A 129,106-nucleotide genomic window follows, 5' to 3' on the forward strand; every position below is an offset into this window, starting at 1 on the left:
TGTCTTTGAGGCATCTTCCATGTACATTTCATGCCCTAAGCATAAAGTGAACTATGATGCTCACTTTAACATAAAAAAGACTGGTCTCATAGCCTACTGATTTTGTCCAGCTGTTTAAAACCAAGAGGCAACAAAGCTCTCTAGGCTACTTAGTAATATAGGCGTTATCTAAAAAGAGCAGTCCGATTAGTTCTAATTTAATGTCGTTCTGTAGTCTAGACTCGATGAACAGGAGAACTTTAAGTTAACTGTTATTTACAGGTCTATGCTCACACTGGTTTGGGATCATTATGCTTTCTATTACAGTAAGACCCCTCCCAGGCATAATTTATTGAGTTCCTCTGAAACCACACAACTAGACATTGGAGTTCGGGTTCAGATACCTCGCATTTCCGATATGGCTATTTTTAACGACCTAAGCTCTAACTATTAAAAAAACGTCGCTAACCGTAAACCAAGAATTTCTTGAGAAAAGCAGCGTGATTGATTCCCTTATAGCCAACCTTGTTACAAGAGACCTAGACATCTGGGCGGGGTGTAAGTAAGCGCCGCTTTCTTCACATATAGTTCTTCTGAATATCTCAGGCTGAGGAGCGAGAACTATCAACAGTATACCAGTCAGTGTAAGTATGTTAAACTGTAGCCAATTTACGCACGCTGCTTTTTTTTGGGTCGATGTTGCAAAATAGCAAAAGTACTTCTGGAGGTAGGCTAAACGTGACTATATATTATTAATATATTAATGTTATAAACCCATGGAAAAGGTTAAAATCCAAGACTAAACGTGACTGTATTAGTACTGTAATTGGAAAGGATTATTTTCAGCGTGTCTTGAATTGTAAAAGGATCTAGAATGTTTTGAATAATGATTGTTTAGGCTGCCAAGGATATTTACACAAATTACACAAATTAACCACAGTCTATTAAACATCAGGGAATCAAACAATGTACGGAATTGGCATTTAAAAAAGACAAAATGACGACTCTGTCTAATTGTCTGTAACATATTAAATCATAAAGCTAAAATAAATTGCACATCGTTAATCTTTCTTTTTCTTTATAGAAACATGTCTGAATGAATAATTACAGGATCGAAGGATATTACGTCTACAGGTAGTATACTTTTTTGTCTCTTCAAATGCCGTGTCATCTGTTGGGGAGATAGCAACCAAAGCAAATGCTTCAGTTAGGCTTAAATATAGGCTACATAATGCAATTCCATTCAAACAAAGTTAATGTAATGCCCAATGTGTCTCATATTTGTGCTGTGCAGTTAAACATACAGATTGAAATGTTCAAACAAAAACACTGCTGTAAGATAGCTTACTTAATTGTGCTGTTGCAGTAGGCTAACTAGTAGTTACTAACAAGTAATGAGGTATACCGACTAACAACCAGTGGAAGAGCAGATAATGTTATGCACACTACTGGCAGCAGCTTAGAACAGCAGTCTGTCAGACCAAACAAGGTGTAGCATTGCAGCTCTCCTCTATCCCAGCAACATGTATTTCCGCTGTGAGTGGATCATAAGTGAATGATCAGGCTTCCTGTACATACAATAAAAACCTCTTAGCTGATGATAATGATGATGTGCAACATGTCACATCACATGTATCAGAAAGTCCATAGCAGTTTGCCTTAAAAGGACACCAGGCAAGCCTGATGCTTTTTCTCTAACTCCCCCTCGCTCGGTCTGAAGCTCTTTTCCTTTTCTTTGCATCTTCCGTCAAGGGTTTTCGCTGCTTCTTCGCTGGCTCTGCCATTATACACACTTTTGCAACAATCTCTAGCGTTTCGTTAGCCTGCCTCTGTGCTGTAAACTGATTCTGCTTCGGTCGGCGGGTAGGATACACCGAACTTGCAAGTGGGATATTCTTCCTACAGGCAGTAGGGGCGGGCGAGAGAGCCTTCATTCGCCCCGTAATGAGTCATTTAACCATATACCGACTCACGAAGATGATTAATTAACACGAAAACGTTGCCTGGTGTCCCTTTAGCATTTGTGTTCCCAGCATGTTAATTGCTCTCTCTTTTACATCACTGCATGATGTGCATGGGCAGATATTCAATGTAATGTATGTCAATGTTGCTTTTTGTCATCACACTTTAAGATAACGTTCTCAATGCAAAGCTTATTTGGATTTTTTTCTCCACTGGTGATGTTGCATAATGGGCAGTTTCCGTCTGTATCAGGTAAAAATCAAAAGCACAGTGACAGGCTTTGAACAGATGAGGGCAGCATCCATTCAGGAGCAGTTTCCCCCTGTTTTTGATCATATTTCACATAATCTTCTGCAGAAAGAAGCAAGGAGAGCATGACAATGAGGGAAAGCCTAATCAGCATAATGAACATCTGGAAATTGAACTCTTTGACTTGTGCATATCCAGGTTAGCGTGATCAGAAAGACCCTATGAAAGTTCAGTGCTTCATGTACTGAATCGATTAGTTGAACAACAAAGAACCTTGAAGCATATACTGTTTAAGTTCGCCTATGGGTGGCCCCTTGTTTCTGGACTTTTTGCATATATCCAGACGACCAAGTAACGTCTGTTTACATTCACAATTTCAAACATCTGTGCTCCTATTTACATCTGGCTTTCAACTGAGCTTATGATTAATAGTCTGTCTATTTATTTTGTCAAATATGGTCATAAGGAAATGTTTGGTATGCTTTGATGAGATTCGGTTTGTCAGACTTATGCTACCAATACATTAGAAGACTTTAAGTAGATAGTTAAGTAGATAAGATTTGGAAAAGATTCTTGAAAGATTGGAGTCTTTTAACTACAGTAATAACCCCCATTTAAGCCTTACTCAAAGGACTACTACAGCTGAAATGCCCTTGAGCAAGGCACCTAACCACTCACTGCTCCCCGAGCGCCGCTGTGGTTGCAGGCAGCTCACTGCGCCGGGATTAGTGTGTGCTTCACCTCACTGTGTGCTGTGTTTCACTAATTCACGGATTGGGTTAAATGCAGAGACCAAATTTCCCTCACGGGATCAAAAGAGTATATACTTATATATACAATCTTTCAAAAATCTTTCCCAAATCTTGTCAAAGTCTTCTGGTGTAAGGATGGCTTTAGTGCACACAGATATCTTAAACTGACTCTGTACCAACACAGTCTGTATTTGCTTGTTCCAGCACTGTTCCACAAAGTTGCATAGTGCAACACCAGGCATTCTGTGTCTGTTGGCAATGTCACAGACACCATTCTCTATGTTATGTTAAGTCGGTTTTTGATGCGGTTATCTTGAGGCAAAAAACCTATTGTTGCTCTAACTCTGCCTGTTATGTTAAACATTACAAAGTGTTTCAAGTGTTCCTAACCTTTCATCTGTGACTTATTCACAGAGGTTGTACACACTGTACTAATACTTTCTAATTTAAACAAGCTCTGTGTACATTAAAAAATAGAAACTCTGCAAGCCCAATCTGATTCACTGATATGAAAAACTTTAATTGCTAGTAATTGCTGGGGACATTTTGACTGAACAATGGACCAGATTTGATTACAAAGTCATGTTCTCAGAGAGCTGGAGGATGCCTAGCCCACTTCCTTTGGAGAATAAATAAGCATGCTACAATTGCACAGACTCAGGGGACTGAATCCAAACCTACAGTAAATGCCTTGGAGTAGACCCCTCTTTAGTCAATAACAGACGGATGTTGCTGCCACTGATCCCCACAGTACTCCCACTGATGGTTTGCTTTTTTCAGGCACATTCTTAAATTTAAATGTAGGGTGTCATCTACACCACGGACCTTTCAGGGCTGCAGTTTGTGTAGCTTCACCTCAAACTCTTTCTGGGTTATTGAAAAATCCACTGGGTTTTCCAATCTCGAGGCTTTCCAAATTCTCAGATATTGCCTAGTGGTTAACCCTTAAAGGTGTAGGTTTTTGAACATTCTAAGTTCCGCAACAATTGAAGGTTCTAAAATTCTATGTTGAATTCAATGAACCCAGATATTCTTTAGAATGTTCATTTCTCAACATTCCCGTCACACCGGTGTGACGGTACTCCTTTAAGGGTTAATTAGGTCCAGGTGGCTCATATCTGGAGGATTGCCAGTTCCCAACACACAGCTTTAGGCTGAGAGGGTGTGTGATGTTATTTTCAGTCAAAACAATCTTTACTGCTGTTTTGAATATGTATAGGCTATATTTCTTTCATAACGGTTAACTACAGTATGAAGAAGGGAAATGTGTGTTGTGGTGGGGAAGTGGTAACATCACAGCCTAACAGTTGCTTGCTTGCGTTGCGTTGCATGCTATGTTCCTTGTGGTTGCATTGGTTGATTGGATGGATTTGGATTAAAGTGTCTGCTAAATAAGGAAGCTTAAACTTTCGCATGTTTAAACTTTCATTTTAAACATGCTTGGTCATTTTGACCTTATTCTGTACCATGCCTAATAATACTGACTCAGATACAAAGCATTTGTTTCTTTGCTTTATTATTCATATTTGGCTTATGGCAAAAGCACAGTAAGTATTTCCTTGCAGATGTCAGTTTCATTATTCCACGGCGAGAAATAACCCCTTACAATGAGTGTTTTATATTAGCCGAGCCCCTCCACTGATTCGGCAAGCTCAGGAGGAGAATGCAAAAGGAGGACTTTCCCTCTGTTCCTCTGTTTGGTGATGGATGGCATGTCTGCAAGACTCACTCCAGAGGAAATGAATTTTTTTCCTAATGGTGAACATCAAAAGAAATACCATCGTTACGTAACAAATGGTCACAGATGTCTTTAAGGCAACTGCCTCTAGAACAGTGTTTCTCAAACGTTTTCAGACCAAGGACCACTTAATCAACAAAAATTAGACCTACTTCAATAGTAAATTACACAATAGGCCTACTCACTGAACCACTTTGATTGTATTATTGTGTCAGAGAATTCATATGATTTAAATTGGCATGGCTTACATAGGCAGTGTTGCTGAAATGTTTGAATTTACATACAAGTTGGTTCAATATTGCAAACAACTCATCTATATTATGGTTATGGTTATGATTATGGATTTAGCAGATGCCTTTGTCCAAAGCGAGAGATATTATATTTTACCACGTCTGCTCGCGGACCACTTGGGCTAGCTTGCGGACCACCAGTGGTCCCCGGACCACACTTTGAGAAACACTGCTCTAGAAGACCTCTCCAATGCCAAGCCTAGCTGCTTGATACAGGGGAACCCCCCATGGAGTGAGAGAAGTGCCCAACTGAATAGACCTGAAATTTTAGTACCAACACTGCTGAGGACTCTGGAGATACTCTAGACTAGAGAACACCTCTGTGCCTTCTTCTCTGATTTAACGCAGATTTAATGGCTTCCATGTGGCCTCTGACCGACACGTCATTTGTTACCATGATAGCTTCCTGAGTTGGTGACCATGTAGGAGTCCTGGCAGCTGTTTAGTATTGACAATGGAACCACAGATGCACTCATCACAGAGAGATGGTGTGTGACATACGGCCTGTAATACTGACTTGTGCAATGTGCTCTTCTGACATAATTAATTAACCAGCTTCTATGCAACGAACTTGTACAATGTACTGTATTAAAAATCACCACCATCATCAACAAACATTGTGAATGTGCCATAGCTTTGGGTAGTATCATGAGATGTGAAGATATAGTCAGAGGCGGACAGTACACAGCTTCATTACTTGAGTAAAAGTACAGATCAGTACAAAAAAGTACAACAGTCAGATGTCTACTTAAGTAAAAGTACTGAAGTACTTGTTTTTAAAAGTACTTGAATATCAAGAGTACATTTTCTAAATATTGCATTACTACTGCCACAGTGCTTACATTTATGTACAGAAATGTCCTACATGGAGTTATGATGTTAATGTTAATGTGGAGAATGTAAAAGAAATTGAAAGTAAAATTTCATCTTTTTACCATGTTGCCAGAGATGGGCAGTATTTATATATACATGTATTTAAAATATGTATTTCAAATACAAAATACTATTTTGTAATTGAAACGAAAACTATCATTAACTTGTTCAGCAAATTGAAATAGTCTGGCGAGGTGGGGCCACGGGTTGGCACATTCCCGGCATCCAGTAACCTTCTGCGTCTTCATCCATTGTTTCGTCCATGGTTTCGTCTCCTATCTAAATCTGACCATGGAGTTGACTTTGGCGGAAAGCTGAAGGTAATTGCTGATAGGCTGTCCCAATCAGTGGCGCCTGCACAATCCAATCACGTTTGAGAGGGAAACAACAAATTGAGGGTTTCCGAGATTTTTCTTTTTTCCTTTTTTTTTAGAAGAAGTAACGGGTACTCACGGTTATAGATAGACATGTAGTGGAGTAAAGAGTACAATATTTGCCTCTCAAATGTACTTGAGTAAAGTCATCGTACTCCCCAAAAATGATACTCGAGTAAAGTACAACTCTTAAAGTCCCTCAAAATAGTACTCAAGTACTGTACTCAAGTAAATGTACTCCGTTACTGTCCGGCTCTGGATATAGTATGTCAAATGTAATCAGACACTGGAATTTCTATTCGGTATTTATGCTGTTTAATTTTGACTGTGATAGCACCACAGCTAGGGTGACCAGATGACCCGGGTGAAATTCGGGACAGGGACGGAGGGTGTTACACGTAGATGAATTACAAAACTGCACCAAAAATCTTTTTATGCCATTTTTTTTTATCTATAAACTAAACTGTCGGTCATTAAGAAAACATAATGATTGTGTTGTTGTAGCTTTGTGTAAGCCAGACATCAGCAACAATCATTATAAGACCAATCACTCCTTCTCGTGGCTTCCTGCACTTTTCCTGTCCTCACTGCTGCAATCTGCACACTTGTTTGTGTTTTTTTTAGCGGCGTGTTCATCAGGACACCAGACTGAGCCTCCATGTCAATAATGAATGAAAATTAAGTATATAAGTATATATACTTTTTTGATCCCGCGAGGGAAATTTGGTCTCTGCATTTAACCCAATCGGTGAATTAGTGAAACACAAACAGCACACAGTGAGCACACAGTGAGGTGAAGCACACACTAATCCCGGCGCAGTGAGCTGCCTGCTTCAACGGCGGCGCTCGGGGAGCAGTGAGGGGTTAGGTGCCTTGCTCAAGGGCACTTCAGCCACGGCCCACTGGTCGGGGCTCGAACCGGCAACCCTCCGGTTACAAGTCTTATTGTCTTATTATTATTATTAGCTTATTATCAATGCGTGTTATCAATTTTCTACAAATACAGGACTGCTGCAGGCAATGAGCTGCCAACCACCATGAATGAAAAGTTCTATCAGACAATAGCATACTCAAGACTCTTATCTTATTAGGCTACAGTTTTCGCTACAATTAGGACAGGATTCGGGATTCAGGACAACCAATTGCATTTCGGGACTGTCCCGAATTTTTCCGGACGTCTGGTCACCCTAACCACAGCAAAGAAAAGAGTCAAAGTACATAGACTGCACAGAACACAGAACATTTGAGGCAATATTTGTTACTCATCATCAAACAAAACAATACAGACAACAATACAGTGAAGACATCACTGAAATTATTTGCATAAAGCTACACTAAATTGTGCATTGCACACAATGTGGGTGCTGTTCTATTCTATGCATTGTTCACATTGTGAGTGCTGGTTTTTACACAAATATTACTTTCTCTACATCACATAGCTGTCGTTCCATCTGCTGTCCTCTCAGTTCTCCTCTCTGTTCTCTCCAGGCCCACAGCGCATGCCATGTGCTTTCCATCTTACAGCTTAGAGAAAGAATGGAAATGAATTGTGCTTTAAGGGATGGCTATCTTTTGCAAAGCCATGTTGATGGCTACCATGGTCTGTCGTCAGTTGAAATACAAGTAACTTCTTTACACAAAGTCATTGTCTTTTACATGTTATTTATTTCAGGCTTTCAGAAACGCTGTGAACATGGCAAAGACTTGTGTTCTTTTTGGTGCCATGATCGCAGCATCTTGTTTTCTCCTGAGTGCATCACAAAAAACAGGTAAATGTATCTCTGAAACAAAACAGATGCCTTATGGTTATCAGGAACTTTCTGACACTTTCTGGTAACAATTTGAGTATGACAACTGTCTGTCAATCGGATTGATTTTCTTTCACTGATGAGAATGAATCTTTCTCCCAGAATGCACACAGGAGGCTGTGGCTGATATTGTCTTCCTGGTTGATGGCTCCTGGAGTATTGGATCAGAGAACTTCCAGCGTATCCGGGAGTTCCTCCACAGTCTGGTAGCCAGCTTTGATGTGGCTCCAGATCATGTCCGCATTGGCCTGGCGCAATACAGCAACACTCCCCGCACAGAGTTTAACCTTAACACCTATCAGAATAAACAAGAGATTCTCGAGTACATTGACAAGCTGCCGTACCAGGGTGGCGGTACAATGACTGGCAAGGGACTGGACTTCATTCTGAAGGAGCACTTTGTGCAAAGAGCAGGAAGCCGTGCCGGAGAGAATGTGCCCCAGATTGCTGTGGTCATCACAGATGGCCAGTCACAGGACAACGTTGAACCACATGCCAAGGACCTGAAGAATCAGGGCATCACCATTTACGCCATCGGCATCAAAGATGCGGACGAGGAACAGCTAAAGGAGATTGCCACCGAGCCCCATGACCAGCATGTGTACAGCGTCTCTGACTTCAGCGCTCTTCAGGGCATCTCTCAGAACATCGTCCAGGTGCTGTGTACCACCGTGGAGGAGGCCAAACGGCAGACCATACAGGTTCCTACAGGTAGTGCAATTCACTTAATTATTAGACAGAAACCAGCATTTGAAGGTCGTGCGCATTTGAAGGTTGTGTGTTATCTTGCAAGTACAAATACCAGGCGTAGTAGAGAGGAATTAAATTAAATTTCCCCTTGAGGATCAATAAAGTATCTATCTATCTATCTATCTAAATTAACATGTAAAGAAGAAAGTAAAGAAGTTAAGAGAAACATTTTGTGTACTTAATTTTAAATGGCATTCTGATGTCAATACTTGGGTTGCTAAATCCTCTGCTATCTCTAGTGCTCAACTTGCAAATAAATATTAATTTATTTATCTTTTTATCGTTTCAGATTGTCAACAGGCAACTGTTGCTGACATTGTGTTCCTTGTGGATGGCTCAAGTAGCATTGGTGTGGATAGCTTTAATCAGATGAAGCAATTCCTTCAATCATTTGTGAGTGGACTTACTGTAGCATCAGACAAAGTGCGCATAGGCCTAGCTCAGTTCACTGATGACACGTACCAGGAGTTCCTGCTGAAGGATCATGACAACGTCAGAGATGTACTTAATAAAATTGCCCAGCTCCAGTTCCGTCAAGGAGGAACTTATTTGGGAAAGGGCCTCACCTTCCTTCAAGATAAGTACTTTACTCCAGACGGAGGCAGCCGAGCTAACGTCCCAAAGATTGCCATTGTGATCACAGACGGTGAATCCTCTGATGACGTGGCAGGACCAGCCCTAATGTTGCGGAGAATGGGGATTGTCATCTACGCCATTGGTGTTGGCAACTATGATGCCAAACAGCTGCAATCTGTTGCCAACAAACCTAGTAAGCGCTTCTTGGTAGGCATCAACAACTACCAGGAGCTGCGGAATGTAATAGACCGTATGCAGAAAACCGTTTGCACCGCTGTGAATATCCAAACAGAGGGTAAAGTGTATTATTTTCTTAATGCTTTGACACCTACAGATCAACTTGGCCTCGATATTAGCAACATTAAAAATATACATTATTTAATATTAATACAATTCCATTGTTCCTTCCAACTGCGTCTAATGTATGATTTTATCAAATTGGTTTATTAAGTCCTCTCTTTTATACCTTGTTTCAGATCTAACACCAAAATATGCTGATATTTTCTTCCTTGTGGACAGTTCGGCTCAGTCACAGATTCAGGTCATAAAACAAATGCTTATTCGACTTTCTAATCAACTCAACATAAACATAGACGGCAATCGAATGGGCCTGGCTCAGTTTGGTGATACTGTCAAAGTGGATTTCAAGATGAACCAGTTCACCGCAAGATCTGATATCGTGGAATATTTGAAAAGATGGAGATTGACGGGAAGTCGGACGCGTAACACTGGAGAGGCAATAACCCATGCCCGCCATAATTTTTTCACTTCGGAGAATGGAGCCCGTGGATTTAAACCCTATTTGGTGCTCATAACATCAGGGAAATCAGATGACAATGTGATCAAAGCGTCACGAGTTATTAAAGCACAAGGCGTGACTTTACTTACTGTTGGGCTTGGCCAAGCTGACAGAGTGGAGCTTCAGACCATTGCAACAGACCCTTATATCTATTTTGGACAATCAACTCAACAGACGATAACAGACATCAAGGCTGCTGTTGACGAGACTGCTGATGCCACTGTTAAAACTGGCAAGTAGTGTTAAAATGTATTTATAATGATTTATTTGTCTGAAATATACATTCCAGTTTTACCATACATAGTGAAGAAATCACAAAACAAAAGCTGTACCTCACAGACACACACTTTGTTCTTTCTGTGTGGATCGCTTTGATAGTATGCTAGCAGTTAGCAGTCTCTGCTGGCTAATATTAGTATTGCATTCACCAACAAACCCAAACCTTTTTTTAGTAAATTAATTTAGACGTTGGTTTCTATAACTGAATTGTTTGTTTATTATATCTGGCTTTATATGCACTGTTTACTTTTTCATTTAATGCCATCTTGCCATCTGTGTTTCAGAGTGTACAACAGCCAAAGTAGCAGACATTGTGTTCATTGTGGATGAATCCAGCAGCATTAATCATGCTTCAGTAAACAACTTCCAGCTGATGCGGGCATTCATGGCAAGAATCCTCAAAGACCTTGATATCAGCTCAAAGGGTGTGAGGGTGGGCTTAGCCACTTACAGCGATGACCCGAGACCCGAGTTCTACTTGAACACATATGATAATAAATTCGATACTTTGCAGAGCATAAAGCTGCTACCATACCATGGGGGCAATACATACACAGGGAAAGCTCTGACATTTGCAACGAACAACATGTTTACCAAGGAGAGGGGCAGCCGGCGTGACAGTGGTGTGCAACAGATTGCTGTAATAATCACAGACGGTGTGTCTCACGATAACGTCAGTGGTCCAGCTCTGAAATTGCGTGATTTAGGAGTTAAAGTCTATGCAGTGGGTATTAAAAATGCATCTATGAATGAACTGCGAAAGATAGCCACTGACCCAGTTAGGAACTATGTGGTATCCATTGATGATTTTGTGAAACTTAAGTCAATGGAAGCAAATCTGACTAAAAGAATTTGCCGTGAGATTACGAAACCACCCACACCACCACCCAAGAAAAAAGGTCAGTGTCTCCAGCAGTGCTTGAAAGTGATAAATTTACATGAAATAAAATGTAAATCGTCCCAGGATTGTGTATTTTTATTGTAATTATGTTCTGTGTGCTTTTTGTCTTGTAGACTGTGTCCAAACAGAGGAAGCAGATTTCTTTTTTTTGATTGACCACTCATCCAGCATTGCCTATGAGGATTTTGACCGAATGAAAACATTTGTTTTGGAATTCATACGGATGTTTCCTATTGGACCAAAACAGGTACGTGTTGGTCTGGCAAAGTTCTCAACCAGTCCTAGCCTGGAGTTCAACCTGGCCGATTACACAGACAAAAAGTCTTTGGAGAAGGCTATGGATGCTGTCGAACAAACTGGAGGTGACACTTATACAGGTGCCGCTTTAAATTTTATGAGCCCGTATTTTGACGAGGCTGAAAAGAGTCGTGGGGGTAAGGTACCCAGGTACCTCATTGTAATAACAGATGGGGAGTCACATGACAATGAAGTTGTGAAAAGGGCAGCAAAGAGATTACGCCAACAGGACATCACCATTTATGCCATTGGGGTGAAGGATGCCAATAACGCCGAGCTGCTGGACATTTGCGGTGATCCGAAGAGGAGGTTCTTGGTCAATGACTTTGATGCACTTAGACCACTGAAGAATGATATCGTGACACAAATATGCACTGAAGCAGGTGAACCAAATGTGTTTTTATGATTGAAGTATATGACTTGATATAAATATTTTCAAATTGTGTTCTTTGGACTGTAAATTGGTTTGACTAAGCTCTGATTTGTCCCATGCAGCATGCAAGGAAATGCTGGCTGATGTCATATTTCTGGTGGACAGTTCTGGAAGCATTCACCCTGCAGACTTCCTCATGATGAAGGCTTTCATCAACAACACAATTACGCGGTCGGTCATTGGGCCAGACTCTGTGCGCATGGGGTTGCTGCAGTTCAGCACCGTCCAGAAGGAGGAGTTTTCTCTTGACAGCCCCCAAACCCAAACTGACCTTGTGCAGAAAGTGAACTCCATGAAGCAACTGGGTGGGAGAACTCTGACTGGTCAAGCTCTCAGCTTTACCTCCCAGTACTTTGACACCTCAAGGGGCGGGCGCCTCAATGTCCCAAAGATCCTGATCGTCATCACAGATGGTGAAGCCCAAGATGCCGTTAAGTTGCCTGCGCAGGCTCTGAGGGACAAAAATATTATCATCTACTCCATTGGTGTGGACAGCGCCAATATAACCCAGCTGAATGAAATCAGTGGCATCACAGACAGGGTGTATACAGAGAGAGACTTTGATGGCCTCAAGTTTTTGGAGGATAAGATCTTCTATAAGATCTGTCATCCTGACACTAGTAAGTGATTGCAGTCCACAGAGAGATGAACAATGCTTTAAATGAGACAGAAAATATATTGCTTTTGTCCAAAAAAGAAAGAGCACCTGAACAATTTCTTATCTCTCTAATCTTTCTTCTGTCCTTTCTTCTTCCCTTCATAGTCATTGAATCAACTATAAAAGTAAAAATCTACACACATGTTTTCCCATACATGAATTAAGGGTAGACTGAACAAAAACAATGAATAACTTCACTAAAGGATATTTCATCCTTTTGGTCAAGGATTAGGATTAATCCAAGAAACTGTCTACATATGATTTTTGTCCAGTGACATTGCTGTTATACAAAATGTCTGTGTGCAATATAGGGCTGCACAATTATTACAATCGTAGTCGTAATCGCAATATGACATTTGGAATATTGAACTGAATCAGATCATTCACATTCAAAAATCATATAGCAAATCGTAATCGCAATATCTGTCAGACAAATCACAGGTACAAATTTTCCCCAAATCATGCAGCCCTAGTACATTAACATGCAATTGTATTCCCAAGCAATACTTTGTCACACACACACAGACACAATATCTCTCATGCACACACACACAACTGTTTTGTGTCTACTCCCTTTTAGATTGCACAAGGACAGAGGTGGCAGACATGATCTTCCTTGTCGATGGCTCCAGCAGTATTAGTGCGGATCAATACAAGAGCATGCAACGCTTTATGACCTCACTTGTGAATAGCACGAATGTTGGAAAGAACCTGGTCCGGTTTGGTGCCATCGTCTACTCGGACGACGCAGAGTCCATGTTCACTCTGAATCAGTACACTACCGCAAAGGAGGTACGAACGGCCATAACAACCATTAGAAAACCAGGTGGAAACACTTACACAGGTGCTGCGCTTCGCTACACACTGGACTACTTTGGAAAACAACATGGTGGCCGTCGCGAGCAGGACGTAACTCAGATCCTTTTCATCATTACTGATGGAGCAGCCACAGATCCTGTTGTGCTGCCTGTGTGGTCTAAAGAGATCCTGAGTTATGGGATCATGATATATGCCATTGGTGTGGCAGGTGCCACAGAGAGTGAGCTGCAGATCATGACTGGAGGAGACAGAAGAAGGGTGTTTTATGTGAGTGACTATGATGCTTTGGAGGTCGTGCACAAGAACATCTCCAGTGAGCTTTGTAAAGACATCAAACCACGTAAGTCCTTTTTTTAAATTAAATAGTCTCAGGTGCCCCCATGTCAGCTGGGTTCTGCTAAAGGTTTCTTCTTACTTAGTTTTATCTGTACTACTGTCAACTTTGTGCATGTTCTAGAGGCCTTGGTGTCTAAAAAGAGTATTGAGACCATGCTTATTGTTATCAATGCTCACTGAAGCTATATGAATGAATGTCATTGGTACTAAAAAATCATTGCAAGCAGGCCTGGATCTAGACTGCTCAGATTGTGTGTGTGTGTGTGTGTGTGTGTGTGTGTTAACTTTTCTTAGTTTTAATATAAGAGTATATTCTTGCAGTAACATCATGTAGGTTGCCAGATTGCAAGCACATGAACTAAATTCAAAAGTCATTTCTAATGTGAAAGTGAGCAAATTATGATTTTTCTTTAGCATGTGAGAAAAAGGAGGTAGACCTGGTCATGTTGACGGACAGCTCCGGCAGCATCAGTGCCACTGACTTTGCCATCATGAAGACGTTTATGAAAAAGGTGGTGAGCAGCTTCTACATCAAACCAGAGGCTGTGCAGGTGGCCCTAGCCCAGTTCAGCGTTTTCCCCAAGAAAGAGTTCCACCTCAACGAGGTTGACAGTGAAGCCACAGCACACGCTAAAATTGATGCCATTGATCAAATTGGACAAGGCACATATATCGGAAGGGCCCTTGAGTTCACCAGGAAGCGGTTCTTCCAGACAGCAAATGGCAGCCGGAAAAACAAGGGTGTCTCACAGAACCTTATTGTGATTACCGATGGCGACTCACAGGATGAAGTGAAAGAAGAGGCAATGTTGCTCAGAGCCATGCACGTTGATGTGTATGTCATTGGAGTGGGCAATATCCACAGGGATGAGCTGATTCAGATTGCTGGCACTGCAGAGAGGGTCTTCATCGTGAACGACTTTCGTGTCCTTGAACAAATCAAGTCAAAAGTGGTGGAAACTGTTTGCAGGCCTCTAGCAACCTCGCGTAAGATGTTTGATCAAATGTTATGATACTTCACAATTTTAATCTTTACTATCTCCTTGTAAAATTGTTTTTTTTCCCCATAGATAATATTAACATGTACTGTACTTTGATTTTTCTTCAGCCTTCATTTGCTCTGTGGACATCGGCATTGGGTTTGATATTTCCAACAGGCCCAAACCATCACTATTCAGTACACAAGTGAAACTGCAGAATTACCTACTTGAGATTGCTGAACGCATCCCCTCACTACCCAACCTGTGTTGTGCACAGGGCCAAACTATCGAGGCACACATCGGCTTCCGTCTAGTCTCTAAAGAGGGCAAGGTGCTAGATAAATTCAACTTTGAAACAGTCAGCAAAGATGTGATGACAAAGGTGCTGGCGTTGCAGACAGTAGAGGACCTGGCCTTCAATGCACAGCTGCTGAGGTCCTTTAAAGATATGTTCAGCACTTCAACTGCTGGTGTGAAGGTAAGCATGCCAAACAGTAAGCAAGAGAATATATATCACATTAATGATATACAATGTTTATACATAATGCCTAATAATAGTACTGACCTCTGTTACTCATAGTACATGGCTATGATTACAAATGCACTAAAACCACTCAGTTTCTTCTCTATCTCTATCTATCTATCTATCTCTTCTATATCTTTTAAAAACAGCAACTACATACAAAATCTGGCTTTGGAGTCATGTGATGGTTTAGATAGCACAGTTGCACACTGCACCAAATAAATGGCCTTTGTTTTTGCTTGTTGTAGTCACCCTTCGATTCACCTTATTCAGGCAGTGGCCATTGTGTAAACCAAAACGAGGCTACAGGGTACACTGCCTACAGTATGTCATTAATGCATTAATGCATATAATACAACAATTCTATGGTTTGTGTACCCTGCAGTCTCGTTTTGGTTTACAATGGCTGCCGCCTGTGTAAGGTGAATAGAGCTGTTCCTCTGAGCCTGCTTTTGCTCGACTGGCTCACAGAAGATGTCATATGGCATTTGAGCTGCATGCACATTAATAATTGCACTGTGTTTTCTTTAAAAAAATGTAGGTGCTGATCATCTTCACTGATGGGCTTGATGATCCCGTTGAGATGCTTCAGATAGAGTCTGAATCTCTGAGAAATAGCGGTATGTCTTCAAATATGGATTTTTAACATACTGCACATTTGTGGAGCAGACATACATAACATTATAATCAAGCTACATTTTAGAAGGAAAGCCAAACTTGACCCTGAAGACTCTTCACAAGACCTAATTCTGTGTTGGATACAGTATGATCATCATTCAGAATTAACATGTATTGCAATATGAATTGTATTGTGGCCTCTGTATTGTGATAAGTAAAGTATCTTATCGTGAGGTTGCAGGCAATACCCAGCCGGAAGAATGTTGCAAGAATTCCTTGATGGAATTGTCAGAACTCTAGCCTGACGAGCCAGACCCACATTCAAATGTAGGGTCTGGGCACTCACCGTTCGCAGTGCTCAGTCCGAGGGGCGGGATAATCAGTTGTCTTTCAAATTCCCTCTGCACGCAATAGGACAGCGGCAGCGCTATGAGTCCCATGCGTTTCCCACCAGCGGAGCTAGTTGGCTAGTTCAAACGTTTGCCAACTTAATAAAAGCTTAACTCGTGTCACACTGTTTGCCAACAGCAACATCCATCTTATTATGACCGCCGCGCAGACTAGGTTTAGTCAGATTTTTTTTTTTTTTTTTTCCCTTTTTCGCATGTCCAAATTTCCGTCAAGGATTCCCGGGACACTGAAAGACCGGGGTAGACGAAACTTGGTGGGCATGTAACCCCATATGGATAGCATGGAACCATCGTTTTTCGTTTTGATCTGTAGCCCCCCCGCTGGACTGCACCCCCGAAAGGAGGGTAGGGCAGACACAGTTTTCTGTGAATATCTCGAGAACCGTAAGGTTTAGGAGGACCATTTTTTTTTGTATGTTGATCTCAAGGGGCCATGTCAACCCATTCCATAACCACTCATTTCATGTATAACGCCACCTAGTTAAACACAAAAAAGTAAAAAATTAGGTGTTTTCATCACAATATCTCTGGCTGACATGGTCAAAACTGCACGAAATTAAAAATGAGGTAATCGCAGGTATCTGTGACCTAACATAGTCAAAACTGCACAAAATTGGAAGTGTAAGATCATTATGACACCCTCTGAATGCACGCCAAGTTTCGTGGAATTCCGTTCATGGGGGGCCACACAATAAATTAATTTATGTTACTACAGTATACACCAACTGGCCTGTAGGTGGCCGGAGACAGTTTTCTGTGAATATCTCGAGAACCGTAGGGCCTAGGAGGTCCACCTTTTTTTTGTATGTTGGTCTTAAGGGGGCATGTCAACCCATCCCATTACCACTTATTTCATGTATAGCGCCACCTAGTTAAAAATTAAAAAGCAAAAAATTAGGTGTTTTCATCACAATATCTCTGGCTGACATGGTCAAAACTGCATGAAATTAAAAGTGTAGGATCATTATGACACCCTCCGAATGCATGCCAAGTTTTGTGAACTTTCGTTCATGGGGGGCCTTACAATAAAATAATGTATGTGTACATTTAGTGACCGTACACCAACAAGGATTCCCGGGACACTGAAAGACCGGGGTACACGAAACTTGGTGGGCATGTAACCCCACATGGATAGCATGGAACCATCGTTTTTTGTTTTGATCTGTAGCCCCCCCGCTGTACTGGACCCCCCGAAAGGAGGGTAGGGCAGACACAGTTTTCTGTGAATATCTTGAGAACCGTAGGGCCTAGGATGACCAATTTTTTCCGTATGTTTGCCTCCAGGGGTCATGTTAACCCATTCCACGTGCACACATGTGCATAAACAGATACACACGTACACACATACATTCACAGTAATCATACGTATGACACATACTCACACAGTAGACATATGTACGCATGCATGCACATGCACAAACACACATACGCAGGCAAACACACAAGCACGCACACACGCACACACACACACACACACACACACACACACACATAAACATAAACATGTACACGCACACATGCACACAATTCAAGAATTTCTCAGAATTATGAACAGGCAAGATGGGGGTGGGGTTGTATAAAATGAATTTTACATGTGAAATCTATGAACTAATCATGTTTTGGTACTTGTTGTCTAGCAGATACCAGTGAGAATTGAGTGTGGATAATGCAATTTAGTGAGACAGTTAGAATCATATAGGCCTTTCAGCGTGATTTATTTTTGTGGAAAAAATGTGCTGGATTGGGCGGCGGTCATATTTTGTACCGCTCTGCTAGTTTGTTTTCGAGTAACAGGGAATTCAAGCCAAACCGTTGCAACTCTGCCATCATTCATTATGTTAAGCCCACCTAACGACTCTATACAACATTGGCCTGATTGAGTTTCGATTTCTGGAGCTCACAAGACTAGACTTGCTAGACTAGCCCTGGCAGCAAATGTAATTTGCTGATGCTAGGGGCGCGTCTAGATTTCTAGGCTATCAGAACTCCTCAATCCTGTCAATATTCAGAAGTATCATAGGGTTAAGAAATTGCATGGGTCTGGAGTTGCCTTTAGAGTTGTTCCAGGTAGGGATGCACCGATAAATCAGCCAACAGCGGTATCAGCCAATATCGGCCTTGTTGACTGATATCGGCTATTAGCACATTTATAACATTTACCGATGGCAGTGGCTGATGTTTATCTGTTATGCTGCATCAATTCTGCACTTGGTAAATGTTGTGCTATGAAGGCTTAAAAGACTTGAAGATGGTTCGGTTCTTTTTTGTTAATGAATATTTTTCTTTCAACTTTACTGAAGGGTATAATTGGCAACAAAAACAAAGTAAACGAACTAACAAAGTATCAGCATCAGTTCTTGGTCAAATGATTATTTTATACATGGTATCGGCACATAATTTGTTAATCGGTGCATTCCTAGTTCCAGGGGGATTGGAAACTTGAAGGATGTTGTATGAAACCCACTAGATGGGATGTCTAGACAGCATACAGTAGCTTTGAGGAAACAATGATGGGTGAGCGTACAGTAGCTTTACTAAACTCTCACAAATCCACTCAGTTTTTTCTACCGTGTTGTTCTTCTCTACTTTCTGACCAGATGTCCACGCACTTCTGGCGGTGGCTTTGGATGGAGCCACAAATGCCCACGAGCTGGAGCTGGTTGAGTTTGGGCGAGGATTTGGCTATAAGCAACCTCTTGCCATCGGAATGCATAATGTGGAAAGTGCCATACTGAAACAAATTGTAAGAAGCGTTTTATGAAAATCTGTTGCTACCACTCCTCTTAACTGTGTGCTTTTTATGCACTGTCTGTATAATTTCCATTATTTAGGATTTGTAAGTTTTTGTATTATGTAGTGACCAGGGCTACGATACCTGTGCATTTTTTTTTTTCATTTCCCATGTTAATTAACAGGTTAGAACTTTCACATTGCCTCTGTGATACGCATGTCTCAACAGCGAGTCATCTAGAGCAGTATTTTTTTGTGTCACGGCATCCCTTGCTTATAAAGACACAATATTGTTCAGGGAAATGCAGAAAACTAAGAACAGTTTTGCAAGGAGTGCCACTAGGGTGTAAGGCTGGGTGTCCCTCTGGTGATCTTCAGTTTAGGGATCCAAAGAATTCAAAAAGATCTGAGATAACCCATTTGAGTACTTCAGATCTTTGCAACATACAGTACAGAAAGCTAGTTTTGTATATATACATTGTATTGACTAATGTAATAATGTCTCAAAATAACACATAATACAACTCCAGGATCCAGGATAAAAAAAAAACATTAGGCCTACAGTAGGCTACCTTTTTTTTAAACATTTATTTATTATGGATTTTGTTCATTTTACAAACAGAACAATACAAAACAACACTATAGCACACAATAAGGCACATTATAAAGAAGCAACAGCAACAGAAAAGATGCTGGTTATAAAGCATAGATATAGACCCTTTCAAGAGAGTTCCATTATCAGCATCATAGTTGGCCCCACAAGACTTCCTTTTTAACATTCCATATGTTATCTTAATGCAGAGGAAGTAGATTGGGGCCCAAATAGAACGTTCAAGCATTGTTTTTGTTTTTATTGTTGAAAGGGTCTATAGCATATGGTTTGTACTTACAGTAGGCCACCTAGTGTAATTCAATATAGATCCATAAGGAGTATAAGCATACCTGTTCTTCATTATGAGCCCATTGTCAGAGAGGTCTGTGCCCTCTGTGCCTTGCCACTTATTGTTTTATGCTTGTCCATTATGTAAGGGATGACGGCCGCCGAGGTTTCCTGTTATACGGAGTTAATGGACGAGGAGGAGGCAAAAAACTCCCCAACGTATCAGCTGAGGGCAGTTTCCTCAGCCAAGTCCATAACGGGACACCTCGGCGGCCGTTATCCCTTACATAATGGTTATTCAGAATTTATAGCCACCCACCAGCCAATTAGAAAAGAGTATCTTCTCTCCGGGTGATAACATTTAGTTGGATAGGCCTATATTGAATGAAGCATTGAAATTAATAGATCAACATACACTTTTAAAAATAATGTGTTAGAAACAACATAAACTGTATTGTCCCTTTATGGACATAGAGATGTGTGAACCTGAGCACACCGTAAATCAGGAGGATAACGCGGAGGATGGTAGGCCTACTCGAGATTTATATTAATGAAGACGATTAGAGAGGAGAGGAAGTGAGAGTGGGGCAAAATGTTTGTCCAGCAACAGCTTGCCAATGATAACTGAGAATGAGAGGGTTTGTTGTAAAGAGTTCCACTTAGGATTACTGTCAAGACCTAGCCGGTTCAACCGATTCACGTCACTCACTACCCAGGAAATCATTAAGACATGCATAACCATGGCGGCCTACGAGTTAACAGGTTTTCTAAATTTTTTATACCACCTTTTTTATAGCTGATGCCAACGTTAATCTTATAAGGCCAACATGTCGTACTAGCCTGGGTTCCTTTAAAAAAACAAAAAAAACACAATTTGTGTTATTTTCAACACATTCGTTTTAAGAGAGAACATGGTAGACAATTCAGCCATTTCCTTTTATAGTGTTTCCCTATGAGCCCATATAACACTTTTACTAACAATAGTGTGTGCCCTGGAAGAGAAAGATTTGCTGGTGGCAGATCCAGCTGAAAGTGTACTATTTGTACTATTGTACTATTTCTGTGTGGTGTTGTCTGTCGTGCTTCAGCTTGTCTGTGTATATATATATAGATATATATATATATATATATATATATACACACAGACAATATATATATATATATATATATATATATATATATGGTCTGTATATATAAGTCATTTCTCTTTGACTTTTTGACTTTACTTAACCCTTCAGCCGGTATGATCACACCAGTGTGACAAGAATGCTGGAAATTGAACGTTCTAACGAATAACTAGGTTTATTGAATTCAACATGTAATTTTAGAACCTTGCATTGTTGCAGAACATAATTTTCTTTTAGAATGTTAAAAGCTCCCCTGCTGAAGGGTTTACAGTAAGTCCATGTCTTGTCTGCACCTCTTTAGGATACATCTACAGAGAGAGTGTGCTGTGGTGTGATGTGTAAGTGCAGTGGTCCAGACGGAATGCGAGGACCACGAGGACCGCCAGGCCAAAAGGCAAGGACACACTGAGAGGCAGATTTTTGATCAATTCATTATTAATGTATAATTAATTTTTCCGTGATCAATTTATTTATTATTCTTTTATATGTGTGCTTTCTTTGTGTTGCTTTGTGATTCCAATTAATGTGCTGGCCATCATCTGTGCAGGGCCCTCCAGGCACAAAGGGTCATGCAGGATATCCCGGAGAAGAGGGTGGTCCTGTAAGTGTCATTTTCATGTATATTTATATATCTGTATAAATCAAATAGTGTGTGTGTGTTTGTTTGTTTGCCTTTGGGGGCTAAGGATATATATATATATATATATATATACTTTTTTGATCCCATGAGGGAAATTTGGTCTCTGCCAACCCAAATCGGTGAATTAGTGAAACACAAACAGCACACAGTGAACACACAGTGAGGTGAAGCACACACTAATCATGGCACAGTGAGCTGCCTGCTTCAACGGCAGCGCTCGGGGAGCAGTGAGGGGTTAGGTGCCTTGCTCAAGGGCACTTCAGTCGCAGCCCACTGGTCGGGGCTCGAACCGGCAACCAACCAACTAACCTCCGGTTACAAGTCCAGAGTCCACAGTGGGCCACGGCTGCCCCCTAGGGATGGAATGGGGTGTGGTAAAGCGATGTAGCGAATAGGGGGAATACGTAATACACTGTCACTAAAAGAGGGCCTTCCACTTTTTCATGGCACTTGATGGCCACTGTGCTTCTCCTACACACTTGAAAAGGTATATAATTGGTTGCAAACTGCAAGGTCACCACTAGATGGCGTTAAATGCATCATACTGCACCTTTAAAGTGACTGAAGTAAGATGCCTCAGTCAGAGTGCTATACAGTATTTGAAATGTACTTAAGTCTTAAAACTCAAATGTACCTTGGGAGTCACATTTTGTAACTAATCTGGCAGCCAAGTGCCACTACTTAATGTAAAATATTTCAGCTTTCTTGTCTATGTATTTCAATAGAAAATAACAAATAACAAAAAAAAACAAAAACAAATTGGTTTCAGAGTTGTGTTCAATTAGAATAAAGATTTCAAACACCAGTTTGTTTTCTTTAGGGAGAAAGAGGCCCTCCAGGTCCAAATGGGACTCAAGGAGTGCAAGGGTGCCCTGGGAGAAGAGGCATAAAGGTACGTATGCATAATGAGTTTTGAAAACATTTTGAAAAGAAATGTCTTCTGTAAAAACTGAAAAAATATCTCATTCATTGTCGCTGGGATTTGCAGGGAGGAAGGGGCTACAGAGGTGATACAGTGAGTACAGAAATAATCGATCTTCTTTCACTTAATCTTCAATTAATGAAATGAAAAAGAAAAATGCACAATGTACATCTGCAGTGTGCTGTGTAGCACATACATCCAAATATATAAATGTAACACAGAACTGTATTAATGACAATACCACTTAGCTCATTTAGCATCATGGATCCAATTACTGTTTGACAGGGAGAAGATGGAGAACATGGACTGGATGGAGTTAATGGTGAACAGGTAATATAACTCCAGATTCTCTTCAACTAGACTTTTTTTTTTTGAAAGAAAAGAAGAAGGAACGCTTCTCTGGGTCGAATTTTCTTTTGTTATAGTCAAAAAATTCAGGGTGCTCTTCAAAAGGGGTTGAGTTGAAACACATTAGCATGTAGCCATTTCCGATTAAAGGCTTTTTACATGTATCAGGAGTGCCTCAACTTTCCTGTTTTTTCAATGTTTTCAAAGACTTTTTGCTGAAACAAACAGACATTCAATATCTTTTACTCATCCAAAATGAAACTGCAGTTATGGTAGTTTTATGATAGTCGGAATGTATATTTTAACTTGTTTTTACATTAACATTTTGATATCTATCCTTCACAGGGTGTCACTGGTGTGGCTGGTGCTTCTGGAGAGAGAGGAGAGCCTGGCAGCCCAGTAAAGTATTTTTCTAATGGGTCTATTGCATCTGCATGCACTGAACCTATTTTCATTCAACACAGCCTCAAAATCAGCATGATCATTAGATTTAGGAATGTATTTGCCAGCAAATGAAATTATAGATAGAATAAAAATGCACAAGTGAATGCACTTGTGCATTCATGTTAGGTATTGTTAGTATAGAAGTATGCAAATTGGAACACAGGCATTATTCCATCTGAAATATCCTCTCATCCTCCTGTGCGTTCCAGGGTCGCCGTGGTATTAGAGGGGACCCTGGTGTCAAGGGACAGCGTGGTCTGAGAGGAGATCCTGTAAGTTTTACTGACTTTTGGTCAGCTTTAATCACTCACTCATGTGAATTTCATGTGTATTTTGACTCACAGGTCATTCAAAAATGTTAATATTTTCTCTTACAGCAGCACAAAACATTAGTTACCATGTGATCTATGGTTGGAGAATACTACTGTTCTTTGTGATGCTATTGACACATTGTTACTAAAATCTACTGTATGTGCAACTGTGTCACATTAACTAATTGAGGGAATTGCCAGAGCAGCAACAACTTGTATTTGTTACATCAATGTTGTGTAATATAAGAGGCTCTGTGAATCTTGAGTCTAATATCAAGGTGCACTGGAAGACCTACATGTAGTGTCTTTTCCTGTTCAAAACATTTCCTTTTCCCTCTGTTCAGGGAGAGCCTGGGACAGACAACACTATAGCAGGCCAAAAAGGAGAGAATGGACACAGAGGAATGCAGGTTTGTGAAGTAACATGGGTGCATGATACAAATTGACACAATAAAAGTAGATAGATTTACAGCACTACTGACTCAGCTTTTTGCCTCTTGCTCCTTTTACAGGGAGAAGCAGGACCGGACGGTTCGCCAGGGAGACCAGGGGATGCTGGAAACACAGTATGCCCATCATCCCCTCATTGCATTAATGTCTTTGGGTCTTATTGCGTCACCAATTTCACTGGTATGATTTTGATTCTTTTTCTGTTTTCAAGGGCCCTCAAGGGAGAAGAGGTAACCCAGGTGTCAAGGTAAAGTTTGAACTGCTGTTGAAGAGGCAACATTGCATAAGATTTTTAGTGAGGTAGTTGTGTGCACATCCCACCTTTCTTTAGGCCAGGTGCAGGACAAAGGTATATGAGCGTAATAGAAGAGAGAACAACAGAGTTTAGCTCTAAACTTTTAATTAAAAACCAACAACGTTTCGACCCGTCTGGGTCTTCTTCAGGCCTGAGCGGACATTCTCTCTTCTATAATTTTGCATAAGATGTCTCAAATTCAGATATGCACACTGGTCTCGGACAGATATATTTTAATCCAGTCCTATAGGAAGGCTGCTCTGAGTGATAATACAGGAAAGCACAAGAGGGCCATAGTATTTAACCTACCCTAGTCTTTATTTATGGCTAATCTAAATTTGACATTCTAGACAAGCCTACATAGCTGAGGGACTTTAAGGATTTTAGGTGTGTAATATCAGCATGTTAGATATTCTATGGACTATGGATTCTATGGACATGTGAGATATTCCATGGTTAGATAATCCATGGTCTAGTCTCCTGTCTGAGACTACTGTATCTGGAGTTAGTATTGAGCAAGATATAACATCTATTTGTATTCCCACAACAATGCGATGTATCAATTTGCTGCAACTATTATTATTAAATGTTGTATTGGAGTTTTTAACATAGCTAGTAACAGGTTAGATGCAGATGTACTTATGAATGCTGTCAGATTGCAAGACAATTTTGTATAAAATAAAGAGCAACTTGTCTGTTCTGTTTATGCAAATGTCAATATCACAAAGAAATAATGGTAAATTTGACCAATAGTTATCAACAATATTGCTAGAATTGATTAATGTATCATGCATCTGCAGGGTTTAAAGTGTGTGTGTGTGTGTGGGGGGGGGGCGCAGTTCCGCCACCTCAGATAAATTAATAATAAATATATTATTTCATACCAACGATATACTGTAGTGCGATGATATTGTTAAAATAAATGGTGAGTTAATTTTTCGCGTGTACAGAGGTGACAAAAAAGCTAACAATTCTTGTCCAAAAAGTATTGCTACACCACGATACTCAATATGTTCATCATTTTTCCCCATTGCATTGACACTGGATTTTAGGGTTCCCCCACCTGCCAAATCCCACTTTAACCGCTGTGCATCTGCTTTATTACAGGGATCAATTGGAGATCCGGGAGATATTGGAATCCAGGGCAGCCCTGGGCCATCAGGCGCTCAGGTAACACTGCTAGTTGGACTACACGTATAATCAAACGTTGCAAATGTACATACTGTAGCCCTATTTGCAATGGGTCTGCTTAAGTACTGTAGATTCCAATAAGACGGCGTTGATGTTGATGCTGTGTATACGTTTTTAACAAATGGAAGCAGACAATAAACTCATTCCATTCTTAATTAATCTAGAACGACCAATTAACTGTTGTTAAGAAGTTTTACTATTAGACTTTCTGTTGAAAAATGAGGAAAGTTATACTTAAATACCTCTCATTAAATAGCCTGCTGATGTGTTTTGATACAAACACCGATACTGAATATGCTGTGTGTACAGAAAGCTTTTGTTGTCAAAACGAGTATGAAGGAGACCTTCTGGCAGGAGTTCATGAACTGTAAAGGAAGAAAGGAATGATCACTCATTTAGTCAGATATACTATGTATATACAAAGTCCCATTTTCAGACAGATGAAAGCTCCAGGACATGAAAACGTGCTGTTAAAACTTACTGTAGTAAATTTGTTTTGTGTTTCTGTTCTACACGTCATTTCTCAAAGATACATCAGTAAAACGTTTAAGCAAAAGCTTTCAGTTTCAACATGAAATGTAATTTCATGTAGTGTTGTTATTGCTCATGATTATGGTCTTTACCTTGTATGGTTATTAATGCCTGATTTATTTGTCTTTCAGGGGCCAAGAGGTCCTATCGGTCTAATAGGGCCAAGTGGCAGTTCTGGTTTACCTGGACCTCAGGTAACTGTCAAAGATAACCACACTGTAAATCACAGAGTGTTGTGTTGCACTATTCTGTGAATATTTGCTTAAAACAAAAACGCAGATTAATTGCAAAAATGACACTATGCTGCATTAAAAGTATAGTTGGTGATTCTAATCCAATACATTTTTTTTTGTCTAATCCCACAAATTGCTCCTAATGGCCTGAAGCCATATGGAAAACAGCACCAATCACTGTAATAAAATGTGTTCTCTCTGAAGGGACGACCAGGAACTACAGGTCCCAAAGGATCTCCAGGAGGTGCAGGATCAAAGGGACAGAAAGTTAGTCAAATCAAATGCACATACATGCTCACATCCACACTCTTCACACACATGGGGCCCTAAAGAGCCGTAGCATAAACATCATTGGGTTAGGTCAATGGTCCCACACACCACATGATTGCTAGTTCATGCATGAGACAGTTTTTGCCTGCTGACTGATGTTGCACTTGCCAATCATTTACAGTTTTTCTCAAATGCTTTGTCAATGTCAACTCTGATATCACTTTTTCAAAACAATTATCACACAGGCCTAAACCAAAGCACCCTGGCCATTGTGGGCAAAACTACATTTTGTTTGCAAAAGATTAACATCTACAAAACATTTAAAAAGTACAACAAAAGCAAATCTTTCCTTCAAATAATACAACTTGTGTATGCCAAATATAGGCTTTAAATCAATAATTACAAAATTTACCACAAAATGCAACACAGTTTACAACACCAATAGGTACAACCTTGAATGTTTCTATGTCTGTGCCATTTGTTGACACTTTACATAGTTATAGTATGTGTTAAAAGGTAAACATGCATATCACAGTATGAATTTTCCTCCTCCCAAGATCCTGTCATTGACATGTAAGACCTACAGTATATTAAGCATTTCAACTACAGTTGTCCCCAGAATTATTGGCACCTCTGCTAAAGTTGACTAAAAAGAGGAATATAAAATCATCTTTTGGAAATTGATCTTAATGCCTTAAGTAAAAAAATGAGGAAATATCCAACCTTTAAGGACACCAATTTTTTTTGTGAATGAATAATGTATCATAATAAATAAATGTTCTTCCTTAAAATACAAGTATTGGCACCCCTATGTTAAATTCCCATAGAGGCAGGCAGATTTGTATTTTTAAAGGCCAGTTATTTCATGGATCCAGGATACCATGCATCCTGATAAAGTTCCCTTGGCCTTTGGAATTAAAATAGCCCAACATCATCACATACCCTTCACCATACCTAGAGATTGGAATGGTTTTATTTCAGTTAGCCTATTAGCCTGTTTGATTTGCATTGAGCTCATTGAGCATCAAACCAGCTAATAGGCTAACTGAAATAACAGTTCCTCCCCACGTAATCTCTCTCAGCCACATCTTTGGTACAAATCGGGCAGGCAAATTGTTGGGCATCCTAATACGTAATTCTGCGCATAAGTGCACCGTAGCACGTAAAAGTTTAAATTAGAACATGGATAGTAGAATATTAAAATATTAAAATATTCTACTGTCCATAGACAGTATATCCCTTCACCAGTGTTGGGCAAGTTACTTCAAAAGCGTAATGCATTATTTATTACTTGTTACTGTCATCTCAAAGTAATTTGTTACATTACAATATTACTGTCTTTGAATTGTAAGGCATTACAATACATTTACATTACTTTCACCAAAATAACATTAAATATGGATTTGGTGTTCTCAATAGATCTTCATGTGTTCAATGCAGCTCATTACACAGCAGGAGGTTATGTGGTATGGCATAATGACTGAGCTAGGCTTAAGGCTAACAAAAGAACAATTTAATGGTTGCAGTTATGGCTCACGTGACAATGTAGGCCCCAAAGGCCAAAGGTCACTCACAACTTAATATAGTAAAATATAGCCATAGTGAAATTGTATGTTGACTTTAAATGGTTCTCATCATTGCTGGTTGCCTTTCCTTCCACTTACAGTGGTGTAGACTTAATGCATATAGTTTGAGAATAATGGCTATGATCTTTGTCTGTAAAAGCAACATTTTAGTTATTCTCACTGCTTGAAATGAGAAGTATAGCCTAACCATGTTAGATCTGTTGCATGAATGGCAGAGATAACTCAAATTCCCTTTCTGCAGTCATCTAAATAAGGCAATCAAATTCCAGGACCAGCATAGATTACTTTTTTAATTCTTAGATAATCTTCTCTGGTGCCAATTGAGCATTTCTCAATTTTGGATTAAAAAGCAAAGTAACTTCAGTTATTGAGAATTGTACCGAGTAAAAAATAATTGCATTGGTAATGCCTTACAGTACATTACTGCATTACAGCAAAAAGCAATGCATTACTGTAATTACATGACTTTTTTAATGCATTACTCCCAACACTGCCCTTCACTAACCACTACTACACCAACTATGTTTAGTCCTACCCTCATCATGTTCACTGTGTGCCTGTTTAGGGTCAACAAGGAGATTCTGGAATCAAAGGAGGGATTGGATCTGCAGGCCCCAGAGGACCCCCGGTACGTCTATTTAAAAAGCTTCTCAAACTTAAATTTGCAAACAGCTCTTCTATCCTGTTTCTTTAACAATTATCAACACTGGTGGTATAAAGCCATGGATTCACCTTCCCAGACAAACAGTATGATAATCAGTGTTGCAATAATGATGCAGTTGTGCTGCATGTTTAATAAACTTTTAAATCACTTAAACAAAAATAAAAACAAAAACTTAATGCACAACTTAACTGCTTGTCAGTCATTTATTAGTTATTTAATGTCCTTAAAACTATTTTCATTGTTTGTGCTTGAATCAGGGGCTTGATGGGAGAGATGGCTACGGACCTCCAGGACCCAAAGGACTGAAGGTACAGCCAAAAGTGCTGTTGTCTAAAGAAGCTAAACAGGAAAATGTGAAAATAGTATCCTATTTAGAGGAATTTCACAAGTGTTTATGGGACATGTTTTGAGTTGTGAATGCCTCATGCTGTGCCACCAGAGGTCAGTGTTGCATTTACATTTGTCAGTACCTGTGAAAAATGTGTTATGCAAAGACCTGAATTTTAATGTACTGATCAATACAATATTTTAAAGGGCGAGTCAGGCTTTCCAGGTTATCCAGGACTACAAGTAAGTCATCTCTGAAATATTCTATACTTTACCAGTATTTGTGTAGATTTTACAAGACAAAGAATTGAATTCCATATTTCAAGTGAGGACATGATACAATGATAATTTTTGTTTGTGCCATAGGGAGAGGATGGTACTAAAGGTAAAAGTGGAGGTCCTGGAGTCAAAGGAAACAGGGGGCGAGGGGTGAGAACTGCCGTGCACCCACAACAAGGATATTTTTTCAGTATTGAAATATTATCATTTACTATTTATAACTGAATTGCAAAATATTAAAACAGGGCAATGCTGGCAATAGTGGTCTGCCAGGTGACCCTGGAACTACTGGACCAACTGGACACAGGGTAAGATAGTGAATTAGTGAAATAATGATAATTAAAAATAAAACGATCATTGAAATGATGTTCCAGCTATGTTTTTGTACGTTGTGAATCAGTAAGCACTGTATTTTTGGTTGAACTTATATGTCATGAGGATTAAAAGATAAAACTTTTCATGTTTACAGCTCTTGGTTTTAAGGATGCTTAATCAGTTATTAATATTTGTTGGATGTGATATTTATTATCTGATATACTGTACACACCTTTTATACCTTTCTGCTCCTGAGCAATTAACCCCAAGTTGTTCCAGAGGGACTGTCTTTGTCTCTGTAAACCACTTTGGATTATACTATCAGCTCAATGTACGGCAATTCCTTCATTAGACAGTAAATGGCCCAGCTGGAGCAATGTCCAGCTGTCTTTGATCCTCTCAGTGCTGTTTCCTGAATGCCTACAGCAATGGAAAAGCAAGGTGAGATTAGGTCAGATTCAAAGTGTCCTGTTTACTTTTCAGGGCTCCAGAGGAGCGTCAGGACCCAGACAGATGAGTGTACGTTCTTTTCCCCCTTGTTCTTGGTTTCTCTTTGGTTACATTAGTGACATTCTACAACTCTGAAATGTAAACACTGTATTTTACAGGACTGCGAACTAATCAACTATGTGCGGGACAACTGTGGTATGTTTACATTTTATACTATTATTGCATGCTGTATCACTGAAGTAAGTAATAGGTTTCTGTTTGCCATAAATTCATATATTTACAGTTTGACAAGAGTTCCATGGCCAGGGGCCAGTACTATTATTTTATTCCATATCATTCTGTATTTGATTTATAAATGATTTTGACTAATTATCTGTCACCTTCTTCTTAAACAGCTTGTGCCTCAGGTAAGGTTTTCATTTTTTTTTATTTTTTTTTTAAAACATGTCTTTTTTTGGTACGTACATGTTATTGTTCACATGGAGTTATTGTAATGTTTAAAGTAATCAGCATGAAAGAAATCATAATTTTTAATTGATCCTAGTGTTATTATCTACCCTTGAAAGGATTATAAACCCTTGAAAGCTTGTCAAGCCAAAATAGATCACACATTTCTATATCATCCACACATACTTGACAGTTGTAGATGCCAGTGATTGTTATAGTATAAAATTATAGTACCAGTTTATTTTCTGTGATAACACTCTTGTATTGTGTTCTAAGGTCTGATAGAGTGCCCAGCCTACCCCACTGAGCTGGTGATAGCCCTCGACATGTCTGAGGATGTGACCCCTGAGGTGTTTGAAAGGATGCGCGCCATTGTCCATCACTTACTGGAGGACATGTCCATTGCTGAGAGCAACTGCCCTAGGGGCGCCCGGGTGGCAATTGTGTCCTTCAGCTCCAGTGTGAAGTACCTGGTCCGGTTCTCAGACTACCATCGTAAGAAGCACCTCATCGAAGAGGTGAATAACATTGCCCTGGAACGCACCTCCAACCGCCGCAACATTGGGACAGCCATGCGCTTCGTGGCCAGACATGTCTTTAAGCGCACACGAAAGGGTCTGCTCATGCGGAAGGTGGCTGTCTTCGTCACCAATGGAGCCTCCCAGGATATCAAGGCAATTAACACTGCTGTCCTGGAATTCAAAGCCCACGACATTCACCCTGCTGTCATCTCCTTCAGGAATGCCCCTAATGTCCGAAGCGCTTTCGAGGTAAGTACAATAATGAAGAAAAAAGTGTATGAATCTTATTCATAGGAAGACTGACGGATTGTTATGAAAATAAACGGTTTATGTTAGTACAATTTGGTACCACTCCACACTGCCCCGCTTAACTTATTTGTGATGTCTTTTTGGATATCTCATTTGTCATGTATGTCTGTCCTTGAACACTCCATCAACATTACATTTAGTGCAGTAACAAACAATCCGATTTCAGTCTGATTATACTCTACTCTGATTAAGAAAATGTCCAATCCAATTTCATTAAATCAGAATGAATACCCTTTGGAGTAATCGTTAGTATTAGTTACAGTTCATCATGATTCCTGAATGAAGGAATCTAGGGTTACACTTTACTCTACAGTATCAACATAAGAGTGACATGACACTGTCATGAACGTGTCATAAACAAGTCATAAACGTTGATGACATAACGCTTCTGTCATTAAGTGTCATTTGGTTTTTGTCATAACAAGTTAGGGTTAGGGTTTGGATTAGGGTTAGAGGGTAGTATTAGGGTTAGGGTTCATTTGTCATGACAGTGTCATGTGTTCATTCACTCTTATGTCGATACTGTCAAGTAAAGTGTTACCGAATCTAGTTACTTTTCCACTTACTATGTAAGATGGAATATTCAAAATTCTGATAATAATGTGATTGGTGCTTTTACCAGATTGTTCTGCACATGTAGTCACCCTAATTCTTTCCTTGTTGTCTTCACTTGTCATCAAATGTAGGGGTTGGACATGTGGGGGTTTCACTGTATGAAAATTGCCATATAGTTTTTGGTCAACATCATTGACCTTGCGCATTAGTAATTAGTATTTGATGTTACACAGGCTGATGAAACCCAAAGTTTTATACTGAACCTGGTGGAGAGTGGTCAAGAACGCCAGCAGATAAGTGATGTTAAAAAGTGTATAATATGCTACGGTATGTGAGATTACTTATCTCATTCATTTTAAAAGTTCATTAATTTATAATTTATCTCATTCATTTTATATATTCATTCATCCATGAGTTCATTTCATTGATGCATTGTCTCATTAATTGAATAAGTATGTATTTGTCTGTATATTTATGTACTTTTCATATATTTATGGCCAAATTAATAGTAGTTCAAATTAGGCCTGCACAATTTAAAATATATTCTAGCCTACATTTAATTTATTATGAAAATTAAGTATGTTGTAACTAGCATTTCATATAGTTAATTTGAGCAACAATTTGGACACTGGACAATTCAAGAGAACCTATTGTTAGCAAACACAGAACATTCAGATAGATAGATAGATAGATACTTTATTGATCCCCAAGGGGAAATTCAAGTCATTCACAGTACCTAGTCGTCACACCTTTGATTCAATATTGTAAACAAGAATAGGTGAAACTGTCCAAGGCGGACAGGTGAATGTTTTTTAGAGGCACTACATATCTGCGTATATAGATTTGTGACTGTGATACAATTATTAGGTATATTTTAGAACAAATTATTATCAATGTGAAAGATGGTGCACAACGTTGTAGACTAACCTTCATCAGCTGACAGTTTTTTTTTTTTATGTGATTCTCTTTTGACTCATTTCAGATCCTTGTAAAAGAGACGCAAGTTGTTCCAATATGAACAAGACTCCAGCTCCTGTTCAAGTAAACCTAGATCTGGCTGTGTTGGTGGACGGGTCACGCAATGTGCAAGCAGACCAGTATGAGGGTGTGAAAGAGCTGCTAGGTTCAGTGGTAGAGCAGATCGCTGTGAGCAGCCAGCCATCCAGGTCTGATGGTCAGGCCAGAGTTGCCTTGTATCAACCAGTTCCCAGCTCATACAGACCCACAGCAGGACAAGTTCCTGTCCAAGAGGAGTTTGACTTTACGAGTTTTCAGGACAGCAGTGCAATGAAAAAACACATTTTCCAGAGCATGCAGCAGCTTGGTGGGTCCTATGGGCTGGGATATGCAGTGGAGTGGGTCATCACAAGAGGCCTCCTGACGGCCGTAAAGTCACGTAAGAACAGAATGGTTCTTGCCATTATTGGTGGGGAAACGAGCTATTGGGATAGAGCCCAGCTTGAATATGCCTCCAAATTAGCAAGATGTCAGGGTGTGGTGCTGTTCACACTGACTGTTGGGGACACCTTCAACACCACACAAGTGGAGGAGCTGGCCAGCCTACCCTTGGAGCAACATATGGTCCATCTGGGAGAGGTGAAGCAAGGAGACCAGGAATATGCCAAGCGCTTCTTGCGAACCTTCCTGAGCTTCGTTAAGAGTAAGGAATCCCTTATGCGAGAAACAGCATTCTTTCTTGCTTTTCTACTTATATGTATACAAACTCACCATTGCCCTTTTCTCTTTATATCTGTACTTTGAGTTTCAAGGTATAAGATTAGTTTAGCCTATAGTTTTGATTTGATTGATGTTCTCACCAGAATAAGGTACTATTTTGGGAGCGAAAACGGCTTGCGGTAACTAAAGACGCACATGCACTATTGCACAAAGAATTGCTTTAAGAAAGGTGTGGTCAAATGGATTTACATGTAAGTAAGCAAAGCCAAGCCAAAGTTAATTAGTGAAAAGTTTCCACCACCAAATGTGGGCCTAATGGGTAGTCCCACTCAAACATACAATAAATTATGACTTCCAAAATAACTTTTATTTTACTTATTAGAAGTATGTGGTGAGAGAAACAATGTGTACACTTTATTACATTTATGCTATTGCTTTTAAGTACAAGAGCTTTTGTCTGTAGTGCCTCCACATCTAGCCTGATTCTGCCAGGCCCACACCACATCAACAGGCCTATAGTGTTGTCTCCATCGAAAGTTCTGTGCTCATACTAGCCGAGTGTTCTTTATGCTATTTACATGGAATGTAGATGATTCCATGAAGCAGCATCTGAGGTTACATTGCAGTGATTCTGGTGTGGCTGCTTATATTCACACAGGGGAGGTGAACACATACCCTTCTGCAACCATCAAGCAGATGTGTCGGGATTTCCAGCAACAAAACCAAGGGAGTGTTCTTGAAGCTGCAGAACGCCCTCTTGAAAAGTAAGAATGTGACTTCTAAAGGATATATTTCTCCAGATTTTTTGATGTGGTCTGTGTGACAAAAACATCAAATGTTTTTTGGCCAGTGGTCTACAGACCTCCAGTACTTTGCAACTTTGAATTTCCCTTAGGGGTCACTGGGATTGCTCGGAATCAAGGTGTAAGTTGATGTTATGGAAACCGTGATGCTATGCTCATTGTTCAGTTTAGATTGTGTTTTTTATGCTCTTATTCTACTTCATTTACATAATCTAACCTTTGTCATTCTAGACAATATGAGTTTGTATTGTCTAATGGCAAAGGGTATATTATGTAAAATAAGTAGAATAAGAGTATATTTAGTAATATATTTGTATCACGATCCAGTAAAATTATGTTAAAATTAACACTATGTTCTAGGTAAGAGTAGAAATACCTTTATACTAAAATTATCATTGTTTTCAAAAGCAAGTTGTCAGTGCAATTATAGGCCACCATCTGGTTGACATCAATATCTTGTTAATTCCTTGCTAATATTGTACTTAGGCTATTCTTATAGGCAAGGGACAGACATTAATCCCCCTCCCCGGTAATATAGTATTATTGGGTGAGCTCTCCGGGAGCCCCATGCCAGCCAGTGCTGGGCCCTTAGAATCGTCCTAAACCCCCCAGCGGCACCCCTGCTTATAGGTATCCACACCCAAAGATCAAAATGAAACCCATGCTCTTTTTCAGGGTCCCTTGGCCAACATCCACTGGCACTACGGAAGTTGTGGAAGAATTCACAGAGGAGGTAGAAGAGTATACTGAGCAGACAGGCCTGGACCAGACACGGAACACCCAAACAAAGGATGGGGGTCAGCAGGCCATTGGGCGCGGAGACACTGATGGTACCCTTTCTGCTCATCGCACTTAGTCTCATTTCCTCACTTAAACTTTCTGTATGACTCAACATCAGGCTTTGTAGGGCAGCCATCATGTGCTCCCTGTGTGTGACAGTCTAAACATCTGCTTTCTTGGATGCAAAGCAGATGACATTAAACAATTGAAAATCCTGTAAAATCATTATAATGAACACTAAAATGCTCAAGACGTGTGACAAATTAATACACCAGTAATTCCTCTTAAAATTATGTAAATAAAATAAAAATGAAATGAGGAAAAATAAATTAGCTAAATAAAAAGCTAAATAAAAAGCTAAATTACACATAACATCACCTTTTTCACAAAGAAAGCCTTTGACAGGTCTGTTCTGAAAAGGCTAATTGTCTGTTGCAAGTTTTACCTGATTTGCACGTCTGTTTGCCCTAACACTCAAACTGGTCTGTTCCCCTGCATGTCAAAAAGTAAACATGATTGTCTTGCTTGCAGCTCAGTGTGAACTCAGTGTGGATGCCGGCAGATTTTGTGGAAAGTATGAGCAGAGGTGGTATTATAATACAGAGATCGGTGCATGCTCGCCCTTCTGGTACGGTGGTTGTGATGGTAACAGCAACCGGTTTAACACGGAAAGTGAATGCTTCGACACATGCAGTCAATACAGTAAGTTGATTACCTCTCACTCCACAAACGTCACTGTGGACCTTGTATTTGTCAACATTGACTAAAAAGGTGTTACCTCTCCTCAATAACACTTAACACTATTTTTAACAGAAAGATTGTCTTGCAAAATGACAGTAGTCATTGCATGCTGCATGATGATTGTCCCATTACGCTAACATTATTATGACCGCCGCTAGTGAAGCTTCCTGAATTTTTGGTCAACGATACCCGGGACACCGAAACACCGGTGCACATGACATTTGGTGGGTATGTAGCCCTACTAGACTTTTACGGAAAAATTTCATTTCGTTCCCGGGGGCCACTCCCCCCCCCCCCGTGCTGGGCCCCCCAAACCGCAAAAAAAGCAGTTTTTCCTAAATAACTACCTGAACCGTGGCACCGAGGATGAAGAATATTTTATGGTATGTTGGTCTCAAGGGCCCACATCAACCTGGCCCATAATCACTCATTTGTGATTTGCACCCCCCCGGTAAAAAATGAAAATGCAATATTATTCTGCTTTAATCGCCCCTATCTTCAGTTAAGATGTTCAGAACTGCACCAAATTTTATGTGTATGATTGACCTGGCATTCTCTGGGGGTATGCCAAGTTTCGTATAATTTCATCCATGGGGGGGGGGAGGGGGGGTCTAAAAAAAATTAGGTTATGTGTACATTTAGTGACTGTACACTCATTGGCCTGTAGATGGCGGTGCACACATATACACATGCACACACACACAGGCACCCACATACTATCGGTATTAGAACGGCCGATACATAATTACAAATTCAGTAGGATTAAAAGAAAGCCAAATATTCATCATCATCATGGCTGCATTTCCAGTATTGGCGATAAGTAGTCGTTTGTCCACTAGATGGCGCATCGTTGCAGTGAGACGTAATTTTGTTGGAAGTTAAAAGTGGGTTGGAAAAACAATGGACACTTCCTACAGGACTGTAGTTTACCGCAGAGAACGTCTAATAAGGATAGGACGATGTTCACATGAAATGTAATTCCCATTTCTTCTTGAAGCCGAAATAAATCTGAGGATGTTTATCGGACATGCTTGGTTTTTACTGCAGGTACGTTAATCTTATAATATCAATAAGGACCTAGGTAATGTTACCATTAGCGTTGGTTGAGTGATGGAGGCCAATTTGATTGATTGCATTTGTAGAAAACTATAAATGCGGTTATACCAAGCAAATTGATAGCAGCACTGTAATTGTATCTTTCGACTGTCATTTGTTGCACGTGCTACAAAAATCATTCTGTGCAATGGAAGATTTACCAACGTTACACCGGTCTGATACAGTTTTGCCAATAGATGCGTGAGACTGAGACGCCTGTTTATTTGTTTTAAGTGCGTGCAGGGTGTGAGAGGGGAATCGATGTGCTTTGATTCCAGCTTGGTAGTTGTAGTCTGTGAGATTAAAAAGCACATGTGTGTGAAGTATCCAAACAATGACACCTTCATTTCATTATGGCTGCTTTAGCAACACACCTTAAGCTACTCTGTAGTGGGTCCCATTTAGAAGTGGCTACTTCATTCGCGCTTTCCTTGACTCATGGAGCTGCGTGAATTTTATTACAACTTTTCGCCACGATATGGCAGTTTAAGTCCGCTTGATACTGTAAGGTCGTAAGCCATTGGTTTCCAAAGGAGATTTTATTTATGTCGCCAGCATAGCCTATTGACAATTTATGTTGTAAATAGGCCTACCTTATAAGCCTACCTGTAGCTTAGGGAAGCTAACAGCTTTCTATTAGGATCTAGTTTGTTAGTTACAATTTTGTCATAACTCCCTGATGCATTTTTGCATTTAGAATAGCCAGAGCGTGGATATCTCATTCGGAAAATTAAACAATACGGGTGCCTATGGACTAGGCTGGGTGAACCCAGCCTGATCTGCCCGCTATTTATTTTTTGCTTTCTTAAAAGATTGAGCTTGGTCTGGTGAAAGCCAGACTAGCCATGGACCTCAGTTACACAATGCAAGGGAACATGAATCAGCCTATATTTGCACGAACAATAACGGACAACAGCTCTTCAACTTTGGCCCGTTAAAATGTGTATGAACAGTCTAGCGACGCATTTCATCAAGGCCAATTTGGACATGTCAGTTATTTGCACCACTGGTTAGATGTAAAACAGCATTTCGTTTCAGACTACTGTTACTTAATTTGTGCATTAACAATAACGTTTCAGACTACTGTTACTTAATTTGTGCATTGACAATAAATAATAAAGTACAACAGATACAATAAAGTATCACATGAACTAAAGATGACTAAAATCTTATGTAGAAGAAGAAACATTCACAAAAAATCCATCCATCCAAAAATGACCTTTGTTTTTGATAGCTAGTGAAAACGGCATGGAACTGACAGAGATGTTTTTGTTTATAAATAAATAAATAAATAAATAACATTATGCTGATACCTTTTGCTTTTCCCAAATACAATGTAGCCTACAGGTGTAAGTGACCTTTTTTCAATCCAGTTGCAATGGATGAACTGTGATGAACTACATCCTTTCCGCGAAAATAAATCACACTAATCAATTTGTCTCCATCTTTTACTCCATCCCCCACTCTTGAAACTTTTGTGTATGCTTGTTTGGCATGCCTGTGTGTGTGTGTGTGTGTATGTGTGCGGCTGCACAGAAAGTAGCCTACTGGCGCTGAAAAGGTGAATAGATTGTAGAATAGCCAATTCTACCAGAAAAACTCAGTAGACAGTTAACAATTTAATGAGTAAAGGAACAGCTTGGATACAAGCATGATAGAGTCCTGAATAGGTAACAGTCTTTGGCGTAGGCCCCGTCTCGGATCCGTCCAGCGATCTCGTCTCCTGCCGATGGATGAAGGCAGGGGCGGGGAGCCTACCCCCCACGACGAGACGGGGGCCAACTGGTGGCGGTGGCTGAAGGAAGATGATGTGGCAGGCAGACCATGCCCGATTGACGTGGACTGCTGGCAGAGGTGGCTGGAGGGGAGGTGGAGGGGACGTCAAGGTCAGCGTACTGAGAAGCAGAAGCAGTGTTAGGTGGTACATATTTAAAGAGCCCACTGAATTCCTATAGGCTAGCGCTGATTGAATGAGTGAATGATCAGATTGCGGGGCTTTCCCGAAAGTAGGCAGTTAAGATTGGCTCCGTGTAAGCATGGGAGGAGTAAAGGCTACACTACGAGTCTTCCTAGTAGAACTTTCGCTGAAGCTATCATAGAAGTTGTAGCATTGTTATAAAACTTTTAAAATCTCTAAACAATCACAAGTAGGGCAGTTCATCCATTGCAACTGGATTGATGAAAGGTCACTTACACCTGTAGGCTACATTGTATTGTATACATTGGAAAAGCAAAAGGTATCAGCATAATGTTATATTTTTATTTATTTATTTATTTATGTATGTATGTATGTATGTATGTATGTATGTATTTATTTATTTATTAATAAACAAAAACATCTCTGTCAGTTCCATGCCGTTTTCAACAGCTATCAAAAACAAAGTTCATTTTTGGATAGATTTTAGTCATCTTTAGTTCATTTGATACTTTATTGTCAATGCACAAATTAAGTAACAGTAGTCTGAAACGAAATGCTGTTTTACATCTAACCAGTGGTGCAAATAACTGACATGTCCAAATGGGCCTTGATGAAATGCGTCGCTAGACTGTTCATACACATTTTAACGGGCCAAAGTTGAAGAGATGTTGTCCGTTATTGTTCGTGCAAATATAGGCTGATTCATGTTCCCTTGCATTGTGTAACTGAGGTCCATGGCTATTGTTTCATTTTCCGATTGATATATCCACGCTCTGGTTATTCTAAATGCAAAAATGCATCAGGGAGTTATGACAAAACTAGATCCTAATAGAAAGCTGTTAGCTTCCCTAAGCTACAGGTAGGCCTATAAGGTAGGCCTATTTACAACATAAATTGTCAATAGGCTATGCTGGCGACACAAATAAAATCTCCTTTGGAAACCAATGGCTTACGCCTTACAGTATCAAGCGGACTTAAACTGCCATATCGTGCGAAAAGTTGTAATAAAATTCACGCAGCTCCATGAGTCAAGGAAAGCGTGAATGAAGTAGCCACTTCTAAATGGGACCCACTACACAGTAGCTTAAGGTGTGTTGCTAAAGCAGCCATAATGAAATGAAGGTGTCATTGTTTGGATACTTCACACACACGTGCTTTTTAATCTCACAGACTACAACTACCAAGCTGGAATCAAAGCACATCGATTCCCCTCTCACACCCTGCACGCACTTAAAACAAATAAACAGGCGTCTCAGTCTCACGCATCTATTGGCAAAACTGTATCAGACCAGTGTAACGTTGGTAAATCTTCCATTGCACAGAATGATTTTTGTAGCACATGCAACAAATGACAGTCGAAAGATACAATTACAGTGCTGCTATCAATTTGCTTGGTATAACCGCATTTATAGTTTTCTACAAATGCAATCAATCAAATTGGCCTCCATCACTCAACCAACGCTAATGGTAACATTACCTAGGTCCTTATTGATATTATAAGATTAACGTACCTGCAGTAAAAACCAAGCATGTCCGATAAACATCCTCAGATTTATTTCGGCTTCAAGAAGAAATGGGAATTACATTTCATGTGAACATCGTCCTATCCTTATTAGACGTTCTCTGCGGTAAACTACAGTCCTGTAGGAAGTGTCCATTGTTTTTCCAACCCACTTTTAACTTCCAACAAAATTACGTCTCACTGCAACGATGCGCCATCTAGTGGACAAACGACTACTTATCGCCAATACTGGAAATGCAGCCAAGATGATGATGAATATTTGGCTTTCTTTTAATCCTACTGAATTTGTAATTATGTATCGGCCGTTCTAATACCGATAGTATGTGGGTGCCTGTGTGTGTGTGCATGTGTATATGTGTGCACCGCCATCTACAGGCCAATGAGTGTACAGTCACTAAATGTACACATAACCTAATTTTTTTTAGACCCCCCCCCCCCATGGATGAAATTCTACGAAACTTGGCATATCCCCAGAGAATGCCAGGTCAATCATACACCTAAAATTTGGTGCAGTTCTGAACATCTTAACTGAAGATAGGGGCGATTAAAGCAGAATAATATTGCATTTTCATTTTTTACCGGGCGGGTGCAAATCACAAATGAGTGATTATGGGCCAGGTTGATGTGGGCCCTTGAGACCAACATACCATAAAAGATTCTTCATCCTCAGTGCCACGGTTCAGGTAGTTATTTAGGAAAAACTGCTTTTTTTGCGGTTCAGGGGGGCCCAGCACGGGGGGGGGGGAGTGGCCCCCGGGGACGAAACGAAATTTTTCCGTAAAAGTCTAGTGGGGCTACATGCCCACCAAATTTCATGTGCACCGGTGTTTCGGTGTCTCGGGTATCGTTGACCAAAAATTCAGGAAGTAGATTACGGGAAAAAAAAAAAAAAAAAAAAACTTTGACAATCATTATATGACCGCTTCGCTAGCGGCGGTCATAATACATCAACAGGAAATAACACTGTAATTATACCATTGTTGGTTGAAATTCCTGCAAGTTCAGAAATGAGTTGATATGTGGCGGAAAGAAGTAGTTCTACAAGAAAGTTTTAGTAATTAAAAATGGGAAATTATAACAGCAAATAACATAACACTGGCAACAGTGGTATAAGCAGGATAATGCTCTAAGGCGTTCAGTTATCAGAAAAATAATGCACTTACAAGGTATAATGGCCCCTCCACTGTGCGTCAGGTTGCATTACAATCTCAAACGTACATTATTTTTCTGATAACCGAACACTGTGTCGTCCATTATCCCTTACATATGCAGTAATGTGACTAAAAAGTATATGGATAATTCTGTTTCAAATCAGATTAAGTTGTTTCTTCCCTGCCTCAGATTTTGTTGAAATCTTGTCTATATCATGAATGGTCCCCAAAACCAAGAACTGTAAAATATTTGATCAAATCCTGTCTTTCAGACCTTAACATTTATTTCGTTTTACAGCCTGAAAACACTTTATATTGGAAGCAATGTGGTTGGGCATTAATATTTTTAAGGCCCTAGAGTTGGGGAGAGTGCAAAAAGTGTGACATTTGGTATAATTCATTATTTTTTTTAATTAATGTTCATACCATTTTAGTCTTATGAAAATGGCCCAAAAATGCAATCACACCTTGTTTGATCTTTAATGGCATGTGCATTTGGATACCTCAAATATTGGCACAACATTGATAAAGTATTGTATTTGCAGACAGAATGGGGTACAAAAAATATCTCGGTTTCACTAGATTTGAACTTTGTTCCAAATAAAGAGCCATATATAAAATAAATGGGCATGTAGTACAAACTTTAAATGGTCTGGTCAGTCTGAGAACATGTTTGTCTTCCATCCAACTAAGTTTGGGTAGACTAATGTCCAAATATGGCTTCCAAGATCAGGAATTTTTGAGTGTAAAAATTATGAAAAATCAAGGACGAAGTTACAGGTCTTTGTTTTGGGACCTAAACATTATGTAGACAAACTCTGAGCAAATTCCGAGACGATGCAGTGACCATTTTCCTGAACTCTGTGTGATTTGACACTGAATGGCCCATGCAGCAATATTACCCTTCTCTTTAAATAACTGGATGTATAACAATTAAATACATGATTTAACTCTTTTGCTCTATTGATGTGTAAAATGACCGATGTCTGGTTTGTACTCACAGACGTAGATGTACTTCAACAGAAAGAGGATGCAACCGTAGTGCAAGGTAGTAAAATAATAAACTTCTCAGCTGGTGAACTTAAAATCCCTAAAAAACATCTTTATAACACTGAAATAATAACTTCATAAAATGAACAAATACTTAAAAATACTCAAATTACACCAAAATGACAAACAGTGATGCAAAGGTGCAATTTGATATTGAAAATTATGTAAAATGCCACCTCGACATATCCAAGTTTGCTACTTGAGGTGTAAACATTTGGTGTGATCTTTTATTTCTCTTTTGCAGACGTGTGCAACCTCAGGCAAGATGAGGGTAGCTGTCGAGAGTATGCTCTGAAGTGGTATTACGACACAGTGCAAAATGAATGCCTCCAGTTCTGGTATGGCGGGTGTGATGGCAACGGAAACCGTTTCGAAACCAAAACAGACTGCGAGGCTCATTGTGTGAAGGCGCGTTAATGGGAAAAGAATGAAAATAATTTGAGGACTCACACACATTTTGTTATAGAGCTTATCTAAATACTGTTACAAGTGGTGCAGTACCAAGTATGTATAGTTTTGATTGGTCATTTTTAGTGAACCATTTATTGGGACCATGGGATTTTTTACTGCACATGTCTAAGGGCTAAGCTACACCAGGCACGTAACTGAAGTATTCTGTTCGTGTTGGGTCTGCTGCAACAATTAGCTTCCACTATAATCAATGGAAGTAGCTACACCATACGTGATAGTGGCGCGTACTGTACGTAAAAGAAAAATAGACCATTCTTCTAAAATGGATTTTACGTGTCACGAACGGAACGCTTCAGTTACGCGCCTGGTGTAGCTTCCCTGTAAGTGACAAGTAAATATTTTTCCACATCTACACCTACTTCTGCACCAACAAGATGTTGGATCTCTAAGCTGTTAAACAAATAATAATAAAAAAAACATCATGAAAGGCTATTCATCACCATTCAACTCTAACAGTGGCAAGCATGATGGTAAACTCATGTTTAAAACAATTTACGAATGTAATTTTATAGAGCTTTTCCTAGTGTCTCCAAAGTGTTAGCTGTCTTCACTTTGCACTGACAGCGTTCCATAACTGTGCTATTGTAATTTTTGTGGTTATCTGGAACATAAAAAGTACTTTTGTAAAGATTTGAGCAAAACAGTTAAAATGTACATGAATACACATTACTCTAAACTGGAGTATGGCCATTGCTGATTGGAAATGACATAGTATTGTTGTATCAAGTATTTTTGATATCAAAGATCAACATAATATTGACAAAGTGACACTATCTTAAAGTTGAATTTCAGCTGGTGCTGCTTTTTTTTTACGAGAAATGTCTGACGTGTGACTGTTGCCATAATTTCCTGACTGTTACCACATTCAACCTAGATGTAATAACATAACGTATCAACAAAATTTGTATGAATTTATCAAATAAAATGTCAACTTGAACAAAACCATTACAAGCAGTTGTCATTAGGACTTAAATGTTAAAGGGCTGTTCGCACCAAAAAACAATAACTATAACGATAAGGGGAAAGAAGTATTGCTATCTAATGACAATGTCCCACACATATAATATAACTGTAAAGACATGAAGAACAACATCATTGTTTCAGAGTGATTAAGATCAATAAAAAGCTGATAGTCAATCAGAATCCATCAAATTTTAGGTATCACATTCATCAACATAAGGATAGACTTTTCTTATTGTTGGTTAGTGTGGACGCTTGTATCATAGTTACAGTTATCTTTATAGTTATTGCTCCTGGTGTGAACGCCCCTTATAGGTTTGGAATTTGTGGAAGTCTGAAAATGAGTAAGGACAATTTCATCTTGTGAGTCGTTTATACATTTGATGCTGATTGATCTGATGCTTGATATAAAAAAAAAAAAAAGAATTAAAGAAAAATACAGAATCAAGAATGCTGTCACGTCCTCATTTTATCTTATATTTTTCAACTGAGTGGTATTTTTTGCACAGAATGATCTATTTGCACATTAACTGAGCGCTGTTGTTGGCACAGAACTATCTATTTGCACAGATTGATTTTTATTGTTTGCACACAATATGCAGGCACACACATAACTGTGTGTGTCTGCATGTCAGTTAGTTTTTTTGGTACTTTTGTAAAGATTGGAGCAAAACAGTTAAAATGTACATGAATACACATTACTCTAAACTGGAGTATGGCCATTGCTGATTGGAAATGACATAGTATTGTTGTATCAAGTATTTTTGATATCAAAGATCAACATAATATTAACAATGTGACACTATCTTAAAGTTGAATTTCAGCTGGTGCTGTTTTTTTTACGAGAAATGTCTGACGTGTGACTGTTGCCATAATTTCCTGACTGTTACCACATTCAACCTAGATGTAATAACATAACGTTGTATCAACAAAATTTGTATGAATTTATAAAATAATTCCTCAACGAAAACAGTATCCTTGAAAAATTCCAATCAGGTTTTAGATCAAATCACAGCACAGAAACGGCTCTAGTAAAAATAGTCAATGATCTCAGACTGGCTACTGACTCAAACAAAGTCTCAATCCTTATTCTTCTGGATTTGAGTGCGGCATTTGACACCATTGATCATAGCATCCTAATTCACCGCCTTGCGAAGTGGGTGGGTCTCTCTGATAATGCTCTAAACTGGTTTCAAACCTACATTACTGGCAGAGATTTTTATATCAGTCTAGGAGATCATGTATCTGAAAAACATGACTTGCCTTTTGGTGTGGCCCAGGGGAGCTGCCTTGGTCCCCTGCTATTTTCTCTATATATGCTTCCATTGCCATGGGCATTGGGTCATAAGTCAGCATAATGTAAACTTCCACAGCTACGCAGATGATACCCAATTGTATATTTCTGTGGAGCCAACTAACCCAGATGGCCTTTGCTCCCTCACTGCATGCCTAACCTCCATTAATCAGTGGATGAGCAAAAAAATTTTGAAACTAAATGATGACAAAACAGAGGTACTTCTGGTTGGACCAAAACTAAAGCGAGATATTATTCTTAGTAATCTGGGGAACTTGGCGCACCAGGTCAAACCAAAAGTAACAAGCCTCGGTGTCATCTTAGATGCAGAGTTAAGTTTTAAGCCCCATATCAGTAAAGTTACTCAGACAGCCTATTTCTACTTGAGAAACATTGCCAAAGTGCGGCCCTTTTTAACTCAACAAGATGCAGAAAAAATAATTCATGCCTTTATCACTAGCAGGTTAGACTACTGCAATGCACTTTTCACTGGTCTTCCCAAAAAACATCTAAAGAAATTGGCACACATACAGAACTCTGCGGCTAGAGTTTTAACTAAGACTAAGAAGAGAGAACACATCACCCCTGTGTTGGTTGAACTGCACTGGCTCCCTATTTCCTATAGAATTGATTTTAAGGTTATGTTAATTACTTACAAAGCTCTGAATGGCATAGCACCTTCATATATCTCTGAGCTTTTAATATCTTATCAACCACAAAGGAAACTTAGATCATCCAATTCTAATCTTTTAATCGTACCCAAAGTGCTCCACAAACAAAGTGGAGAAGCTGCTTTTATCCATTATGCCCCCAAACTATGGAACACCCTGCCTCTGTACATCAAGCAGGCGAGTTCAGTAAATATTTTTAAAAAAGATCTGAAAACATACCTGTACAGGAAAGCTTTTAGTTAACTCATCTTATCCTGTAGACTACTTTTTCAGATTATTCTACATCTGCTACTATTTGAGGGCGCAGCCAGCCAGAAGCAGCTCCCCCTATTAAGTCAGGTTCTGCTGAAGGTTTCTTCCTGGAATATGGGAGTTTTTCCTTGCCACAGTTGCCATATGGCGTGCTTGTGGGGGGTAAGAGGGTTAAGGCTGCCAGTCTTATGACGTCATTTTCTATATTTTTGATATGTTGCTGAGTGGATCATAAACAGCCCCAGCAATGAAGAAAAGTGATTGATAATGACTGACTGACTATTATTGTGTTACATGCTTCAAATGTAAAGCACTTTGAGCTGCATTCTGTGTATGAAAGGTGCTATACAAATAAAGCTTATTATTATTATATTATTAATGTTTGTGCTATCTCTCTGATGGATTTTTTTCTGTTTTTCGCAGCCTAACGGCTTCTACACACAGTTGCGTTCCGTCAATGCATGCCAGTGGGTGTTTGATGACTTGAAGTATTAGGGGTTTGCACGGACGTCACGTTCTGGCCGGTAACCATGGCAACCCAGCACGCGCGGCCATATTGGCAATACTCAGTGAATGAAGTACAATGGAGTGTTATGCACTTTGGATATCTTACGTGATTGTAGCCATGTCTAAACAACAGAAAAGCTCATCAAAATGCGTGTAAGATGCAAAGGCATATAGGGCAGGACTTGGACCACAAGAAAAGGCGCGATATTTCGAGAAATTACTGTTTATTGGCAGCGCAGATCCATATGAGTTGGGTGAGGGAGACGAAGTACCAAGTTCAACTACAAGCGCCCCCTTTCCTCTGATAACTTTCATTATTCTCCTTTCTCCCTGGTTTTTTAATAACTTTTGGAAGTCGATACCTACACCAGATGTTTTTCTCAGTCTGACCTATTGGTACAACCTAAAACACAGCAATAATTAACTGTCTCCACACTTCATTGGTAGACTTCCGAGGGCCCTGACATTTAAAACGAGACATTGAGAACTTTGAAAAAGCACTGGTAGTTTACTTACAAGACGATTTATACAGACAGTATCTTCTCCTTTTAAATGTCAGGGCCCTTGGAAGTCTACCAATGAAGTGTGGAGATACATTGAGCCTCGTAAATGGGTGTAAAACAGTGATTTATTTGCATGGCTAGCCCGATGCCGAAGCACCACTACTGAAAAAGCTGTTGGTAGCATCGGCTAACTAGCGCCAGATTTTGGAGTGCAGGGGACAAGTCGAGATGGGCTATGAGACATACGTTCACACTCGGTATCATGTTTCAATACACTTTAGGTCAATATCACACCGGAATTCTCCTTTAAGAGCTGTGTGAGAGAAACTCTTGTGGAGTCTCTCTCCACAAACTCTGGAGCGGGCTGTGACTTCTTAAGTTCACCAGGAGGTGTGGGCTGTGTGCATGCAGATGTGTGTGTGTGTAATTTGAGGAAAAACAGTGCAACTGGGAATGATTGTGAAACTGACTGCTTCAGGGCTTTATCACCAGATTTATGGCATGAAGGGAGACATCTCTCTCTCTCTCTCTCTCTCTCTCTCTCCCTTAATGGAACACAAACATGATGATGTCTCGCTTATGACATTGATTAAACAGAATTTCTGAAGTAACCTGTGGGTACAGAGGGTTATTTTCGAATAATCAGTCCACCTACACTGAAGAATGACAAGCCTTAGGCATGAACGATGCCCCTTGTATTAATGGACAAGGGTTGTCAAATATATTTAGCAACCAAGTTCTACCTCACCTGCTCAAATAAAATGGATTTTAAAAAGGTCTTTGAGGCATCTTCCATATGGACATTTCATGCTCTAAGCATAACGTGAACTACAGTATGATGCTCACTTTAACATAAAAAAGACTAATGACAGTATGTCTCATAGCCTACTGATTTTATCCAGCTGTTTAAGACCAAGAGGCAACAAAGCTCTGTATGCTACTCAGTAATGTGGAATATACAGTAGGCAGTGCTAAAAAGAGCAGTCAGATTAGTTCTAATTTAATGTCGTTCTGTAGTCTAGACTCGATGAACAGGAGAACTTTAAATTAACTGTATATTTACAGGTGTATGCTCACACTGGTTCGGGATCAATATGCTTAATTTATTAGGTTTCAATATGCATAATTTATTGAGTTCCTCTGAAACCACACAGCTAAGATATTGGAGTTTGGGTTTAGAACTGAGTAACGATGCCTTGCAAAAAGCAGCGTGATTCCCTTATAGCCTACCTTGTTACCAGATATCTAGATATGGGAAGGGTGTAAGTAAGCGCTGCTTTCTTCACATCCAGCTCTTCTGAATTTCTCAGGCTCTTGGGAGCGAGAACTATCAGTATACCAGTCAATGTAAGTATGTTAAACTGTAGCCAATTTACGCACGCTGCTTTTGGTGTCGATGTTGCAAAATAGCAAAAGTAGTTCTGGAGGTAGGCTAAACGTGACTTAACGTGCAATTACATTAATGTTAGTGTATAGGTCCAGATGGCTCATATCTGGAGGATTGCCAGTTCCCAACACACAAGGCTGAAAGGGTGTGTGTTTTTTTTCACTATTTTCCAGTCAAAACAGTCTTTACTGCTGTTTTGGGGATGTGTATTTCTTTCACAAAGGTTAGCTACAGTATAAAGGAAATGTGTGGTTTGGTGGAGAAGTGGTAATGTCACTGCCTGACAGTTGGTTGCTTGCATTTATTCCATGTTGCTTGCGGTTGATTTGGATTAAAGTGTCTGCTTTGATCATTTTGACCTTACACTGTACCTACCACGCCTGATTGGGATACAAAGCAGTTGTTTCTTTGCTTTGTTATTCATATTTGGCTTATGGCAAAAGCACAGTAAGTATTTCCTTGCAGATGTCAGTGTCATTATTCGACGGCGAGAAATAACACCTTGTGAGCTTAGAATTATATGGTTCTATCTCCACTTTTGGTCGAAATTGAGTTTGACATAATCTGATCCATTAGATGGTTAATGCATGTGTGATGTTATTTTTGTATCAAAAATATTTTTTAGTCAGTTATTAATAAAATAAAAAGGTTCCATCTCACAAAACATAAACCGAGTTGGGATTATAGGTTCTATCTCCAGTAGATTCAATATCCAATGAAAACTCTGAATGAACACAGACGGACCAATCAAATCCCACCTCTTAGCTCTGTAGCCTGGACACAGAGCTAAGGGCTGGACACTAGCCTGCTCTGGACATCTGAAGCCGGCGATGGCGACCAAAATTAAATGTACAGACACCAATAGAAGAGATCGGTAAGTTGAAGCACATAGAGCTGGTATACTTAGCTAGCTAATGTAAACCAGCTTGTTTGCCAAGGTAGCTAGCTAGCTAGCTTAGCATTAGCGAACATTAGCATTAGCGAACATTAGCTTGCTTGTATGTGTGTGCTGCACCAAAGAGGAAATAAACAGAGAAGGGAGACATCAGTACAGATCCCAACTCACAAACAAACAATTAACATTTAAGCAATAACCTAAATCATATGGCTATATAAGGTACAACTAAACAATACTTGACATCCCAAATCAACCAGCATCATCCCATCTCTCACATGGGACTCAAACACAAGCACATTGAACCAACAAACAAAGACCTTAACTTTACACAATATGGGCTGGCAGAGCTAACTCATAAACATCACAAAAGTCAAAGTGAAGGTCATTAAATGATAACTTACGTTAACTCAAAAGACGCACACCACACAGGACACACTGGAGTGCTGGGTTGATGAACAAAAGAGTGAATGCAGGGCGAGCAAACAATTTATCTAGTCTGAGCCCCTGCTCTGGAGCTACGGGGTTTCCCAGCAGGTAAACTGGGCGTGGTTTGGTGACAGCCATAGAATCCTGCAATTTCTTTGCAGCACTTTCTTCTCCAAGGACTTTGTGCCGGTTAAAAATGAAATGTACATTAAAGAATAAGAAACGATATATTAATAATAAACATATATATAAACTTAGGGAGTCTTTTCATAGCCGCCCCGGAATTGGAGTCAATTCCTCCCGGAAAAAGACTCAGTCATCAGTCAGCTCAGGAAGTATCATCAGACGTGACACTGGTCTGGTGTAAGTCTGACTGCCGACTTGGACATCAGCGGATCGGACACGCCCATCTCTACCGGCCGTGACAGCTGTGACACGCCCTGTCGGCCAAGAGGCCCGAGGCAGTTGTGGGTCAAGAATCAGAACAGTCCTCCCTACTTCCAGATTCTGGACTTCCTTCAGCCACTTTCCTCTGGGTTGTAGGTTAGGCAAGTAGTCACGAATGAACCGCGTCCAGAAGTGGTCAGCCAACATCTGGCTATGACGCCACTTTCTTTGCCCAAGGAGCTTACCGTTGGCAAACATGGCTTGTGGTAGAGAGGCATCCCGCCGCCAAATCAGGAGCAAATTGGGAGTGACCGGATCAGGATCAGCGGCGTTTGAGGAAAGATAGCCTAGAGGCTTTGAATTCATGATGCCTTCTACCTCGATCAAAACAGTTTGGAGGACAGCTTCGGAAGTGGTTTGCTTTCCCAGAATCACTCGCAAGGCAGTCTTTATTGATCGGATTTCACGCTCCCAGTGTGGAGCCCCTGGTGGATTGAAGTTGAATGAAATCTGTTGATTGGCCAAGTGTTCCTGAAGCTTGGGTTCCATCGCTTGGAAGCATTCCCTCAGCTCTCTGTCCCCGGCGCGGAAGTTCGTTCCTCTATCTGCCCAGATCTCAACGGGCTGGCCACGACGTGATATGAAACGACGGAGAGCTAGGAGAAAGGCATCAACATCCAGACTTCCCAGCAGGTCAAGATGCAAGCAACGAGTAGTTAAGCACTTAAAGATGATTCCCCATCGCTTCTCTGTTCTACGGCCATGGTGGATGATAAAAGGTCTGAAGCAGTCTACACCAGTGGACCAGAATGGTGGTTTGAAAAGACGCAGCCTCGCTGGTGGTAGATCGGCCATTTTTGGCACTTCAGGAGAGGATTTCCATCTTTGACACTCCCTACAGCTGTGCTGATGTTTACGGATGGCTGGTCTTCCTCCTACGATCCAATACCTGCGTCTCAATTCTCCAAAGACCCTTTCTGGGCCCGGATGCAGCAGGGACTCATCATAGTCCTTAATGATGAGCTGTGTAGTTGGATGCTTCGGGTCCAGGATAATTGGGTGAATAACGTCGGGATCCAGGTCCTGGGCTTGACGTAACCTTCCTCCTACTCTCATCAGCCCAACATCTGCAGCTTTCTTCAATTCAGTGCTGTCTGCGGGTGGTGATGAGTGGGCAACATCAGGTGCAACAGGCCAGCAATTTTCAGGCTTCTGCAGGAAGAGTGGCCCCGTCGTCCAGCAGTTGGGTTGAGCCAAGTCACACAGTTTCTTGCCTCGGGTCAGGGCATCTGCTGGGTTGTTTGGACTGTCAACGTACCTCCAGTCATCAGAGTCTGTGAGTTCCTGGATCTCTGCGATCCGGGTGCCGACAAAAACCTTGTAGTGGCATGACTCGGATTTCAACCAAGTCAGCACTGTGGTGGAATCGCTCCAAAGGATGGTTCGGGCCAAGGGTAAGGAGAGTTCACACCTCAAGGTAGTGGCTAACTGTGCCCCTAATAAGGCAGCACTCAATTCGAGTCGGGGCATCGACAACTGTCTCTTTGGTGACACTCGGGAGCGGGCCATGATGAAGGCCACGTGAATGTGATTCTGGTCGTCATGGACACGTAAGTAAGCCACAGTGCCATAGGCCCATTCTGCAGCATCACAGAAGACATGAAGCTCTCGGCACACATCCGACTGGTCAGCACAAGGGGGCACATAACAGCGAGGCAGTCTGATGCTTGGGAGGACAGACAGTTCACTTTCCCACTTCAGCCACTGATCAGCCAGTTCGGATGGAGTGATGGGGTCATCCCAGCCTTGTTTGGTTTTCCACAAATCCTGTACCAGCACTTTGGCCCGGGTGGAATAAGGTAAGATGTATCCTAATGGATCATACTGACTGGCCAGAGTGCGGTACAGGATTTGTGGACAACACACACGAGGAGATCGGTTTGGCTGATCGATGTACAGTGTGTCTTCGGCACAGGGTGCACGGACGAGCACATTGAGAATGTCTGCCGTAGCAGAGTTGCCAGGGCTTTGTGAGCTGGTGGAGAGTTGATGTGCGATGCCATGCAGGATGGCAAGATGCCACGATTCAAACAGTGCTCAACGAAACTGTCCCGGTAGTGAAGGGGGAGCTTGGTAAGTAGTCTGTCGACATGAGAGCCACACCGCAACTCACTTCCACCTGCACCGTCCACTGATCGCAGCATGCCGATCAATGAATGTAATGAAAGAGCAAAGTCCTGGAATGCATTGCTATCTCCTAATCTAAAAGGTGGTGAATGGAGGATACTGGCTATTTCACTTTGTACCAACTGCCGTGGCTGGCCATACTTTGCCTTAAGGGCAGCAAGAGCAGATGTGTAGGGAGTTGAGGCGTGCATATAAGACTTGGCTAGCTTGTACGCACTGGGCAGCCTCAAGTGGTCCATGAGGACCTGGAACTTGTATTGTTCAGAGAGGTGAGCGTGGATGTCTAACAGGTTCTCCAACGCCATATTAAGCAGAACAAAGTCACTCTCCTTTCCACTCTCAAAATAAGGCAGTCTTGACTTTGGGATGCCAAAAGCTGTGGCCACTAACAGCTCCATGATGCTGGCAGAGCCCCGGTTAGAAGGCTCACTGGTATGGAGTGATTGACACAGAGATGGCAGGGTTTCGGTGCAACACAAGCAGTTTATTTTGATTTCCCATTTAGTTCTTTGTTCTTCACTGGGTTTTGTATGTGTGTGCTGCACCAAAGAGGAAATAAACAGAGAAGGGAGAAATCAGTACAGATCCCAACTCACAAACAAACAATTAACATTTAAACAATAAACTAAATCATATGGCTATATAAGGTACAACTAAACAATACTTGACATCCCAAATCAACCAGCATCATCCCATCGCTAGCCTTTTTAAACTAGCTAGATTATTGGTGTCTTAATGACTGCAGCCTAACACAATGCCTATTTCTAACTTACTCCCCTTCCATAAATGCAAGTTAACTAGCTTTTTAAGATTGCTAGATTATTGGATATTGATAAAAGTTGCCCCATTTATATCAGGATGATAATTAAATAGTTTTTTGTTACAGAAATGATGATAGTGGTGGAAGTCCTCCAAAGGGAGTGGGAGCGGCAAAGAGGACAGTATCTAGTGGTGGGTACTTCTATAGATGGGTGGAATTTCTGTTGTATTTACCGTGCCTTTGTAAAATACCCAAACTATGTTATCAGTGTCATAAAACAAAATAATAAACTGACACATTATTATAATATTGGATCATGTAATAATAAATAATCTTTAGCTTCTCTTGGCTACTGCGGGGGTTATGTTTTTGCAGGTTTGATGGGCAGTGATGCTCGAGTTGCACAGATGTTTTCAGACACTACTATGTAGGCAAACATGCCACTGGCAGTGTGTACACTAAGATGGCTATCTTTTGCAAACCATGTTGATGGCTACCATGGTCTGTCATCAGTTTAAGTAACTTCTTTACACAAAGTCATTGTCTTTTACATGTTATTTATTTCAGGCTTTCAGAAACACTGTGAACATGGCAAAGACTTATATTCTTTTTGGTGCCATGATCACAGCATCTTGTTTTCTCCTGAGTGCATCACAAAGCACAGGTAAATGTATCTCCGAAACAATACAGATGTCCTATGATTATCAGGAACTTTCTGACACTTTCTGGTAACAATTTGAGTATGACAACTGTCAATCGGATTGCTTTTCTTTCACTGATGAGAATGAATCTTTCTCCCAGAATGCACACAGGAGGCTGTGGCTGATATTGTCTTCCTGGTTGATGGCTCCTGGAGTAGTGGGTCACAGAACTTCCAGCGTATCCGGGAGTTCCTCCACAGTCTGGTAGCCAGCTTTGATGTGGCTCCAGATCATGTCCGCATTGGCCTGGCGCAATACAGCAACACTCCCCGCACAGAGTTTAACCTTAACACCTATCAGAATAAACAAGAGATTCTCGAGTACATTGACAAGCTGCCATACCAGGGTGGCGGTACAAAGACTGGCAAGGGACTGGACTTCATTCTGAAGGAGCACTTTGTGCAAAGAGCAGGAAGCCGTGCCGGAGAGAATGTGCCCCAGATTGCTGTGGTCATCACAGATGGCCAGTCACAGGACAACGTTGAACCACATGCCAAGGACCTGAAGAATCAGGGCATCACCATTTACACAATCGGCATCAAAGATGCGAACGATGAGCAGCTAAAGGAGATTGCCACCGAGCCCCATGACCAGCATGTGTACAGCGTCTCTGACTTCAGCGCTCTTCAGGGCATCTCTCAGAACATCGTCCAGGTGCTGTGCACCACCGTGGAGGAGGCCAAACGGCAGACCACACAGGTTTCTACAGGTAGTGCAATTAACTTAATTATTAGACAGACACCAGCATTTGAAGCATTTTGAAGGTAAATATTCATTTATTCATCTTTTTATAATTTCAGATAGATAGATACTTTATTGATCCTCAAGGGGAAATTCAGAAAAGATTGTCATCAGGCAACCGTTGCTGACATTGTGTTCCTTGTGGATGGCTCGAGTAGCATTGGAGTGGATAGCTTTAATCAGACGAAGCAATTCCTTCAATCATTTGTGAGTGGACTTACTGTAGCATCAGACAAAGTGCGCATAGGCCTAGCACAGTTCACTGATGACACGTACCAGGAGTTCCTGCTGAAGGATCATGACAACGTCAGAGATGTACTTAATCAAATTGCCCAGCTCCAGTTCCATCAAGGAGGAACTTGTTTGGGAAAGGGCCTCACCTTCCTTCAGAATAAGTACTTTATCCCGGAAGGAGGCAGCCGAGCTAACGTCCCAAAGATTGCCATTGTGATCACAAACGGCGAATCCTCTGATTACGTGGCAGGACCAGCCCTAATATTGCGGAGATTGGGGATTGTCATCTACGCCATTGGTGTTGGCAACTATGATGCCAAACAGCTGCAATCTGTTGCCAACAAACCTAGTGAGCGTTTCTTGGTAGGCATCAACAACTACCAGGAGCTGCAGAACGTAATAGACAGTATGCAGAAATCAGTTTGCACCGCTGTGAATGTCCAAGCAGAGGGTAAAGTTTATTATTTTCTTAAAGGGACACCAGGCAACGTTTTCGTGTTAATTAATCATCTTCGTAAGTCGGTATATGGTTAAATGACTCATTACGGGGCGAATGAAGACTCTCTCGCCCGCCCCTACTGCCTGTAGGAAGAATATCCCACTTGCAAGTTCGGTGTATCCTACCCGCCGACCGAAGCAGGATCAGTTTACAGCACAGAGGCAGGCTAACGAAACGCTATATTGTTGCAAACGTGTGTATAATGGCAGAGCCGGCGAAGAAGCAGCAAAAACCCTTCAACCCTTGAAGACGCAAAGAAAAGGAAAAGAGCTTCAGACCGAGCGAGGGGGAGTTTCGTAGAGAAAAAGCATCAGGCTTGCCTGGTGTCCCTTTAATGCTTTGACACCTACAGATCAATTTGGTCTCGATATTAGCAACATTAAAAATATACATTATTTAATATTAATACATCTTTAATACATGTTCTAATATTAAAACATCATTCTCTCCTTCTCTGTCTAATGTATGATTTTATCGAATTGGATTATTAAGTCCTCTCTTTTATAACTTGTTTCAGATCTAACACCAAGATATGCTGATATTTTCTTTCTTGTGGACAGTTCGGCTCAGTCACAGATTCAGGTCATAAAACAAATGCTTATTCGACTTTCCAACCAACTCAGCATAAACATTGACGGCAATCGTATGGGCCTGACTCAGTTTGGTGATACTGTCAAAGTGGATTTCAAGATGAACCAGTTCACCGCAAGATCTGATATCGTGGACTATTTGAAAAAATGGAGATTAAGGGGAAGTCGGACGCGTAACACTGGAGAGGCAATAACCTATGCCCACCATAATTTTTTCAATTCGGAGTATGGAGCCCGTGGATTTAAACCCTATTTGGTGCTCATAACATCAGGGAAATCAGATGACAATGTGATCAAAGCATCACGAGTTATTAAAGAACAAGGCGTGACTGTACTTACTGTTGGGCTTGGCCAAGCTGACCGAGTGGAGCTTCAGACCATTGCAACAGACCCTTATATCTATTTTGGACAATCAACTCATCAGACGATAACAGACATCAGGGCTGCTGTTGACAAGACTGCTGATGCCACTGTTAAAACTGGCAAGTAGTGTTAAAATGTATTTATGATGATTTATTTGTCTGAAATATACACTCCAGTTTTACCATATATTGTAAAGAAATCACAAAACAAAGTTGTACTTCACAGACACAAACTTTGCTCTCTCTGTGGATCACTACTTAAATATTATGTTAGCAGTTAGCAGTCTCTGCTGGCTAATATTAGTATTGCATTCACCAACAAACCCAAACCCTTTTTAGTACATTAATTAAGACGTTGGTTTCTATAACTGAATTGTTTGTTTATTATATCTGGCTTTACATGCATTGTTTACTTTTTCATTTAATGCCATCTTGCCATCTGTGTTTCAGAGTGTACAACAGCCAAAGTAGCAGACATTGTGTTCATAGTAGATGAATCCAGCAGCATTAATAATGCTTCAGTACACAACTTCCAGCTGATGTGGGCATTCATGTCAAGAATTCTCAAAGACCTTGATATCAGCTCAAAGGGTGTGAGGGTGGGCTTAGCCACTTACAGCGATGACCCTCATCCCGAGTTCTACTTGAACACATATGATAATAAAATTGATATTTTGCAGAGCATAAAGCTGCTACCATACCATGGGGGCAATACATACACAGGGAAAGCTCTGACATTTGCAACGAACAACATGTTTACCAAGGAGAGGGGCAGCCGGCGTGACAGTGGTGTGCAACAGATTGCTGTAATAATCACAGACGGTGTGTCTCACGATAACGTCAGTGGTCCAGCTCTGAAATTGCGTGATTTAGGAGTTAAAGTCTATGCAGTGGGTATTAAAAATGCATCTATGAATGAACTGCGAGAGATAGCCACCGACCCAGTTAGGAACTATGTGGTATTCATTGATGATTTTGTGAAACTTAAGTCAATGGAAGCAAATCTGGCAAAAAGAATTTGCCGTGAAATTACGAAACCACCCCCACCACCACCAATGAAACAAGGTCAGTGTCTACAGCAGTGCTTGAAAGTGATACATTTATGACATGAAATAAAATGTAAATAGTCCCAGGGTTGTGTATTTTTATAGTAATTATGTTCTGTGTGTTTTTTGTCTTGTAAACTGTGTCAGAGGAAGCAGAGGAAGCAGATTTATTTTTTTTGATTGACTACTCATCCAGCATTCCCTATGAGGATTTTGGCCGAATGAAAAAGTTTGTTTTGGAATTCATACGGATGTTTCCTATTGGACCAGACCAGGTACGTGTTGGTCTGGCAAAGTTCTCAACCAGACCTAACCTGGAGTTCAACCTGGCCGATTACACAGACAAAAAGTCTTTGGAGAAGGCTGTGGATGCTATCAAACAAACTGGAGGTGACACTTATACAGGTGCCGCTTTAAATTTTATGAGCCCGTATTTTGAGGAGGCTGAAAAGAGTCGTGGTGATAAGGTACCCAGGTACCTCATTGTAATAACAGATGGGGAGTCACAGGACAATGAAGTTGTGAAAAGGGCAGCAGAGAGATTACGCCAACAGGGCATCACCATTTATGCCATTGGGGTGAAGGATGCCAATAACGACGAGCTGCTGGACATTTGCGGTGATCCGAAGAGGAGGTTCTTCGTCAATAACTTTCATGCACTTAGACCAGTCAAGGATGATATTGTGACAGACATATTCTCTCAAACAGGTGAACAAAATGTGTTTTTATGATTGAAGTGTATGACTTGACATAAATATTTTCAAACTGTGTTCTGTGCACTGTGAATTGGTTTGCCCAAGCTTTGATTTCTCCCATGCAGCATGCAAGGAAATGCTGGCTGATGTCATATTTCTGGTGGACAGTTCTGGAAGCATTCACCCTGCAGACTTCCTCAAGATGAAGGCTTTCATCAACAACACAATTACGCGGTCGGTCATTGGGCCAGACTCTGTGCGCATGGGGTTGCTGCAGTTCAGCACCGTCCAGAAGGAGGAGTTTTCTCTTGACAGCCCCCAAACCCAAACTGACCTTGTGCAGAAAGTGAACTCCATGCAGCAACTGGGTGGGAGAACTCTGACTGGTCAAGCTCTCAGCTTTACCTCCCAGTACTTTGACACCTCAAGGGGCGGGTGCCTCAATGTCCCAAAGATCCTGATCGTCATCACAGATGGTGAAGCCCAAGATGCCGTTAAGTTGCCTGCGCAGGCTCTGAGGGACAAAAATATTGTCATCTACTCCATTAGTGTGGACGGCGCCAATATAACCCAGCTGAATGAAATCAGTGGCATCACAGACAGGGTGTATACAGAGAGAGACTTTGATGGCCTCCAGGTTTTGGAGGATAAGATCTTCTATAAGATCTGTCATCCTGACACTAGTAAGTGGTTGCAGTCCCCAGTGAGATGACCAATGCTTGAATTTTTTTTTTTCAAAAAAGAAAGAGCACCTGAACATTTCTCTATTCTCTATTATTTTTCCTGTCCTTTCTTCTTTTCTTCATTGTTATCGAATTAATGACAAAAGTAAAACGTTTTCCCATACATGAATTAAGGCAAGACTGAAAGAAAACAATGACTTTAATCCTTTTGGACAAGTATTAGGATTAATCCAAGAAACTGTCCACAGAAGAGTTTTGTCCATTGACATTGTTGTTATACAAAATATTCTTTTGTGCAATAGGGCTGCAGAATTATTTCAATCGCAATTGTAATTGCAATATGAACCAACTCAATTACCTAAACGCAATACAAATAGTCATGCACAGTTAATCTTGTCACATATGTATTACTTTTATATTCATGTCATCCACCTTGACTGTGCCACTTCTGGTTGGTGGGTGTGTATAGTGAAGGGTACAGAAATTCTGATTGGTGAGCTTTACAGTCGGTCAGGGGGTTCTGTGCTTCTTGTGCACTGGTCGTGCTCACGAATCAGGGGTGTCAAAAATTAGAGACATTTGGAATATTGAACTGAATCAGATCATTCACATTCAAAAATCATATCGCAAATCGTAATTGCAATATGTCAGAAAAATCGCAAGTAGAAATTTTCCCCAAATCGTGCTGCCCTAGTACATTACCATGCAATCGTATTCTCAAGTAATACTTTTTCACACACACAGACACAATATCTCGCATGCACACACACACAATTCGCCTTATTCACCCGGCAGCCAGAACGAGGCTAAAGGGTACACTTGCCATTACACCTAAGTCCGTCCATTTGAAATTCGGGTGCCACGGCCCTAATTGACACATTGGAATTTCACATTTCATCCTTAGCCATTTTTGGAAGCCCATAACGTCTGTTCTAATAAACGTTCTGGAAACTGGTGTGGTAGTTCATTGTAGCCTGTACTACACAATTCTGGAGGCAGAATTAACATTCCTTCCTGTTTGGGTGAGAGGTGGGTCACCAAAGTCCTAAAAAATGTTGCATGTGTGAAAAAAGTTTTTTTTTTTTTTTTCCGTCATCTACTTCCTGAATTTTTGGTCAACAATACCCGAGACACCGAACCACCGGGGCACATGAAATTTGGTGGGTATGTAGCCCCACTAGACTTTTATGGAAAAATGTAGTTTCGTCCCCAGGGGCCACTCCCCCCCCCCCCCCCCTGGGCTGGGCCCCCCGAATCGCAAAAAAAACAGTTACAAGGATACAAGGAAGATTATTGTCACATGCATATAGTTACTGGAAGTAAGAAATGCAGTGAAATTATGTCTGGTGTCAGCCTATTTGTGCATTAATGGGGGGGGGGTAAAAAGTGCAGTAGAAGAGGGGTTTAGTAGATTAAGTGGCAAGGGCTGCATAAAAAAGGTGGGGGAGGATTGGGATTGGGTGGGGGGCACCAACAAGGAGCACCCAAGAGCAACAGGGGCAAGGAAAAACTCCCTTACCAAGGAAGAAACCTTGGGCAGATCCACGGCTCATGGGGCTAACCCAACTGCCAGGGGTCTTGGTGTGTGTGTTGGGGGGATGACAGGGGAGATGGGATAGTGTGCTGTGTATGTGGGGAGAGGGCAGTGTGCAATATGTGTGTTGGAGAAGCTTCCTCATGAGACAATGTGCTGTGTATTTGGGGGGGGGGGGGGGGGCAGTGTGCTGTAAGTATGTTGGGGATGTGTGTTGGAGAAGCTTCCTGATGAAATAATGTGCTGTGTATGTGGGGGGGGGGGGGGGGGGGCAGGGACTTACTATTGCAAGCAGAGTACTGTATGTAATGTATGTGAGTGATGACAGTGAAGATGTGTGTGTGTGTGTGTAGTGTGTGTGTGGGTAGGTGGGGGCAGTGTGCTGTAAGTATGTAGAGGATGTGTGTTGGAGAAGATCCTGAAGACAATGTGCTGTGTATGTGGGGGGGGGGCAGTGTGCAGCAAGTATGTAGAGGAGGCTTACTGTAGCAAGCAGTGTGCTGTATGTATGTGAAGTGATGACAGTGATGATGTACGGTAAGTGTGTATGTTGGGGATGGGGGGGCAGAAAGGCTAGGCAATCAAGGACATGGGTAGATGGAGGAGAAATCAAAAATAATAAATAAAAAGTTCTATGGAGATGTGCAAAAGTTGGAGAAAGTCAGATATGTGTGTGTGTGTGTGTGTGTGTGTGTTTTGACTTGTGATGAAATAAGAAAATAAATAAAGGTCTGTAGCATAGGGAGAGGGATGTAAAAGTCTTGTAGGTGTGTGTGTGTGTGTGTGGGGGGGGGGGGGGGGGTCATGAGTGCTGAGGAGTGAATGAGTGCAAAGTCAGTATAGTGTGAGTTCAGAGTTCGGATGGCCTGGGGAGTCTCTCAGTTCTGGCTTTGTGACTACATAGGCGTCTTCTTGATTTCAGTGGTAGGAATAATCCATTGTTAGGATGAGAAGAGTCCTTCAGAATCTTTTGGGCTCTTAGGAGTACTCTTCTGGAATAGATATCTTGTAGAGCAGGGAGTTGAGTTCTTATAGTACGTTCAGCTGAGCGCACTACTCTCTGCAGAGTACTACAATCTCTAACTGTGGAGTTCCCATACCAGGTGATGATGCTACCAGTTAGAACACTCTCAACCGCTGAAGTGTAGAAGGCCTTCATGATGGATGTAGAAACTTTGAATTTCCTTAGCTGACGAAGGGAGTCGTTGTCTGGACTTCTTCAGAACATATTGAGTGTTAACAGTCCATGTTAAGTCTTCAGTAATGTGGACACCAAGGTATTTAAAACTTGTGACTCTCTCTAAAGGTTGCCCGCTGATCATTAGTGGGGTGTAACTGTAGTTCTGCTGCTGCCTTCTGTAATTCACTACCATTTCCTTGGTTTTATTGATATTCAGTGTCAAGCTGTTAACACCACTGTGCCTCCTCATCAACCTGATCCAAGTACAGCTGTTCATTGTTGTTACTAATCAGGCCCAAGATGGACTTTTGTTTTTCGGTACTGGAACAATAACAGACTGCTTGAGGCAAGTAGGAACTGTCTCTTGAGCCAATGATGTGTTAAAGATATAAGTGAACACAGGAGCTAACTGAGCAGCGCAGGATTTCAAAACCCTGTTAGAAATTCCATCCGGTCCAGCAGCTTTTCTACAATTAACCCTCCTAAAGGCATTGCTCACATCGACCTCAGAGACACAGAAAGGTGCATCCTCATTTGCTTCACATGCTGCAGCTAGTGCAAGATAGTCTGTGTTTTTCATGTCAAAGCGAGCATAAAAAGCATTAAGTTCATCAGGGAGGGCTTTACTCACATTCATCATAGGAGGGGACTTTCTTTCAAAGCCAGTGATGGTTCGGAGTCCTTTCCACACTCGTGCTAGATCACCCTCCAAGAAATCAGCTTCAACTTTGTCTCTATAGCGCCGCTTAGCATCTTTAATAGCTCTACGTAAACTATAAGATGCTGCTTTGTAATCCGTCATATCCCCTGAAATAAGCCCAGCATTATAGGTCATGGTGCGTGTCTTTAATGCCGTTCTCACTTCTCTATCCATCCATGGCTTCTGGTTAGGGAAGCTTCGGATCTTTACAGTTGGGATGATGGAATCAGTTAGCATATTGATGTAACTCAATGATACTTCCGTAAACTCATTTATGTCAGCAGAGTTAGTCTTGAACATCTCCCAGTTAACGTTGCTAAGGGCGTCCTGTAGCCTGGCTTCCGATTGGTCAGTCCAGCGCTTGACCTCCTTCGTCACTGGGGGGTCCGTCTGACTTCTCTGTTTGTACATAGGCAGTAGGCATGATCTGATTTTCCGAAAGCTGGTAGAGACTTAGCTTTGTAACTGTTCTTGAACTGTGTGTAGCAGTGATCCAGTGTGTTGTCATCACGTGTAAGGAAGTGAATGTGTTGAATAAATTCAGGCATGGACCGGTTCAGATGTACTTGATTGAAATCAATAAACCACAATAAGCGCAGCTTCAGGGTGCGTGTGTTGTTGTCTATTTAACACTTCTTGCAATTCTGAAACCGCAGCATCTGTGTTGGCTTGTGGAGGAATGTGGAGGCCTATCAGCTCTATTCCTCAATCTGTTACGGGCCCCGGCTCGTTTTCCTCTGTGTTTTTTCCTTCTGCGCCGAGATGCGTCTCCATGGTTCCCTGATTCATCTCGGAGAATCAGTCGGCCAGGTAGAATCGTCGATTAAAACATCCCGAAACAAAAAGGCAATTCATTTCCGATGTTTCTGAGTGTAACGGCATCATACGTAATCAGTGCAGTGGAAAAGTGCAAAAAATTAGGGGTTAATGAAAGGTAAAAGAGTAAATATAAGCACAAATTAGGCGGAGCAACCAAAAAGGCGTCCGAACGCGGCATGGCAACCTTATACTGTATGTGGGGCCAAGATAACCACGGGTCTTTATCCAAGCATGCCTACAGTATATTTACAGTTAAAACAATTATTAAAAGGTTCTAATCATCTGTAAATGTGACAAAGTACCTAGTTGTCATAGACATTCTCTGACTTACAAATGTCAACACACTTTCTTTTTATTGAAATTTAGTGTATTCTCTTGTCTTTCAGATGTTGAAAAATGACTAGAGGATTTAGCCTTTTTGTGACTTTATTTTCATACCATAGTGAAAAAGAAAGTCATGAACTATTTCTGAAAGTTCACAGACACTCTGATTAACCCTTTAGGCGCTAGAGGTTTTTTTTCGAAACGTTCGATTTTGACATCTTCATTTCAAAAGGCTATATCTTAAAAGTGATAAGAGATAGAGACTTTCTGTAAATTAGAGAAATATTAAGGATGACCCAAAGTTTATGTAGAGATTAAATGTTTATATCTAATTTGCATATTATGACGTCATATGGTGGCGGCCATCTTGGATTATAGAATTTTCATGAAAAGTTGCATGTTTGAATGATAAAATGCACCACTTCTTTTTCCCCAAAATGTCCCTCACCTTCTGTATTGCTATATTGGACAATACTGAATGCTCAGGTAAATAGTAAGTAGTAAACAAACTGTATAAATCATTACTAATAAATGGCAGAAACAAACCAAATGCATGTAGCGGTAGGCTGGCCTTTTGCTGTAGAGATTTTCCATTTACTACATACAGTAGGCACTCTGATTCAATGTATGGGGCACATATATATTATTCAGATGACACACAAACACAAGTAGACAAGACCTGTTTAGTTCAAAAGCTCACTTGCCACGGCAAGGCACAGATCAGGAGTGAGATGACGAGACAAGACAAGAGACAATGTTAGTATTTGTTTTCTTTTTGTTGTTTTTGTTGATGTTTTTTTTTTTTTTTTTTCTTAGCTGACAAAGACACACACATCACAAGGACATGAACACACAAAAAAGAACACATGTCCTAAATGGTCAGGGAAATAGATAATCAACAGTGTAAATCATTACTAATAAATGGCTGACAATTTTTTTTTTATGTAGCAGGCCTTTTGCTGTAGAGATAATGACTATCCATATCCATATCCTATCCATACAGTGCCGGCATTCCCATCATCTTGTGATAGACTATGCATGGCCTAATGGCTCTCCTGCCCTGTGTCACCACCTCTGCTCCTGTTGCGAGCAGCATGGCCAGATCTGCCTCGCGCTCGCGTCGAGTGGAGAGAATTTGCGCAGCTCGGACTAGGCCTACTGTCACTCTCATTGCGACTCCCCACACTGCCTCTACGTTCCCCCCTAACTGTCCTATGAGCACTTCGACCTCATCTAACATACCCAGTGGCATTAGACAAAGGCTCCACCACGTTACTGTCGCCGCGATAGCGGAGAGGCACACGTTCAGAAGACAGAAGCTAGCGCTATGGATATTAGGCTACCTCCAGCCTCGTTCGCCACACCACTAACACCCTGCTAACTTCCCGATGAACACTCCGAACCCGTGAAACATTATTCCCACCAGTGATATTGGGCAAACGATTCAACGTTTGTGCTTGGTGTAAGCTAAACTATGGAGTAAACTCTCACTTTGTCCAGCTGCATCATTGCAAGGCAGGGACGCATCTGAAGCCTCACTAAACGAATCACCGTCATTTTCTGAAGGCAGATATTCAAAGTTAGCTTTATTGTCAATTTCTTCACATGTTCCAGACATACAAAGAGATCGAAATTACGTTTCTCACTATCCCACGGTGAAGACAAGACATATTTTACCAATTAAGTCCACAGACAAACATAACATTCAAGTAAACAAAAAAGTAAGTAAATAAGAGGGCACATATAATAATGAAAAAAAATAAGAGCAGCAAAATTTGGTTGAAATTGTGCATAGACAGTCAATAAAATACTAGTGCAAAGTCAGGCCAATAAAAGGCTTGGGTAGTTCTGTTTGACCTAAGTAAGAAAGAAAGTGACATAGTGGTGCAAGTTATGTAAGAGCAGCAGAAGTGTTGTGTTTTCAGGACAACAACAACAAGTTGTAAAGTGTACAAGTGTGCAAGTGTGCAAGTGGAGTAGTGCACGCGGCCATTGTGGGTCCAATGTCCAGGATGTTATGTAGCTGAGGGTGGAGGGGGGAGAGGAGGGAGAGAGTTCAGCATCCTTACAGCTTGGTGTATGAAGCTGTTGGTGAGTCTGGTAGTGCGGGAGCGCAGGCTTCTGTACCTCTTCCCAGAGGGCAGTAGATCGAACAGATTGTGAGCGGGGTGACTTGCATCACTCACAATTTTGGTCGCCTTGCGGGTGAGGTGGGTGGTGTAAATGTCCTTCAGGGAGGGGAGTGAAGCACCAATAATCCTTCCAGCTGTGTTCACTATGCGCTGCAGGGCTTTCCTGTTGTATTCAGTGCAGCTTCCGCCCCACACAGCGATACAGCTGGAGAGGATGCTCTCAATGGTGCCTCGGTAGAATGTGGTCATGATGGCTGGTGGAGCACTTGCTCGCCTGAGTTTCCGCAGGAAGTACAGGCGGCGCTGAGCTCTCTTCGCCAGTGATGCAGTGTTGGTGGTCCAGGAGAGGTCTTCGCTGATGTGCACCCCCAGGAATTTGGTGCTGCTCGCTCTCCCCACCACAGCACCGTCGATGGTCAGTGGCAGGTGTTGGGTGTGACCTCTCCGGAAGTCAACAACAATCTCTTTGGTCTTGCTGACGTTCAGCAGGAGGTTGTTGTCCCTGCACCACGTGGTCAGATGGTCGACCTCCAACCTGTATTGAGTCTCGTCGCCCTTGGTGATGAGACCCACCAGAGTTGTGTCGTCAGCAAATTTCACTATGTGATTGTTGCTGTAGGTTGCAGTGCAGTCATGCGTCAGCAGGGTGAAGAGCAGCGGACTGAGCACGCAGCCTTGGGGGGCCCCTGTGCTCAGTGTGATGCTGCTTGAGGTATTGTTGCCAACACGTACTACTTGAGGCCTCTGACAGAGGAAGTCCAGTAGCCAGTTGCAGAGGTAGGTACTGAGTCCCAGTTTGTCAAGTTTGCAGATGAGTTGTTGTGGTATTATGGTGTTGAATGCAGAACTGAAGTCTATAAACAGCAATCTCACATATGAGTCTCTTTTTTCCAGGTGGGTGAGGGCTGGGTGGAGGGCAGAGCAGATTGCATCCTCTGTAGACCGCTTGGCTCGGTATGCAAACTGGAAGGGGTCCAGGGTGGGGGGGAGAATGGATTTGATATGTGACATGACAAGCCGCTCAAAGCACTTCATGATGATGGGTGTCAGTGCCACAGGGCGGTAGTCATTGAAGCAGGATGGAGCAGTTTTCTTCGGCACAGGTATGATGGTGGCAGCTTTGAAACATGATGGGACGATGGCTTGCTTCAGGGAAGTGTTAAGATGTCTGTGAAGACATCCTTAAGCTCCCCTGCGCAGTCCTTCAGCGCACGACCTGGGATATTGTCTGGACCTGTTGCCTTACGGGTGTTGATAGCAGCAAGTGTCCTCTTCACGCTGTCGGCAGAGAGGCACAGGGGCTGCTCATGTAGAGGGGGATGGGTCTTCTGTGGGCAGGTGCTGTTTTGTGCTTCAAAGCGAGCAAAGAAGCGGTTCAGGTTGTTGAGCAGAGGGATGTTGCTCTCACAGCTCTGTGGCGCGGGCTTGTAGTCCGTGAGGGCCTGAATGCCCTGCCATAGGCTTTGTGCGTTCCTGCTGTCTTTGAAGTGGGTGGTTATCTTGTGAGTGTATTCCTTTTTTGCTTCCTTGATGCCACGGGACAGGTTGGCTCTCGCTGTTCTCATGCCAGCTTCATCCCCAGCTCTGTAGGCTTTGTCTCTGGCCCTCAGCAGCCTGAGGACATCCCCTGTCAGCCATGGCTTCCAGTTAGCCCGAGTGATGATGTCTTTTGTGTGGGTCACATCATCGATGCACTTGGTGATGTAAGAGGTTACAGTGTCTGTATACTCCTCTATGTCTGTCCGGTTGTTGTAAGTGGCTGCCTGCTTAAACATTTCCCAGTCTGTTGTGTCAAAGCAGTCTTGAAGAGCATCGGAGGCTCCCTCAGGCCACACTTTTACCTGCTTACGAACCGGTTTGTTCGCTTTTACCCTTTGTCTGTATGCGGGCATTAGCATAACAGTTATATGGTCTGAAAGTCCAATGTGGGGGAGGGGGGTGGCTTTGTATGCTCCTTTGTGTGTAGTGTAGACCAGGTCCAGGATGTTATCTCCTCTTGTTGGAAAATCAACATGCTGGTGTAGCTTTGGAAGTACAGTTTTAAGATCAGCATGGTTAAAATCTCCAGTGAAGATGGTGAAACCGTCTGGGTGTGCCGTCTGTTGTTCACTGACAGCCTGGTACAGTTCACTGAGAGCCGCGTTCTTATCGCTGTTGTTGTTGGTAGGCGGGATGTATACTGCGACTAGCAGAATCGCAGTAATTTCCCTTGGCAGGTAAAAAGGACGGCACTTTATGATCATAAACTCTGCCAGTGGTGAGCAGTGTTTGCATACTACTACAGTGTCCCGGCACCATTCGTCACGGATGTAAACACAGATTCCTCCTCCTCGTGATTTACCTCCCTTTACAATGGCCCTGTCTGCTCGATAGCATGCTAGCTGCTCCAGTTGTACAGCAGAGTCCGGAATGTTGTCATTTAACCAAGTCTCAGTGAAGACGAGCACACAGCAGTTACTTACTGTCCAGTTCGTTGATCTCAGCAGTCATATGTGATCCATTTTGTTGTCCAGTGATCGTACATTTGCCAGGAGAATGGATGGTATGGCTGGGCGAGTTGGGCTGGCCGCTAGCCTGGCCCGGACGCCTCCGCGCTTGCCCCTCTTCTGCTTCCTCGCACACCGCTTCCGACGCTTTCTTTCCGGGGGAGGAGTAGCAGGCGAGTCCGGTGTTGTTGCAGGCCGGAGTAGTCCGAGTTCCTTTAGCGTCTCTGTTGCAAAGTCCAGAACGCTGCAAAACTTGCTTTTGCAGATGTCGATTAAAAACTGCCTGCTGTACTTGTAGTACGACGTAGTAAGACGAGACGAACACGTAAAACTTTCGGACAAACACTTTTTAAACGAACAAAACACCGTACGGTTAGGACAGAGAGAGGTCGCTGCGTGTGTACGCGCCGCCATCTTGGATCCAACTTTATTCCCCTTCAGAATCAGGGTCCGCGAATAGAAGACCCAACACTTCATTTCAGGTAAACTTTTTTGATGCCATTAGACGATAATCTAATGCAAATACTCGCTGACGTTGACAATATCGCTCTGACAAAGTGGCTCACACGCACACTAGCTCCGGTATTTCACGCACTGATTCAATGCACCTGTAGCTAGAAAGTTTTTTTTAAAGCATGTCGTTTTTTCGACTCGGGGATGACGTATGACATGTCTGCCATCTAGTGGAGTGGAGGTCGAACGAAATATGACACTCTATTTGACTAAATCGGCCGTTTTATTCAGTACCGTATCTTGTCGAGTAAACTCGACCGTGGCGCCTAGAGGGTTAACTTAAATAAATTGAAATTAGATAGGAAAATGCTTCTTTTAGGTCTTGTTTATAATATTTTTCAGGGGTGCCAATAATTGTGAGCGAAGTGTTTTTGTTAAAAATATTTATTAAGTGTGCTTGCAAAGCAGCACACTTATTGTTCTTCTTAAGTTTTATTAAGTGTGCTTGCAAAGCAGCACACTTATTGTTCTTCTTAAGTTTTATTTTTCCCGTCTCCCTAATTTTTTGTCAGCTCTAGCGCCTAGGCCCTTTGAGACAGAGACACCGTTCCAACTTTAAAACGTCCGGTCAGTACCGGTGTAAGTTGCTCACGAAGATGACGTCAGGTGGGCATGTCGTTCGTCCGCCATATTGGATTGAACAGAAAGCGAAACTAAATTTTCACAGGTCACAAATTTGGTCCGAACGCCACGAAACTTGACGTACATTATCCTTGGACCAAGCCTCACAAAAGTTACCAGAAGGATTTTTGATTTTCAAAAGCGTTTGCCCGTCACAGCCAAACGAAATCGGCGGCGACGCTCCGAAACAGAAAGTCGTCCATATCTCAGGAACACTGTCACATATCGATTGTATTGTATTTGAACTCGGGACTCCAATGTGAGGGTGCATAAGCTAAAAAAAAAGAGAAAACATTTCAAAAGTTTCCAGCATTTGGAAAACCACCCACCCATATTTGGTAACTATCACCTTCCACATTTGCAGTTGTACATCTATCACAATGCCTTCCAAGTATGCACAATGTCTCTGGGCAGCCACAATTTCTCCGGGCAACCTTGCCCAATCATGAAATCCTTGTTCAGCCATGGGATTGTATGGTCGTACGAACTAAAACAGTAAGGAGAACATTAGCTATTTATTGCTGACGTAGTACAGTTATTTTCACATTGACGGTATTCAAATTAAATTTTTCATTATTGTTAAATATCATAATGGGAGAGTATTATTAAAAATGTTACAAGTATGCAAATTCATATGTTTACGGGCATTTAGGTTTTACTGTGTTGTTTTGTTGTAAAGACATGCGAGGCATTCTGGGCCATTTAATGAACAGTGGTCGGCAGCACTCCATACGTATTAATATGAATAGGTGTTTCTGTAAACCTAGGGACAATAAACAGCTATCTCTGTTACAAAAACGAGCTGGTAATCGCTCATTGAAGAGGGAACTATGATAAAAAGATTGTTTTCCTAAAAGCATGGAGTTGACGAAAGAATAAGCCGGAAATGTCACGTTAATGTTAAATAGCCTACATCTGAACGCTAGGTGGCAACGTTGTATTACATTTCACTAAATATGTGTGAGCCTCACAAGTAAGAAAGGTGCAAATATTATGTAATTTATCATGGGAAATTATTGGAAATGTTATTTCTTGTTTATTCTAATTGCAAACCACACACATCCATTCTTAATCACACGTACACTTTTAATACCTTGAAAAGACTCTCATTTCGTTTATTTGATGTTGCCTAGCAACGCAGCATTCAGAGCAAAGATTCTAAAACAGAGCTTCAGAGAGACACCTTTTGAGTTTGTGGCCAAGTACCTAAAATATCGGTTTCCATGTGTATGTGCTGGATGGTGTGCGTCCTTTATGAAAGTAAGTGTTTTATAGAGTTACAGACATAATGAGTCATGTTGTAGTGGTCAACATAAATGTGCTCCTTCTGTTATTAGAATGCTAAGCGGAGAAGCATGCTAAGCAGAGATTTAGTAGGTAGTAGTAGATTTAGTAGTAGTAGTAGTAGTATCATTCATTTCTTGTGTGGCTAGCTACAGTATAGGGAGGAGATGTATGTTGCTAATTAGGATTTATGTTGTTTAGCGTAATGCCATGGTCATTTGATATGAGATGCTTGCACTCGTAACTTCACTTGTAACTTTAGGACTGCTATTTAGCACTTTAGCCCTAAAAGTAGTCTAAGTCTGTGACAGCTTAAAGGGGAACTTGGCAACTATTTCAACGTAATAAACCCGTTTAGAAATCATATGGATGGTTAAATGACCTGTTCCGGTGAAAATGGTGACTTTTCCCGCTGCCCCTAGCGTCCCCAGGCGGAAAACCAACCTTGCAACATTGAGACTACCGTCCCGGAAAGAGAAGTGAGAAACAAGAAACTTGTTTTAAATCGTGTTTCTTACCTTGTAACATCCACATTGTCTACCGAACTTATGCTAACCGTTTTGCTAGCTTGTAAACAAATCCATGTGCTTTATCATTACCTTTTTCCACAGTTTGAAATAGCATAATGCACAATTTCTCCAGCAGAGGGGGAAATCCTGCCAAGTTTCCCTTTAAAAGAAGTGGCGAGGACTCCTAACGCGATGTTTTGAAATGCGTCTACTATTGTCTACAGGAGCTTCCAGTCGCGAGGGAACTTGCATTGTAGGCATAACTAAGGGATGCAATAACACCACCAACAACCAAAACTAGCCTACTCATTGACAGGTCAAGAAATACAGTGCAATGTAGACAGTAGTATACAGTTGATTTACAGACGGTGGTTTAGAGTAATATGAAGTATTCCTTTATTTTGAGATACATCTGAGATAGGCTACATCAATAGGCTCTCAAAACAACCCCAGGCTCACAAAACAATCCCAAACAGACATAAGGTCTTTATAGAGCAAATTCATATAGATTATTTGTCAAATAAACCAGTAAAACATAATTTGGGGTATGGAATATATAACATTCACACTCATAGCTCATATTTTTTTTAAAATAAATCAGTGAAAAAGTATCCTGGCAAACAAGCAGCTTTTTAATGCCTTGGTCATATTTCATAATTTCAATTCCTCTGTAGGTTACCTTAGCCCAGTTTGAGAGGCGCAAAACGCGGGACATTATTTTTTTGCAGCCAATCACTGCTGTCATTTTATTTTATTGATTTGATCTCAGTCATAGAAGCTTTATTCGAAGGCAGGCCCAAAGGTAAAATCCAACGAACCGCATTCAACCCGCAAGCCAATAGTTGAATAGCCCTCTCCTAGAGCTTTTGAGATATTGCCACTGCTCCAACACTGAAAGGCACTGTTACAATGCCTGGATCAAGCCAGGTTCAGCATAGCGTATGCCACTATCTGCTCACGTTGGTGACCGGACCAGGGCAAGCACACTTTCGCAGTTCCCGCCGGAAATGCAGTCTAGTTTCTTTGAGATTTTCCTTTTTCTTAAAATAAATTTGCTTCCCTTCAAGGTTGAATTTTTCTGTTGTGAGATTACAATAGGTCCATGTAACGCTTTGCAGTGCTGTGTTCTATTTGCAGAATTCACATGAAAAAATATAAAAATAGGCCTAAAATCCGTTATCCATTCTTTAGGACGGCACAGTAAATGGATTGGTATGTGTATTTATTGGACCATGAGTCTGGAAATAAAAATAAAAAGTTGGTTGGTTATTGATGCTTATTTTGATTTTCAATTGAGCACAATTACGGTTTTCTGTTCAGAAGTTAAAAATGTAAATGATGCGTCAATTTTCCTTTTTTGCGCTTGTGGTTGGACTGAACCACGAGCACTGGGGGGAGAACACCATCTAACTGGGCCAGACTATATAATGGACGAGAGCGCCACCTGAAGTTGTTCGTGATTTTGACTCATTACTTTAGAGATTAATAAAGTAATTGTGCTCAATTGAAAATCAAAATAAGCATCAATAACCCATTTACTGTGCCGTCCTAAAGAACGGATTTTTAAGCCTATTTATATATTTTCTCATGTGAATTCTGCAAATAGAACACAGCACTGCAAAGCGTTACACACCACCACAAAGCGTTACACCACCACAGGACCACAATAAATCACCAACAGATTATTTTTTATACCAGTTTTTAGTCAACTTTAGCAAAGGTGCCAATAATTCTGGAGGGGACTGTATCTGTGTTTATACTTTATATATTTTAAGCAGGTGAGACATGGAAAAGCAATTTTAGAAAGATGATTGTTAACTTATGGGGACTGACGGCCTGTGGGTCATGAAGGGCACTTATTTGGATGTGCGGTGGCCTTACCCATGTAAAAACAGAGTGAAATAACATTTCGTACTATAGAAACAGTATATCATTGGAAACATGTATTATTCCAGCTATATGGCATAGTGCATGGTATTTCCATAACCGCGAGATAAAGCTACGCGCTTCACGATGATGGCAATGAGGACATCCACCAAGACGTAGCAGCAATCTATATGAAATAGCACCTATTTGAAGTAGGCCTACTATTCATGGTTGTCAAATATTGGAGTTGTGGGAAGTGTACATAGCTTAAACTGTATGTTTAAACTGTATTTTGAGTTTAATGTTGGCATGTCGAGATTAAATTCGACATAATATTCAAAAGTAATTTCTATGTGAAAGTGAACTACAAATCTACATAAAATGCAAATTATATATATATATATATATATATATAATTATATTATATATTTTTCTTTAGCATGCCAGAAAAAGAAGGTAGACCTGGTCATGTTGACGGACAGCTCCGGCAGCATCAGTGCCACTGACTTTGCCATCATGAAGACGTTTATGAAAAAGGTGGTGAGCAGCTTCCACATCAAACCAGAGGCTGTGCAGGTTGCCCTAGCCCAGTTCAGCGCTTACCCCAAGAAAGAGTTCCACCTCAACGAGGTTGACAGTGAAGCCACAGCACACGCTAAAATTGATGCCATCAATCTAATAGGACAAGGCACATTTATCGGAAGGGCCCTTAAGTTCACCAGGAAGCGGTACTTCCAGACAGCAAATGGCAGCCGGAAAAACAAGGGTGTCTCACAGAACCTTATTGTGATCACCAATGGCAAGTCAAAGGATGAAGTGACAGAAGAGGCAAGGTTTCTCAGAGCCATGCAAGTTGATGTGTATGTCATTGGAGTGGGCAAAGTCTACAAGGATGAGCTGATTCAGATTGCTGGCACTCCGGACAGGGTCTTCATCGTGAACGACTTTCATGTCCTTGAACAAATCAAGTCAAAAGTGGTGGAAACTGTTTGCGTGCCAGCTGACGCATAAGATGTTTGATGTTATGATAATTCACAATCTCAATATTATCTCCTTGATAAGTTGTTTTTCCCATAGATAATCACTGTAAAAAATACCGTAAAATGTACAGTAACTTACTGGCAACAATTATCCAGTAAGTTACTGTCAATTATTTTTACAGTAAAGGTACTTCCATTTACAGTATTTTATGTATTCACCGTAAAATAAAAAACAATTAAACACTGTGATTTTAGTTGTATTTACAGTATTGATTGTTTTACTGTAGAAGAAATATCAAATACTGTGATTGTGTTTCTATGTTTTCCTATTATTATTATTATTATTGTTATTATTAGGAAATACAGTTTATTCACCTCTGAAATTTCAGAAATAGTTTATCCACCTCTCAAAAGAGTTTATTCACCAATTGCAACTTTTAACATTCAAAAATCACATTGTATTATCCACATTACCGTTGCCAAGCAACGTGACACCATTTGAGACATAAGTTGCTTGAAAGTGAATTCGAAAAAAATATCCAAAATGGCGGAGCTAACTCTAAAACGGCAGTAGTTCTGTATTAGCAAATAAGTTCAGCGTTTGTGCCCTTAAATTTTGTAATACGTAGCGATAAACTATTAACCTGACTCTCGCCAGATGAATTTCGTTCCGCCTAGCTCCACTCATCCATCTGGGATCGATCCATTGGAGTGGTGCTTCAGAAGGCTAGGCCTTATTAAAAAATCCTTGCATAAGATTGGATAAGCCACTTGTCCGTCATCTATTGACGTGCTACTTCAACCACTCACATCGAAGCCAACCCGTGACGCTGAGAACAGTCTCACAGTCGCTTCTATGCTACGTCACATCTATGAAACTCCCACCCTGCGTCCTGATTGGCTCTACCATACAATCTCGTGCTGAAATCACTCTCAACGGAACCGATCCCAGATGGATGTGAGTGGAGCTAGGCGGAACGAAATTAATCTGGCGAGAGTCAGGTTAATAAACTATCACAATTACATCTAAAAACCCAGGTTTTGTGACAAAAAAATATGTCTGAGCTCATTAACAAGCCATCTGCCAGCCACCTACTTTGCGTTTTTCTCACTCCAAGGTGAAGTTATGAAATCGTTGCTCTCTCACTATGAATGATTGGAACGTTTGTCTTGGTAATTCAATGCAATATGCGGAGTGAACTAGCAGTCAAAAGTCTTAAGAGTCGTTGTGCTGGGATATCGCCACTCGTGATGACCTCTCGTCCAATCAAAAATGAATAAATAGCTCAATTGGACCTAACTGTTGTTGTATAATATCCTGTAAAGGTTAGTTGAAATAGGAAGTACTGTAGGAATTTATGATCAATGTGATTGGATAGGCTAGACCAGTGATTTCAAATTTAATGCAAAATCTACGCCCATTATGATGCTGGACTTTTCATTTTACATTTCATAACATAACATTTCCCTATTGTTAATACCCAGACTCTTCACTTGGTGAAATGAAGTAATGAGTCTGGTGAAACCAGGCAAGTTACTAGCAGGTTCTCTCCCAGATCTATTTATGCAAGAATTTCCACTGTATTATTAAAGGAAGGCTACACCTGGGATGTAACTGAAGCATTCCATTAGCGGAACGTCTGCTGTAAGGGATAATGTATAAAACGCTGGTCATTATTGGGAAAAAAAGTCCCGACAGGGCGAACCGGACTTGTTCCGCCCTGAAGGGACTTATTGACGGTCACTCTATATGACTTTAGCCTACATAGCCTAGCCTATTTGTTACCGTTTATCAACACACGTTGAACTTGAATCAAACATTCTTTAGAACACAGCTGATCAACTGTCTGCTTTCACTTTTGAATGAAGTTCCAGTTCTTGCATAGTGATATGAAATACCTGAAGTAGAAGCACAAACTCTGTTGCCATTGACAGCGGTAATTATATGTTTGCAGCGGTAATTACATGAAAATATTTTACCGTAGAACTTTGGGAAAGCCCATTCAAGTCAATAGAGCGTTCTACTTGCCTTGTGAAGAGCCGTGTAGGCTAATAAGTAAGGGATAATGTATAGAACCTCATTATTGGCAAAATAAGTCCCGACAGGGCGAACCGGGTCTTGCTTCGCCCTGAAGGGAGTTATTTTCCCAATAATGACCGGCGTTCTATACATTATCCCGCTTATTATACGGCTACTTGGCAAAATGAAAAAATAAACTCCACGATATGTCTCTTTACACTTATTTGTTACCGTTTCGTCGTGGCTTTTGCTGATAAACAAATAGTTCGCAACACACGCTGAACTTGAATAAAACATTCTTTAGAACACAGCTGATCAACCGTCTGCTTTCACTTTTGAATGAAGTTCCAATGCAAGAAGTGACCGGACTACTTGCGGAGTGATATGAAAAACTTAAATCAGCAGCACAAAACCCGTTGCCATTGACAGCGGTAATTATATGTTTGCAGCGGTAATTACATGGAAATATTTTACCGTAGAATGTTGGGAAATCCCATTCAAGTCAATGGAGCGTTCTACTAGCATTGTGAAGAGCCGTATAAAAAGCAACAATAGCCTCTACTGCAGTGCAGTTCATATAGGAAGTTTTCTTTGGTTCCTTGTCTTCCAATTTGCACTATCTTTCTGTTCGGTCTGGGGTCAATTTTCCTCTTGCAGACACATCCAGTGAGATTGGCTACAGTCCCATGGACCTTACACTTGTTAATAATATGTGCAACTGTAGTCTAGAGCTAGGGTTAGAAATGTTGGAAATGTTCTTATAGCCTTTATCTTTAACACGCATGTATATAAGTTTCTTTCTGATTCCCTCAGAACACTGGGTCCATGTTCATTTGGGTGCACACAAAGATACCAAACTGCAGAGTGACTACTTATCTCCACTTATGATCAAATGATCAAATGCATCTGTAATAGTAATTAAAGTGAAACTAATCTGTCAAAGATCAGATTGTCAAACACAAAAGCCTCCAACAAGTCAAGGCATTGCCACGTAACAACAAAAGCACAGTATTGTAGTATTTCTGTTATGGGTTTGTCCAATGGCAAGGAAGACATGACTGATCTAATGCTAACAACGTGTACCACTGCCTCAAGCTAAACCAATAGAGGGTTTTCAAGAGCCTCCTGGTCATTAACTGTACTGACAGAATGCTATTCTACATCATACCTACCATATGATTATGTGGGTAAATCAATATAATGTTACAACTCATAATAGTTTAAAATAATCTGTGCAGAACTGTTGTTCTACAAAAGAAAAAGAAAAGAAAAGCATATGCCCCTACCTTCTGACATTTCTGGTTTCAGGCTATACCAGAATTCTGCCAATGTTTCACATACATCTCTGTTTCTTGAGGTGATGATTATGATTATGCACTCAGACTGTAGCTGCAGCAACTTAGGTAGTACCGATTGTTTTCATTTTCTTTTGATAGTCAAATATACAAGTGGCCACTATAGGCATCTGCCAGTTTAATAATGTTTGTCATAATCATCATTAGGTCCCACAGGACATTGTTAGGCATTTGCATTACATTAATACACAGGATTAGATGTTAAAATCCCTTGTGCCAAAATCCAAGTTTAACTTTAAAAAAGCACACTACCCACAAATCCGCCAACAAATGGTCACAAACACAATACAAATGGCCCATCCAACAGCAGTATATAGTATGCGGCATGTCATTGGGGTTATCAAGTGGGCACCCTCATTCGCCGATGTTTCGTTAAGTTAGGCCCACGACACCTCCTGAAGGCGTAACAGTGAAACCAGCGTCCTGGAGACACTCCCCTCCATGCTGCCACCATATTACCACGTTGAAATATCCAATACCCAAAATACTCTTAACCAGCCCAGGCATGGTCAAGGTTGGCTAGGTTGGTCCGTCCCGTTGATGTGGACTGAACCATAGCCATAAAAACCTTGGCCAACCAACCATCAATCTAGGCACAGCCCATCACAAACGAAAGAAGTTGCACAAAACAAATTAGCCAGTTAGCTTACGCCCCATGCTGCCACCATATTACCGCAACAAACATCCAAATACCCTTAACCAATCTAGCCATGGTCTAAGTTGGCTAGGTGGGTCCGTCCCGTTGATGCGGACTGAACTGACTGCAAAGAACTGGAAGATTCAGAGACTCTGTAGTTTAATATAGATGTGATGATAGAAAAGGAATCTTGATGTGTGTATGTGTGATTTTTTGGAACCACTCCATCCTTTTCCTGTTTTCAGTGTCATTATAGCAATTAGGATAATTACAATGGTGGCACAGTGTGGTTCCATGGAATGCACCCATCTGTTTATGTTCACTAATCTTGGGACATTTGTATGATGTTGATTACACATGCCTACATTATCTATCACGTAGACACTACTGTATTATGGCCCAAATCAAAGCAAAAGGTTCCTCCTTTAAACTGAATAACTGAATAATTAAGAGTTGCAAACAGATCTGTCAATGAAATCCTCTGTTCAAGAGGGGCTTGTCTGGAGGACCCAAAAGTACAACAAACTGGTGTCAAGTGTAAATAAAGTTCTATAATGAGTCAAGCATATCACATATTTTCAGACAAAACAGTAGAGTAACTGTAGACAATGCAGAGTTGATATTTACAGACAAGCGAACTGATAACACCAGACATGCTAGGCAGGGAATGGTAACAAAACAGACAGACAACTAAACCGACAGAAACGGAGAGGAAGGACTAACACAGAACAAATATCAGGCATAGGTCAAAACCAGGAACTAGTCCAACAGGGTAGTAGTTCCTAACAAGGGATTACTTAATGTAAAATCCGATCAAAAGTCAGTAACACCACAAAAAACAAGATCCCAGACAGAGGACAGACATATGGCTAGAGAATATCAAAGTAATTCAGCAACAAGTGTGGCAAGAGTTTAAGCAAGAGTTTAATTAAGCAAGATGACAGACAAAATAAGAAAGAGGTGGATAGACAATCAGAAAACAGGCAGACACTATAGTAATTAGGGGGGAAACAGGGAGAACACATGACCGATAAGATAAGACACATGGAGAACAAAATATAAACAAAAAGCATAAGACAAGATAAACACAAGAAAACACAAAACATGAATGGCCATCAGGGCAGCAAACAGTTCCAGGCTATACTGTACATGACATCAATTGCTGGCATCCAGCTATGACCCTATTTGACTGTCAAAATATGTTACTGTCTCCTGGGGAAATATAAACATATCCAGGTTCACAGTGAGATGCACTGCTGTTAAAAAAAAAAAAACAAAGCCCTCCATTGCCGAACATGCATATATCCCATGACTTGCTTGTTGTAGATAACCACATCACCCTGATACACTGCACATCCCTTCAACTCAGAGACATCATGTGTCACCATGTGTGAACTTGGATGTAGTGTAAATAAATAATGTGTTTGTTAACTGCCACTCCGAGTTTTCAGAGCAATAAACAAAACACAATTGCAACAGCACCCATATTTTAAGGACAATTTCAGAGTGTCCCAGTCTTGAAGAGCATTCAGAGAGCTAATCTGGCTATTTCAGCTGAAGAAACAGAGTGACGTCATTAATTATTCCACAAAATGGTGTTCATCAACTTCTTTGCATCAAGTCTTCAATTAATAAATACCAAAGCTATAAAGCTTACATTATGATTTATGAAAAGTCTATGATTATAGAATGCTTACTATTCTTACTAGTTTCTTACTGTTCACATCAACAGATTACTCCTGAGCAGGGAGGTACCTCTCTAGGCATTCATTTTAAAACAGCAGTTGTCATCTAACTCTTTAAGAAGTCAATCCTGGGGGGGTTGCTGTGTCCATATACCATGCTCGGGTCCACGTGCCCACAAAGAACCGGGTTTGAGTCCGACCCAGGTCATTTCCCAGTTCCCAGAAATATCGTACCGTGGACTTGTTACCGAGGTATTATCACATTGTGAGATTTTGATATTGTTACATCCCTAAGTATCATGTGTCATTGGGGGTCAAAGCCCTATGGACCCTTTCAACAATAAAAACAAAAACAATGCTTGAACGTTCTATTTGGGCCCCAATCTACTTCCTCTGCATTAAGATAACAAATGGAATGTTAAAACGGAAGTCTTGTGGGGCCAACTATGATGCTGATAATGGAACTCTCTTGAAAGGGTCTATATGAGAAACCTCATCACCATCCATGAACCCTCAACACATTTCATCCACATGTTTCCGGACGATGGGAGACCGAACCTTCTGCTCTTTTTCTCCACACCAATGGACTCCCTCCTGAGAATTGAGTTTCAAAAACTATTTCAAGTCTGAGTTTCAAAACTACCAAAGTAAAATGCAATCTAATAATTTATAAACTGTGGCACTGAATATGAGTCAACAATATTGGTGTTTTTGTTGTTAGTATGTATGTCAGACCTCAAACTGTGACGTACTTAGGGCCGATGTTGTTAAAGATTTATTGGAAAGTTTGGAAAGTCACTTATGTACCTTAAGGTAACTCTGACCTAAGGCATTTGAGCTCATACTGTTTGTAGTCCTGTCTGGTCATTTTGGATTGATTATGGTCAATTCTGATAAACATATATTTTTTCACCAATGGCCATGTAGCCAGTAGCCAAGAACGGTGTGTGTGTTTGTGTGTGTTTCTGTGTGCACTGTACAGAAGAAAAAATGTAATGAGCTAGGACACTCCAGTAGGAATTTTGGGCACACCCTCACAAATCTCAGGATCTGCCAGGGCAGCATATTATCTGAGGCAGTGGAACAAGATAGGTGATCTTTCCTTGACTCTGCATGGCTCTGATGTAAGTATACCGCATTTATGTGATCTTTTAGTACACCTCAAATCAAGACAATTTAATGGTGCATGGTGAAGTAAATTCCATAACAATTTGGAAAGGCATCACAATTTGGTGTTAGTGACCTTTGGTTTCTATATGAAAGGGTTTTCATATGAAAGGATTACTTTGTTCAGGAAAGACACTGCAGCAAGTGATGGTCGAAACAACAACTGATCTACGTAGCTTTTGTTGCTCTTATCAAAAAACTGGAAATGTTTTCTGATGTATTATCTTGTTTTGGAACAATTCTTATTCCCATTTCCACCCTAAATCAAGCAAATATGAGTGGCGTGGGTGTATGTCTAAAAAAAATTATGACACTGTTGGACTGTAGAGTTCATAGCTTAAACAATGGTCAATTCATAGCATGCTGTATCTTCTCATAATACATTAAATGCACTAAACATGCAGCTGATCATATAATCATTATATCTCACCGCCCTTAAACTGTACTCTACGACACCCAAAACTGTCCCGGTATCATGCAATCATGGACTGAATTGAATATTTGTGGAAGAAAAAGGGCCGGTTTCATGGACACAAGATATGTGAATGTGACTAGGAGACGTAGCAGGCTTATCAGAGTGTACTGTTTCCTTCCCTGCCTGTAATGGCCTTAGAAAGGAAATGGTCATAGACCACAACCCAATTAGACAAGCACATGCACTCAAAAAAACCCCCACTGGATTTACTCGACAGCCCTACCCTGGACAGTCCATAGCAATCTGAATCAATAAGATGGAGCCCTGGCAATAGGCAATCTAGTGATACACCTGGAAGATGCCTTAAGATGTTGACCAATCAGAGCAAAGTCAAGTATGCAATGATGTATGTATGAATATTAAAAGCACAGCCATAAAACCAACCTGTGTTTTCCTTAAGGTTTGTCAGAGTATTTTAGAACATCATGAAAAAAATCTTGCAGAATTTCCAAAAGCATCTCAGGGAATGCTATAAAATCACAAAAGAAATACAGTAATTTCCATCTTTACAATGTTCATATTTCAGGATGCGTTGAAAAAATGGCACTACTTCTGGTCATCGTACTGATTGGGTCATATGTCTCTGTCTGTGCAGCAGAACAAAAAGGTTGGTTATTTTTATAAGATAAAAGGGTGTTTGCAGTGCACGGAAAACTGCAATTACAATGTTAAGGCTTCACTTAAATAAAAGACGGCATTCATCACAACTAATTCAGCCGAGATTTTATTACATCAATATGTATTATCCGATTCTCCTCATTCTTCCAGTATGTACACAGGAGGCTGTGGCTGACATTGTATTCCTGGTTGATGGCTCCTGGAGTATTGGGAAAAAAAACTTCCAGCAGGTCCAGACTTTCCTCCACACTCTGCTTGACAGTTTTAGTGTCAGTCCTGATCAAGTCCGCATTGGCTTAGTACAGTATAGCACCTTCCCACAGACAGAGTTTCTCCTGAACACCTATCAACATAAACAAGAGATTATCGCGTCTATCAAGAAATTGCCTTACAAAGGGGGTAGCACCATGACTGGTTTAGGACTAGATTTCATTCTCAAGGAGCAATTTACTGAGCAAGCAGGGAGTCGAGCGAGACAGGGGGTACCGCAGATTGCTGTTGTCATCACAGACGGTAGATCACAAGATGACGTGGAGCCACACGCGGATGACCTGAGGCGTCGTGGAATCATACTGTATGCTATCGGGATAAAAGATGCAGATGCGGAACAGTTGAGAAAGATTGGTAACGAGCCTCATGACCAGCATGTGTACAGCGTCTCTGACTTCAGCGCTCTTCAGGGCATCTCTCAGAACATCGTCCAGGTGCTGTGCACCACCGTGGAGGAGGCCAAACGTCAAATAACTCAAGCCTCACAAGGTTAAGTGCCCAACTGACATTACAGCTCAATTGTTGCATTTTGACTCCATATCTTCTTATAGTCTTGAATGTTCTTTAGTGTTATTTTTGCTTTAGTGCATCCAAGGTAAACAAGGAAAATTTATTTTATATAGGGTAACTAACTAGTATACTATTTTTGAGAATAAAAATGTTTAGATTTCAGCCATTAAGCTGACCTTGTATCAGATTATATCACTTTATTTACTTTACATAAAAAGCTTAAATGTTTAGCCAAAAAATACCTTTTAAAAAATCTTTAAAAGAATCCTCGATGTCTAAGACTGTGGGACAAAATTGTATGCAGATAACACAAGAAATAAAAGCCATAATTGAATCTGAGGACACACTCAGTGTTAAGGATGGTAAACAATTTTATACATTTGCTATATAATTTTATACATTTGCTATATAATTTGGATTTATAGTGTTTAGTGGTTGTAGTTTTTGCGGATTAGGAGCATCTATTCTACAATTAACAATAGAGTGCTACCTTGGAACCAGCATGGCATACATTTAATGACTTTTGACTGGAGCTCAGAGCTTCCATAGAACAACAATAGGCATTGACAAACTCTGGATAACCACTGCTTGTTATTTTGAAAATTTCCTAATGACTGAACTTAGTCATCTCTAAAAGAGGGCTGTCAGAAAGATGGTTGTCAGACACTAGTGCCACCAATAATGCCACCAATGTATTCCTGCTTCATTTTTTTTCAGGATGTCAAATCGATATGGCAGACATAATCTTCCTTGTAGATGGTTCACAGAGTGTCAGCCATGAACAGTTTCAGAGTATGCAACGCCTCATGTCATCTATTGTGAACAGTTCCTCTATTGGAGAAAACCATGTGCGCATTGGGGGCATTGTCTACTCCACTGAACCACAAATCCAGTTTGCTTTGAATCAATATGAAACCAAAAAAGAGCTGAGACAAGCCATATCACGTCTGAGGCCTTCACGTGGTGACACTTACACAAGCAGAGCACTGAGGTACTCTCTAAAGTACTTTAATGGTGTCCAAAGTAATAAACGGGGGCACAAGTTTCTCATAATCATCACAAATGAAGAGGCAAGCGATGCTCAACAATTGGAAGAAACATCTGCAAAACTGAGAAACGACGGAATCAGTATATTTGGAATTGGAGTAAAGCAGATCGGGAATAAACAGTTACGGAATCATCTGTTAACTATGACCAACAACCATGACAGGGTGTTCTATGTAGATGATTTTAATGCCTTGGAGGTATTAGACAGAAGAATTACCCAAGAAATCTGTAACGTCAACAAAGCAGGTAAGAGTTAATAACAGCTCTTTGGTATCCTATCTGTAGTGAATAACAGCCTCCTCACATGAAGACATCATAATAAAACTACAATATTTGAATGTAAAACTTGTATGGTGCTAAAGCCCATATAGTAAGCCACGGCAAGCCCTCTTTTGCTCTTAGAAAGTGACTTAAATCATGCAATATTCTGTCAGAGGTTTTGAGTGAATAAGAATGCTCTCTTAAATGGTCTCTCTCCCCCAGACTGTAAAATGGATCTGGTCATGCTGGTGGATGGCTCAGAAAGCATCGCTGATTCACACTTCTCAATAATGAAGAAGTTCATGATGGACATGGTGAAATCCTTTAACATTAGTTCAAGCTTTCTACAAGTTGGGGTTGCTCAGTTCAGCACTTATCAACAAAAGGAATTCTACCTTAATGAGTATGAGAATGGGACAGCTGTTATTAGAGCGATAGATGGTATAAAGCAACTTCGAGAAGGCATGAAAATTGTTCCAGGACTAAAATTCATTCAGGAATTCTTCAAGACTGAACATGGCAGTCGCAGAAGCATGGGTGTCCGCCAAACCCTACTGTTAATTACAGATGGAGAGACAGATGAAGATGTTGAAGCTGCTACTGATGATCTTCGAGCCGATAAAATAGATGTGTTTGTGATCGGAGTGGGTAGAGTTCAAACTGATCAGCTCCTCAAGATTGCTGGCAGTCAAGATAGGTATTTTCCAATTAAAGCATATGAAGAACTTACAAAGATGCTGCCAACGCTGGTTGGCACGTTCTGCCCACGATCTGATGACCCAAACATAAACCCAGACCTAGACCCAGGTAAGATCTTTTGCCAATTTCTGAAGGTATTTAAAGAGGACTGATGAATTGCATGGGAGATCTACTATGGTAGAGTGAGGAAAAAACAGCCAAGTTAATGTAAACCTTGATATCTTCAGGAGGAGGTTTTCTGGGTAGTAGTATACAAAGAATTCATGTACAACTGAACTGAAAAGCGATGTTTATTCATCACCAGCAGCAACAACGATAAGCCTATTTTTTTCTTTTCCTCTGCACCTTTCTCTCCAACTCCGCAAAGCATTCTTGGCCTTGTAGTTCTGCCCCTATGGGTATTAAGGCTGAAACATGCTTCTGCGTCAAAACCACTGCGTAGCTACGCCGTCACTCGGCATCGTGACCCGTTCATAGTTCTGCGTCGGGTTGCTTTGCATCGCGGTGCAATAACGCTAGGGGTTGTGTGGCTTCGAAGTTCGGTGTCGCCTGTGTCTGCAAACCCAGACTGTCATGCTAAAATTTTAATCTTATTTGTTTGCCATTTTCTTGCTTAGATTTTGTAAAAAGTATTGAGAAATAGACACAGTAAAATCCATTGACCTAGTTACCGTAACCAGCAAACAAGTCTGAGGTTATATTTGCAAGGTGTCTGCCAGCCAGTTTAAAGGAAAATTCCGGTATTTAGCACTTTGAGTCCCTTTCCTGGTTTGTTTTGGATGAACTAGAGTGGTGGACACCGACATTTTGACGATTTCGACCTTTCTGACTCGTTTTGAATCGCCTTTGACTACTCAGAGTGGTTGCCAACAGGCATACTGTAGTAGGCTACTCTAACATGTCCTAAAAGATCAATCTGGAACCAGCAGTAGCCTAATTATCAAGGTGATTTAACCTATTTACTCCCTGCATTAATAATATAATACTGTGAATAATAAAATGGATTTAAATCAAGTATTATAATTGGTACAAATATTTTTGATCATATGGTGAATTTTGCTAGCTAAACTCACAGTTTAGTCCTATCTCACCTTCACGACAGGCATATGCCAGTCATCTTCTGCGCATAGTTTTATACCATTATTTAAAAAAAACATGCACTGCTTCTGTGTTTTCCATAGGATGTAATGTGGACATTGCCATTGGATTTGATTATGCCAGAAGGCAAATTAACCTCCCTCTCGTCTTGGGACCATTCCAGTTAAAGCAACAACTGCCCAAGATAATCAACAAAATATCATCTCTGGATAACATATGTTGCGCTCCTAATAGCATCATCAAGACAAAGATTGCCTTCAATCTGGTGAATGAAGAGGGAAAGGAGCTGGATTACTTCCCATTTCAGGAGTACAACTCAGATGTTGTCAAAAAAGTGACAGACATAGTGATAAATAAGGACAGTGTCTTCAACACACCGTTGTTGAAATCTTTTGAAAAAGTTTTCAAAGATTCAGCAGCTAAAGTGAAGGTGAGCATCAAGACTTCTAGTTGGCAGATAGGCCTATATTATATTTTACGTATACATATACTGTACATTTATGCAAGGGATAATGATTGGTCTGCGTAGGATAATAAATCCCAACCAGGAAAACAGAATTTGTTTAGTTTTGCTTCGTCCTGAGGGGATTTACTTTCCAACACTAGTGAACTACACATTAGCCTGCTTATTACATGGCTACTTGTTATGAAACTTCACACAAAGCCTACATTATGGTTGGCGCCAGGCGGGACACAAGTGTCTTTGCTAGTTTGTGACTGACGGAGTCATCATTGCCTAGGCGGGTGCAGAGATGTATTTATGTGAGTGCAAGTACTTCTAGTTGTTAAAAGAAATGTGAGATGCCACTCTCATTGGTTTATTGCTACACCCAAAACACACCCATGATTAATCAAGAAACGTAAAGTAGGCTTACAACAATTCTAAACCAACTGCCAGGAATCCGATAATTTATCCCGCTGTCAAAATACCAAAAGTGGATATGGACACACCCTAAATGCATTTAAACAATGATGTTTTTCAGATCACACGCTTAAAGCAACACCAAAGAGTTTTTTGTACCTTAAAATAATGTTTCCAAAATCGTTTCAGTATTTCATCAACTTGTAACAGGGTGAACGGCACTTCTGCATTCGCTTCGGGGCCCTCTATCGGCTATAAACACACTATAGTAAGTTTGGCAGATCTGTAGTTCGATGGAATGAGACATAAGAAACTACATATTTGATTTGCTTCTGATGTCGCAATACATCATACTTTAAAGGGACACTAGGCAACGTTTTCGTGTTAATTAATCATCTTCGTAAGTCGGTATATGGTTAAATGATTCAATACAGGGCAAATGAAGACTCTCTCGCCCACCGCTACTGCCTGTAGGAAGAATATCCCACTTGCAAGTTCGGTGCATCGTACCCACCGACCTTCAGTCTCACAAAGTCTCAGACATCGCGAGAAGCAGGATCAGTTTACATCCTGCATCCCCAGCACAGAGGCAGGCTAACGAAACATTAGCGGTTGTTGCAAACGTGTGTATAATGGCAGAGCCGGCGAAGAAGCAGCGAAAACCCTTGACGGAAGATGCAATGAAAAGGAAAAGAGCTTCAGACCTAGCGAGGGCACACACACGTATCAACACGTACATGCGTTAGAGGGAGCTTCGTAGAGAAAAAAGCATCAGGCTTGCCTAGTGTTCCTTTAATACAATCATGAAACATACTCTACCTTGTCTGTGGACATCGTTATTAGCAAAGCCAGTGCTGGATAAACAAATATTGTGCGTGCGACAGAGGAAAAGTGCTTTGGTGTTGGTTTAAATGCTTAAAAAAGGACCCTATGTCTTTTTAAATTATTTTGTTTCCAGCTCTGGATTCCACGGAGGAAAAAAATCTTCACTTCACACAAAACTTAACTGTCAGGTGTTGCGTTGCAATGTAGGGGAGACTGGGGCTGGTTGGAACACTTTTCACTCTCGGCTATATTTCTCCGTCTTAAAATGCGTTGAAATTGTCAAATTGTGATTAACTGAAAGCTTGGGATCTCAGCTACAAAATGTATACATTCAATGTCAACAAATTATCCCTTGTTTTGAGTTATATATGATTAAAGTGGTGTTGTGCACGTGTGCCAACCTGCCCCATGCACGGGGTTGGTTGGCACATGTAGTCGGGGTTGGTTGGAACACCTATGTTATAGTCCTTTGCAGTACCCCTTTTGCTTTTGTTTGAAGTACTCATCTATATCACTGCCTGTAGGGCTTTGCTGATGTCATTCATGTGTGTTTTTCTTCAGTAGGGCCCACCGTCAAGACCAATTTGGTCCCTACCGATTGTTTTTTTTACTTCAAATGTTTAAAAATGTCTGAAATGCTTCCAAATGTAAAACTATATTCAGTAATTACAATAACAATGCTAAAATAAAGATTGATGATGTTTTTATGTGTAAAATACAAAGTTTATAGATTTGTCACAAAATAGCCATAGGGAATATATGTGCCAACCAACCCCAAAATCAGTGTGCCAACCTGCCCCGCCCACATTAGGTCAAACTTTTTTGCACAAATGCTGTTAGCCTGCTAATATCAGTCACCTCAGGTTTTCAAACTTCATTTTAAGATATAGATGAGTCCCCTAGCAATCAATTATAATGAATATTTTTTTATATATCCCTAACTATTACCCTTCTAGGATATATTTTGTGGGAGGTGCATATTCTAAGTTTTGACACTACAAAATTAAAATGTTGTTCTCACCTAAAGGGTTAATGACCTGGAGACCAGTTACATACGTGAGTTCACTCTACTCAATAAGGCCGTCAGTTTAGTGTTGGAATTTTGTTGCAGCTCCCTCTAGTAACCTGGATATTAACAGTGTTTCAACCTGCCCCTGTTCCAAGCAGCCCCGGTCTCCCCTACTCACCAGTGGTGGAATGTAACGAAGTACAAACAGTCCCGGCGGCATGGGGGGGCTTTGGGGGGCCAGGCCCGTCCTGGATGTCATCCGTGCCCGCCCTGAACGAGCTTGGCTGCTCCAACCAACCCCAATCCCATAGATTGATTTTGAACACTTAGCACTTTGAACACCTAGCCTATACGTTTGTCAATCTAGCAAGTAGCAAATAAAACTGGTAAAATATGTATTATTCCGTAGCTAATCAATCAGGAAAATTAGGTAAGCCCATCACCTACTGTAAATGGAGAGGAGGTTACGTGGCGCAGTCTACTTCACTTCTGCACTAACCCCTGTCATCCGATGACAAATACAGCTTATCGGCTCGCAGGTAGGCTATATCTCATATCGTAGTTAGTAGAAGTATGCCTAGTAGTGTCTGGGTTTGTTTGATAGCGTTAACCTTTACAGTTTTTTTCTTCTGACCTAGTCGGAGAACAGGGAGCTTACCACTCCAGGGCCGAAGTTATAAGTAACTTCGGGGCTAACTCCCTAACACTCTATCTGAAAGTGGTTAGCAAATGAACGAGGATTTTGGTTTTATCTGCGGATTTATTTTTGCATTATTTTGAATATGACTAGCTCCAGTCTCAACAGCACCTCTACTTTTTCCACACGCATCTCAGTTCTAACACACATATCCCCTCTCGCTTTCTCTCTCTCCATCCCTGCGCACAGGGCTCTCTTAAAGGAGCTGCACCATTTTACAACAATTGCATCTACATTTTCATATTGGAATGTTTTGTCAAGTGTAAGCTTAAACTACCGTGATCAATTTAAGTTCCAGTGCCCCCCCTGGAAAGGTGTAATGCCCGTCCGTGAATTTGTGTCTGCAGTCGGGTCTGAGTACAAATACTTCGTTACTGTACTTAAGTAAATTTTCCACGTATTTGTACTTTACTTAAGTAAAATTTATAGTGCATACTTTTGACTTTTACTTCGTTACATTTTACAGCAATTATCTGTACTTTTACTCCGCTACATTTCTACAACACCATCGTTCCTTTTTACGATACATTTTATAATCAGTTTTTTTTTTTCTCTCTGACAAACACGTTTGTTTTACCGGGGGGTTGCTACCAAAGATTCTGGAGCGCTACGTGCATTCTTAGAAACATAAGCTTCTAGTCTATACCAGGCAAAGCGTGAGCTTGTAGCCATCTGCATTCGGTAGGCAGACCCATGGCTACACTGTACATGCAACTGTGTGCTGTGCCTTTCTGTCTGTTATCTGCAGCGTTAGGGCCTCCTCTCCGATGAGATTGCTATCCGCGGATCAGCGAAGTTACAGGCTATGCCCATGCTTCTGTCACACGTCTGATCATTTGCGGCACAAATGAATGGTAGACTATTTATGAACCGGTGGCCGGAAAAAACGTAACATTTTCCAGATTAGGAAATATTCCTTAATTGTGTGTGATTAAATAAAGATGCATAGCCTACAATTGGGGGGTAGTAACGTGAGCGCTCATTCAATGTCTATGCGTCTGCGCAAGTGAAACTGAACTTAATCATAAAGACACCTTTCTCAGCAACGTTTCTGTTCAATCAGCATAATTGGCATTACGATCCACCCAACGTTTCCCTTGTCTACCCCGTTAAACTTCAGGCTCTCGTGTTTTGCTGAATGATATTACTCAGCAGATCACCCTAGTAGATAACCAGAATTACAGTCTCTAGAATTGTAGGTCAGAATGTAAACTGGGCCACAGATGGTAAGCACAATTGCATTAACTTAAAACGATCTAGTCGAGTATAACCTAAAACTAGCTTAATTAAAATGCCACAGCCCATACTGATTTTTCCTTTTAGAATATAGATATTAAGACAATAAATCATTATGCAAATACTTTTACTTTTAATACTTAAAGTACATTTAAAAGCAGCTACTTTTTACTTTTACTTAAGTAGGGTTGTCATTGTGGTACTTTTACTTTTACTAAAGTAAATATTTCTCTGTGTATTTGTACTTTTACTTAAGTACTGAGTTTCAGTACTTCCTCCACCACTGGTACTCACTCTCCGACTTTAAGTTAGAACAATATTCAGTTGTGATAAGTGAATGGAGTACTTGTCTTTATTATGTTTCAGGTGCTGATTATTTTCTCTGATGGGCTTGATGAGCCAGTGGAGAAACTGGAATTGGAATTAAGCCATCTAAGGAGAAGTGGTAGGATATAGAAATGCATATATTTGAGATAGCAGTGTCAAACAGACCACCGTCATCCATTCAAAACATTTTTTTCACTGTTTATGTCATATAGAAACGGTTCAGTGTCATACGGAATATAGCCTACTGTATTTAGGGTTTACAGAATTTGTCAAAATCAAACACTGAAAAATATTTTATAAAACATGTGGCTGCTTGTTGCTTTTTGAAATGATGCCAAGGTGATACCAGAACAGACAACTTGACAGTATCGACATAAGAGTGACATGACACTGTCATGAACACATGACCCTGTCATGACACATGAACCCTAACCCTAACCTCTATCCATAATCCTAACCTTAACCCTAACCCTAACTTGTTATGACAAAAACCGAATGTCACTTAATAAAGTACCTACGTGTGACGTTCCGTTTCAATGACGGCAGAATCACTGGATCTAAACAAACTTTTGAAGTGGCTTAAATTGTGTACACACACAGCCTTACAGTTACAACACTGTAGCTCTTTGAGTCACAGTAAAATGTAAAAAGTTTTGGTACATAGTTAATTTAGATATACTTATGGTGTGGGTGCTTGCGTTTCTGTAGGAATCCGCCGTCTTGGTTTGTATAGAAATGAATATCAAGCAAACACGTAAAAGGTTGGAAATACGGGGCGGTTGGTAATAGGTGACGTTTCTTTAGGTAAGAGACATCGATGTTTGGTGGCTAGCTAAGTAGTTCTGTATTTCAAGGGTTGACAGGCTAGAAGTTTGCAATTTAACACTGCAACAAATTTTTATTTGTTTATATTACAGAAACGGTAGGTAGGACAGTAGGCCTATTGCTGTTTGGCTTCTTGCCGGCTAGTTCATTATTTCAAAGACACATGCGTTCCTTCCTCTTCCTGCACGTTGGGTCTTTCAACAGAAAACAATAAACTCAGGCGAATTATCGAACAGCAAACAACATTCTGACCAATTAAATTCTCGAAGTGAATTTTGTCAGTTTCAGTTTGCCAAATGAATGTGAATTTAAGGATTTTAACTGCATGCTGTCAAGTTACATGCAGGTCTCTTTTATACGGAGCCCCTAAGGGGACATGAGCAAAAAATAATCTAAAGTTTAGTTTCATGTGCTCACGTGAAACTTTCATGTGCTCACCTGAAACTTTTATGTGCGCACGTGAAACTTTCATGCGTACATGAAAGTTTCACGTGCGCACATGAAAGTTTTGTGTGCGCACGCAAAACCTTTACACATGAAACTTTCATGTGCGCACATGAAACTTTCACGTGAGCACATGGAACTAAACTTTAGATTTTTTCATGTCCCCTTAGGGGCTCCGTACTTTTACGGAGGAAACTCATGCTAAAATAAAACTCTGTAGTCACAAATTTGATCGTGTTGGTATGAATATATATGGTAGTAGGTGATTCCTACAGTGTAAGAAAAAATATACTAACGTCTTAAAAACGTAAAATCATTGAAATAGATTAAGAAAGCCACCGCTATGGTGATTACTATGGTTAGATTGATTTGTTTAGTTCCAGTGAAATTGCTGCCTTGACAACGCTACGCAGTGGCTTCGGTACTCTATAACAGAAGCGTTATGTCATAAACATTTATGACTTGTTTATGACACGTTCATGACAGTGTCACTATTATGTCGATACTGTCAAGTAAAGTGTAACCAAATTAAATAATGTTACCCTAATAATGTGCTTTGCAGGAGTAAGTGCACTGGTAACAGTGGCTTTGGAGGGAGCTCAAAATACCCATGAGCTTCAGATGCTTGAGTTTGGGGGAAGTTTTGGATACAAGAAGCCCTTTTCCATCAGGATGTATAATCTAGAAGAAGGCATACGGAAAGAAATAGTAAGCCTTCCAAATCCAGCATTTCAGACGTCACCGGATCAACTTTAATTCAGAGTACACCATTTAATACAACAGGCCTTGATTGTCTTTATTTGGCTTTTAAAAGACCAACTGAAGAAACTCAAGTTTTAGTAAAAGTTACATCTGAATATTTTTGACCTTCAATTCATTCCTCCTTGACTTTTTGCCTCAAATTACATTCCATTTTCTGCCTGCACCTCTTTAGGACACAGCTACAGAGAGGGTTTGCTGTGGTGTGATGTGTAAGTGCAGTGGTCCAGACGGAATGCGAGGACCACGAGGACCGCCAGGCCAAAAGGTAAGGACACACTGAGAGGCTCCGTGTGTATTACTTGTATTACATTTATATTACATAGTTTCTGTATCTATTTCTATTTAATTTTTATTTTATTTGAAATAATGTTTTGTGAGTTTAATTTGAAGTTTTAATAATTTCTATTCTGTTTGAGTAGGGCAATCCAGGGCCAAAGGGTCATGAAGGATATCCTGGAGAAGAGGGCGGTTCTGTAAGTTTCAATATATCAATAGAGAATGCTACAGATGCTTATGCATCAGAGATGGTGAGAGGGTCAAGGCCTGTTTGCCAGTTCCAATTTAACTTAGCTCTCTCCATTTTCCTCATGATGTGTGTGTGTGTGTGTGTGATCCTCACTTTACTTTTCTGCACAGTAACCTCACTTTCTTTAAAGCTGCAGTTGGCAAGATTTTTTTGATCATATTCACTGAAACCGACACTATGCTCTGACAGAACAACATAAATCAGCCGGTTTTAGAAAAAAAACACACTTCTACCTCCACCTAGCATGTTATTTGTTTTGCAAAAATCCAGAGCTCCCGGTTCTTCTGGTCCAATCAGAGCAGGGCTATGTGAGATCTGACTGTCAATCATTCTGGTGCAGTCTGGTGCGCACTGACAAACACCAACTCGATGTGAGGGTGCTCAGTGGTAGTGGGGGAGGGGCATGAGAGTTGTAAACATTCACAATATTGGCTAAGTCCCCTCAGTCTGTCAGACTTGCCAACTGCAGCTTTAAGAGCCTGGTTTTCCCTGAAAGATATAGTTGCTCAGAGTCAGAGTGTTTGCAGAGACTTTGTATTGAGTGTCAGGGAACTGACACGTATGAAGATATCCCTCCATCAAATCATAACATTGTGTAGGCATCCAGTAGTCATGTACCCATGTAAAGGCCAAATGTTGAACCACATACAACCTCCTTATTTCAGGGATATAGAGGACCTCCAGGTCAAACTGGGATTCAAGGAGATGCAGGTTGCCGAGGCATAAGAGGTCACAAGGTAGGAGTACACTGACTGGATCATTTTAAGACATTTCAATAAGCATGCTTTTTTTATATATATTTATATATATATATGATGTATGGATTTTTCAGGGCACAAGAGGGTACAATGGGGATGTGGTAAACAAACTATTTTTAAGTACATTTTTTATTATATAATTGATTTACTTAATTTCTTGGTTTCTATAAAAAACTATTGCATATAGAGTATATTTGACATACAACCACTGTGATAAGTGGAGCATTGACTGTTGTACTGGAATATGACATACTGGAATATGTTCAATGTGTACCAATCATGTTTGATAGGGAGAAGATGGTGAACATGGCCTGGATGGAGTTCATGGTGAACAGGTAATTTTCTCTCTTCCTTGTCTGTGTTTTCAAATTATCCCTCACAATTACTTGTAGTAATACACCAATTCACAGACTAACTCTGCAATTTACATAGAAATGTTTGAAGAGCTTCAAATGGTTTTGCAAAATGGAATGCACAATTACCTGCATGCTAGGCCAGCAAGGATGTACATCTTAAGGAGCTCGATTACATTTACATTTAGCAGACCCTTTTTTTCTGCCAGTTCACAACTCTGCCAGTTCATCAATGAGGGCTCAGCAACAGATATTTTCATATATGTCAAGAACAGAGGGGAAAAAACAGATTATTTTACTTTGACAGCATCTGCTAATACAAAATGCAAATTGTCTATTTAACCTTTCAGAATTTAGTTGTTTGGCATCCCTTGCATTTCTGCTAGGCCTCCCTTGCATTTTTGTTAGGAATACAGCATATAGCTACACTTGTAATGAGTGACTGATGAATACTTGTGATCTCTCACTGGTTATTTATATGAACAACAATTTTGACATTTGAAGTTTATAGATTAACTTTTTGATTTTTTATTATTCACAGGGTGAAACTGGTGTGGCTGGTGTTCCTGGAGACAGAGGAGAGCCTGGCAGCCCAGTAAAGTCTCTCTCTAACTGGTTTTCTATTTGTAACATACACTTAACTTGGGTTGTACCTCAAGTTGTACCTTGACACTTTGGGCTGAAAGGACCCCCAGTATCACTTCCACCATCACCTCGAGTGTCATCGTGCACCATATATTAGGCATCCTAGATAGTGTTCCTTTTGGCTATGTTTACATGGCACAGTAAACACAAGCCAATTATTATTATTATTATTATTATTATTATTGTATATATATATATATATATATATATATATATATATATATATATATATATATATTTATTTATTTATTTATTTATTTATTTTTTAAAGAATTTACCAAATTGCTCCATATAAGCAATTTATTGGCATCTGAACAATGATTATTTGCCTATTACAGTTACACTTGGTTACTCATTAGTTAATTATCTTAGTTGACCAACTTAGGCGATCACAACATCCAATTAGTATGATTTCATTAACACTAAATACAAGTCATAAATCTGGCCCCTTTGTTGAAAGAGGCTTGATCACCTTCGGTAATCTATCATCGTCATGTGTGTTCCAGGGTAGACAAGGCATTAAAGGAGTGCCTGGCATAGAGGGACAGCATGGTCGAAAAGGAGATACAGTAAGTATTAATGTCAGCATTATTACTCATTTGGTTTCTGGTAACAACTCGAAAGGATTTAAGGATTTTCTCATGCAGCTTATATAGAAAATGAATCAGCATGCAATCCTTGACAAGGAAATATAAATAAAGTTTCTGATATAATGCACAAATTGTCTAAATAATCTAGTTTTATGTAAATGTACTGTATATTGTAAGGTTAAAGGTTTGTGATCTGATATAGGGCTACTTAAGACAGTTCAGTTCATTGTGTTGAATTTTTCAAAAATGTGTTAATTGTGCATCTGTTCAGGGAGAACCTGGTGCAGGCAACATCTTTGCTGGCCAAAAGGGACAACAAGGAAACAGAGGAAGACAGGTTAGTAGAAAATTGAACTAAGTCAAGTATCACAAACGTATCATATCAATATGATAATATGCAGTTAATAGGACTTCAGTGTGTGGGGCAGACAGATGGCAATGAACATACAGTAGGTGTGCTGCTTTTGTTAAAGAATGCCTGTACTAAGCTTTCTGCTCCTCTTGCAGGGAGATACAGGACAGGATGGTTTAGCAGGAAGACCAGGAGATCCTGGAAACCTGGTATATCCATATCCTCTCTTATTAAAATACATAATTCACATAATTTCCCCCTTCCCTGGCATGATTGTGTTTTCTTTCCTGTTTTTAAGGGCCCTGCAGGTAGAAGAGGTCCCCCAGGCATTAAGGTAATTATGACCGCCGCTAGCGAAGCTAGCGAAGCGGTCATATAGGGATTGTCAATTTTTTTTTTTTTTTTTTCCCCCCCGTCATCTACTTCCTGAATTTTTGGTCAACGATACCCGGGACACCGAACCACCGGGGCACATGAAATTTGGTGGGTATGTAGCCCCACTAGACTTTTACGGAAAAATTTAGTTTCGTCCCCGGGGGCCACTCCCCCCCCCCCCCCCCCGTGCTGGGCCCCCCGAACCGCAAAAAAAGCAGTTTTTCCTAAATAACTACCTGAACCGTGGCACTGAGGATGAAGAATCTTTTATGGTATGTTGGTCTCAAGGGCCCACATCAACCTGGCCCATAATCACTCATTTGTGATTTGCACCCCCCCGGTAAAAAATGAAAATGCAATATTATTCTGCTTTAATCGCCCCTATCTTCAGTTAAGATGTTCAGAACTGCACCAAATTTTATGTGTATGATTGACCTGGCATTCTCTGGGGGTATGCCAAGTTTCGTAGAATTTCATCAATGGGGGGGTCTAAAAAAAATTAGGTTATGTGTACATTTAGTGACTGTACACTCATTGGCCTGTAGATGGCGGTGCACACATATACACATGCACACACACACAGGCACCCACATACTATCGGTATTAGAACGGCCGATACATAATTACAAATTCAGTAGGATTAAAAGAAAGCCAAAATAAATATTCATCATCATGGCTGCATTTCCAGTATTGGCAATAAGTAGTCGATTGTCCACTAGATGGCGCATCGTTGCAGTGAGACGTAATTTTGTTGGAAGTTAAAAGTGGGTTGGAAAAACAATGGACGCTTCCTACAAGGACTGTAGTTTAGGCCAGTGTTTCTCAAAGTGTGGTCCGGGGACCACTGGTGGTCCGCAAGCTATCCCAAGTGGTCCGCGGGCAGACGTGGTAAAACATAATATAGATGAGTTGTTTGCAATATTGAACCAACTTGTATGTAAATCCAAACAGTTCTGCAACACTGCCTATGTAGGCTATGCCAATTTAAATCATATGAATCCTCTGACACAGTAAGCAAGGTGCAAAGACAATTAGCAAGGCAGTTCAGTGAGTAGGCCTATTGTGTCTATTAGATAGATAGATAGATACTTTATTGATCCCCAGGGGAAATTCAAGGTCTCAGTAGCATACAGACAATACACACACATTCACTAACAGCAGAAAAAGTAATTAAAAGTATATAATATAAAAAAACACAACTAAGCAATAAGTACAGTAGAAGATAAAGAATATAATACATGTACTAAAATACAAATTATACTAACTAACACTTAATCTAAATCAATTCTAAAAACAGTATCCACATAGTGGGTGATAAATCAATCAAGAGGTGCTTACAATGACTGAGGCAGGGACTGAGCCTGTGATTCTCTGTGCATAGTAAGGTAAGTTAAGGTGCTCTGTGTGAGTGAGTGTCAAGTGCAAATGAGTAAATCCAACAGTGCAACAGTGCAAGAATTCAGTAGATATATTTATATATCTATATCAGAGGTGGAAAGTAACGAAATACATTTACTCACGTTACTGTATTGAGTAGTTTTTCTGTGTATTTTGTATTTTTTAAGTAGTTTATAAAATCGGTATTTTAAATTTTACTTGATTACATTTTGAGCGGTGTATTGTACTTCGCTACATCAAAAATCCCATCCGTTACTTGAGTAAAAAAAAAAAGTTAATACTAACGAAAACAGAAAGGGAGAGAAAAGAAATCACGCCCTAAACCACTAGCCTAGTGATAATGGTCAGCATGTAGCCTACAACAGGACATGAATCAAGCTGGCGCCATGCAGTCTTTCTGAAAGTGATGGGAGATGGAGCTGGATCACGAAATGCATCAGATTACATGTGTAGCCTAACCTATGAAAGTGTACAGTATTTTCCGCTATTTCAATGGGTTGTCTCAGTTCGTTTTAGCACTAATGATAGCGGAGATATTCAAGCAAACACCATGGGATTTCGTGTTTTGACGTTTGTGCTCACCTTTCTTTGGAAAGAAGTTTATTAGCAGTTGTTTCCCCTCATTTTGATGTCTCTCTTTTTAATAACCTGACTTGGCTTTCTTGGAGAAAGACATTGCACCAGCAGCACAACAATTAGCGGTCCACTACTAGCGATGCTCAACTAAATAAACAAAAGATAGACTACCTTATGAATCGTGCAGGCGGACTAAACCATTTAGCTCTTTAGCAAGGGAGAGTGAGAGTGACCTTAGACAGTTTTCACTGTTTTGTATACAAAATCCACTCAGTCAAACTTTAAATTTCGTCTGACATTCATTTTGACATTTAATTTGGAAGTTAAAATATTCAGGTAAAATAAATATATGGTGGACATATAGTCATATATATTTTCAGTAATTAGCTTAAACTTCCAGTGAGTCTATTCAAATTTTTCACCACACATTATATTAACACACATATAAAAAATCCAAAACATAAGAGTTATGTGTATTAAAGTGGAATGACACAGGAAAAAAGTATTGAACGTGCCTACTGAAATTTCTTCAATACTTTGTGGAAAAGCCTTTAGACAGCTTCAAGACATTCCCTGTATGACAAAAGGTATTAGTCACAGTATCAGGTGTGATTTTGGTCCATTGTTCTAAACAGATTCCAGGGGTCCCTCTTGTGAATCCTGATCTTTAGTTACTTCCAGAACTGTTTAATTGAATTTAATTGAATTGGCTGCCTTCAAGTCTTTCTGGAGCTTTCTCCGAGTGGTCCTTGGCTCTTGGAATTGACTATCCTTCTGACACCCTGGTCAGAAATATTGCGTGGCCGGTTGATGATGCAGTGATGTTTCTTCCACTTGCAGATAATGGCTCCCATGCTGCTTACTGAAGATTCTGAAGTTTTGAAATGCATCTGTAACCAGTTTCATTGATATGTTTTGCAACAATAAGGTTGCAAAGGTCTTGGGAGAGCTTTTTGCTTTTATCCATCATGAAATGTTTCTTGTGTGACACCTTGGTAATGAAAAACCTTTTTATAGCCCATCAATATGTAGGCTACTAACCAAGCTTATATTAATTTGCACATATAGAAAGGATAACTACTCTAACTACAGATTCCAGCTCGTTCCTTCCCTTTCCTTGCCTTAGTGCTTTTTCTTAGCTTGTTCAATACTTTTTCCCTGTGTTATTCCACTTCATTACACATGACTCTACTTATGGAGTTGTTTGGATTTTTTATGTGTGGATTACCTGAGTTATTACTAATGCCTGGTGAAAATGTTGTACCCCCCGTATTTCACTTTTCAAGGGCCCTCTCCACCATTGGGGCCCTATACTTCCCACTCCCCCCCCCCCCAGTTCGACGCCCTTTAATCTGCTGAACCTTCTGCTCATTTCCAAATATAAAAAAACTCTCTGCAACTCAACATTAGCCTGCCTGCCTCAGCTGCCTGTGAGGGGCTTTTCAGTTGTGCTGGATTACTGTTCATTGCAAAGCTACGCAAGGATGAGTGCAACTAACTTTGAAAATCAACTACTGCTCAAACTTAAAGGAGAACTCCGGTGATTTTTCACATAGATCTCCATTTCTCAACGTCACCGAGTACTGTCGGTATGAACAAAACTGAAACAATCGGTTTTACCTAGCTCGAGTTGCTGCAGCTACAGCGCTACACACTAGGAGCATGAACATGGCTGCCTTAGCTGCTGGCTGCAGCAACTCGAGCTAGGACCAAAGTCCTTTTCAGGCAAGTACATCCACTCCACTCGGCGGCCATATTGCAAAACTTTTTGGGCACTTATCGTGCATCTATTTCGGCAGAAATGCGTGTGCGTAAGGCTTCACGACACCAGTCTTGCTCCAGCAGCGAGGTCACAACAGATGATTGGCACGATGTCTTCACAGCACACCATATGATTGGTGTGGTGTCAAATCCACATTAAATAATACAAACTCAAAAGAAGTCCGCACACCGTGGATGTATACTGCAGATGATGGCTTTAATGCACTCCGGAGCATTAGTGAAGCAAGCAAGTAAGTGAAAGCTAAGCTAAGCAAAGTGAGCAGTGAGCTAAGTAAGATAACATCCTCTGGCTGTTGTCCAGCCTTTATACCCCTTCAAGTCATCCCAGACAAGACACTCTATGTTTACAGATAACTGACCAAGTAATATATGGTACTTCACCTTTGCCCTCTCATCCTGTTATTCATACATTCTTTAGGTTTTGCTTACATTTCCTGGCACCAAACCTTGTCTATGCCATTTTCTGCCAGGCCTGCTCTTTCACTTAAACCAGTCTTCCTTTCCCACACTGAACATACTACAGACTTCAGTTTCACAAAACAATGATATTACACAGAATAAAGATACTACATAAAATATATATAAACTAAAGGATATATTTCAATAAAAATCACGACATTGGCTCAATGTATTTTACAACACACCACATGATTGGCTCAATGTATTCACATGTCAACGTTTTGCCGCGGAAGGGTTGTGATATTTTGTAGACAACTGACTAACCCCATGCATTACTATGGAGGATTTTTTGAGTGCTGTATCTCCTCATTAGAAAGTCTCTGGTAAAACTGGTTGTTCTGGTACCATCCCCCCCCCCCCAAAAAAAAAAAAAAAGTAACTAAGTAACATTTACTTAAAGTACATTTTAAATGAACTACTTTTTACTTTTACTTAAGTACATTTTCAGATCGGTATTTTAACTTGTACTTGAGTAATATTTCATCAAGGTATTGGTACTTTTACTTGAGTACAATATTTTTGTACTTTTTCCACCTCTGATCTATATAACTATATTAAGAAAAGGTATAAGTGTGGCCACAGTTCGGCTGTGGCATGGAGGGAGGGGGTTATGCATATGTGCTAATGTGCTAATATAGCACGCAAACAGTGAGGCAGAAAGACAGTGGTAAAAAGTGGCTAGTGGACAGACAGTATCCAAACATGGGGGGGGGGGGGGGGGGGGTGAAGAGGCAGACAGACTATGCAGAGAAGTCTATCTCTCCTCTTCCCTTAAGTGAAGCATTGAACAGTTCAATGGCCCTGGGGACAAATTACTTCCTCAGTCTGTCTGTTGTGCAAGGCAGTGAGCGAAGTCTCCAGCTGATCGACTAGCTAGGTGGTCCGTGAGGTTTTTTTTTACTGGTTAAGTGGTCCTTGGTCTGAAAAAGTTTGAGAAACACTGGTTTAGGCTACCGCAGAGAACGTCTAATAAGGATAGGACGATGTTCACATGAAATGTAATTCCCATTTCTTCTTGAAGCCGAAATAAATCTGAGGATGTTTATCGGACATGCTTGTTTTTTTTACTGCAGGTACGTTAATCTTATTATCAATAAGGACCTAGGTAATGTTACCGTTAGCGTTGGTTGAGTGATGGAGGCCAATTTGATTGATTGCATTTGTAGAAAACTATAAATGCGGTTATACCAAGCAAATTGATAGCAGCACTGTAATTGTATCTTTCGACTGTCATTTGTTGCACGTGCTACAAAAAAATATTCTGTGCAATGGAAGATTTACCAACGTTACACCGGTCTGATACAGTTTTGCCTATACGTGAGACTGAGACGCCTGTTTATTTTGTTTTAAGTGCGTGCAGGGTGTGAGAGGGGAATCGATGTGCTTTGATTCCAGCTTGGTAGTTGTAGTCTGTGAAATTAAAAAGCACGTGTGTGTGAAGTATCCAAACAATGACACATTCATTTCATTATGGCTGCTTTAGCAACACACTTTAAGCTACTGTGTAGTGGGCTTTCTTTTACTGTCTATGGTAGTGGGTCCCATTTAGTGGCTACTTCATTCGCGCTTTCCTTGACTCATGGAGCTGCGTGAATTTTATTACAACTTTTCGCCACGATATGGCAGTTTAAGTCCGCTTGATACTGTAAGGCGTAAGCCATTGGTTTCCAAAGGAGATTTTATTTGTGTCGCCAGCATAGCCTATTGACAATTTATGTTGTAAACAGGCCTACCTTATAAGCCTACCTGTAACTTAGGGAAGCTAACAACTTTCTATTAGGATCTAGTTTGTTAGTTACAGTTTTGTCATAACTCCCTGATGCATTTTCGCATTTAGAATAGCCAGAGCGTGGATATCTCAATCGGAAAATTAAACAATATCGGGTGCCTATATGGACTAGGCTGGGTGAACCCAGCCTGATCTGCCTGCCCGCTATTTATTTATTTTTTGATTTCTTAAAAGATTGAGCTTGGTTTGGTGAAAGCCAGACTAGCCATGGACCTCAGTTACACAATGCAAGGTAACATTAATCAGCCTATATTTGCACGAACAATAACGGACAACAGCTCTTCAACTTTGGCCCGTTAAAATGTGTATGAACAGTCTAGCGACGCATTTCATCAAGGCCCATTTGGACATGTCAGTTATTTGCACCACTGGTTAGATGTAAAACAGCATTTCGTTTCAGACTACTGTTACTTAATTTGTGCATTAACAATAACGTTTCAGACTACTGTTACTTAATTTGTGCATTGACAATAAAGTATTACATGAACTAAAGATGACAAATCTTATGTAAAAGAAGAAACATTCACAAAAAATCCATCCATCCAAAAATGACCTTTGTTTGTGATAGCTGTTGAAAACGGCATGGAACTGACAGAGATGTTTTTGTTTATAAATAAATAAATAAATAAATAACATTATGCTGATACCTTTTGCTTTTCCCAAATACAATGTAGCCTACAGGTGTAAGTGACCTTTCAATCCAGTTGCAATGGATGAACTGTGATGAACTGCCCTACTTGTGATTGTTTAGAGATTTTAAAGGTTTTATAACAATGCTACATCTTCTTTGGCTATTCTACAATCTATTCACCTTTTCAGCACCAGTAGGCTACTTTCTGTGCAGCCGCACACACACACTCAGGCATGCCAAACAAGCATACACAAAAGTTTCAAGAGTGGGGGATGGAGTAAAATATGGAGACAAATTGAAGTGTGATTTATTTTCGCGGAACGGATGTACAGGACTGAGCGGCGGTCATATTTTGTACCGCTATGCGGTACATCTAGTTTGAATCTTACCTCACCTGATGTTGGAAATGCAACACTGTATCATTTCAACAAGTCCAAAGCAACAGATGTTTCATTAATTCCACCGTAACACACAGGTGGACACTGTGATTTTGGGTTTCACATGTCCACAAGGCATATGGTGCCTCTTGTGTAGCTGACTGGATATGAATGTGTTAATCTCATAACATGATTTTTATACAGTAAGTCCCATAGTGTATCATAGTCTGCAGTCATTAGAACATCGACCAAGCCACAATGTTTCGTTTGGACAGTGTAATATAATAAATAATCAACTTTAAACTCATATGTAAACGTTAGATATTTTTAATATTTCTATAAACATTTATATTTATCTCAATTCATATTTGGCATTCATGCTCATGTTATTACAGGGATCGCGTGGGGATCCTGGAGATCATGGACATCTGGGCCACTTTGGGCTGAAAGGACCCCCGGTATCACTTCCACCATCCCCTCGAGTGTCTCATCGTGCACCATATATTAGGCATCCTAGATAGCGTTCCTTTTGGCTATGTTTACATGGCACAGTAAACACAATCCAATTATTATTATTATTATTATTATTATTTTAAATAATTTACCAAATTGCTCCATATTGTCTCTTAGCTGCTCATTCTGTAAGCACTGAAAAAATCATTGGCAAATATCAAATAACCTCCAGAATCACAGACTGAAGCCAAAAGAAATAAAGCATACTGTATAGTTTAAAAAATAATGTGCCATGAAATGTCTCCGGCTTTCGGTTGTACTGTATGTCCAGGATGCCTTATGCTGACTTCAATAAAATAATACCTTTCAGTTTTTCTGAATGACTAAATAGATATAAAACATGAAATGCTTTGGTCACATTTTCAGAAATGTTCTAATCAATTAAATCTCTTTTCAGGGAAACAAGGGCCCCATGGGTCATCCAGGACCAATAGGGTTACCTGGTGTACCTGGTCTTCAGGTAAGTCACTCTTAGAAAACCAGTCTAGATCACAGAGAGCATATTTCAACACAAAAACAGAAATGTGTCAACAGTAATCACCATATTTTCAGTAAATCTGAGTGTATGCCTACAGGGCAGTATATATTCACAAATCTGTGAAGGAGTGATCACACAAGGTGAACCATAGTAAATGAAAGGTGGGGACAAAATCACTATCACCACAAATTAGTGCAATACTGTTGTGTAGGGACCACGAGGATCTACAGGTCACATTGGACACAGAGGAAGTCCAGGTCAGAAAGGGCATAAGGTTAGTCAAATGCATTGCCATCCATTCATACTCACACCTACGCTGCTTACTAAAATATTCCCATGTTTTTTATCGTCCTCAGAGCTCCACTGTCAAGTCTAGTTTGTTAACTTTAGCCCTCATATTTTGCTGCGTCTCTGTCTAGGGTCAACCAGGAGAACCTGGAGTTAAAGGAGACATTGGATCAGTCGGCCCTAGAGGACCCCAGGTTTGTCTATTTTCAGAATTCTCACACTTAAAGATACACTCTGCAATCCTGGCAGAAGGCTGCTCCTATTTGACCTCAACAGCCACTGCAATTATTCATCTCTATTTTGTGTTCCTGAAGCCATGTGTTAACTAGCTTTATCACACAGAGAGAAGAAATACCATTTTCTGATTGTCTGCAGGGTGGCTATTAATTCTGAATAACAAGACACCAACAGTGTGACGTAGATCTGGTAAAAAAAAAAAGCTAAATCACCGTTCCTTCTTAATGCTACTCATTGAATGGTGAACAGCGGTTGAGCCTGGAATTAGGCTACGCAAAAATTTAATCAACTGTAGACAACCTACATGTAAATGCCCACTCAATGCTCAATCACTGTCAGGACCAAAGAAAGTAGGACAACAAACTGAAGAAGTCAGCTTATTTTTAAACTGAACCGTTAGTTTCCTTTGCATGCTTTAAAGGCAAGCCCATTGCCTATAGTGGCAACTGAGTGATAAGCAGGATAACGGCCTTCGAGGTGTCCCGTTATACAGAATTAATGGACTTGGCGGAGGAACCCTTGCCTCTGTCTCGTCCATTAATTCCGTATAACGGGACACCTTGGTGGCCATTATTCCTTACAGAATGCTGATCAGCTGGAATAGTGTATGGCTCAGTCTAGCCCACTTTGTCAGAGTCAGAATCAGAGTCATGACTGTACAAACACCAGAGGCAGGCAGTGGGAAACATAAAGCTAATCATGAAATTGTGTTTCATGTTAAGAGGCAAGAAACAAAAATGCAACATATAAATTACTGACTAATTGTATGGATATCATAACTACTACTTTTAGGGACAGGATGGTAGAGATGGCTATGGATTCCCTGGACCAAAAGGATCAAAGGTAAATAATGAGTAGGACTCCCCGCCAGAAGAGATATTGTATCTCCATGGGACCTTCCTGGATAAATAAATGATAAATAAAAAATAATAATATTTTTTAAAAAGAAGATAAATGGGTAATTCCATATCAAATCAGATAAGGTTGTTGCTGCACCGTCTCAGATTTTATTCAAACCTATATCATGGGTCCCAAAAGCATGGACTATAAAATATTTCTGTTCATGTCTTCATTTCTTTTCAGCTCTTAATATTACTTAAGTTTGACAGCCTAAAGACATATTATCTGGGAAGCCATGTTTGGAAACTATGTTTTGAAGAGTATTATTCATAGCCAGCCCAAACTTTGTAGGATGTAAGACAAACATGTTCCAAGTATAATATATGACATGGTACAACCAAATGCAGTTTGTATATATATATTTTTTTATTTATTTAGGACTATTTATTAAATACATTTATTTCTGAATACCATTGAGGTGATGTGTTATGAATATCTGTGGTAATATAAAATGTATGTATCAATGCAATCTTTTAAAGGGACAGCAAGGTTATCCAGGCTATCCAGGACTACAAGTAAGTCCTAATACATACTTACTTATCACCAAACAATTAGTAGTAGACTCAAAGAGCAGAGTAAAACATATTTCATTTTTTTGTGTTCACCCCATAGGGAGAGCATGGTGCAAAAGGTCAAAGTGGAGGTCCTGGAAGCAAAGGAAGCTGGGGACAAGGGGTGAGGTGTTTTGTATCCAGTCCAATAATGTTTATTATTATTTGTATTATTATTAAGATATTATCATGTTCTATGTAAAATTTAACTATAACCCACTACATCAGGGCAAATCCGGTAGGGATGGTCCACAGGGTGAACCCGGAACTCCAGGACTAGCTGGACACAGGGTACGTTAGATTTGTTTTTATTTTATGGGGTGTTTATGGGGTGCCATACAATACATTAATTTATGTGTACATTTAGTGACTGTACACCAATCGGCCTGTAGGTGGAGGTGTTGAGTGAAGGGTTGCTTTTCTACAAGCACGCACAAACACACACACACACACACACACACACACACACACACACACACACACACGCATGCACACAAACGCACAGACACACACGCACGAAAAAAACACACACATAAACACACACACACTCACAAGCAAACACACACACAGACGAGGACACATATACAAAAGCAAACACACACATGCACACACTCATTTACATACACAAAAGTTGCAAGAGTAGGGGATGGAGTAGGAGATGGAGACAAATTGACCAGCGTGATTTATTTTTGCAGAGAGAATGTGCAGGACTGAAAGGCGGTCATATTTTGTACCGCTATGTGGTACATCTAGCTACTGATTTGTTTTACAGTAATACTGATTAGTGATTAGGCTGCAATTCCTCATTTCGCCAGTAGTTGATCCTGCTTATAAGATTTCCAGCTGCATTGTGTCCTCTCAGTGAGTGTTGCCTAAATGCATAAACTAGGTCAGAATGGAAGTGTGCTGTTTACTTTTCAGGGCCCCAGAGGAGCGTCAGGACCCAGACAGATGAGTGTACGTTCTTTTCCCCCTTGGTCATTCACTTACCTTGGTTTACATTGATGAGTTTGCACCACATCTAACATGTAAATGCTATATCTTGTAGGACTGTGAGCTAGTCAACTATGTGCGCGACAACTGCGGTATGTTTTCATTTTTATTTATTGTACTGTATCAGTATACACATAAATTATAGCTCCATTTCCCATAAAATGTGCAGTCAAGTCTTCCAGCTGTCCATTGTGTGAATTCATGAGTTCAAATGTCAACAATATTTTGCCAAAATCACTGACTGTACCTTTAAACCACATTGTTTTTTTTTCATATCTACTGAATTTAAGCATTGCTTTCTGTATTCCATAACATTTTATACTTCATATTTTAAAGATTTGGCAAAGTGTTGACTAATTGTTTGTGACTTTTTCTTCTTTCAACAGCTTGTTCTATGGGTAAGTGAGTCAAACCCTTTATCACAAGTGCTGTAATTTATAGGAGAGGTGACTTGAGAAGTGAGTGACAAGCATACCACCTAAGGAATGCCTTTTGATTAAGGATTAGAATTACATATTCCTCTATCGCATTTTAGCAATCCATACCTATTCAATAAACCAAATTTCTGTCAGAACCATTTTAGTCAAGAAACACAAGAGAAGATTCTGAATGAAATTTCTTTATTGTAAATTATGAATTACATTTGGCGGTATAGCTCTGTTCAGAGGAACCCCCCTATTTCCATGAGCACCATGGAAAAGCATTAAGTCAGGGGGCAGCAGCAGTTTAGGGAATTCTCAACCCAGCAGGACAGGGAGAGATAAATATTCCCCCCATGAACAGAGCCAAGCGATGTGACAAGAGAACATGCCACATCATACACGACAAGGTGGAGCAGGGGAGGCGGTGGGTAGCAAAAACCGAGCTGTATATGGTTGAGAGGAAGTGGGTAGAATTTAAAAGGCGTGCCGAATCTGTGTGGCCAGTCGCTAGGGAAGAAAGATTATCGGCTGAGGGGATGCACCTGGATCAATTAGGAATGAATGAGATGAAGGGGAGGGCGGCAAGCTTCTTGACTACCATGGCCTGGCCAGAACTGACGTTAACACTTTAATTTATCAAAGCGCTTACCTCACCCTTTCCAAATCCTATCTAAGCCTAAAGTCAAGATATACCACTGCAGATTGATCTATTACTTTGACAAATCATCTTTCATCAACAAATATTTAGAACATGCATTGGCAGGGCAACAGCCTTTAGGCTGGTACATGAGCTTAGTTTGCTTCTTTGATCACACCTAGGAAGTTGGACAGGTTGTTCTACTGTAGAGGCTTTCATTCTATTCCCTTATAATCCGTGCTGCTTGTCTTCACCATGCTTGTGTGATTTGTTATCAGATTTTAGACGACTTAAATGTATTGAATTTTGTTGAAAACTTGTCGGTCTCCATTTTATGCATGTTGTTATGTTATGTTATGTTATGTTATGTTATGTTATGTTATGTTATGTTATGTTATGTTATGTTCACAAGTGCCAATGGATACGACCTTCGTACTGTATTCCAGCAATATGGCATGAGTGGAAGTGGGGTTGGGTAAGCATGTTGTATAATTTTGTATGGTTCTTATTCTTTTTATCGTCAGGTCATGAAGACTGCCCAGCCTACCCCACTGAGCTGGTGATAGCCCTCGACATGTCTGAGGATGTGACCCCTGAGGTGTTTGAAAGGATGCGCGCCATTGTCCATCACTTACTGGAGGACATGTCCATTGCTGAGAGCAACTGCCCCAGGGGCGCCAGGGTGGCAATTGTGTCCTTCAGCTCCAGTGTGAAGTACCTGGTCCGGTTCTCAGACTACCATCGTAAGAAGCACCTCATCGAAGAGGTGAATAACATTGCCCTGGAACGCACCTCAAACCGCCGCAACATTGGGACAGCCATGCGCTTCGTGGCCAGACATGTCTTTAAACGCACACGAAAGAGTCTGCTCATGCGGAAGGTGGCTGTCTTCGTCACCAATGGAGCCTCCCAGGATATCAAGGCAATTAACACTGCTGTCCTGGAATTCAAAGCCCACCACATTCACCCTGCTGTCATCTCCTTCAGGAATGCCCCTAATGTCTTACATGCTTTAGAGGTAATGGGAAACAATTGTGAATCCTTGTTATGAGAGGTCTTCTTATGTAGGTCAGACAGAGCATTTTTTTAGTCTCATACAATATGGTAACTAACACTACATATTTTAATGGGACACAATTGTTGTGCTCACACTGCAAGACAAACAACAACATTTTTCTGACATTCCAAATATACACTCAGATCAAACCAAAGATGGTCCAGTGATTGTGATATCCTCTAATCAGAAATCACAAACCTGCTCAAACTACACAACAGATCGGATGGGAATTTGGACCAATTAAAACGTTTGTCAGATCCAACGTATTCGGGGCTAGGCTAAAATGTCAAAATCACAGTTTTCCTGGCATTACATGTACAGTATGTTGTAGAAGCACAAAGCTACACATTGAATGTTGGCTGCTTAGCTGCCCTTTAACCCCATAATGCGTTGCATTTTGATCACAAGGTTTGGTAACTCAATAGATTCATGCATTGGTGTTTATGATAGACTGCAAACCTTCCTAAATTGGTCTGCAACCAGTGTACAGTGCACTCTCATAACTTATGTTGCTTGAATATGTACATTTTCAAAAAAAGTTTGGTCAACATCTGTGTGTGTTAGTAACCAAGCACTCTCTGTTGCTACACAGGCTGATGAAACCCGAAGCTTTATAGTGAAGCTAATGGGGAGTGGTCAAGAACTGAAACCACAGTTGAGTGAGGTTCAAAAGTGTATAATATGCTATGGTATGCAATCATATCATAATAATTTTTCCTAATGGTCTCATAAGTATGCATGCATGTATTTATATTAGGTCAGTTTATAATAAGTTAATATGGATGTTTCTCAAATAGTGAATGTACTTTTCAAAAGCTATATGCGACTGTCTGTCAAAAATAGCTGGAATTTGTCTCTCTATATAATTTACATTACCAAGATTGTTTTATGTACTGTTTACTCATCTGAGTGCACAGTATACATTTAGATATGTTTACATCTGCAATATGGCAGGTATGAAATTTTAATTAGATTTCAAAAGGAAAGCTTCAGTGATAGTATAGAAATATATTGTAACCAAACTAGGATTATTTGAATGGCTTATAGTTTGTGATTTGTTTTAACTCATTCCAGATCCGTGCAAAAGAGCATCAAGCTGTTCCAGTGTGAACCAGGCTCCAACTCCTATCCAAGTAGACCTGGATCTAGCTGTGTTGGTGGACGGGTCACATTTTGTGCAAGCAGACCACTACGGGGGTGTGAAGGAGCTCCTGGGTTCAGTGCTAGAGCAGATCGCTGTGAGCAGCCAGCCATCCAGGTCTGATAATCAGGCCAGAGTTGCCCTGTATCAAGTCTCTAGCGCATACAGACCCACAGCAGGACAAGTTCCTGTCCAACAGGAGTTTGATTTTATGAGATTTCAGGACAGCAGTTCAATGAAAAGCCACATTTTCCAGAGCATGCAGCAGCTTGGTGGGTCCTCCAGGCTGGGATACGCATTGAAGTGGGTCATTAACAGAGGCCTCCTAACGGCCACAAAGCCACGGAGGAACAGAATGGTTCTAGCCATTATTGGTGGGGAAACAAGCTACTGGGATAGAGCCCAGCTTGAATATGCCTCCAAATTAGCAAGATGTCAGGGTGTGGTGCTGTTCACTCTGACTGTTGGGGACAACTTTAACACCACACAAGTGGAGGAGCTGGCCAGCCTACCCTTGGAGCAACATATGGTCCATCTGGGAGAGGTGAAGCAAGGAGAGCAGGAATATGCCAAGCGCTTCTTGCGAACCTTCCTGAGCTTCCTTAAGAGTAAGGAAACTGTGCAACTTCAATTTATAAAACTTGAACAAATGACTAGGCCTACTTTTTCAAGGAATACATATTTTCAACAAAAAATGTGGACAACAACTATTAGCACCCCTGTATTTAATACTTTGTAAAAGCTCCCTTAAATACCTACCAATAAAACAGATCCCCATCTTCTCCTAATAATATCTCATTTACCTGGAGGATACAAAGCTAGGACTGATCTGGACTTTAGATCATTGGATCGCTGGAATTTAGATCTGCTTGATGATCCAATCATGACCCACTTTCAGTCTATGGGCAGAGGCAGATGGATTTGAATTTAAAATGTCCATGTCCATGCACCAAAAGATGTTCCCATGGCCTTTGGAGAAAAGTCCCACAGGCCCTTAAATTTAAAAATAAATGACAGGAAAGGCCTTTTTCCTTGTATGCCTTCGCAATGGGCCAATATATTTTGGAGACTGGGTGACCCAAAAATGCTAATCCAAGAGTAATCCTTATGGAATGTTTTGCCTCTTGCATCCTCACTGTGCGTGTGTGTTTGTGTGTGTGTGTGTGTGTGGAGGGGTGTGGGGTGGGGGGGTAAAGCTAGGTCCTTATCTAAGCAAGTTTGTCACAGTTCCAGTTGATAAGGATTGGGAACCCTTCACGGTTCATGTCACAGAAAAGGTGTGCACATGTCGGGGTCAGAAAACTTTCCATCCCAATTTCCATTGAATTGTGTGTGTGTAAAGACAAATGTCTACTTATACTTCTTTTTTGCGTGTCTGGGCTTGTCAACCAGATAGCCGTATACGTCGTGCTAATGAATCTCTGGCCACTTGCTAACGTCGTCTATCCATTCTGTTATCAGCTCAGGTAAACAATTACCATTAGCTAATACTAATTTATTAAGGTACGGTTCGCGGCCCTTGGGTGACAATGACCGTACATACCTTGACAGCTCAACATGCAGGTCTATTACTGTAGCTGTTCCATTTTTCTGACCCCATGCTGCGCGCGCACCCAACCTAAGCTAGATGTTTACAAATATTGAAGGGGTCTATAGTGGAGAGCACTGTACATATATTTGTTGTTTGAACTGAAGTATAATACTATTGTTTGTATTGTTATTTACATGGAACATTTTATTTATGGTTTATATGCAATACAAGGAACTATGTTTTTATATTTGTCTCTATGCTACACAGGGGGAATCAATATATATCCTGTCCCATCTGAACGATGGATGTGTCAGCATTTGGAGCAAGAGATAGACCAAGAGCCGACTATTGTTCTAATAGACAGGTAAGATGATAATAGTTTCAGAGCCAGTTTCTATTTCATCTGTTTGTGCCAGTGAAAGACTTATGCCCTGTGCTAAAAAGCTATGTTGGTTGTGGCATGCATATATTTATTCCATTTTATACAGTAGTATTCTGACATCTAAATCAACAAGCCTAAAATAGTAGTGAACTATTTTTATTTAATCTGCTCAAAACTAGACTTCATGTTTTGACTCAACAAACCCTCAGAAAATTGTGAAAAATACTTTGCACATGTTCAGTAGGCAGCCTACTGCACCTGACTAGCAACTCCTGATCTATTTGAATTATTATTATTTTTTAATTAATGTGTGCTTTTCCATCAGCATCCCTTTGCCTACTTCCAACTACAACCCACAACCAACTATCCCCAATCGGAAAGGAGACACCCAAGTAGAGACCTTTTACGAAATAGAACATGGGGTTAAAGAAAACACAGGCCACGGAGACACCAGTGGTATGCCTATAGTCACACCCTCAAATAAACTTTATGCATGAGTCAACGTCAGGAGAACTTGGGTGATAGCCTTCAATACCCAGTGTCACATAGTGATGTGATCTGTGAATTGCAAATGTATCCTATTACATTATCAAAATGAACATGAATGTAAATATGAATGCACATTTCTGTTAAAGTTAGATTAATTGAACAAAGAAAGCCAATATATAGCAACTCTTCAATATAACTCGGTAAGAATCTGGAGCTTCTCAGGAGTGGGACAACTGATGTGCAAAGACATTCATGGGAGGAAACAGACGTTCAGATATTACTTTTTTTTATTAAAAAAAGATGCTACCACAGTGAACATGTTAGTCTTTTTGCACCTCAAGAATTAGTTCTTATAGTCTATAAAATTCTTTGGCAACTACAGTCACAATATCAACAACAACAACATATACATAACCTGATACACAAATGTGCCACAAGTACTAGTTGGTTAGCAATAACAAATGTTAGCAAAAGGGACAAACCCTAATAATTATAAAATATGCTTTTGACATTATTGGCCTCAGCATTCAGGTATTTCTGAACTCCTGCCTAGCCTCTGGCACTGTTCCTGCATGCTTTAAGCACGCGGTTGTCCAGTCGTTAAAAAGTATAACCTTGATCCTAAGTGTCCAAGTACCATTACTATCATTTTGTCCATCATTTTGGATCAAATTTAATTGAGACATAATAAGATTAATCTGAGAATGTAAAGCACTATACAGATTGTACATGAAAAAGTTGACATTTTTGGATTCCCAAGAGTCAAAGCTTTGAAATGGTGTATAACATTACTATACTACATAGCAATATGGTGCATACAATTGATTTAGAATGTTGTAGGGAAAATTATGTGGTTAGCACAAAATGGTCTGGCCCCAATCTACATCTCTGACCTCATACACCCCAATTCAGCTCCCAGGTCTCTTAGATCGAGCAACAAAGACCTCCACATCCCCTGCTATCGGCTAAGGCAAAAAGGCGACAGAGCCCTCGCAGTCGCTGCTCCAAGTTTGTAGAATCAGCTGCCACTTGATATAAGAACTGCTCCCTCCATCTTAAAGAAGCCCTATGCAGGTCTGGTTATTCCTTCGCTGTTTCTGGGTTTTTGCCTGATTTGGGCTCGCATTTTTCATGAAATAGCTCTGCTACACTAAACCCCCACTAGCTAGCGAGCTAGCCATCAAGAAACCAAGCTAAACACATACAGGGCTCACAATAAAACGGTCAAGCAAACACATCGTTCAAGAGACTATCAAATCACATTACAAAAACGAAGTTCACGCAAGGGTAGGCTACTTACAATTTCAACAGCAACAAAGCCAAGTCAGAGTCCGTTTTGCAGTCTTCTTAGAAACTACAATCTGACTACATTTTCGAGGTGCGATTGGATACTTCCGCTGAGTTACATCCGGATGTGTTCGGAACGCGACCAGAAAGTTGCATATTCTGTTTTTCGTGGAGAAGCATAGGGGGAGACGAAACACCCACCAAACGACCCAAAAAGTGTTGTAGAACCATCAGAACGACTCTCAACCTGCATAATTAAGGTCATTTTTGCTAAAATTGTTGCATAGGGCTTCTTTAAATCCAGGCTCAAAGCCACCTGTACTCTCTGGCATTCTCTGCTCTCAAACGTGCTATGCCTGGCTTCTGTGTCCTGCTGTTCTTTGTTTAATGTGTAGATGTATGTGTATATGTATTTTATTTTTATTTATTTTATTTGTTTTGAAAACAGCAAGTTGGTCAGTGTATGCTGTATATAATGTGGTTATGGGTAGCGTTTTAAAAAACGCTATGTTCCCCGGTCCCATACAAAGCGGGGAACATAGGACCCGGGGGACATACTGTAGGTACGCTCCCTTCTGATCATAGCAGTTTTTCTTCCATCTATTTGGCTGTTTCTCTGCTATCTTTCTTGACAGTGATGCTTTTGGGGTTCAGTAGCTTTTAGCATATGAGCAAATGAGTTTCAATCCCACTGGCCCCTTTATCCTTTCTCCCTTTACTCAATCCTATGCACCAATTTGATGGTAAACAAACTTGTAAAAGGAGAAACGTTCACCTAACATAGCCATAGAACATAGCTGGTTAGTGACCAGGAAAACCGGCCATGCAACTTCAGGTCTCGTCAACCTGGATACATCTTGCGAGAATCGTGAAACATTACCTGGTGAGTAGATATAGCTCTTTGCTTGTTGCTAGTGCTTCAGCTCCAAAACATACAGCATGTACAGAGGGAAGGACTCAAACCGTGAAGTATTTACAACAACAAGGTAAAATAAAAATATAACTGTACGGCAAGCTCTAGAGTCACCAAAAATACCCCAAACTACATTGGATGCCTTAAGACTAAGACTAAAGCCTTCTGCAATGCACAACACCAAACCACAAGAGAACCTGCTCACTACACGCTAGCCCTACATGCAGCACTTGATGCAGCACTTGGTAGTAGGTCCTTGCGTGAATGTGTGTGTGTGTCAGCTTGGCAGGAGCCTCAGAGAGCAGTCAACATACCTGTGGTGTGCTGGCACTCCCTGTCTGGTGCTCCTTTTTATCTGGACTAGCGCAAGCGGTTCTGTTGGTTCTTTTTAGTTCAAGTTGTTGTTTTTCTTTAGATGGTATAAAATCCAAATAAATATCCAACACCGAAGGTTGTTCTAATGCCACGGTTCCATGTGCACACAAGTGGCTACAAACAAAAGAGGGGGAGCAGGCCCTGCTGCCACAGCAGGCCTCAACTCATTAGGTAGGTTTACATGGAATAGAAATGACAAATATAAACACCTTGATCGGAATAAAACTGCCAATCCGTTTATAATTTTCAGAATGAAAGAGGTGGTGTATTCCGTTCTTATTCCAACTGACCAGCCATGTGTATGGTCAATTGGATTGCCCGCTGTAGCTTCTCAAGCTAAAGCAAAGCAGTAACGGCTATTCTGATTAAAGATTCTAAAGTGCTTGAGAGCACCTGATTGGAATAGAATGTACCCCATGTAAAGAAATGACACAAAAGTTTTAATTTGGAATAGTTTAATCGGAATGACAAAAAAATCCATGTAAACCCACCTAGTGTCTGCCCTGATTAAGAGTACAGGTGTAATTTAACCAAACAGCCACAGGTATCACTGAAGCCCCGTCTGTCAGCCAGAGCTTTCCCTACCATTTGACCTAACAATGTGACAAAAAAGTCTATTGGATAAGCATCTCTTTTTTTACTCCCTACTTTAAGCCCTCCTTACACTGACAGACTTTGGAAAGATTTGCAAAGATTTGGAAAAGATTTTTGAAAGACTACAGTCTCAGACCCTCTCACATCTAAAGACAAGTACCGTAGTAGAGTTTTAAGTCACAGACTATGATTTTGCAATGACTAGGGATCTTGCAGGGTCACTATTTACAAGACTGCAACTAGATTCCTTTAAATTATTACTCATCGTGCAATAGATAGGAACAGGAACTGAAATGATAGCATGCTAAACTTAAAGTCGTATTTTCGTGTTTCTGCAGCATTGTTTCATGCGTGACATCCCTAACCAGTATAGAGTCGTTCTGTCACGTGGAAGAGCTGACTATATGTATAAGAAATGACAAATATTATAAGAATAACAAATAATCATATAGGCTACAGCTGTTGTTTACTTTGCCCCTGTTTGGTGTTGGAGAGAGGTCACTATTGGTTTTTATAGTTCACGTCACTATTTGCATGAGTCACGACTAAAGACTTGCGATAATATCAAACACGTTTGATATTGTCGTAACGGCAAAACTAGAAAAGGACTGACTCGGACTGACTTAAAACCGTTAAGATTCGCACCTTACACTTAACGATCTAATTGACGGGAGCGCGCCGCGATTCCAGTACAACTCCCATTATTTCTGTCTGACTTTAGTCGCCGACAGTGAAAACAGACCAAAATCGTACAATGTAAGGCTGCCATTACTTGTCTTAAAGGCGCTCTAAGCGATGTTGGGTAACGTCACTTCTGTTGACGTTCAAACAAAACAGAGAGCTAGCTCGCTACTCCCTCCCCCTCCCTCCCATTCAATTAAAACTCTCCTGAATGCACATCTCATCGGTGATTCGCTAGAACAGTTTATGTTTTTATGGTCCTGGTTGGACCAAGTTGTTTTTGCTGCCGTTTTATGGAGCCTTGGCTATCCACAAAGACCGCGTGTATTCAGGGCACAGGCAGCTAGCGGATGGCGAGGTGATGTTTGCAGTATGTGACAAAAAATGTTTTAGCTTAGAAACCGCAAAACATCGCTTGGAGCACCTTAAATGTCTTAATTGTCTGTTGTAGGGGCACCGCGTTGTACATAATTCACAGCCAGCCATTACGTGTTCACTTGTATGGTATTGTTGCAGTCACAGCCTGCGCTTTTATCTGTTGAGTTGTTGTGTACTGTTTATTGTGTCGTGTTCTGATGATGTTCAGTGGCGCGACTTGTGTGTATCTTTAAACTGACATGTGAGCTAAGTTTACGGTCATTAAGGTTTTCCCCGAGTTTGGGCTTTTAAACTTATTCGCTGCGTCCATGTCTCCCCATAGTGTCGACTCCTTTACTGTACACTGTACATTTTTGTTGATGTCGACTTAGGTTATCTTCTGACCTGACTTTGGCTGGTTTATTATTTGTGCTAACAGGCTTTGGCATAGTCCAGCAGAGAGAAGATCTATCAAGACTGGAAGGTACTAAAAGAAACTCTCTGACTGTATCCTTCAGTCTCTGCAGACATTTTTCATTAAAAAATCATTTTCTTTGAGACTATGAGACAGAAATACCACATAGAATCTACAGCAAAATGTAGTTAATACAATTCATTATTGGGAAAATACCAGTTTAAGGCCACTCAGGATTTCTTCTGACTTGACTTTGGTTGATTTATGCCAACAGACTTTGACACAGTCCATCAGAGAGAAGATATAACATCACTGGAAGGTAGTAAAAGAACATCTCTTACTGGATCCTAAACATAGCTGTCAACCCTCCTGTTTTTTCCGGGTTTCTCACGTATTTTAACTTTTTTCCCGCTTTAATATTTTCCCGTATCTCATAACATTAGCGCTCCCGTATTTCCCGTATCTCATAACATTAGCTCTACCATCGGACTTGTCAGTCTCTGTACTGTTGTCCTGTTGCTACACCCTTGCCCTTCCAACAAAACAGATGTTTTCAAAGCATCATTTTGCTTGCTTGAAGGTGACAGTGAGACTATTTAAGAAGATGGCGTGGTTGTCGTGAGAGCACGATTCAGTGGCACCTGCATAGTGTAGGCCTAGGCTACGGCCGAACGCTGTGTGTATCAGCCTACCACTCAGCTACGAGTAGAGAAAGAATTCCCCCTGTTTGTATATTCACTCCAAGTTGGCCTACCATAACTTCCCAACTTTGCACTGTAGCCCATAAACTTGCATGACAGGCTATTTATATTTTCTCTCTAAAATCTCTAAAATAACCAAATGCATTTGTTCAACTTTATGAAGAATTATGCACTATAGGCTACTTGGAACGCACATATTTTGTTTGCGCAGGAGAGAGAATGACAGCGCACAGGGCCATCGATTAGGCTACAGAACTTTAGCCTTGCTAGGGCTGTATAAAGTTGACCAAATTAATATAGGCTGTTGTTAGGCGTAAATAAAGTAGGCTACTTTGTTGTATTGTTTAGCTGACCAATGCACAAGCTTCCAATTATGAAACGGACTAATACTGCAACCCTTCCAACGTTGGGGGACGTATGTTGACATTTTCCCGTATTCTGCGTGAGAAACCCGGGAAATCTCCCTTATTTTCAAAGCTCAATGTTGACAGCTATGATCCTAAATAGACCCTTTCATCAATAAAAACAAAAACAATGCTTGAACGTTCTATTTGGGCCCCAATCTACTTCCTCTGCATTAAGATAACATATGTAATGTTAAAAAGGAAGTCTTGTGGGGCCAACTATGATGCTGATAATGGAACTCTCTTGAAAGGGTCCATGCTGTTAACTCATTGAGTGCCTTTTCCTTCCCATGCATTGAGTGCCAAAAACGTAATATTACGTTTTTAGCTTTTTTTTAAAAAAAATTACGAAACTAGACACTCTAACACACCATATATGTGATTTTGGGAACTCTGTGATGAATGAAAATTAAATATATGACGATCGAAAACTCATGAAAACGCACAATCTGGACATTTTATCATAACTCGGTTGCCGCTTTGGGTCGAATCAGTGACGAATGCACGTCAGGTCAAAACCAGGCCATTTTCGTGGGTCTATCACTAGGTGGCAGTCTCGCCAGGTCTCGCTGATCACTTCCCGGAAAGTTTACAGGCAACACTTCATATTTCATGAAAGACGCTATATCTCCATTTCTAGAAAAAAAATAAACAGATTTTGATGAAAACTAGCCACTGTTTAGCTTGGGATTTCTCAGGAACAGAGGCGTGTAGAAATACACGGTTCGCACCCACTGAGAACTTAAAGTCTCACCTTTTAAACGAGCCATTGTATGTGTTCATAGCTATAACACAGAATATACTGTGGCTGTACAAAAATCATCAACAATGGTCTAGATTGCTGGCACACTAGGACAAAGCTTCCGAAAACAGCTTGGCATTCAATGAGTTAATGCAAAGACATATTTTTCACTAAAATCTTTGAAATATATTTGAGAAATATTACGTAGCATGTACGAAATAAATATTTGGAAAATACCAGTCTTTGGCCATTGCAGTTATCATAACTTGACATTGGCTGTTTTATAATTTGTGCTCACAGACTTTGAAACAATCCAGCAGAGAGAAGATTTATCAACTCTGGAAGGTACTAAAAAAAACTCTTGACTCTATCCCACCGTCTCTGAAAAGACTTCTCACAAAAAAAAAAAAATTAAGTTATGCATATAACTACTGTTCCCCGAGGGAGAGGAATGAGGTACAACACAGATACTATGGGATATCACGCCCTCGCCTGGTCTGGCTGAAGACACCTCCAGGCCAAGACGTGTGGTGATGTGGGAGGCCCCACCCTCACAGTATATAACCCAAGTCACCACCGTCGCTCCCCAGTTCAACCTAGCGCTCTTCAGCGAGCAACTGAAGCTGAGCGGGGAAACCTAGTGTTGTACCTTGTTCCTCTCCCTCAGGGAACAGTAGTTGTATGCATAACTTAACGTTCCCTTTCGGTCGATTCACTCGGTACAACACAGATACTATGGGACCTATATACACGCCCCACACAGCCAGGGCCTAAGGCCACCTCAATGCCCAGCTGCAGAAGAAAGGACTGAAGAGTCCACTGAAGGGGCCACAACGTCCAGGCGATAATAGCGTATAAAAGTATAAGTATACTGCAGAGCATACCTCAGCTAGGCACATAGCCTGGTACGTCTGCAGCAGCCATATGGAGGACATAGTGCTTGCTGTCGTCGCCTGGGCCCGGTAGCTCTTCTCCAGCTGTGCGTAAGAAAAGCGGCAGTGTTTCGAAGGAAGAGACGTTGGAGGGGGGTGGGTACTGGCACTGAAGCGTGCGTAGACAGTGGCTTGCTCCAAGAGGACGTCACCTCTGTGACTAAATCCGGGAAGAGGGGAAGGCATTGCACACCACTGTTGGAGCCTGAGGCAAGAAGAAACCGGCAAACCTGGTAGGTCTCTGGGCTGGGGTGGCCACTCCACTTTCCGAGTTTCCATTTTTCCCAGTTTCCGAGCTGCATGATGATACAAATTGAAAAAGGAGTTATCCACTTCGCCCTCGTCGTTTGCTGGAGGAGACCTTTGGCGCCCAGCAGATCAGACTGCTTGTCATCGGACAGACCGTGCTCATCCAAGCCCAAGACGTAACCGTCATCGTCAGCCTTGGGGGGTTAGTGTTGCTGGACCGGAGAACGAGCTAGCTCCATCTCGCTCAGTTCCTCCATCTGGTCAGCACAGCTCGCGGCGGCACTGAGCGAGAGCTCCAACTCGTCTTCAGGACCGCACTCAGCATGTCCTAGGATCTTCGCAACTAATTTCACAGGGCGTTCGAGTGTGGCACGCCTGAGCTGTCGGCAAAATACACAGGCATCAGGATGCGTCAAAGCTCTATGGGCATGGACTATTCCCAAGCAGACCGGACAGGCTTTGTGGTAGTCTCTCTCAGCAGCCCTGGGGACAGGGTCTCACTTGCGGTGGGGAGGTCGATGTTTGAGTTTGTGAGCTCATGGCGAGACACACACACACACGATTCGAACCTCACAATTAGCCTTCACAAACAGCGCCCGAAGTAGCGGTCGTCTCACCAATAGATGCTGTTGTCAAGCCAGGCTGATGGACAGTTAAACCGTTCAGAGATGCTAATGCTATTTTTACACACTTCGTTACCAGCTAGCAAGCAAGACAGGCACAGGTACTGTAGAGGCGTCCAAGCGAGATGAGAGCTTGAACTAGAGTGACGGTGGCGACTTGGGTAATATACTGTGAGGACGGGGCCTCCCACGTCACCACGAGTCTTGCCTTTCAGGTGTGAATAGAGGTGTCTTTAGCCAGACCACACGAGGGCATGATATCCCATAGTATTTGTGTTGTACCGAGTGAATCGACCGAAAGGGAACATTTTCTTTGAGGCTATGAGACAGAAATATCACATTGAAAATACCAAACAATGTAGATAATACATTCAATATTTGGAAATGACCAGTCTAAGGTTCCTCAGGATTTCTTCTGACTTAACTTTGGTTAATTTGTGCCAACAGACTTTGACACAATCCATCAGAGAGAAGATATAACATCACTGGAAGGTAGTGGTCAGACACCAAACAGGACGAGGACCACAAAAGCGTCACGTTAGAAAGTTTATTTAAGGGTTGGGGGTTACGGGGGTTTCAGGGGTTCCAAGAGTCTGCGTGTGTGTGTGTTCCCCCAGTAGCCGAGCAGCGATGGCAGGAGCTGGATGATCCGGGAAGTCCTGGGGAAAACACACACAACAGCAATTGAAACGAAGCAGCAGTACAGTCAAGGGCTAGGCGGTATTCGTAGAAGAGAGACGGAAGGCAGGTCAAGATTACCGGGGCTGGAGATCAAAAAAGTAGTCGAGCGGGTCCGGGTTCACAGGCAAAGAGTCAAAGGCGTTTTCCAAGACAGGCAGGTAGGTAACTGGTGCTGGTTTGCGGTGGTTACGAGGGTGAGGCAGAGCAGAGAGTAGAGTGGAGCAGAGTAGGAACAGGTGGAGGTGATCAGACAGTAGAGAGAGAGCAGGCAGCCAAGTGGCACAGAATGGGATTCAATCAGCGTGTTACCAGGCAGAGAGAGAGCTCATGACAGTAGTAAAAGAACATCTCTTACCGGATCCTAAATACTGTCAATGCAAAGACATTTTCCACTAAAGTCTCCTTATCTTAAAAAATTATAATGTAGCATGTACAAAACAGTATAATACAAATAGATATTTGGAAAATACCAGTCTTTGGCCATTGCAGTTATCATAACTTGACATTGGCTGTTTTATCATTTGTGCCCACAGACTTTGAAACAATCCAACAGAGAGAAGATTTATCAATTCTGGAAGGTACTAAAAGAAAACTCTATCCCACTGTCTCTGCAAAGACATTTTACACTGCAAATGATTTGAGACTATGAGACAACAATATCAAATACTGTAACATATCACACATCTACAGGACAATGTAGTTATACATTCAATATTTGTAAAATTCCAGTCTTCGGACCTGACTGGTTGATTTATGATTTATGTCAACAGACTTTGACACAGCCCAGCATAGTGAAGATATAACAACACTGAATGGATACTGTCAATGCAAAGACATTTTCCACTAAAATATATTGATATGTGCAGTATAGTAGCAGCAACATAAATATTATATAGATATATGCAGTGTATTAACAGTAATATTATAAGAAAAACAGAGTAAATATGGATATTCAGTATGAACTGTATAGACAGATATGTACAGTCTGGGCAGTCAGTAAACAATGTATGTAGGCCTACCTTTGCTGTACAGACATTTACACATTCTTCCCACAGCAAGCTTTGCTCATACCGTTCACCACAGCTACTTTCGATTTTGCAACTAGTGTCATCCCCCTCTTGTCGCTGATTGGCCCCTTACCCTTTGGGCCCGAGGGAAATGTTAGTGTAAAGTCGTGTTCTCACAGTGTGATTTCGGAGGGCAGCTCATAATGCACATAGCCAATTCAAATTAGAGCCCCTTATCTTTGAGACAAAAATATCATGTATCTACAGAGCAATGTAGTTAATGCTTATAAATAATTGGAGAATACCACTCTATGGTCACTTTGATTTTCTTTTGACGTGACTTTGGCTGCTTTATGTGCCCACAGAATTTGACGTATTCCATCAGAGAAAGGATGCAACACTGCTGCAAGGTAGTAAAAGAAAAATCTTTGTGTGTCCCAAATACTGTGTCTCTATAAAATTATGTTCATCTAAAACTCATCATCTGCAGAGAAATGTATTGGATACTTGAAAAATACCTGTCCCAGTTTAAATTATTTATGGACATCAGATCTCTTGTAGCACAAACTGGAGACCATAATCTGTACTCTTTTGCTTCTCTTTTGCAGATGTGTGTACCCTTAGGCAAGATGAGGGAAAGTGCCAGAAGTACACTGTGAAGTGGTATTTCGATACTGTGAAAAAAGAATGCCTTCACTTCTGGTATAGTGGTTGCGATGGCAATGGAAACCGTTTCAGAACCAAAGCAGACTGTGAGGCTCGTTGTATGAGAACTAAGGCAAATGGAGCTTCTATTGATGCAAGATAAATTTCAGACTTCGACAATAAAAGTATTCATATCATCATCACATTAAATGAACTCTAGAGGATTAAAACAAACACATTCATATACAGTATAATCAGGTGTAGTCAATTATCCTTTATGGTGCTATATAAAATGTCAAGACTAAAAACAAGGAACATTTATGTTAACCTGACTCTCGCCAGATGAATTTCGTTCCGCCTAGCTCCACTCATCCATCTGGGATCGATCCATTGGAGTGGTGCTTCAGAAGGCTGGGCCTTATCAAAAAATCCTTGCGTATGATTGGATAAGCCACTTGTCCGTCATCTATTGACGTGCTACTTCAACCACTCACAAGCCAACCCGTGACGCTGAGAACAGTCTCACAGTCACTTCTACGCTACGTCACATCTATGAAACTCCCGCCCTGCGTCCTGATTGGCTCTACCATACAATCTGGTGCCGAAATCACTCTCAACCGAACCAATCCCAGATGAATGTGAGTGGAGCTAGGCGGAGCTAGGCAGAACGAAATTCATCTGGCGAGAGTCAGGTTACATTTATGTGGCTTAAATTAACAAAATTGTTCAAAGCTTTATAAATAATTGTCAAATTCATCATCAAATCTTATGCATCCTAGCATTTGCCTGAATTCCGGCACAGTACCTGGGAACTTGAAAGCCCTGAAGCAGTGATTCTTAACTGGTCTGGCCTAGGGACCCTAAATTCCCCATGGTCATTAGGTTACTTACAACCCATATTTTTTAGCATTTAGCGCTACATGGTAAGATGCCCAAAATGCCTGTACTTGTTTGTACAGGAGACCCCCATAGCAACAACTGGCATACAAATAAAGTACAAAACAAGTAACAAAAATAAAGGTCTCACATTAGGTCTGTAGTGTAGCATTTTAATTGACTATTTTTTTTACCCACCTTTTTTTTTTACCGCAACACCAGTTAAGAAACAGAAAGAAAAGAGAAAAGAAGAAAACTGTCCTAAAGTGTAGAGTGTATGATTACTGACTCTACAGGACACTGTCCTACTGTAGAGTCAGTAATTATACAAAGATGAGAAGCATTTAATCAATTCAGTAATTCAGGTGCAGGATATATGCCTTTAACAAGACTTCGGTTGGTTTGTAACAAGTTGTAGCAGCACACAGTATTTAAGTGGATTAGTGTAGTTTCAAACTTTCTTTGCTGGGCTGCATCACAAGTTTCTTCTTAAGTGTCTTCTGCTAGTTGTTATAACGTGTTATGATACTGATGTCTGGTATGAAAACAACCTGATGTAAACAACATTTAATCACTATTCACAATCACTATTACAATTTTGTTTTGTTTTATTAAAATGTTGTCACTATTCAAATGGCTCTTCACAATGCAAGTAGAACGCTCCAAAATAAGTCCCTTCAGGGCAGAACAAGACCCCTCCGCTGCGCGTCGGGTCCGGTTCGCCCTGTCGGGACTTATTTTCCCAATAATGACCGGCGTTCTATACATTATCCCTTACTTAAGGGAATCTCATTTTAAAACTGTAACCTTAAAAACATCTTTTGTGTCACAATGTCAATCGTGAGTAGTAAAACAAACAGAACACTGCCCTGTTTTGCAAGTTTCTTTCTTTTTAAAGATGCAGTCTGTAATTGGGTTTGAGTTTTGCAATAGGTCATTACAGGAGCTCACCAGTCAATCAAAATACACGTACCCTTCCATACTTCTCAACATGTTGATTGTCTGACAGTGTTCAGTCCACACATCCCTACTGCTTCCTACTTGAGAACCATAGCAATTCACTGAATCTGTCAAAATGTGCAGAATCACAGACTGGCCCTGTAAGTCACAAACAGGGAGAGGTCTTACTTCCACATAGCTGGAGTCATGGATACACCCTGTAAGAAGTCTTCTTCATCTCCTCCTTTTGACTGTCTATCTCCATCTACCCATCTATATATACTGACTAGATGTCGCCTTGACTACTGCTCTTCATTGGAACAAATGTGTCAAGAGAGCTGCCATCTTGGCGTAGGGATCCACTCCTCTTTAATGCATTAGCGTCAATCTACGCAAAGATCTAACGAAAATACAGTCTCAAAGTTAAGTGAAGAATTTGTAACTGGGCTCCTAACAAAAAACGTTTTTAATATTGTAGTAAGACATGCAGCTAGTTTTAGGGATGACATTATTATGCTGGTTGGAAAGTGGTCAACATCACATTTGAAGACCAAATATTTATTACATTAATGAAGTTGCGCGAATTATACCAACCTTCATCTGGCTCAGTTGTTCTCCTGTAGTGTTGCAACAATTTCAAACATCACCACCACATTTATCAGCTTCTTTCTCAATACCAATTTCCAGGTTTTGCCTGAAATTGCACAGCGCCTGCTTCAGAGGCCACTGTTCCCACCTAGTTTGGTCTATAATCAAATGCTTGACCTCTTTAGAAAGCTCAGACACTGTAGTTTCTTGGAAAACAGTGAAGAACTGTGTGATGTACTGAGAGAGAGTTACAGAGGCTAGAATATTGTTTTTTTCTTTCTGCCGGATAACAAGCATCTCTGAACTCACCACATTTCAGGTCTTGTGAAGCTGTGTTCAAAAGTAGATCAATATAGAATGAAAATATGAGTACTTTAGACCATTATTTGCCAAGGTATGCTCATGCGTTTTGTAAAATGCCTTATGGAAACTCCCCATAGGACTTTTGGTTATCCAAAATGCATACTGACAATCAAATGCTTCCTGTCTATGAACCACTTTGTGTAGAACAGTGTTTCTCAAAGTGTGGTCTCTCTTCTTTTTTCTCTTCTTCTTTTTTTTTTAGCTAGGTGGTCCGTGAGGTTTTTTTTTCATTGGTTAAGTGGTCCTTGGTCTGAAAAAGTTTGAGAAACACTGGTGTAGAAGCATAAATTTGGTCTCAAATGAAAGGTAACACTTTGAAGTTTCATGCTTGCATTTTAATTTTACTTCAGGGGTTCTGATATGGAATGACTACACTGCAGCTAGAAGGTAGGGAAGCACCAAAGGCAGAGGAGGGGTAGGAAAGCATTTTTGATTAAATTTAAGTGAGACATAGTTAGATTAATCTGACAATGTAAAGCACTACACATTGTATTGATTCCCAAGAGTCCAAGCTTTCAAATTATGTATGATATGACTATGCTAACATAACAATCTGATGTATACAAATGATTTAGAATGTTGGGGGGTGGTGGGGGAGGGGGGTAACCGTCCCGCCGGCAGGACACTGCAGATTAAGTGGATTTATACATGTTTTACATAATTTACTTTTCAACCACACAATACGTTCTGTTCCATCAAGACAAAAAATGAGCTCTGCTCCCCATCTTTTCCCTTTTCACCAACTGCAGGATTATAGTTGATTGCACAGGCATTGAAATTGGAACACCTACTTGTAGCACGATGAGCCACCAGAGTGCAACATATTCCTCTTACAGAGGAATGAATTCCTTTAAAGGGGGTGCAGGGTTTTTTTTTTTATCTTAATTTACCTTAACTGAACAGCTTCGGAGTCATTGGAACTGTGAGCGGAAAAAACACCCTTGACACTTTGGGCCGGCAGGCCGACGCCTTCAGAGACGCCGAAATGAGCCACCTCCTTGCGCACACCCGACCAGCCTAACTATCTCTCTTCCTTTGTCACGTGAACTCGCGCGCAGGGCACGCCAGATGCGCAGCACCATAGCAGTTCAGTAAGCGTCTTCAGATAGCAGGCATGGTCGCTGACAGGCTGCTTCTCCCTGCCCCATCAGCCAGGTAACATACAGATCAAGCAAAATCTTACAGTTTGCCCTCTAAGCCCAACATGTAATAATTTTGTTGTGCAGTAAAATGTCTCATTTAGCACCAAACAAGCATTTTTGCCGACTGGTCACCTGATAAACTATGAAGCTAGATAAAGTTTTACGCTGTAGCCCAAATCAATGACAGATAACGTGAAGACCACATTCAAATAATTTCGGTAAATTTTGCAAATTTATGTGTTAAGAAGAACGTTTTCTGTTGTATATGTTTTGTTAGGCAACATGTATTAACACATTCATTTGTGACAGAAGAAACGGGAAGTTCCCCATTACCTGTGAAAAATGCCCATCTGCATTCATGTAATGACAACAGTCAGTAGCCCACTATAACTCCTTCTCGTACTGTTTGGTCGCTTTATTGTCTTCCAGATCAAGTAAAATCGTACAGTTTGCCCTCTAAGCCCAACGTGTAATCATTTTGTTGTGCGGTAAAATGTTTCATACAGCATCAAACAACTAAGCATTTTTAGCCGACTGGTCACCTGATAAAGTTAAACGCTGTAGCCCAAGTCAATGACAGATAACGTGAGGACAACCATATACTGTAGGCTACAAATAATTTCGGTAGAGTTTGCAATTGCAAATCTGTGTTAAAGGAGAATTCCGGTGTGATATTGACCTAAAGTGTGTTGAAACATGATATCGAGTGTGAACGTATGTCTCATAGCTCACCTCAGATTCCCTTTCAGTAGCAGCAACTGGAATCCATGCATTTTCACAGAATTATTTTTGGAATCTGATCCCTTATCATACTTGTTCGTTCGTACTCGTCGCTCGACTTATCGTGACTAAATTCAAGATGGCGTCGAACGGTAAAATTCCTTAAGGTACTGTCTGTATAAATCGTCTTGTAAATAAACAAGTGCTTTTTCAAAGTTCTCTATGTCTCGTTTTAAATGTCAAGGCCCTCGGAAGTCTACCAATGAAGTATGGAGCTACTTTGGGCCTCGTAAATGGTGTAAAACAGTGATTTATTTGCATGGCTAGGCCGATGCCCGAGGCACCACAACGAAACACTGTGTTGGTAGCATTGGCTAACTAGCGCCAGATTTTTGAGTGCAGGGGACAAGCCGAGGTGAGCTATGAGACATACATTCACACTCGGTATCATGTTTCAACACACTTTAGGTCAAAATCACACCGGAATTATCCTTTAAGACGAACGTTTTCTGTTGTATAGGTTTTGTTAGGCAACATAAATGAACACATTTTGGTCTCTTTATTGTCTTAATTGTATATTGATTTACTAATTGCAGCACAAGTCAATTTTCATTCAACATGTGCGTGTAATTTTTTTTTTATAAT

General features: G+C 40.7%; 3 protein-coding genes across 10 annotated transcripts; all 3 read left to right on the plus strand.

Moving 5' to 3' along the window:
• Positions 1-418: 418 nt before the first annotated feature.
• On the plus strand, positions 419-44,839 carry LOC121720489 (collagen alpha-6(VI) chain-like). 5 transcript variants are annotated; one of them, XM_042106620.1, is made up of 43 exons: positions 420-623; positions 1,064-1,113; positions 7,890-7,986; positions 8,128-8,736; positions 9,065-9,646; positions 9,828-10,382; positions 10,714-11,328; positions 11,444-12,010; positions 12,123-12,680; positions 13,299-13,877; positions 14,288-14,860; positions 14,982-15,331; positions 15,918-15,996; positions 19,002-19,147; positions 21,443-21,535; positions 21,689-21,742; positions 22,602-22,673; positions 22,770-22,796; positions 22,989-23,033; positions 23,397-23,450; positions 23,705-23,767; positions 24,151-24,216; positions 24,319-24,372; positions 24,468-24,503; positions 25,659-25,721; positions 26,405-26,467; positions 26,711-26,773; positions 28,928-28,990; positions 29,284-29,334; positions 29,561-29,596; positions 29,720-29,782; positions 29,878-29,940; positions 30,431-30,466; positions 30,556-30,592; positions 30,793-30,804; positions 31,121-31,614; positions 32,463-32,556; positions 33,212-33,889; positions 34,565-34,670; positions 35,385-35,539; positions 36,021-36,191; positions 42,920-42,964; positions 43,211-44,839. In XM_042106620.1, exons 3-43 carry the CDS (start codon positions 7,911-7,913, stop codon positions 43,381-43,383), a joined length of 8,319 nt encoding a protein of 2,772 aa, XP_041962554.1. In that variant the 5' UTR covers positions 420-623; positions 1,064-1,113; positions 7,890-7,910; the 3' UTR covers positions 43,384-44,839. The 5 variants fall into 5 exon arrangements, with proteins under 5 accessions (XP_041962557.1, XP_041962554.1, XP_041962556.1 ...); XM_042106621.1 differs by having other exon boundaries at positions 618-706; XM_042106623.1 differs by lacking the exon at positions 36,021-36,191 and having other exon boundaries at positions 419-623.
• A 13,372-nt stretch (positions 44,840-58,211) lies between these two features.
• Positions 58,212-59,312, plus strand: LOC121720503 (collagen alpha-6(VI) chain-like). Its single transcript, XM_042106696.1, has 2 exons — positions 58,212-58,550; positions 58,663-59,312. Exons 1-2 carry the CDS (start codon positions 58,265-58,267, stop codon positions 59,247-59,249), a joined length of 873 nt encoding a protein of 290 aa, XP_041962630.1. The 5' UTR covers positions 58,212-58,264; the 3' UTR covers positions 59,250-59,312.
• Positions 59,313-80,900: 21,588 nt separating this feature from the next.
• On the plus strand, positions 80,901-124,240 carry LOC121720491 (collagen alpha-6(VI) chain-like). Of its 4 annotated transcripts, XM_042106628.1 has the most exons (41): positions 80,901-80,989; positions 82,034-82,114; positions 82,276-82,884; positions 83,623-84,198; positions 84,436-85,020; positions 86,094-86,440; positions 91,006-91,084; positions 92,798-92,943; positions 93,170-93,262; positions 93,417-93,470; positions 94,189-94,260; positions 94,356-94,382; positions 94,572-94,616; positions 95,176-95,229; positions 95,786-95,848; positions 96,141-96,206; positions 96,377-96,430; positions 96,520-96,555; positions 104,004-104,066; positions 104,519-104,581; positions 104,811-104,873; positions 105,019-105,081; positions 105,917-105,967; positions 106,504-106,539; positions 106,637-106,699; positions 106,804-106,866; positions 107,497-107,532; positions 107,624-107,660; positions 107,955-107,966; positions 109,152-109,645; positions 110,277-110,373; positions 110,759-111,433; positions 112,624-112,720; positions 113,064-113,194; positions 117,874-117,918; positions 118,124-118,168; positions 119,997-120,041; positions 121,948-121,992; positions 122,715-122,759; positions 123,554-123,598; positions 123,797-124,240. In XM_042106628.1, exons 2-41 carry the CDS (start codon positions 82,048-82,050, stop codon positions 123,994-123,996), a joined length of 5,487 nt encoding a protein of 1,828 aa, XP_041962562.1. In that variant the 5' UTR covers positions 80,901-80,989; positions 82,034-82,047; the 3' UTR covers positions 123,997-124,240. The 4 variants fall into 4 exon arrangements, with proteins under 4 accessions (XP_041962562.1, XP_041962563.1, XP_041962565.1 ...); XM_042106629.1 differs by lacking the exon at positions 118,124-118,168; XM_042106631.1 differs by lacking the exons at positions 119,997-120,041; positions 121,948-121,992.
• Positions 124,241-129,106: the final 4,866 nt, after the last annotated feature.

The sequence above is a fragment of the Alosa sapidissima genome, chromosome 10 (genome assembly GCF_018492685.1).
Source record: "Alosa sapidissima isolate fAloSap1 chromosome 10, fAloSap1.pri, whole genome shotgun sequence".
NCBI classification, from domain to species: domain Eukaryota; kingdom Metazoa; phylum Chordata; class Actinopteri; order Clupeiformes; family Clupeidae; genus Alosa; species Alosa sapidissima.

What these genes read in the sequence shown, in the direction of transcription:
- LOC121720489 (XM_042106620.1), top strand. Translation starts at nt 7,911, where the DNA reads ATGGCAAAGACTTGTGTTCTTTTTGGTGCCATGATCGCAGCATCTTGT. An exon ending in CAGGCCCCAGAGGACCCCCG is followed by an intron (nt 28,991 to 29,283) that starts GTACGTCTATTT and finishes TGCTTGAATCAG; the next exon opens with GGGCTTGATGGGAGAGATGG. An exon ending in CAGGACCCAAAGGACTGAAG is followed by an intron (nt 29,335 to 29,560) that starts GTACAGCCAAAA and finishes AATATTTTAAAG; the next exon opens with GGCGAGTCAGGCTTTCCAGG.
- LOC121720503 (XM_042106696.1), top strand. Translation starts at nt 58,265, where the DNA reads ATGAGCCCGTATTTTGAGGAGGCTGAAAAGAGTCGTGGTGATAAGGTA. An exon ending in AGACATATTCTCTCAAACAG is followed by an intron (nt 58,551 to 58,662) that starts GTGAACAAAATG and finishes TCTCCCATGCAG; the next exon opens with CATGCAAGGAAATGCTGGCT.
- LOC121720491 (XM_042106628.1), top strand. Translation starts at nt 82,048, where the DNA reads ATGGCACTACTTCTGGTCATCGTACTGATTGGGTCATATGTCTCTGTC. An exon ending in GAGGGTACAATGGGGATGTG is followed by an intron (nt 94,383 to 94,571) that starts GTAAACAAACTA and finishes CATGTTTGATAG; the next exon opens with GGAGAAGATGGTGAACATGG. An exon ending in AAAGTGTATAATATGCTATG is followed by an intron (nt 110,374 to 110,758) that starts GTATGCAATCAT and finishes AACTCATTCCAG; the next exon opens with ATCCGTGCAAAAGAGCATCA.